Here is a 144179-nt window from a genome sequence, read left to right on the forward strand (position 1 = left end):
CCTGCCACCAAACTAAGTTTCCTCCCAAGGCAGAAGTATGTCAGATCTATCAGATAAGGCTCAAAGCAAAACTGCAAAGCTTCGAAAGAAAAGAAAGTATTAATGCACTTAATGGGTCTTGGGTATAAACTATTAGAACACAGACTAAGGACATTTTTGTTAATATTGTTAGGGTTGAGAAAGGAACTGTGGCAGGAAGAAGCTCTCAAGTTACATATGTTTCTTCTGCCCCTCCCCCTCAACCCCCCCCAAAATAGAGAGGAGAATGGTAGTCTTTGAGCATCTTGGAAAAACATGAATAACTAACATAGCTTGAAAGTGATTGGAGAACTAGTGTACAGCGCCTTCTCTATATAGTGGGTCCGGGCACTGCCACATACATTAAAAGTTCTTGGTTAAGAATGGTTTAACTACTAGGAATGCTCTAACACTCTGAAAAAATTCAGCCAATACGAAGAGGCTATTCAGTATAAAAAGTACTTAAGAGATTTAAAAAGACAGTTTTAAAGCATGGATCTTTTCCTATTTTGAGTAATATATGCTTACCTGTCCTCTAAACGCACACAATACACTAAATAAGCCAACAACTGACTGCATTTACCATTAGCCAGGAAGTTCATGTTTCAGTAGTGACAATACTCCATTGAACACAGTCCTTCAACTAATAGGCTCTGTCTCCGAAATAAATTTTACTCATCTGGATATGATGAACAAAGTGGTAGGTTGGGTCCCGTAACTTTTAATCTCAGGCAGGCAGGCAGAGAATCCTCCCAAATCAATATACTTATAGTATATACAGTAGGCTTTCATTAGCCTTGTATATATTAAGCATATGCACTTTCCCCACTGATGATCCCCATGGGATTGCTTTGATGAGGCCAAACAGTTGGAATACTCTTCATTATCTTTCAAGTTGCAGTGTCTCAAGTCTTTAGGTTGTTTTACTAGCTTGGAGAAATAATACACATATGCTTACATATGGCGTAGTTCTTTCTTTGGTATCAGATCGTGTACTTAAGTTGTGGGGTGAACAAAACTTTTTTCTTTCCTCCTTTTGGAGACAAGGTTCAGAACTTTATCAGCACCACAATAAGTTACAATTTTTAGCACCGGTGAACCTGAACTACTCAGCTTTGGTGAAAACTAACATTTATATGGCATACAAACAGTACAGAAAACAATAATACATGCAACATTAGTAAGCGCATGAATTCTTGACATAGTGAATCTAGTGTTTGGTAAATGAGTAACTATGGAAGCCATATTTTTTTCTTAAGAGCAAAGAGGATTGCATTTTTTCCTCACATTCTCTAATTAATAGGCTTTTCTTCCCCTCCAAAGTGTTGAGGGTGGCCCAGCTCCTATTGTCTAATGGGATAGGAAATATCCACAACAGCTGGATGCTGGTATGGCCAGATGTTCACTGAGAATTCATATGAGATGACATAGGTCATACATCACCCAGAACACCAAGAGATCACTTGAACAGACACAGGTCACAAGTTCAGCTTTGGTACAAATTCAGGTTTCAACAACAGTAAAACAAGTTCTGCATCACAGTATCTAGTTTGTACATACCTTTGCTCATGTATCCACTCACAACCTGAAAAATGTCCAGTGCTAGGAGGAGATCCCACCAGCACAAAGGTATCTCATTCAAATGCTACACTTTTTTCAATCAGGCGATGGTGATAGACATTCTGGGCCCAGAGCACACTTACAAAAAGATTATCAAAATAAAGAGAATTAGGGGAGCACTTTCAGACCACAAATATTTCTTCAGTGAACTCAGCTCAGAGTCATTTAGCCTTCTCCACAACACTACCCTATGTCATTCAGAAATACTAGTATCAACTCTACATCGACATGCAACTTCCTGAAGCTAACTCCGCAGGAGGGAAGGGTAATGCGATCGACTCCAGGTTAGGTAAGCAAAGTCTTAACCTGACTTCGGATTCATAGCCAATTCAAAATTCCACATGAGTCAATACAGAAACTGTCTTAACTTTTCCAAGCTCTGTGAAAAACAAACAAACAAACTCCCCTCATCTTTATTAATTTAGCGATTTCCCTGCTACAGTATCTATTCCAAGGCACCGAGGCAAAAAGATTTACAGGTCTTTTCTGACATAAGTTTCACCAAACCGAGATGTACACATACTTCAGTAGGATTTTCTTGTAGGCAGTTAAGTTTTAATTAACAGCACTTCATTTAGTTAGCTTGCTACAGAAGTAGCTTATTACTTTAATAGAGAACAATACCAAATATTTGAACATATGACCTCATACAAAAAAAAAAAGTATACCAGCAACAACAAAGTTCTATTCAGGTGAAGATCAACTATCTTGGCAACTATGATCTTTTCCAAATGCACCCTACAATGACAATGAAGCACACTTGTAACTGTGGTAGAACAACATGACTAGTGGCTCCATTCCTCTGGTTAAGACTTACAAGCTACATAGCTCCATCAGTACTGCGAGACTGAAATCCTTCTCTGCGAAGACTGTTTAAATCTAGACGAGTTAGAACTTCACAGCGCACTAGAAGGGTATCATCCTTTACAAAGGTTCTTTGTTTCAAGGTTTGCAGGTGCATGAAAGTCACATAACCAAAACCTTTTGGATTGCGGTGAATTGTTGGTCTCTGGAAGGCTAGTAACTCTGGCTTGGCTTCCATTACTTCTTCATGATTCTGCCTTTCAGGGCCTTCTGATTGATCCAAAATAGAAAGTCGTATGGTGCCTTGGAAAGGCCAAGGCAGATGGCTGTCATATTCTCCTTGCATAGTGTGGACAAACAGAGAGATATAATTAGCACAACGCTGAGCATTTGGTAATTGGATATGCAGGCGCAAACACAGCTTGTAGCCAGGCTTTCCAGTATAGAAGCCAGGACTGTGCATTACAACAGGTCTCTCTTCTTCCTGAGCTTTCTGAAGTCCACTGAAGTTCTCAATCTTCCAGATATAAATACCATTACATTGCTGTGCCTCCATTTCAGTTATCTTTCCCTCCAAATTTCGGATAGTACGTTTGAGTTCTGCCATGTGAGTGTTCTGAGTCTCCATTTTAGCAATGAGTTCTCTGATTTGATGATCTTGTCTTACCAGACGACCTTCCAACTGCTGAATAGTTTCTTTGAAGTTTTCAACTTCTGGATTACAATCATATGCGGCATGTGACACATGTGAGAAAAGGGCAGGCTCAAAGGGTAGGCCATTGATGAAGGGTACAGGATTTGTAGCAGTAACACTGATATTTTGAAAACTCTGAGCCATCATTCTCATGTGAACCTGAGTGAACTCCTGCATATGTCGTGCCAGTTCATTCCTTTGCATCTAGAATTTAAGAGATACGGCATTAGGAACACAACAAAAATTATCTGCAATCACATCTTTAATGTGGCACTGAAGAAAATCCAACAACTAATTGCTTCTGTAATGTGAATCAAGGACAGGTGATGTGACAAAGTAGCACTTTACCAATGAAGGGCTCCAAATTTAAAATCACTGATATGATAAACAAAAAAAGAAGTTCAAATGCGTGTGGGCAAATACTGTTCAACTCGAAATAGTGACATGGTGAAAAAGTATTACTGATAAAAATACATTTAGTATTTTTACTGGTGTTCTAAATCAGCATTGTATTCCCTTCATTGATTTGCTAAAATGCTCCATAGTACCAAATACAAAGGTGTATGAAAACTGATGTGGAAATCATGAAGGGAGAAGATCCATTTTTACAAAGAGGTATTAAACAACTAGAAATAAGAGTATCCAGATTAAATAGTTTTAGAATTTAATCAAATCTAAAGCACTGTCAGGTTTTCTTCACTAAACTGTAGGAGCCATAACTTTATTTGGTCACAATGCTAGAAGCTACTTTATTGACATGAAAGCTGAGAAAACACTCATGGATTAATAAAAGCAAGTTCATCAAGCAAATCATTCACAGAGTTTTTTTAAAATTTGAAAAGAACTTTTGAAAGGCAATATATCAACATGTACTGTTTTAGAATTAAGATACCTCAAAACCAAAAATCCCCACAAATCACTGAGGATTTGGGCTGGTGAATGAGACAAGAATAGGAAAACACATTAAAAAAAAAACACAACAAAAACATGCAGAAGGTCTGCATTAATGATTCTGATAAAAGGCTTACCTTTTCAGGACACCCAAACGCACTGTAAAAACATGGTACTGGGGCAGTAGGACAATCATTGTCATAATGGTTAGGCATCTAAAACAAATCAGATCTGAAATTAATTTTTCGTCAAGGGTATTCTTTTATAGCATCCTAAAAGAATAAAGCTGGATGGACTCTGAGTAAGTACCTGAAGTCAGATCAGTTTATACCTATACAATTTCTCAAAGAAATATGGAAGGTTTGAACAAAACCATTAGCTGATTCTACATCCTCCTTGTATGTACTTGAACAATTAATTGCCTCTGTTCTTACATTAGACATCAAAAAGCATTCAAGTTTTCTTCCTAGAAGAAACGCCTTTTGTTTCTAGCCTATCCTCAAGCTAGATCACAGTGCCTTCTGAAGCACTACTTGCATATACTCGTTGTGTCTTTCTTCATTATCCTCTTCCTCAAAAAGCCCAAGTTACTTCAAATTTTTACGGTCCATGTTTTCCAGACCCAATTATCTCACTGCTCTGGATCCTCCCTATTATCCCCACCTCAAAAGCTGGACAGCCTCAGCTGAGGCCTTATGAACCCTAAACAGAACAAAGAATAATTCTGGGTTTCACAGGCAAAATACCTGTTTATATAACCCAGTACGCGTGCCACGTTTAAATATCATGATGAAGTAGAACACCAACTTAATATAGGTCAGCCATTAATTCTAAACCTAGTTTAGCCATTCTCTGTTCCCTATTTTTGCAGTTCACTATTCTACCTAACAACAGATTTTCGTCTTTATTGTTACTGTACTCAAATCTGTTTTCCACAGTATTCCTCCAATTTGACAAGATGATTCTTTATTTTAACCCAGGTCATTAACATAGTTGCCATCCCATTCAAACAGGGGTAGGCTGCAAATTAAATAACAGTTACCATTTTCCTGTCAATGAAGTAAGTTATTATTGAATAGAATAAATAATAAAGGCTACTACGATAGAAGCAGAACTCCATACAGCACCTACAGTTCAATAGTGAAATATTTATAGCTGCCTTCCAATTACAAATACTCCCTCTCTGCACAAATCAAAGCCTTGTCTTCTAGTGTCAGTTGTAACCACTGGCAGCTGCTTGGTATTCTTCAACCTTCATTCAAGATGAAAAACATGCATCATGGCCCCTGTCAAGACGCAGTATAGCTAAACAAAGTGATTTGCAACCAAAAATCTTACAGAGGCTTACAGTCTTACAGACTGCAACTGCAAGCTGGAGCAGCATTTTTTAAAGAGTATTACACCTGCACTGGATGCAACATTCTCAGAGAGAGACAGGTAGAGATTTATTAGCTAGTAGACAAACTGTTTCTTCAAGTTTAATTTCAGATTAAAGCAGCAACGTAAATACAAAACATCCAACCCAGATTAACCACAGATAAATGTAGCCTCTTACCTGCTCTCTGATGAGCACCGTGTTGCAATATTCACAAAATACATTGGCGAGTGGACAGGTTTGGTCATGAAGCTTAGTTATCAAACACAAAAAGAGAGGAAAGAAAGAATCAATAAAGTTACACAATTTAAGAGTGTGCTCATCACATGTGATAAGATGTTGTATTTTTCTTTACATTTCAAATTTTGCATTTAGCTGTATGCAACTGTGAAACAAAGACAATCCCCTTACCCTGGATAGTATGTTTTCTGTAATTCCTGTTTTTTCCTGGACTAATACATGAGATTCATAGAGTTGCAGGTATTTTATTTCCTAAAGCTTTTATGCTCCAAAGGAGTCTGAATTTATCCCGAAGTTTCTGAAATTCATGTTCAATTGCAGTGGAACTATATTAAAGGTTTTTTTGTATTATTGGACTATATGAGGTATTTTTGTTTGACAATTCACAATATGATATAATAAAATTAACAGCCCTTGAGATAAAACACGTCCATATACAGATGAAGGAATGGAAGCTCAAAAATCAAAGGACTACCCTTGGTATCACACAAGTAAAAAATGCAGAGCTAGGAGAAGAATTCCGAAATGATCTTGGTATTGTCTGTTAGCACATATCCCCAAAAGATGCATCTCCTGACACATCCTTTCTGTCAGGCATAAGAACTGTAAATGTAAATATTGCTTGTGTGTTACTTTAGTAGTAGATACTGGCCTCTGTGATGGTAAGGACAAAAATCAATGGTTCTTATGCAAGTCTTTTCACACCACAGAGTTCCAAGAAGTCTGTATTTAAGCACAATCCTCTCCCCAGCTTTCACCTGTTCTAGACTAATGTCCTGAGTTTGCAGCCCCTCACCTGTGCAGCACAAACAGCCCTGCTAGACCAAAAGCTTTTTTTTTTAACTGACATTCCATTTACAAGCAAACCCACGTGAATGAAGGTTGAAGAACTAAGACTCCTGCTAAGTACCTCTTTATCTTCATAGGCCATAGATGTGGCACAGTTTGGACAACAGACTTGACGCCTCGGACACTCCTGTGTCACGTGTTCTTTCAGATGGTTCTTCTGGAAGGCTCCCTGGCACTGTGGGCACTCCACAGTGGAAAAATCACACTGCAACTGGTGGTCCTGAACAAGGAGAAAAGAGGGATTTGATACTACAAACAGGTACTATTGTTTCACCTGTTTTCAAGATAAAGCACAGTACAAGAGGAACAAATTGCAATCTTTCCTTCATGCAAACAAATCCTTATACACTAACACTGACTTTACCAACGGCCTCTTATTGCCTCATTACTAAGATCAGGGCTTCATGTATTCAGAGCTTTAAGAATGCTCTCAGGTAAAAATTTAGCTTTATGTTTATCCTTTAACTTTGTATATTATTTTCCAAAACAGTTATTTCAACTAATATATCTAGCTGCTTTGAAGGAATATTAAACTGACTTTAGGGAACTTGTGTGAGGTACAGATACAGCTGATCAAAAGACAAACATGAATGATCCTAAAGAGAAAGCTGCATTAGGACAATTTTCATGCACTACGATGTTCACTTGAGAATCACCTAATTAAAATTAAAGACTCATCAAAAAAACCCCAATAAACATGCAGCTATAGTCCTGAATGAACAATGCACTGAATCGGCATAAGCAGGTATCAGGTATGACCATCTAGTTAAGTTATTTTGAATTTTTACTTGTCCATTTAAACATGGTTCCATATTTTCAAAATTAATTCTCACCTCTAAATGCCTCAGCTCCATCTTCATACTGCAGCCCTTGTTGGGACACTTAACCATTAATGAAAGGATTTCCCGTTTAGCGAAGTTGTCAGGAAAAAGTTGATTTTCGAGTAGAATTTCGTTGTCTACTGGACATTTGTGACCTGCATCTCTACAATGCAGAAAAGAAAAGGAGATTACAAGTTGCTTTGCCCTTCATTTAAAATATTTTTACACCAGCAAGACATCAGCAGCCAAATTATAATGCATTAAGAAATGTCTGAAAACAATGTCATTTCTGTGGCAATTACCAGAAAGTATGCAATGTACACCAGAGAAACTGACAATACGCAAGTTTCACTAGAGTTTCACATGACTGGGATCACAGCACTTTTCCAACTCAATAGTTTTTATTTGGACAAATGCTGTGATAGATACTTTGGAAATAAACCTGAGGATGATGTAAAGAAACTTAAGAGTGTCCCATTTCTGTAAGTACTTCACATAGCTCAAACATCAAAGAATATTTCACATATTATTTCAAAGATTCTTGGACCTCCTCTCCTTTCTTTCTCACTTTATAAACAGCCAAGGTGATCACAGCTGAGAGAAAAAGCAAAAACTTCCTTTTTTTTTTTTTTAGGATTCACTTTATCTATTTGGCATTACTTTTCATATAGCCCATTTTGCTGTTTTTGTTGTACAACCATTTGATCAGTTGGTCATCCTTCAATTTGTTTTTTTTATATAGCAAAGAAGGGTGAAAAAACTCCAGATGCAAAAATTAATAATAACTATGAGAACTACACTGGAACTGGGTGTTGTATCTGAAGCCATTTTAACAGCAAACAGACTGGAAGTTAGCGCTAACTGGCCAAAGTTTGGAGTCTGATGGTGGAACGCGGGTACATGCAACTGGCACAAGAAAACTAAAAGCATGTTCCACTTCTTCAGGTTCTGTCTAGCAGCATTTAAACACTAGAATCATTACAAACAGAGTAAATAAGGGACCACCTCCACAAAATTTTACTTTAAAAATATGCAGTATCAGCTGATTTCTGAAAGCAGTAGGTGAACATATCTATTCACAATTAAGTAATACAGTTAAAGAGACATGACGGATCAAAGCTTCTGAGCTGAAGTGCTAATGGAAACAGCAATAAAATGGAAAAATACATGGGGTGGAAAAATGTCAGAGAGCACTCGCGGTGCAAAGATCAAAGGCCAGATCATTGTCACTGCTCGCAACCATGAGGGGAAGTAAACCGAGTGGGCTGTGGAGACCATGAGGGAATTTGTGTTCTTTGTTGGAAAAGGAAATAATTGCTCAGCAACTCCTTCATCAGCAATGCTGCTAGAGGAAGCAGGGGTAACGCCGAGACTTCAGAAAGAGACAATGAACTTCCTTTCCTAGGTTTTGCTTGCAAAAGCTAGCTTGCTGAAAGTCTGATAGTCATACTCCTAAACAAATGGAATAAAGAAAATACCTAATGCACCATTTTGTTTCATAGCTCCCCGAGCTACGATCAGCGTGCTAATCTTTGTCACAACTCAGAAACATTCCCTCACTTTGCAGGCAACCTACAGCAAATCTGTATTCACCAGTATAACTTGGTTACAAATGCCCTGTTTAGTGAAGTATAATGCTAGTTCAGTAGGCCTGCTGTCCCAGTTTGAGGTAAAACAGAACCAATTTTCTTTTCAGTAATTTTACTTTGCAGCTAAGTCTCTTCTAAATAACTGAATTCTCTGAAATTAATGGCATATTTGTAAGTCTGTAGTCCACTTCCAGTGACTGATGTCATTGTTTCTAATTTATGCCAAGGAATGGTATGCAGAGAGGCTCTTGCTTATACATATAGCTGCAACAGCCAAAGTCTTTGTTACTTGCTAACTAGTTATTAGCTAACAGCTAACTTTGCTAAGTAGTTAACAGCTAACTTTGTTATTTGCCCCGCTGGAGGCCTGGAAGCAGAAAAGCGTAGAGGGGTCACACCTGTAGGGAGGAGCAGACAGGACAGGTGACCCAAAACTGACCAACAGAGTATTCCCTCCCTGTTGCATCATGCTCAATATAATGCATATATATATATGTATGTACATGCATCTTGCTTAGTATAAAAGCTGAGGGATCAGCCCTCTTTCTTCAATGTCCGCCGTCTGAGAAGACTCGACTCTCTCTGTTTGTCTGCCTTTGATCCCAGTCTGTGCATTCCTAAATCCAGATCTGGAATCCAGTTCCCATCTGTCGCCGAGTCCCGTCTGGGACTTTCCCAGTGCCTGCTTGTGATGCGATCATCATCATCATTCTGTGAGCTTGATACAGTTTTGTATATATTGTATATATTTCATTATTTTATTTTTATTTTATTATTAATATTTCATTAAAGCAGTTTAGTTTTTTTCTAAACTCATAAGTCTCTTTCCCTCTCTCTCTCCTCTTAGAGAGAGAGGTGGGGGAGAGCATCTGCCATTCATTTCAGCGGCCAATCCGGCCCAAAACACGACAGCCTGCTGATAAGACAGCAGCCTTATTCCTACACAGAAAAGATAATCATATATAATAACAGCCAACAACAGATTATTTTTGAATAATGATTATCAGATCCCCAGCTTAAATAACTAGCAGACAAAGGGTAAAATAAGAATGAATGGCAATTTTCCAATTATTATAGTAAGGAAAGTGCAGTAACTTATTGTAGTATATTAAACAGACTTCAAACACCATTTACAAGTATTGGAATTGTGTTTAAAAGGCTGCTTAGATCCATCCACACACAAAGATGTTGCTATACGTTTCCTAACACAGAATTGAGTTTATACACCTCAGTTCTAATTTACATTACAGCGGAGGCTTTTCTACGCTGGAATTATTTATCACATTGGGCTGTGCCACCCACAACAGTACCTGTGAAACAATAATCATCTGCTACAAAGTACAATGGATATTCCTATAATTTCCCTCAAAATTAAAATATAGGTATGAAAAGTAAAGCCAGAATAATTTTGTTTCAAAGGAAAGCCTGCTCTGTGATTTTTTGCAACTGAGCAGTTTAGCCTAAAAGCTGAAAACAGTTAGCATACACTTTAACTGCAGCCACGGTGGCTGTTTGATGAGCTGCTAGCACCCAAAGCTTTCCTTGCTGTCTCAAGTCAGCTGGTAATTCTGCTTTTCTGATAAACAGAGGTTATCATACTTGGCAAGCTCTACTACAAGCCCGAAATGGGCTCTGTTCTAAGATACAGGAGAAGAAAGACTAGAGTGATATTTAATTAGCTACTGCATCTGAACTTAGTTCTTCTAAAATTTCTAATCAAGGACTTTGTAGACAATAAGATTTGTAAAATAGTATTTGTAGTTACTTAGGTAGGTAAGCTTCTTCACTGCTATGACTCACAGCACTTCAAAGCACTTCAGACTGTTTTATTTAAAAAGATGCCAAGACTTTCTGGGAGGCAAACATTTACTGTGATCAAATCCATCTGGTCTAATCATGTCCCACACATTGTAAGATCTAAGCCTCCGCTCTTTAAAAGCTTTTTAAAAAAATCTTTTTGCTTGCAGCCACAATTTCTTCAACATGGACAACTACAATTGTTTGTGAAAGTCATAAGAAGCAATTACTCAAAAACTGCTTGTCCATCCTTTATGGTTCAAAATCTGTGATTTAATATCTGTGTTCACTTGAGGCAGACACTGGGCAAATGAGGAATAAACAGAAGCTATTTTTTCCTGATCAAATAAAGGCTGTGACAATCACTTAATGAAAAAAACAGTACTTAAAAAATGTAATAATCACTTTCCATTTTCATTTTAATCCTACAGAAGCTTCTCAATGACATCAATCAATATAGTACTGTAGACATTACATACTCCAAATCAGTACTGTACTGTAGACACTATCTACTCCAAATCGATAGCTTGATCCATGGATCTCAATTAAGCATGCAGTTCAGCCCTTCAGGGATTTAGAGTGGTCTGGCACTTAAAGTTGTCTGCTCTGCTTTCACAAGCATTCACTCAAACCATTCTCCAGAGACAGATTTCAGTGAGGAATGAGGGAAAACATTTACTGTCAGTGAAACATCACAGTTGATGATCTATAGAGTCTAAGATGAGAAATGCTTTCCACTTGTGTTTAGTATTCACTGAAACACTAACACTATCTATAGAAATGAAGTAAAATAGGGAAAGGGTGTAAAAGCTCTGGTCATTGAAACTATTTGCAGACCTAAAACTTTGAGCAGAGCAACGCTCTGTTAATTTAAAAAGGAAGAGAAACCATTTCCCTTGCCTGAGGTTTAAGGAAGTTTCTCTACCTGCTACGAGATGTTGCATTCTGAGCGTGGGTTCACTGCAGTTCCTCACTCAGTCCTGTGGTAAATTCTAAAGAATGACTGTAACTGTGCAGCTCGTCAGCAGAAGCCGCAGGATGAGAAAACAAGATCACCTTAGCGTAACCGCTAAGGATTTGAAAGACTGGAAATGAGACACCCGTTTTTAATAATTTTAAGTTTAGTAATTTTCCCCTCAGTTTTCAACCTAGGAATTCTGTTATCTTTGAAGTGATTAGTGAGTAGACATTTCTAAAGCTCAGCATACCTAAGTATGACTAATTTACCTTCAGGATTTATAGACATCATACTCCCATGAAAAGATTTAAAGATTTCTTTTCTTTCTTCCAGAAATAACCAAGTTAAAGAATAGTATAAAAACTGCTACTGCCAACAAATAGAGCAAACTCAGAGAGAGCAAGTAAGGAATTCCAAAATTTAATGGCCTTTATTAGTACAAACATCTAGTTCAATTCTTATAAGCATGCATGAAATTATGTAAATTAACCTCCTGAAAGAATTTAGGTTGGAATGTGCAACGCAAAGGCCAGAAATTGAAGCCAACTGCTTGTGCCTAAGGAAGTGGATTATAGTCAAAGCTGACAGGTTCATGTTTGGGCAAAAAAATTGCCTCCTTCCATGCACCTGGCTGACGTGAATATGTGATGCAGTTGGGTAAGGCCTGACGTACTTTTTTTGCAGAAGTAGGAACATAGTGAACATGGCAAGGGACTAAGGGAGCAGAGTGATCTCATGGTATGGTTAGTGAACTGAGTATCTCTCAGTTTCCTCTGCAGAATCCACAGGCAAGTCACTTTTCATGAATGAATACTGGTGGTATTCTGCATTTTCTGGAGGATGAATTTGCATCCTTTTCTCAGAAATACTGATGAAACTAATATTAACAAGAACTGAGCTGGAAACACAGACATTTCTGTGCTTGCTGAAAGGAAAATAGCCTGCTCTTTTGCTATCATAAGCAGGGAACACAAAATTAAGTTTGCCTTCTCATGCTCAGCTCCAACATTTCCCACCTTGATCTAAAAGGCACGTCATGAAGAAATACAGTAGCGTCAGATACAACAGCGACAGAAGCTACAGGGAAGCCCACATAACCCTCACAAAATACTGTATCCAAGAACATTGTTGCAGGCACACTATTCATTTAGTGAGCTACAAATGATAAACCATGAAGAAAAAGAAATGGAATAGAACTATGGATAGATGGTATGGAAAACCAATCGAGAAAGCGTTGTCCATTTTGCATGCTAAAAATTGATGCCTGGGAAAAAAACCTGTTGTACAGTAACATCGAAGACAGTTTGATGATCTTTACACAAAAGCATGCAAAGTAAGGTTGGAAATTAACCAATTCAATGTGGGTCACACAGAATTAAGTATTTAGATTCCTACCAAAGTACTGTGACATTTGAGCTAAGTGAGCAACTGATAAGAAAAAATCCGTCTTGTGCTAAGAAGGAAAAACTCTACAGCACATCTAGCCTTCTGTCAATGTGTTCCAATACTCACTGACACGTGTGAGACACTGATGACTGTATTCCAGGTTTGAGGGAAGTAAATTCTACCAGCATACTTCCTGCCCTTCCCTGCTCTTTCAATCACTCATTTTTATGGGCCCAGTCTGTTTTTGCCTTCATATCTCATTCCCAATCCCCAATAGGCTACCTAGTTTCTTCTCTCAGCACTTTGTTCGAGACTATTCCCTCATTACATTCTCTCTTCCACCTCAACGCAGAAGCAGCTGATTTCAAGTGAAGAACTGAAAGCATGAATTGCTGTATCTGCACCAAGAAACCATGTTGTCTGTAGTTGCCTGTAGTTATCTAGGGAAACAATCATGGGGAAAAGATAGGTTTAATAATCCTAGGCTGAAAGTTGAATTTATTTAGAGAATTTGGCTACTCTTTAAAAATTATTATTTAATGTTTACTCAATCAAATTTTTAGATTCATAACCTGAGTAAATTTGTAAAAATGGCAAAATACCTAAAGCTCATGCAACCTCCAGACTCATGATAACGCACCTTAAGCAGTTCTATTCAATTTACATTGCCCATAAACTACTCTGCTCTGGTAACCTAATTTCTTCTTAAAAGCAACTTCCATAAAATTTTCCTTTACCTTATTGATTTGACAATGCAGCCTTTGCAGAAACGGTGTCCACATGGTGTCTGCACTGCTTCCCGAAGGGCCATCAAACAGATTGGGCATTCATATTTACTTTCCAAGGGCGGATCAAACTCCACATCATATCCTTGTGTTTCCTCTGTGAAAGAGCTTGGAGGGTTTCCCGTCCCACTGCTGACGCTTACGCTGTCTTCTTTTGCTCCAACGCTGCAGGCACTGGCCATGGCTGCACAGCAGCCGCTTTCCACGTCTCGGGCTCCACAACCGTTATTACTATATAGTAAGCTCATAGTAGCTAATCAAGTGCTACACAGAAACGCCCTGCAAGATGACAAGAAGATGTGTTAATTTAAAATATTCCAAGACTCTCCTTTCCAGTGAAGAACAAGTTTTATTTCTGACTAGAAACACTGAATCAACGGCGCAGATTTGGTTCTACTCAAAATCACTGGATTTGTTTTGTCACAGTTTCTGTTATCTTTTTTACTTATCTTGTGATATATAGTAAAAAGTACTGCATCTTCTCAGCCTAGTTCAAACACAAACATACACACACACTTTTTTGTAATCTCTTTCATCTGACTACCTAATTTCTGTAAAAAGAGGAATACTCTATCTCCTTGCTATGCTTAATGAAAATGCCTCTTTAGCCCTTCAGTATTATTTACTTCTAAAGCATTCAAATGTAATTTGCATGAAAAATGCTATACAAAACCAAGCTTTATTGGACAACAAAAGCTCAATTACATTTTCCTTGCAATGAATAAGTGTTATTTAACATTTTCCGCATATAGCAATTCACAGTATTGGTTTCAAATCAGTTTAGGTGCATTTCCACAAATAAAATGCAAGTCCAAATACCCAAACCAAGCAAATGTTGTGCTGCAAATGAAATTCAAATATACTGCATTGCTAATAACATTTTAAAATTGCCAACAGGACTTTAAATTGAGTAAGATGCCACACACAATATAAAGTAATACTTCCACAGCTCAAAAGCTATCTACAAACAACTAGTATTCGGAGTTCTTACTCTCCCTCTTCAAGTCTAGCTGGGAGGGAGGACAAGGGACATGACTGTAAGAACAGAAGACAAAAGTCACATTTCCCTAAGAGCGGTGAATGGCATAGTAAAGCCTGCTTTTAAAACACTGCTCACAATGCAGACTGAACTCACAGGTATGAAATAAAAAAAAATACGCTGGTATCCCCAAACAGATTGCCAGTGTTTCTACACTGAATGAGGGAACTTTAAAGAAAGGTCTAAACAACAAATATAAATTCTAGAAGTCCAAGATATTTTCTTCTCCCTCAATTTTCTGATGGTTACAACCATTTTCTTGGAATCTTATGGTAGTTAGTTTTCTATGAATGACATTTCTTTGAGACACAGAGGTTATCACCAGGCGTAAGGCAGTACGAGCAGGCTGAGGGTTACGGAGCCAGGCATGAAACACAAGCCCCCTAAGCCCAGATTTGATCTTCTTTTGCACAGCAGTATAGGCAAAAGTCTCCTGCAACGTTCACCTACGGCATTCACTGAATACCATTACATCATTTAAAGCATATTAGGGATGAAAATCTAAGGATTAATCAAGAGCTGAACTGTAACGACTGTTGATCTGCATCACCACTGCAGACTCTGGGGCCAGTGAGGGATGAAAAATTAATAGGGTTACCTTGACCACAAGCTCACAAAACTGAACTTCTTCCTGACTTTTATCAGAATTTGAACATCACAAGTCATTTTAACAAAATGCTCATGAGTAGCAGGAGGACATATAGGTGGTTTTATTTGGGTACTTATTATATGACACCTGAAGATTACATGAAAAGAAATACTAATCACATAAAGCCTCAACTAGCATTTACTGGAAATATATTTTGAACACAGGCAACATTACAGAAATGCATTTTAGGCCACCTACATGATAAATAATTAGCAATACTGTCCATGCTAACAGTGTATGACCATTTATCCAGACCAAAAAAAAAAATAAAAAGGCCAAACAAAACCAAACAGGCAAAATTACCATATTTAGGTCAATTACAGTTAGAATCCAAAAATCTTTTTATTTTCTTTTGTAAATATGTGACTTTCCATTTTGTTGAGGTATGTAGAAGTATAAGAAGTATCTGAAGAGTAGCATTCCTGATATTTCCAAAATACCATTAAGGTACAGACTCTCAAAGTACAGTTTGACAGTTTAGGGTTGTAGTGAACTGGTCAGCAATGCTCACTTTAGGCAGAAATAACTCTATAGCAGAGCTGTCTGGAATTGCATCCGAGGAGTGATGTTTACTTCAATTCCTGTTCTCTGTCCCCATGTATTATCCCTATACATTATCTACCACAACAGGCTTTATAATCAAAACTCCTAAACACAACAGCAATACAAACTAAACACCAAGTAAATTCTCAGCAGTTGCTTCAGGCGTAGTCCAACAACGATCAATTTAATCCTATGGAACTGAGTAGCCCCCGCCAATGACTTAGAATGGAAGCAGAAGAATCAGTGCTTAGAAAGATGCTCCATGACAGAAAGATTTTTCAGATTGCCATCTGGAGAAAAAAAACAATTTGTTTCCATTTTAACGGCCACTGCAGAGCATGATTAGTCCACAGACCATATTTCATGAAAAATCAGAGGAAGTAAGTTGGGCCAATGGAGTGGGAACGTTGGTATGTAGGATATCAGAATCCACAGACCAGCCTAGGAGTGAGAAATTCACATTATTCTAAGCCACAAGGGTATACTTAGTGAGACTAAGAAAGGGAAGAGGGACATATACCCCTTTAGCAACATCACAAAGGAATTCAGGAAGTCGCAAGGAGGAAAATATAATAGCTTTACCCAAATTCAGCTGTCATGTTAATTGCAAAGAAGTGCACAACCCTTCCCTTGAGCTATTCCCAGGAAAAAAAACCTACTATTTGAAATATTGTTCTTATAAGGAAGAAAACAGGATCTGACTCAGTATAATCTCGACAGCTGAACACTTTGTAGATTTAAGTGCCGTGCAAGTGGTGTTCTCTTTGTCCATTTAAATTGTTTCCACAGACATAGCAGGTATGTACATTCTGTTTACAGAAACAAAATCCTATACCAGGGTCATTTTAATGAATGAGTCACTCCAACCAGTCAACATCCCAGTCTCACACAAAAATCCCCTTATTCAGTTATATACTCCATTCCCACATGGAGCTTTTTGTCTGCGTATAACGGGTTCATAAAAAAAGAAGTGCAAGTATCATTGGCTCCTCTTTTTAAATAGGGAAATTCAGGCACAAAGAGGCAACTTAAGGTGATTAAGAGCCAGATTTTTAATTTTGTTCATGTTTTATGTAAGATAGGATTCCTCCTACTACTCGAAATGCATTTCATCTTATCTGTGAGGAAAATCCTCCTTCCTCCACATATATTTATAGGTGTGGGTCAAGGCACAATTTTCCAAATCAATATCCACACTGCTGTTACTCAGACCCTTAACCGAGGCCTGATTACTCCACCATAGTTTAAAACAGTTCCTCTGCAAGTTGTAACTACTGTAGTAGGAACTAGTTCTGTTCCTTCTGGCACTTACTTTACCCTCCGAGAGTAGGAGGGTCTTCTTGAACAGAGCAGTGCTAGAGCAAAATCAATTAGACAAGGGTATACTTTCAATGTTAATGACAGGCCTTTCCCCCAATGAAGGTGGAGCAGACAATTTGTGAGCCTACTGTAGCAGTTTTGCATGTTACTCCCCTGGGGAATTTAAAAAAATGTCAGCCTAGAAGAGGATGGATTTTAAAACCCAAACCAGTAAATATCCCAAAAATTCACATCAAATTGCTACCCTTTCTTTTTCATTATGAAATAGATTACCAGTGAAGTAAAACCTAACAAACATCCCCCCAAAACCACATCAGTTTTTCTTCCTATTGACAATAGTTATTATTCTTCCTCTGTGCTGAACAAAATCGAGTCAAATACAAGTGCAACAGTATGCAAATATTAATATATAATACCTTGCCTGATATTGGTAGTTTTCATACATTAAACACTTCGGTAGCCTGCTCTATGACCTTTTTTATTTGGACAACATCCAGCCTTCATATCGAGGAACAAATAAAATTAAACTGGATCAATAGATGGTGATTCTTGTTTTTGCTAGTGTGAAGTTTCTCAGGCAGAGAAAACCTTAAAACTATGTTTGGTAATGCACCTGAAATGCCCTTTTCTAGAGCTAGGAAGTCCTATCGTCCTTGCTGAGTAGATAGATAATGGGTTTCAGCTTCCACACATGAGGTACCCAAAGTCCTTGGGCCAGGAAAGGTTGATTTCTCTCTCCAAGGCAACAGCTGTATTGTTTGACAACAGAAAGGAAGGTGCTTTCCGGACAAATGGTAATGGACAGAATTTGCCTGATCGTTATTTGTGCTGCAGAAATCTGGAATGCCCTAAGGATCAAACCTTCATGCCCCAGAAAAGACACAGTTAAGACTACAGGGGTTCCCCATGCTACTCTTACAACTTTAAGATCAAACCATAACGAAACTTTCTTCAGTAAGTAACCCGTGCTATGTTGCTATTTACAGTGTTGCATTACAAAGTGATTAGGTTGATCTGAGATAGCACAGTCAGACCAGAAGAGCAAACTCCTGCAGGAAAAATGTACCTTACGACTGACAAGAACAATTTCAAAACAGAATTAAAAACCAGTCATATTTTAAAGTAATGCATGCAACAAAACTCAGAACTCTCATTTGCGAAGTTCCACACTGTAACGGAGTTTAGGTATGACTTTTGCAGATTTTCATGCTCCAAAGAGCCACAGGATTAATTCAGAAACTTCTCTAAATAATAATAAAAAAAAAATATTACCAGAAGATATCTTCAGATTGCCCAGAAAATTACACTATAATTAGAGTAATAAGGAGGAAATAAAAGTAAGTATTGTATCCTATTTCTACTGAAATATGAAATGATACCTTTGAGCATTTGGCAAAGGTGAAAGAACACTGTACAGAGAGTGTATCAGTTACCACAAAATAGAAAATTTGAATATTAATCAGAAAGTACTGAATACAATTAATTTCCACATGCCCTTTCCTAGAAAACTCACCCTGAGTAGCAATATAAATAAGGAAACCAATCCAAAAAACTCTTCCAAATCCCTTTCCTTACTTAAAGTTCACAAACATAATCAATCTGCTTGCAGCCTGGCCAGCACACAGCAAGCAGAGAAAATGCCTTCAAAGCTGCCCGGACACAAAAACTAGCCAAACTTTTCTCTTTTCTTCTTCTGCCTCACTGAGAACAGTTCTGTGCATATACATTTCTGGGCCATGAGACTGACAGACCAGTGGAGTGACTTTGGATAATTTGTTTATGAAGCAACACTTGCAACACTTATTCCCAGGCATATTAATCAATGGTCTACTGACACCTGATAAGCACTATGTTTGCATTATGAGGTTTGTAACTATCATCACTGTGGCCTCATCCAAGCAGAACATATAAAATGATGCAAGTTCCTTCTAATTAATACCTATAAACCACTTTCATTTCAAAGCTATCAAATGGCTACACAAGCCAAAGCAAGAGGAGATTTGGGCAGAACTTGTAACTGCAAAAAATAAATTCTAGCTTCTTGTAAACGCACACAAGCATGTTGCAAACACTTTATTGAGACATCAACTTTTTTTTCTGATAGCAGTAACTGTTAAGACTTACGAGTCTTTGGATAGCCGCTATACTTACCTTTTTAACATGTGAACCTAAAAATTTAAAATAAGAATTTTGGTTTGAGGCAAATACAATCAAACAACAATATTAAAAGCTCATTAGACAGTATCGAGAGCTCCTGCTGCTGGAGCAGAGTGGCCTTTGGGGGGGTTTCTGAAGCTTTCCAGGTGATTTCTCTTTGCTTGGAAAAAATGCTGTCAGGCTTTAATCGCATATTTTTATGCTTAATTTCTATTTAGGATGGTGGCATATTCCCAGTTATGTTCATATGTTATCCTACTTAAGTATGTCAAAAGAATATTAATTTTAGTGAGCAGTGGAAGTGCACTATACTGTATTTAACACCAAAATATTCCATGGGTTTTTCCATAACCAAAAAAAACCAACCCAACCCAAAATCCCCCAAACCTTTCTTCAATTTATTAACTTCTAGAGACGTTTCACTGAGAATTCTTCAGATTAACAAATACAAAGAAAGCGTTGTTCGTAAGAAGAACGATACCATTCTTTACTTTGGCAGAGACTCTGCTGTCTTTGGCCTCTGCTCTCCCTTTGCACACTGAGAACACTTTGAGATACACACTGCGCCTTTCTACATCCCTCAGTAGATCTGCAGAGAATTTAAGATGCTGCCATAATGGGAACAATGTAAACATCAGAACAGAAAGTACTTCAAAAAGAGGCAGGGAGAAATATGGCTACAAACAAACGTCATTTCCACAAGGCACAGTCTCCAGGCTAGATTTAAGTACTATCTACCTCAACAAGCATTAAGCTTGTATCTGGCATTAGTGAAACAATTTCAGACCCTGGGAAAAGAAAGAGTGAATTACGCACACATTCTGAAACAACTAAAACATCTCCCCTTTTCACTCTACCTTAGGTTTACTTTTATTTTCTTTTTGACATGCTTTATACCCAGAATCTTTCATTGTTAGTTTTCACAGTCTGGATCTAAAACCTTTTTTATATTTGTTTAGCTAATTTCTGCTATCGAGATACAAAAGTTACTCTTCCTGATGTATTAAACTCATCAAAGTTCAACAAATGAAGAAAAAGCATGCTCACCTCCCACATTTTTTCATTCTGAAGTTTTATCAGCGTAAGTACCTATTGTGTGCATTGTCTTTTTAAATATAGTAGAACAATTTTTAAATAGAAAGCAGTTTGCAGTGATGCAGTATTATAAAACTTAAAAAGCCATCTATGTCTTGATGACTTCTCATTCAATGGGGCCTGACTGAGCTCCACAAATCTTTAACTGCGGGGAAAAGCTGAAGGCAATGTGTAACAATTAGAAGATTTATGCCCAAAGTGATACCTGCCATGAAAATAATCCAAGTGCTTTTATCAGCATCCTTCTGTGATCTTTTTTCCTTCTGACACCACTGGGACTAGTTTTATGGCCCTTTCATACTACAGAAAGACAAAGCTGTTTGCTTGCAAGTGTTAACACAGATGGTGAACACAGGGACAAATGCACCAGAGATGTTAAACAAGCTGTTAGTGCAGCCCCTAGCTTTGCCTCTCCCCCTTCCTTTTCATACCTCTCCCTCACCAGAAACTTCAAATCAATACTCTCTTAATCACTCTGTTAATGGTATCTAAGACACAACAAAGTCCACAAAGCTTACAAGTAACTCTGTGATATGCAGCATTTGTCAGAGGCAAACATGGAGAAAATACATTTGGCTAGCTTTAACTACTAGGTATAAGGGATATAATTAGAACATTTTCCTCCCACCTACAGCTAAGATTTCCGTTTAAGTATGAAAAGACTCAGTGTGACTTATCTAAATCAGATGAAGTTGATGGAAAGTACTGCTAAAGTCATAACTTACTACTTGTGTTAATAAATTTACCATATATATTAAGTACTGCCAGTCTCTACCAGAAAATAGAGCTATCGATTTTGGAGATGGTAACCTCTCTTGCAAATTATCCTTACAGATCTTCAACACGTTCCCGAAAAAATTATTGACTACTTCCATTTCACAGCTGGCAAAACAGAGCCCACTTTTCAGGGGACGTACTCGAGGCCGCACAGGCTCTAACAATTCAGACTACCACTAGGGAGTTACCCGCTGCTAACGCTCCCACACCTGCCCCATGGCACACGCCACACAGCCAAGAGGCAAGAGAAAGTCGGCCCAGCAGGGCTCCAACCGCCCGTAAACCAGCGTTATCTCCGAGCGGCTGCCGCCGACAGGCAAGGCAGCTGCCGAGCTCACCGCGCAGGCCGCCCCACGGTTTCAGTTTCGGACCCGCGCAGGCTGGCGTGCCCCGGCCCGAGTAACCGCCCTGCTGCAGCGCGGGCCCTCCTCACCGGCACGGCCCCGGGCCGGCACAGGCATGAGCCGAGAGGCCGAGCTCTTCTCCCGGGGAAGAGCCCGTCGCGCTACGCGCCGCGGTCCGCCTGGGCCCGGCAGCGAGGACGGCGCTCCGCTCCCCAGCCAGCGGCTCCGGCCCGGGTGGGAAAGCGCTCTGCGGCGGCCCGCGCCGGCGGAGCCCCGGCCGACCCCGCGCTTGTCGGAGTCCGACGAGCCAGGCCCGCCGCGACCCGCGCCGCAGCCTCCGCTCGCAGACCGCGGCGGGCCGACAGCGCTCTGCCCTCCCGTACTCACCGCCGACCCGCGACCCCGCCGCCGCTACCCGCCAGGCGCCGCTTCCGCCTTCTCCTCGGGAGGCAGCGGGGCGGCGGTCACCCAGACCAAGCGGGGCGCACTGAGGCCCCAGGTCCGCGGCAGCGCCCCCTGCCGGCGCGGAGGGGGAGCGGCCGCGCGGCAGCTCCAGGGCGGTTCTCCGCGGCGCGGGAGCGGGAATGGGTTTGGTCCCTACCGGGCAGCCTCGCCAAAGCTGCGGAAACCTGGGCGAAGCTGCCATCCCCTTCACAAAAAAAACAGAAATAAAGGCGTCACCAGTTTCTGTGTCAGCCGTGGATTTTACTGCCATACCAGTTTTCACTCCGCGCTGCTGATGCTTTTAGGAATAACCACCAGGATTCACTCGTCGTGAGTCCTGTAAAAAATGAGCCGTTGAAAGCTGGTTGAGGAAGGGCTTTACGAATGGCTTGGGATTCGCAAAAAAAAGCCATTTCTCAATGTTAAAGAAATTCTTAATAGGAATAATTTTCTCTCTCAACCTCAACTGACCCAAGGGATCTCCTGCAGGAACCAAAGCAAGGTGCCCGACCTCCTGCAGGGCAAGTGCTGAGGTTAACCTTTCCCTCTGGCTTGTGACAACAGGCAATTTTAAGGAAGTGAAAAAACAGGACAGTGCAAACACAAAGACAGCTTCATTTCCTTAAAAACGAACAAGGGGAATTTGGTTGTTTGCATCAGTGAATTTTCTTGGCAAGAATATCTGACTAACACATATTTAAATCCGACAAACACTTCTGTTTCCAGCATTTAGGGATATATAACCTGGGGGTGGTGGTGGTATGGGGCCACATTTTTCCGGTGATTTTCAATGTCTCTGGCCGTGTGCCACGTTCCCTGGGAGCTGGAAACCAGGGAACCATCGTTAAACTGCCTGATTCCCCTGAAGTGCTGAGCTCCCAGGCACAGGCAGGGAGCTGCTCCTGGAGCAAGGGTGCATGCCAGACCCTAATGCACCACTCCAAGCACTGCTTTTGTCCAAAACATACTTACATATTTTGTTAAGACCTGCCAGGAAGCTAAGAGTTAGAGGAGAGAGATAGCTGGGTCTTTAGATAGTGTTACAAAGTACCACAATAAAGAAATTTTTATATTAAGAATAAATACAATAGTTAAAACTTTGTGGACCCTTCCTGGACAACCGGCTGAATTTCAGAGCTATCCCTTTTCTCATGCCAACTGGACAAACTGTATATTAGTTTCATTAGCTGTAAAATGAGGACGTTTGTCATTACATAGCTTTGTAAAACAGATATCCTTAGATGGAGAGTTTTCTATAGCTGAAAAATACCATTTTTAGTAATCTTTAAGGTACCCAGAGCGCTGCTGTCCAGTCTGGTTTAACTGAGAAATCAAGGAACTTATCTGGAGCTTTTATTTCAAGTGTAAATGAAATGCCTTTATTCAGGGCAGTTTCCAAGTCTGTACGGTTTGTGAAGCTTAGACCCATAGTCATGTATTAATGCCCCTGCTGTAACAGAAACCAATGCAAAAACGCTCTTCTCCACTCGGTGGCGCCAGGGGCACAGGGAAAACATTTTCCAGCACTGGATCTGTGCAGCACAAACTGTTGAGCACTTAACGCTCAGACAGACAAAACACACCCAAAGCTGTAGCAGTTTGAGATCAATTAAAACCTTTAGTTGCCTTCAGTATCCCTACAAGACAATATTTTCTCAAGGTGATTTCCTGGGTACTTGGGAAATAAAGCACTTGACTAGGTTTACATATGCTCATGTGGCTCCTTTGATAAACAAGCTGCTGCCTGCACAGCGCTGTTTGCGCAGGAACTTGGGCTCCCGGGGAACAGGGCAGAGAGCCAGCTACCTGGGTGAAGTTTTGAATAAGCACCTCAGAGGGAGAGATCTGCTAAACTACTTCTCAAAGAGCCCCAAATCACTCAGCACTAACAATGCATATTGTTAGCGAGCTGCGTCTGCCGTTTCAAGATAAGGGAGGAAACTAGTATGTGACTGCAGAGAGTGATTTTGATTGATATCTGGCATTGCAGCCTGATCTGATATGTCTTTGAAAAGGTCTCTCCAAATGCTAGGGAATGAATAGTAAACATAGGCAGGCTGTTAGGAAGACCAGGAAAAACAGGGACAGTGGAAGCGCTGGCCTCAGGACCTGGCCATCTAATGTTTTCAGAGGTCTATACGTGCCTCAGCCATGACATCCTTGTCCCACACTGCCTTGGCCTGGAATAACCTCTATGATTTCTGTTCCACCTTATCCAGACACTCCCATTCAGTTGTTTCTGATTGGGATTTATTTCACATTAGGGTTTTGCGTGAGTCAGAATCCGAGCAAGGATATCATCAGGGTTTTACCCTGAACTTTGCTTACTTTCTCCATGCATTACTTGCTTTGGCATGAATCATTACACTTGGTTACTGAGGAACTGTTAGCCTCTCTTGTGGCACACAGACTCAGCACTAACCACTTCTCCAAGACTTCATCTTAAAGAATGGCTTGGGGCAGAGCGTCTGGAAAGCCATCTGGCAGAAAAGGACCTGGTGGTGTTGGTTGACAGCCAGCTGAATATGAGCCAGGAGTGTGCCCAGGTGGCCAGGAAGGCCAACAGCATCATGTCTTGTATCCAAAATAGTGTGCCCAGCAGGACTGGGACAGTGATCGTCCCCCTGTACTCAGCACTGGTGAGGCCGCACCTCCACTACTATTTTCATCTTTGGGCCCTTCGCTACAAGAAAGATATTGAGGTTCTGGAGCGCGTCCAAAGAAGACTAACGAAGCTGGTGAGGGGTTTGGAGAACAAGTCTTATGAGGAGCGTCTGAGGGAGCTGGGGTTGTTTAGCCTGGAGAAAAGGAGGCTGAGGGGAGACCTTATTGCTCTCTACAGCTACCTGAAAGGAGATTGTAGAGAGGTGGGGGTCAGTCTCGTTTCCCAAGTAGCAAGTGATAAGACAAGAGGAAATGGCCTCAAGTTGTGCCAGGGGAGGTTTAGATTGGATATTAGGAAAAATTTCTTCATTGAAAGAGTTGACAAACATTGGAACAGGCTGCCCAGGGAAGCTGTTGAGTCACCATCCCTGAAGGTATTTAAAAGACATGTAGATGTCTTTTAGGGACATGGTTTAGGGGTGGACTGGGCAGTGCTAGGTTAACGGTTGGACTTGATGATCTTAAGGGTCTTTTCCAATATAAACGATGCTATGATTCTAAGTATTGAAAGCATTGTAAGATCAGAGCAGATAATGGAGAGGGAATCCTCTCAGCACTTCTAGCTATAGCAAATGCCAAATATTGCAACTTTTCCTGATTTTCCCTCTGGCTGTCATCAGTGTTGTGTAAGATGCTGACAGGTAGGGCCCGCGTTAGCTGGGGGATCCTGAGCCACAGTGAAAGCACAGCGGCCTCCCTCATAGTTGCCTTGTCAGGGAAGAGTGTGCAAGTTGGAAATGGATTTGAGTCCTGTAGGATCACAAAGTCTCATGAGAAGGGGAAATGCTTGGGTAGGTGTTTATGTAGTTACACCGCTATTGCAAATTCCTACTTCTGGAGTGTGAAATGATGTTCACATTTGGAACGACTTGATGGATTGCTAGAATTTTTGCACATTGTTATGTGTGGACAATGAAAACTTTCAGGGTGCTCTTGTGTGACAGCATTTGGTTTCTTTCCACTTTGAGTAAGTTTTTGAGACAGTTGCTCTGTGGAAACTAAGCATGGGTGTTCAACTGGGGCTTCTCCAGAGAAGAGACTCTACTTGCCACTTTGTGGCCCACTGTGGCCTATACCTGGTGTAATATCTACCAGTTACTCAATATGTATATAGCTAGCTTTTATATTGCTGATTTGTCTTCCCTGCCCAGCGCCTTCAAGATTCCGGACGTACACCACCGAAGAAGCAATATCCTTGAAAATTAAATACTGGTATCAGAAGAAAGGACACTTTGTGATCCCCATTGTCAATTCACTGAAACCCCAGAAGCTTGGCTGCTGTTGACCTGAGGGCCTTCAATCAAATAGCCTTGATGTTGGACAGTGGTGTGACTAGACACCAGGTTCTCCTCTCTGTGAGTTAACAGTGAAGAAAACAGCTCTGCAACTATAAAGAAGAAAGCCAAATGCAAAACTTTGTTTTAAAAAACAGTGCAGGTGCTCCTCAGAGAGAGTCTACATACTTATCTCAGAGCCCAAGAGTCTCACACAAGGAGACCTTGTTTATTTGAATTTTGTGGTTAAGCCTCATAAATTGCCAGGTGCCACCTGGATTTGAGAGTTCTGTATTGTGTTTAGTTGAAGTAACCTGTGGTTAGCACCAGGGTGGTACTGGGAGCTCGGAGGGACAGGGATAAGTGAGATAAACAGCACTGCAGCGTCTTTAAAAAGCAGAGGGAACACAGAAAAAGCAAGAGCATGCAGAAGAGACAGCAAGCAAGCTTGACATTTGGAGAAAACTGGGCAGAGATAGCAGCAGCTCTACAACTGACAGTGAACTAAAGGTAGGCTGGCAGTACTAATGACAGCATCCTAGATGCTTGTAGGACATCTGAGTGTTGGTTTCTTTTCCTGGTTTAATGTGCAGGCCAGTGATGTCATTTTACGTGTGCTTCCTCACCTCAGAGGTTGTTCTGTTCATTTTGGTGAGATTATCTATAAAGCAAGGTCTACCTTGATTTGAGTAAAAGTATTGCAATCTCACTCATCTTCAGAAACACAGGAAATATTGTGATCTGGGAACAAAAGGGATTTCTTTTCCCTTTTCAAAATAAAAACAGGTTATTCTGAACACAGCTATCAGAGCTGATTAAATAACCATGGCTGGGGGTTCGTGCCTGGGTTCACCCTGTAAGAATCTGAGTGGGGTAGGCAGGGAGAAGATTGTTCAGTGTGACCCCCAACTAGAATAACAGAACACAGGCAAATTTAGCATGAGTAGCAGGAAACATTCTTAGCACTGGGAATATTTATATCTCTCCCAAGAGAGCTGCTGATATCTCCACTGCCTGGGAGCCAGGCAATTCAAAACGTTTCATGAGTAGCCTGTTGGCAACAATTATCTAGTGCAGAAGGCCAAGGTTGGGTGACCTGAGAGGGCTTCTTTGTCATTCATTTCTTCTAGGGCATGTTTAATGAAAGAGGAGAAAAAAAAAAAAAAAGAAAGCTTGAACTTTTCTTTAGCAGGGGTAAACCCTCTCAGATTCACTGGAGTTGGAGATTAATAGCAAGAGTTAGATCATGAGTTTGGAGGTGAGTATGGCACTATGGTGGCATTCAGTCAAAGGGTTAGAAGAGTAAAGAAAGTATTAAATATTTTGCTCTAAATGTACTCAGTGCTGGTTGTTTCTTTACAATGACTTAGATACCACCCTGAGGAGGCGTTCATTGCTCATGGTTTAAGAGATTCTGAAGGTGCTGTTGGAGATGGTGAAATTACACAAAATTGCATAGGGTGTTCTGTAGAAGAAAAGAATCTGTGGACAGTACAGGGCAATTCAATCACTCTGCAGGTAATAGGAACACAGGACTATTCAGGGGCAAACAGTTTATTGCTCAGTGGATTGATTTTACCAAGTCTGCCCCAGGATGCAGCCGAGAAAGTGAGACAGTAGTAACGCTGTGAATACATCTGGGCACAGCTGCACATCACAGACCTATGAACAGCAGAATACAAGCAAGCATGTTGCCAGGCTGGATTGGTGACGGACAGCAGGGGACCACAGTGCAGATAGAGTACAGGCAGCTGGACGGAGCAATGGAGACAGATGGGGACAGCAGTATGGACAGCTTGTTCTCAGTGGGACGAAATGAAGAGAAGCTGGGTAGAAAAAACCCCTAAATTTTAGTCGCCAAGGCCTAATGAATGATTTTGAAGTTAAACACAGCTCTTAAGGAAATAGCTGAGCAGACTGATATGTCATTCTGGATCTGGAATTTAATCAAAGCATGCAGTCCTTTCCCAACGGACTATGAAAGACTGTACTGAAATGATGCTTTACTGAAAGGTTATAAATGAAATAATCTCAGGAGCACCCTGAGCATCATCACTTTAGACCATGACTTGGATGTATTTCTTGTGAAGGACACTTTCCGAATAGACACCAAACTGAGATTTCTAGCAAGTTATGTGAATTGCTGGAGTGGTGATATAATCAGTTAAAGAAACCATGGCCATACCCATGACATTTCTAGTTCTAGTATATAGTCTTAATCCATAGTTTTTCCCAGTTTTATTTCTCACACCAACTAGATCAGTAAAAACAAAATAAATCAGAAAACATAGTTGAATCTTCTCTATATTGTTTGTTCACTTTATGCACTTCTTATCATAGCCAGATAATGAAAAATAGGTTAGTCACTTCTCTTGTTTCTACACAATTTTGTTTTCCAAGTCTGATATAGTAGCAAAAACCTTCAGTGTTTGAGGTGAAAGTCTTGTATTTATTTTTATACAATACCGTATATCTATGGCAATGACATTGATATTACTTTTGGTTGCATCTCTAGGAAAGCTAAAATTGGGGTCAAATTTGAACAGACATTTTCAGCTTTCCAGTACCAGTAATCCTGACAGAGAGAGTTCTCAGCAGGGTACTTAACAGACAACTAATTTACAGTGTATGAATATTCTCTCTAGAACAAATCTGCAGCCAGTATAAATTGCCATATCTCCTTTAGAGTCCAGGGAACTGTAGCGCTTTGCATCAGCAGAAGACACACTCCTCCTGCTTTAATTCATTAAGCACGTGCTAAAGTACCTTACAGAACTGGGGCCTGAATAAAGTCTACACTGGGATTGAGTAGTATGTGCTGCCCTGCCTGTGTAAAATGGTGTGTACTATACACTTCAGATCAGACCAAGGACTAACTAGTGGTGTAAGAACAGTGGTCTTGCTCACGTAGATAATCAAGCATGAGGCAGACACAAGTCTATATTTCAGACACCAATTGAGTTCAGCTTCATATAAAAAAGTCACCGAACTTTCAGAATGCAATTCTGTTGTCTACAGTAGCTTTGCTTATGGTAAGTTCAGTCAAGTATAAGAAGGAAAGAGCAGATTTGGATATTCATACTGGATGACTAATGGCTTTATCTAAGGTGAATCAGTGATCTAACAGACATGTGCATGCCTCAGGATCGAAGTCAAAACACATTCAGGTACTTATGTGAGATACTGAGTGGACAGCCATGTCTGGGCCTCTCAAATCGGTAGGTGTCTTGGACAAGTAACTCACTTTCAAAGTATTTATCAGTTAAAGTGATTAGAACTGTTCTATTAAAAAACATGGCATTATTATTCATTTTGGAAGATGAGCTAATTTACGTATTCTTTCTCTTTCTCAGGTGACCTGGCTTCTGCCAGATTGTAGATGTCAGTAGCACCACAAATGGACCTGCCTGAAGAAATTCAGCATCCGTACACAAAATTTTCTGAATGGAAATTCAAGCTGTTTAAAGTAAGATCATTTGAAAAAACACCTTCTGATAACAGCCAGCAGATAAACAAAGATCAGGCAGAAGAATTCACTTCTTCAAACAAAGAAATCGTACTGGATAAAGATGAAGCAGTACCAAGACAAGAAAAGATGGACTTAATGGGCAACAGGGAGGCACTTGAGAAAGATGTCAATGACATGAAAACACAAGACAATAAAGCTCATCAGCACAATCTGAAGCAACTTTGCCGCATCTGTGGAGTTTCATTTAAAACTGATTGTTACAAAAGAACTCATCCAGTGCATGGGCCAGTGGATGATGAAACTTTGTGGCTTCTGAGAAAGAAAGAGAAAAAAGCAACCTCTTGGCCAGATCTTATCTCTAAGGTTTTTAAGATTGATGTGCGAGGGGATGTTGATACTATCCATCCCACTCGATTTTGTCACAACTGCTGGAGTATTATCCACAGAAAATTCAGTAATACTCCATGTGAAGTGTATTTTCCTCGGAACAGCACGATGGAGTGGCAGCCCCACTCCCCAAACTGTGATGTGTGCCACACTACCAGTCGGGGAGTCAAGAGAAAAAGCCAGCCACCCAGTGTACAACATGGCAAACGTGTGAAGACCATTGCAGAACGTGCTCGAATAAACAGAGGTGTAAAGAACCAAGCACAGATAAACAACAAAAATTTAATGAAAGAGATTGTCAATTGCAAGAATATACATCTCAGCACTAAGCTGCTTGCAGTTGATTACCCAGTAGATTTCATTAAATCCATCTCTTGCCAGATCTGTGAGCATATTTTGGCAGATCCAGTGGAAACAACATGCAGACACTTGTTTTGCAGAACTTGCATCCTTAAATGTATCAAAGTTATGGGCAGCTATTGCCCCTCCTGCTGGTATCCTTGCTTCCCTACTGATCTGGTAACCCCAGTGAAATCCTTCCTGAGCATCCTTGATAGCCTGGGTATAAGATGCCCTGTAAAGGAATGTGATGAAGAGATCTTATATGGAAAATATGGCCAACACCTCTCCAGCCACAAAGAAATGAAAGACAGAGAGCTCTACAGCCACATAAATAAAGGTGGCCGACCAAGGCAGCATCTCCTATCTTTGACCAGGAGAGCTCAGAAACATCGTCTGAGAGAACTGAAACGTCAAGTCAAGGCTTTTGCTGAGAAAGAAGAGGGCGGTGATATAAAGGCTGTATGCATGACTTTGTTCCTGCTAGCTTTAAGAGCAAAAAATGAACACAGACAAGCAGATGAATTGGAGGCGATAATGCAAGGGAGGGGATCTGGACTTCACCCTGCTGTCTGCCTGGCAATCCGAGTCAACACATTTCTCAGCTGTAGCCAATATCATAAAATGTATAGAACAGTAAAAGCTGTCACTGGGAGGCAGATCTTCCAGCCTTTGCATGCTCTTCGCACTGCTGAGAAAGCCCTCCTACCAGGTTATCATCCCTTTGAGTGGAAACCTCCCTTGAAAAATGTATCCACTAACACAGAAGTGGGGATTATAGATGGACTATCAGGATTGACACTCTCAATTGATGACTACCCAGTAGACACAATTGCAAAGAGATTTCGATATGATGCAGCCTTGGTTTGTGCCCTAAAGGACATGGAGGAGGAGATCTTGGAAGGCCTGAAAGCAAAAAACCTGGATGACTATTTGAATGGTCCCTTCACTGTGGTAGTAAAAGAGTCCTGTGATGGAATGGGAGATGTCAGCGAGAAGCATGGAAGTGGGCCTGCTGTCCCAGAGAAGGCTGTTCGCTTTTCTTTCACAGTCATGAACATTGCTATAGCATGTGGGAATGAAAGCAAGAGGATCTTTGAAGAAGTAAAGCCCAATTCAGAGTTGTGTTGCAAGCCCTTGTGCCTTATGCTCGCTGACGAATCGGATCATGAAACTCTGACAGCAATCCTGAGCCCCCTCATAGCAGAAAGAGAGTCTATGAAAAACAGTGAACTGCTACTTGAAATGGGAGGCATCCTGAGAACGTTCAAATTCATCTTTAGGGGTACAGGATATGATGAGAAACTCGTGCGAGAAGTGGAAGGGCTGGAGGCCTCAGGTTCCACCTACATTTGCACCCTGTGTGACGCAACCCGTCTGGAGGCGTCCCAGAATTTGGTCTTCCACTCCATAACCAGGAGCCATGCTGAAAATCTGGAGCGCTATGAAATATGGAGGTCCAACCCATATCATGAATCTGTTGATGAGCTCCGTGACAGAGTGAAGGGTGTTTCAGCTAAACCTTTTATTGAGACTGTTCCCTCCATAGATGCGTTGCATTGTGACATTGGCAATGCAACAGAATTCTACAGGATCTTCCAGATGGAGATCGGTGAAGTTTACAAGAATCCTGACGTCTCTAAAGAGGAGAGGAAGAGGTGGCAGTTAACTCTTGACAAACACCTCAGAAAGAAGATGAACTTGAAGCCTATGATGAGGATGAGTGGAAATTTTGCTAGAAAGCTCATGTCCAAAGAGACAGTAGAGGCAGTATGTGAATTAATAAAGTGTGAGGAAAGGCATGAGGCCCTAAAAGAATTAATGGATCTTTATCTGAAGATGAAGCCAGTGTGGCGATCTTCATGCCCTGCCAAGGAGTGTCCAGAATTGCTGTGCCAGTATAGCTACAATTCACAGCGTTTTGCTGAGCTCCTATCTACAAAGTTCAAGTACAGATATGAAGGCAAGATTACAAATTATTTCCACAAAACCCTTGCTCACGTTCCTGAAATCATTGAAAGAGACGGTTCCATTGGGGCCTGGGCAAGTGAAGGAAATGAGTCTGGAAACAAACTGTTTAGGAGGTTCAGAAAAATGAATGCCAGACAGTCCAAATGCTATGAGATGGAGGATGTCTTGAAGCATCACTGGCTGTACACCTCTAAGTACCTCCAGAAGTTCATGAATGCTCATAAAACATTAAAAAGCCAGGGCTTCACCATTGATCCAGAGGATAGTTTAGGTGACTCGTTGCCATTGGAGGTCTTGGAAAGCAATGATTCAGTGCAACTCTAAACGTAAGGCGCATTTGGTGTTGGGTTTGTAATGATGTCTCTCTGCAAGGATGCAGCTTGTTCTTCAGGCCTGTACAGAGGTACAGAGAAGTCTGAAACAACAATTTTTACACTCCCTGTTAAAGGTGCTGAGTGGAGTTTAATAAACCCCATGTCCGTGGGGGTTTCCAAGAGGCAATGCAGTGGTGCGTTTACAAGTTGTCACGTGAGATGAAAGCAGAAACAAATTGCAAAGAAGGGTCTTCAGTTTATTTTGGTCTTAGAGTGTTGTTTGTAAGTGAGAAAGACAAAGTAAACTAGGTTTTATACAAAGTAGCATTTTTTGGAATGAATATGATTCTGAAGAGTTATGATAGTTGCTGAAAAAAGGAGCATGGCTATTTGTTCTGTTTGCATTTTTAAAACTATGTTGCTATGTACTTTTTAAGAGGGTTTGATTATTTTTTTAATGGTCCTTTAGCTTTTATAAGTAAAGATTCGTCAGTGAGACACTTGGGTAATTGCTTTGGGATAAAGTTCAGTTATTTGTTTATAAAATACTGACTAAATATGCAAACTTTGATCTCAAAATCTTTAAAAAATATTATTATTTAACATTTATATTGTAGGATTGCTTGGGAACAGATGGTGGTATCACCGTGCTAATTTACTACATGAAGATATAGGAAAGGTAGCTGGAATTTTTTAAAGACATTTTTATCGTAGTCTGTTTAGTCTAAAATGCAAACTTGTACTTGTGCTCCTAAATCAGGATTTACAGTGCCTTGTGGTTATCTCACTATACAAAGTACATTCAAATTCTGCTGTGTAGCTTGTTGCTTCATAAGCATTTTAGATTTCTATGGTAACTTTGGGATATAGTATAACTTATACTAGTAGAGTTTTTTTGGATGAATTCCTGGCCTCACTGAAGTCACAAGTAAATTGTCATTAATACCAGCAGGCCCAGAGTTTCACCAAGTGACTTCAGTCACAGCAGACCCCTTTGTCAGGAGATGGCTATTACCTTTATCAGGCACAGACACACGCCAGTGTTCTGATCTTCTCTGTTAGGATATCTCACTGACTGCTGCTGATGTGCTCCAACTGTATCTGATACTGAGCTTTTTCACACCTGGGATACACCACACTCACAGTCTCATTTTCCAAATCTGTAAAAGAGGAATGATATTTATTAACCTCAAAGATAGCTGTCATACAAGATTAATTAAAAAACAATGAACTGTCTTGAAATCAGCGCATACTGTATTTTACATTATTCCAGTAATGTTTAGTTGACATTCCTCCATACTTTATTAGATGAACCATTCTGTTGGTGATATGTGCCTTACTGAAGTGGTATTTAGTATATTCAGATACTAAAATTATCCGAATTTCATTCAATGACATATTAATGAAATATACTCAAAACTACCTGAGATGCCTGGAAATCATCTAGCTTTTCAGATTTGCACCTGTAGCTAGGGCATTACAGTGTTTGGAGTAATATTTCTGAAACAAGATTAAATGCAGAAAGAATCAAAGCACGGATCTAAAAGAATCTGCTTTTTGGTTTTATTTTGATGTGGAGGAAGTTGGTTTGTGCGTGTAAGTGAACAACAAACTTAAAGAATTAACGGTCTGAGGTTTGTTTAGTAGTATCTTCTTCACGTTAATTACTATAGCTTTAAGGGTCTGGTATTTACCATTTACGGACAATGAAAAAATACAGTTAACTGTTAGTAATTAGAACAAATATTAGTGTTATTCTGATTATGTCTTTCTTTTGATTTTATTAAGTAAAATACTATTTTTTTAATTATTCTGTAATTTAGGATTTTGTTCTAATATGGTTTCTTCAAACAGTTTAACATTATGTCAAAATTTGCACTTGGCAAATTTTACTTAAAACACATAATTCCTTCAGCAGTCATAAGGACTACAGCATTTTTTGTATGGTGTACCATGTACATCTACACTTCCTGAGCGTTCATTTCTAGGTTAATTTTTTTTTCATTTCTTTGAATAAAACAAGTATTTCCCATAAATACCAGGTTTATATAAGTATCATTCTTTACCAATAAATGCAGACAAGAAGTTTTCCAGGAAGTATAAATGGCAGGTATAAAGAACATCCTTTAGCAGTAAATGCAGATATAGTTTGCATTTTTTTCATATTTCGTGTATTTCATTATGCAAATAGTTGCACACTTTTCTTTTTCCTCTGTATGTATATTTGGGACAAGTGTATTATCTTATGTTTTACTCTTGACACTCCTTGAATAACCCAGGGCCCAGTTTAAAAACCTTGACTCACCTCATGGTGATTTTCACTTCATTTAAGTGGTATATACGGTTTTTGCTGCTTTTTGCACAGGAGTGAATCTCACCCCCAAGTAATCCAGACCCATTCATCGCAATACATATGGGCCACTGGAGTGACAGACCAGACTTTGTTCATTTTGCACACGCAATCTCAGGGACTCTGCTGACATTTTCAAATTCCAAATTCACTTTAACAAGCTGCTGATGTACCAGCAAGTGATTCATCCCACTGCCTTCAAAAGGCTTGAGTAAGTTTTATCCATATATGTATGATTTCTCAAGACGAGGTTTATATCCTGGGGTAACTCATCAGACCGAACAGAGCTTGGACGAGGACAGAGGAATGCAGTGGCATGTGAAAGTATTCTTTTGTGAAATATCATTAAGCCATCAAGACATATTTCACATTCTACCAGCCCTGGGCAGTATGGCTGAAACAGAGAACTACTACGTTTTTTTTTGTTCTTTTCTTTGGACTTGAATCTAGTTTAATCTTTTTCTCCATTCTTGACACCTTCTGTAAATCAAGAGATTCTCTCTGAGAGTTTTGAACCCATTAGAACAAACAGCACTAAAAGGCTAGGCACCTGCAAGTGAAGCTTTTGTAAACAGGGATAACAATGCCGCATGCACACAGCCATGCACCAGAAGGCAAACAAATTCTGACTGCAGACAGGTGCAGCATTTGATTACTCAGTCTATTGTTAAGCTTTTTGATTTTAAGAGGTTTTAGAAAAATGGAGACACTTTTATTCATGGTACCCTTTCAAACCTTCACATTTTCTTTTTTATATTGCTACTTGGTACAAATCCTTCAGTAATTCATGGTGAATAACTTCCTTGTTCTGAAATTGTATTGACTGTAGTTTTTATACAATCACACTACGTATCTTGTTTTGTTTGGTTTTATTCAAGGGCTTCATATTGTGAATTGCTATGTTTTGAAAGTATGTGAACTGTGTTAGAAGCCATGATCCTGGTCTCACATATTTTTTTCCTCACAGGAGTAATTCTATTGACTTTAAGCAAGTCAGCTTTGACTTTTAGTCGGTAGTTCAGAAAAAAATTCTAGATATTTACAGCATCCTAATTTCCGACTACACTGAGTTCTGTGCTTTGTCTCATCACACGGCTTCATAATTTTACTTTTTCTTACTGTATTACAGTTTCTTAATCCATGAAACCTGTTTAAAATAAAGGTCTCATAAATATTTAAATTTCTGGCTTTGTATTTCTTACCAGTTTTTCAACTATGCCCATAATTTCATGGTAACAGCCTCACTTTTCATTCAAATTGGGGATGCTTTTTATATTTAGGCTGTTCTAATACCCAGACACAGCTGTGATTCCAGCCCTGTTCTGGAATTCATTAAATTAACACAAATGAAGATTACTCTGTCTCAGCAGTCCTTTCAGCAGCTTTCCTCACAGGCAACTGTTTGACAGAAAACGAAACTAATTTAAAACGAGTTTTATTTAGTCTGGAAATGGCTTTTGCTTTATTTACAAATACCATCCCAGTGTTTCTTTAAAATCAGCCTTGCACTTTTATGTCCATGCTAATATGTTAAGCCTCTTTAATGGCTTCTGTGCATCCTTTGCATCCAGTTTTGGCTCCTCGACACAGACTGAGCCGCAAAGATTAATTCCAATCTACCTTTCAGTTCAAGATTTGTAGCCTCCCTTTATTCCACTTCAGGGAATCCTTCTTTCTTCCCTGCAATGATATCTCAGGGTCAAAAGACTTATGTAAACCAACTGGTTTGGATGGAATTAATGATGAGCAAATTAAGCTACCCGATTTCCTTGTGCAATCAGGTAACTAGACATCTAATTGCTGGACTTTATATCACCAACTTAGTTCTTTTGGCTGACCTTGAATAAGAAACGTTGGATGGAGAAACCAGAACCCATATAAAACAAAAAAACCCCAAGCCTCAGAGAGTTTCCTGGTAAATTAGGATGATTTAACTCCTTTATTCATAAATAACTGACTGAATTTTACTTTCCGTGTATTCCTATTAAAATCAGGATCAGATGAAGAATAATGAGGCCTGTCACCACTCTTCTTCAGAGTACTGTTTTAGGTGACTGAATATGGCATAATTCTCAAACAGCTGACCAGCTGCAACTCCTAAGTGTGGGAGCTTTTCTACCTTCTGCATCAAGCTTAATATTGTCCATAATACAAAAAGACACATCAGAAAGGGTTTAATTAGCACCTTTTCTAGCAGCATCGGGAGAGACGTCAAAAGGTGTATTTTCCATGTGCAGCTCTTCCTTCGAAGATGGGCATTCTGAGACAGCGGATAAAGGAATACACAATAACTACCACCTGAAGGAGGTTCTGCACACCTGTGGTAGGTATTGAGAAATCAGAAGGTTTATAAAGTTATTGTCTTGCTCTTTTTAAAGAAAAAATGGGCTTTGGTGTCACGATTTTCAAAGGTCAAGTAGAAACACCAAATTAGAATTTGATTTTCAGAGGCTGTTGCTCAAGCCCTTCCCAGAAGTTAGTCTTGTTTGAAACAGGATAGAGTAGGAAATCAAATCTGGAGGGAGCTATAGCCACCAATCATGAAAAAACAGAAGTAAGCTAGTCCTGTCTTTAATACATTGAGTCTAGCAGTAAATAACTTTACAGATTCCTTTTCAATCTGAATTCAACCTTCTCCTTTTGCTTTGGGCTCACAGTTACATTACTTCCACTCCTTTCAATGGTCTATTGGTGCAATGAGTCACGCTGAACTATGACACATGCTTTAGTGCTACCACTAAAGTTTGTGCTGTGCCTTTCCTGTAGATTAATCAGGCACTTCAGGGTCCAAGCACCTTTCAATAGCAGTAAAATCCACATATTATTCTTGTAAAAGCTGATAATAACAACATAGTGTTACTAAAATGTGTCTGGAAACCACGATGCTGCTTGTTGTGGTTACAAAACACATAGGTCAGTCGGATGCAGATACAATAGAGATTTACTTCTGCACTCAGATCTGCTTCATTTTATCTTCTAATTCTAACCTGCCTGAGGAAGAAACATCTTGTATTGATTAGCTGGTTTTGAAGACAATCGATGCTCTAACAAGTACATGACTCAAAAGTGTCATCAGAATTATTAGTGAATTAAGTACTTTCTGCAATCTTGAAAGCTATGTCAAGTGTCTTCTTTACAGGCTGATGTTGATGTATCTCTTTATGTTCAAGTCCTTTGGAATATTATGTTTTACTTTGACTTCCTCTTCCTGCAGTGACTACAGTCTCTGAGGTGTGATTTAATGCTGCTTGTACTGCCCTTCACGGTGGGGCTGGGACATGGTTTGACCAAGCAATTTCTCCCTCCTACTCAAATAAAACATACATTTAAAAAAAGCATAGCTCAAACATACAATACACTAACATTATGGGCCCGATGAGGAATGTTGTAAAGTCTGACTGTGAATTGTTTTTTTCATGACCACAGCCTTAAGGCAAAGCACAGCTATTCAGGTAAGAATTGGAAGGGGCTGCAATGTGTGCTTGTGCTTGCCACGTGCTGAGAGTACCTGTTCTTGGCTCCTAGGGGCACAGGGAGCCACCGCAGCTGCAGGAGTCAGTTCTGGAAACTCAAGAAATGCTCCCAACATACTGCAACTACACCACCAGTGCCTGAGCCACCAGGCTTCATCTCAGTCTGACATCACTTCTGCTAGGCCAGTGTCGAGCTTTCTCTTTGGAAAATGTTTCCATCCTTTTACTTGTCTGCACTAGCAGACAAATTTGTCAAACAATGTGGGGTCTGAGGAATTTGAAATAATGACAGTAATTGGGAGAGGTTAACAGGCAAAAACTTGGTCTGGTCATTAATTGCGGGGAGTCTTTTGTTGTTGTAAAGTAGTGAAGGGACGAGGGGTGGAGTTCTGTTTTGTGAGCATATTGTCCCCCTTTGTTGGTGTTCTGATGACGTGGCTTTAATTTTGGTGTGGATTTCTTTTGGTTGATGTAGATGAAGTCTACGAAGAGTGTGTGATGAATGTATATTTTAATGACAATTCAGCTGAGAAAGACCTATGACTAACCTACAAAAGGGGATGTTGACTATTCAATTTCACCAGTTTGAAGGGACTTTACATGGGCATGGTATGAATTCATTCATTGGAAAAACACACTCTGAGTTTAGGCATAGTAGCATGACACAGGAAATGGGAAGCTGGCATTGAAATTCATACCCATATCAAACTGGTGAGAGGGGAGCCAGAGTGATATACTTCCCATTTACAAGCTCTACCCTAACTATAACCTCCCTTAGCACAGGAAAAGGTTGGAAATGGAAACTTTTTATGGCTGCCCTTTACTTTCCTCTGCTGTTGTCTTCAGTTGTGAAGGTTTTAAGGGGACTACTGTGCATACATGTCTTGTGTTGATAGGAATACTGTACTACACGTGCTGCTTTGTAAAGGAGTGGTGGCTCAGGGTTTGCACTTAGCAATCAAATGGCTGACAGCTACTCCTGTCTTTCTTTTTTATTCAGGGGTCCAGCACGAGAGCTGGACTGTGAATACTGAGCTATTATTGTTGGCTCACAAATGTTGAGCTGATGGTATTGATTTTTTGAAAAGATGTTTGGTGCAGTAATAAAAATAAAAAAATAAAGTCAAGGAATGATGAGGCTTTACAAATAGCCAATAAAAGAATCCACAAAAGTTAGTAAACTCTTGGGCTATTCAACCTTGACAATGTTCTTTTCAATCTGAATCCAATCTTCTCCTCATGCTTTGAGCAGTCAGCTGCATTTGTTTCCACCCTCACAATGCTCCACTAGCTCAATGAGTCACTCTGAACTACAGCTTGCACTTTTAAGCTTTCACACTTTACAGAGTCACCCTGGGAGAGCACCGAAAGAAATCCGTAGTGGAGGACCTAGAGTAAATGATAAAAGTCCTGTTCATCAGAAGGAACAACTTCTGAAGTCAATGGGAGCTCACAGCATGGGGCAACTGTGAAGCTAGACCACCTACCAGACTTCGGATGGACCTCCCAAGCACACATGCTCTCATTTCGTAGACTTCAGGATTTACAGTGTTTGATTTACCCCATGAGTAGGTGAAACAAATGCAATCATTTTTATTATAAACTTTATTATCTTACTAGATTTTTAAAAATACAAACACAAAGCAGTTGTTGAGCTCAGGGGTATAAAAAAGCAATTTGACTTTTACTATGAGATGATATTCCACAACTGTAGCCAAAACTGACATATAATCATTCAGTACTTCTAAAAATCAAAAATTAATTATCCAAAATTAAATGTTCCATATGTAAGCTTTCCATAATGGAAGTCCCTGAACAAAACTGACCTTCATTGCCTGAATATTTCATTATTTCTGACACAAGGGACTTAAGCGACCACTTCAGTTTAAAACCAGAGTAATTAGTCTAATTTTATTTCATTACACCAACATAAAATTGGAGTAATGCTGTTATAAATTAGGCCAAATATTTCTAGAACTACTCACTAAGACAAAAAAATTAAAATAGGTAACAGAATGTTCTTTGTGGACAGATGCTAACACCACTGAGTACATGGGGTAATGTCTTATACTACCAGCAGTTCCATAAAACTCACTGGGGATAATCAAGGAGTAAGTATAGCATAAAATACAGCACAAAGTTACCAGTATCTGTCTCTGTGTTTGACAATGTCCTCTGTGAGGGAGCTCCTATCTGGATATTACAAAAATACACATAAGAGACAAAAAAAAATTAATGAGCTTTGAAATGTAACTGAAATATTAAGATAATTAAACTAAATTATAGAATCATAGGATCATAGAATCATAGAATGGTTCAGGTTAGAAGGGACCTTAAAGATTATCTAGTTCCAAATTAAATAAAAATATCTCATTGAGTTCCAATAACCCATTCTTCTTCAACTATTACTAGCTGTCTTTGACTGTGATTTTACTTCCTCCCAGCTGAATACAAATCAGCAGAGTAAATCTATTCAAACAATCTCCGAAGAAAGGACTTTTTCGTGGGCGTTGATAACTTCATGGTTTTCTTTTTGCCCAATGGTTTCATGGGTTGCTTTTTCAGGTGCACCACCTTTTTGGGAGTTTGTAGCCCTTTGTTAAGGTCAACATGTTCATTGCAGAAGTACTTGACATTTGCTTCTGAGAGACGTAGGAGCATGCTCTCCGAGAGATCCATACATTGCGCGTGGACCCAGTGGCCAGACCCACTGGAACACAGGATCATTGCAGGCTTGTTCAGTTCAGTCGAATAGAAAGGGACCCAGGTGTTAATGTCAATATTGCAACTAGCACAGCAGGTGATCCAGTAGCCTGTTTCTGATTCATCTTCTTCATCATCTTCATTGTAAGTGTCAGTATCATCAACATCAAAGCTATTGGCTTCAGCACTAAAACAAAACTCTTCTGAATCTTCAAATGGAGTGGAGTCTCCAGGGTCTTCAGCTGATGTCTGACTGCAAATTTGTGCTGTCAGTTCTTCCTCCTTATCCTCTTCTCCTCCTTTGCATCTTAAAATGTAGAAGTAGTTTGCATCTGAGATTAACTGTTTGGTGGCCCCTGGAATGCCAAGCAATACAGACCCTTTGCCCATATCACAGCCAAACCACATCCTGCAGTGTTTAATATCTGGTGTCCAGTCCGGGCTCACCCTTTCAACAATCTCTATCTTGTTATCTTCCAGAACTATGGTGTTACACGCCAACCGTTTCTGGTTATCGGACTGGTAGCCCCCGACAAGGACAAATTCGGTATCACCAGTTTGAGTCACTATAGCACTTGACACAGATATCCCCCCTGGCAAGATGGTGCAGGTCACGGCTGGGCTGCCCAGTGGAAGATCAACTTTTAATCTGTACAAGCTGGGGGACCTGGTGTTATTTTGAAGCGAATGGCCTCCCAAAATGTAGATTGTATCATTTCTGGCAACTGAAACATGGAAAGAAAGTCCATCTTGAAGCTCTGGAAGTACGTATGACGTACAGCATCCAAACTCAAAATCAACAAGAAACACAGATGGCAAACAGTCAACTACACTGTTCCATTTTTCAGTGGTCCTTTGTGCAAGAGGAGTGTATGATCTCCCTCCAAATATAACGCTCATGCTTTTCCCTCGGCTATGAACTACGTTAATTGTATGCCCATATCTGGCTTCAGGGACATCTCCACCCAGGTCTTTCTCAATGCATTGGAACGTGGTCTTCTTGCTATTTTTGCTTACCAGACTCATAACGTAAATCTTATCAGAAAGGTCATTGTTAGGTGTTTTCCCACCATGGATGATATACTGGCACTCATCAGACTCTGCATTGTCTCTGAGCGTGCAAAGAGCGGGGTAGCGGAGAGGGGGCAGGTAACAGGAGTCTTTAGAGAAGAAAGCAGGTTTCATTTTGAGCTCATTCTGCTTTATGTCGAGGAGGAAAACACCCGTGGGACAGGATCTCTTTGGCCATCCTTTCTGCCCAAAAAAGAAAACATGCCCACCAAAATTCAGGAGAGAGAAGCCTGGCTGCAGCAAGGACGAATTACTGACAGCTGATACCACCTGCAGCGACATTTCGTCTGCTGGCTGGGCCATGCTGTGGTCAATGTCTGAGAAAAAAAAAAAAACAAACACAAAAGAAACAGATGAAACCTACTTTAGACTCTACATGAGCTGTTTGACAGTACTTGAATAAATTGTATTAAAGATGCATTTCAGTTCACACTTTGAGACCCAAAAAGAGACCCTTTTCTGCAACTCAAGACATGAATCAAGGGCTGCGCACCAGTTCCGCGGGGTTTTGTACAAACTACGGCGTGTTAGCAGCACCTAACCCCCTCACGTCAGCCTGCGGGCTACCGGCCCGGCCCCACCAACTCCGCGCTGAGGCGACCTCCCTGTTCCGGGCCCGGCCGCTCCCCTGGGAAGGGCGGCCCCGTGGCCTGCTGGGGCCGGTAGTTCTCGCCTGGCGCCTCGGCCCGGCTCGGCGCGCCGCGGCGCGGGGCAGCCTGGCCGCCGCTCGGCTCGTCCCCGGGAGTGAGGAAGCGGGACTGGAGGGGTTAGCGGGCAGGCGGCGGGTGAGTGGGGCCGCGGGGCCGGGGCCTCCTGCGGGCGGGTCTCCTGACCGTGGGATTGGGCTCCGAGGGGGCGGAGGGACTAGCGCCGCAGATGGCACAGGGCGGTTTGCTTCCTGCCCGTTTCTCGCCCCGAGGCTGCCGGGGTGGCCGTGGGTGCCGGGCTGGCGCCCCGCAGCCGCCCGGGTGCCGCAGGCCGCCTCAGCAGCCCGTGCGGGGTCTGCAGAGAAGGGGCGGGAGTCCCACGGCCCCCGCGGGCCTGCCGAGGGGTGGCCACCTGCCCGCGGCTCGCTGCCTGCCTGGAGGGGGGGGCTCGCCTGCTCCCCGAGAGCGGCACCCCGCTCGTCCCCGCCCATCCAGGCCCTCAGCCCAGCCTCCGCCCTTACTGTCAGCTGCAGTAAGAGCGTACATAGCCCAATGCAAAGTTCAGTCGAACATTTTGCAGATTTACAAGGAAAACATCAAGATGTGTTGAAGGCGTTTAGGAGCAGTCGGTGCCGGCTGCGTTTCTACCCGCGCGGGTGCGGCTGAAGCAGCAGAGGTAGAAGCTGTTAGTGCCAGGGTGAATCTCCCAACGCTTGCGCTGCGCCACCCGCTCGGGGTATCTGCGTGGCTTGGAAGTCTCGCTGCCAGGTGTTTTCATAGTGTGATCGAATTCTTCATCTTTGATGGCTGCTGTTTGCCTGTGCTTTCGTGAGTAGGTTCCAAGGAGTTATCTTTTACTTTTTTTACCTGCTTGTTCAAAAACCTAAAACAGTTTATGTAGTCAGCCTGGATAATAACACCAAAAGAGCTTTGGCGAGCATGGACAGCACAGAGGGAAACAGCTTCCCAGTTCTTTGGCACCGTCCTTTGGTGACAGCGGAGTTGTGCATTTTAGTAAGTGTCCAAGTTCTCTGACCCAGCCTTTGCCAAATCCCCAGAATTTAAAAGTGTGAATTAGCTTTCAAATTCAAGATTTGAAAAAAAAATAAAACCTCTACATTTTAAAATACAGTTCCTTGTTTTGAAATCTTTGGGATTCATATTTTTCTTGCTCCTGCTTTTCATTTTGCTGTAACAACAAAACCAAGGCACACAGGGTTTCTGTTTTAAGGAAGGATCAGTATCGTCTAGTTATATGACATCAAAACCTGGGGACTCGGGAACAACATAGTGTACAGTGAAAGTCACTGTAAAATCATGGGAACTGATGACACCAACTACATTAAATTGCCACCAGCACATGTTCTCATGCACAGAAAGAACTGTTGTACCACATTCCTGTATTGCCTGCCCGCGCCTCCACTTTCTGGTATGCAAACTGCTGTGCTAGACTGTGGATCTGCCATTAAAAGCTTTCAACGGTAGGCAAGCCTGGTCACATGCTTAGGCCAGCGCACATGACATGGCCAGGGTAGGCATAACCACTACTGAGTCTATTTTAAAAATAATCCATGGAATAGCTGTCTTATCCTTTTGCATGTTGTGGAATCATCCAAAGATCACGGTCAAGCTCTGTTCACTGTGTAGCCAGTCCTGCTGCCTCTGCCCCGAAGGTGGTAGTTTATTCTACATTTAGATTCCTTTTCAGAAGTACGACACTGTAGGTGAAGTTAAGTCATGAGTTAATTTAATTAGCGAACCCTATTCTGAACATGTCACTATACACAGCAGGTTTCGTTCTTATTATTTCCTTGAAGAAAAATTTGCCAAGTTATTTACCTTCGTGTGATCTACTAGAGTCTCTGCTGCTTGTTTCTTACAGCCATTCAAAAATGGTATTGTTAGAGGAGCTTGCACTAAGTTGGGTTTACTGGGTTAGATTTCCTTTTTCTTTTCTTTCATATTGTGTGGTTACTTAGCTTCTTTGTGTGTACACACACTTTAGAAAAGTAGTGTGTCTTCCATACTGAAGATGCCACGAGCACCTCTGTAAGTTAGTGTTCTTTATTTTGTAACACTAGTGTTCTACATTTTATAACACTAGTGTTCTACATTTGACTGGTTTATGTTTGAAGTCTAACAAGAGTAGTAAAAATGGCTAATAATTTAATTGAAATGTTGGCATTCATCTCATATTCTTACAAATACTTCAAGAATCTCCAAATATGAAAATCATTAGCTTCCACAATGTCACAAACTATTTCCCAAATATCACGCAGTACTCAGTTTTGATGAGCATACTATCTAAAGAGACTGTTGCAGATACAGACTGGAGAAAAGACCAATGAAAATGATTAAAAATGAGATTGATAGACACACAGAACTTAATGGTTAAATAAACACACTTAAACACACTTCTTCCTTGTCATCCCTTAATATTTCTTGAACTTTACATAAGCAAGCAGTTCAGTAAGTAACGGAGAGAATATTTATCCTAGATTCTCTGACAAAAGTAGCTCCTTAGGCACTTGCTGGAATTGCTTTGGCTTTCCAGGTTGTTTCATGCTAATTATGGTGTGTTAATACAGAGATCTTTGGCTATGCTAACCTCCACCTCTAGCCTTCCAACACCACTGATTCTTTTGGGCCAACACTCATCTGACCCTGAGCAGCTTCAGGGAGCCCAAAAGGTAGAAATCTAACCTCATAACCAAAAAGTTTAAAGTTTTTTTTGTGGCTTTATTTGTTTGGTTTTTTTTTTGGTATTTTGATAAAAGATTAAGTTCTAAGGATTATACAAATAAGTGAGTATCTCGGCATTACTTTTATAACACCTGCATTTAAGAAGTGAACTGTAGAGATCTGAGCTAGAAGCTAAGCTAACAGAAGAAAACGAATATTCTCCCATATTTTATTTTAAAAACAAACATGATTTTGAGCTTTTTTTTTCAGTTAATAGTTGCTTGTACGGCAAGAAGAGATTACAAGAAATTCAGTTTTAGATGGATTCGTTGGGAGATTTATTTACAGAAGGATCAAATGAAGAGAAGGTGCTTTTTAAAAGCACTAGTTAATGTAATCTGAGATGTGCTTAGTATGGAAATAGATGAACATAGTTACAATTTTGTATGTGGGGTATTATTTCAGAAACTATATTATGTGTTCACTGATAAGTGTAGGATGAATGTGTTTTAGAAACAAGGGGTAGGATTCAGGCGCCTAAACATCAAGTGACATTTCATATGCCTTTGGATATTCTTCTTGTCTTCTAACTTCTGCTATGGAAGGCAGCAAGTCTCCCGTAGGTCCTGTGTCCTAGGTCCTGGTAAATCTAGGGTTTGTAAAACATCACTAGATTACTATGTTTAGGCACTGAGTAACTCCCAAACTATGTTTTCTACTTATTGTTCTCTTTGACCCTATGTTGTAAGTGTTAGTTCACCTCTGTGCTGTGCCTGTTACTTCAACAGGCAATAAAAACATTTTAAACAGGAGAACAATGAATAATGAGTGCTGTTATTTTGTGTGACGTTTCATATTAATATTTGTCAACATTAATGATCTCACAGTAATTTGAACTCTACCAAATAGGGAATGATTTGATCTTATGAACTGTAGGAAACCCAAAGCACCTTTCATTTATGCAAAGATAAGGCATTTGAAGAGTACATTGTTCACTGAGAAAACAGATTTGCAGGATAGCATGGAGTCTTAGTGAGTAGATGCTCATAGCTGACCATTAAATTCTGACATTAGTTTGCAGTTATTTTTAACTTAGCATGAACACAGATACCTACGGTAGAATTAAATTTATTTTGTAATATTGTATATTTTTTTTTCTCTGACTGGTCTGCAGGCTCTCCCTTTGCAAAGTGAAGAAGCATATACCCCTGAAAAGCAAATGCTGTCCCAAATTCTTCACAATCAAAATCATATCCAGACACCCACAGAGCTTTGAAGTCCTCCATAAACAGGCTTAAGGAAGGAAATCTTTATATAGTATTACTCAAAACATTGGCTAAGTGTATCAACCAAGTTTGCTTTGGGCAAAACAATAAGTTAGACGTACCTGGCTGATAGAGGTTTTTTTGCGTCCTTTGAAATCTTTTTATGTAATTGGGATTCAAATGTGAGCACTTTGAGGAATCTTCTCTGACAGCACAGGGGGCTTGTTGCATGGAGAGACAGCTTGATGAAGGGGAATATATCTACTTAACTTGCAGATGTGCTCCTGAGAACTCGGTCTACTGTGGCTAACTGTCTGTGACCGTTTTTTTTTTTTTTCCTCCCTTGTCTTCAGATGGCATAACAAGAAACCCGCCAGCCTCCAGAAGCTTTAACTCTTTGCAGTAGAACCAGACCAGAGTGACAGTAGATGTCTGTTAGCTAGATTGTAAATGTCTGCAACATATGCTCCTTTATAGTTTAATTTTTTACACTGTTAAACCTGTCAAGCTCATGATCTTTTTTTGGAGTTTTTCAGTGCTATTGGAATATAAAAATGTAATCTAAAGTAATTTTTGAGTTCAAAGAAAAAATAATTTCAATAGCTAGTAAAAGAAAACAACTCCTGCTGATTGGTGTACCACTGCTTTCCCTGGGAATGGTCCGCTGCAAGTATTTAGTGACATTGAAACAGAGGAAAGGAAATGACAAATGCATGCAACCCAGTGAGTGAGGGCTGACTAAAAGTCCACTGAAATCATTATGAATGTCTTTTTTCTACCTCAGTGGCCTTCTGATCAGACCTTAAAAGACTAATAAAACTTTGCACCCTTCTGTGGCATTTTTCATCAGTTTCACAGCACTTTTCTCCAACAAAAAATAATTAGACTCTGGGAAGGCCTCTGGTATCATATCCTTTCAGCAGCTAGCAGTGCTGGGGCACAGAGGATAAGCCACTTGCATAACATAGCACAGCAAATAAACAGAAAAAAATGGAAAACAATTCACCCTTCATAGCTCCCAGCTTTTGCTTTCCTGGCCCTATTTCACCCACTCCCGAGTTGCAACATCTGCTGCACAGTATTTTAGAAATATCTCATCTCCCATTTGAAACTGCTGTGAGAATAGAAGTAGAAAGAGCTTGAAATGGAACTGGATAAGTAACACAAAGCAAACATACTGAATGTTTGTGAAAATTGACTTGAGCTGTTGAATAGCTGTAATGCAGGTAGGATGTGGTGACGTTTCTCAACTGAAATACAGCAGCACGAAGGCACTCTGCCCTGAAGCATCCGTACGGGCCCGTTACTTCTAACACAAAGATAAAAGCAGACTGTACTGAAGAGCTGAATGCTGAAGAACATAACTTCCACCAAATTTAAGGGCATTCAGATCACATTTATTTCTATTTCTGGTAGCGCCTAGATGATATTTGACAGCTTCTTATCCAAGTGCTTGACATAGTCTGACCCTTGTTTGGGTCTGTGAGCAAAGATGTACTGGCAAAAGAGATACAAATGTTTAAGTGAAAAACCCAACCCCCAGTTGTGTCTCATTTAATATTTTACATTAATTTTATTCTCCTTCTGCCAGTTGACGGGTCTTATCTTTAGGAATTCTTTTTCCAATTACTGTGGCTGAGAAGAAAGAGAAATTAAAGTTTGTTGGCAACAGCATGTCAGTTTTGGATGAGAACATGGTCTGTCCAAGCTGGTCTTCAGCAACTGTCAGTGACAAACTGCTTTGGAGGAGCTGCAGCAAGTAGGTTCATAATAATGTATCTACAAGGCAGGAAAATCATGTTCAGAACTGTCCAGGTCATAGCAAGAATATCTAGGATTTGCATCCTGAATTTATTTGGCAGAGAAACCATGTGAAAATGAATAAATAGATTTTCCTTCACGATTTCTATTTTAATGACATTGACATAGGTAGTATGTTTCCAGCAGATTGCTCACTATTATGGAAATACTTCATTTCACTTCATTTTCTTCTTCTACAGTTAATTATTTAAAATATAATGTGGTTTACATCTTTTTCATCCCAAATCATTCCAAATTGCATTGAGATATTTCCAGGCTTTTCAGCATTTTTTCTGCCGGTAAAACGCAGTCATCTGTGAGCTGGAACGTAGCTGGCTCCCCGTGGGCTCCAGCTCAGCAGGGAAAGGGAAGGCCACCTTACTCATTTGTGTAGGGTTAGCCAGCCAGAATGCAAATATTCTGGATATTTAGCCAGGACCCACAGTCTGAAACTTGTGAAAAAATGGCACAGGGAGTCCAGTGTCTTACAGTCTTCAATTTTCTGTCTCATCTAAAAATACCAGTAAACAGTATTTAACATGTGAGGGACAGGGCTTTATTCGGTGGCCGCATCTAAAATAGCTGATTGAATCCAGCTGTGCTTTTACTGTCAAATCCAGAACGATTGCACTCCAGGGGACTAGTGGCTACTGTGTTTTTGAGGAGTGCTTGGTGCATAGGAAATGTTACCCTTGTCATAGGCCTCCAGGTGGTCTTTAAAGGGAGCTGCGCTCTTGCAGCCATTGGAAGTTCATTAAAAAAAACTTCTAATCATGTACAGGACTGACATAACAGCGCTGAAATCAAACAGGATCAATGTGCTTGCTTGCAATTAAAGCCCTTAATATATCCCCTAAAAGCTCATGCGAGCTGGGCACAAGAGGCACATGTTTTTGACCATCGCAGAGGTCAGCTCTGAGGCTCAGTAATGCACTTATGCAAGCAGATGCAGCTCCCATCCACGCAGATTGCTGATGCATTAAGTGTGTGCCCTTAAGGCCTCCTGCTGAAGGCAGTGGCAAACATCCAGTTGTTTTAAACAGGATTAGCTGTTGCAGATCACATTGAATCGAGAGATGCTGCAAGGAACCTCATCTGAAAGGTTTTGTCCTTTGCAATTGAAACTTTTTCTTTTCGTTTGTTCCCATAGTTCAGTTGACCTGCACCTGCTGGTGGCCAGAGCTTGCTGCCGTCGGGTTCGCTCCAGGAGCTTCTGCCTCTGCACAGGTGGTGGGTAGCAAGAAGGAGGAGGGAGAAAAGTAGGGCATGACAGTAGAGCAGGGAGGGCTTTCTTTTGCAACTGTAGCTTTGCAGATGTCTACACAAGAAGAAAGCAGTTGACTGCCTTCTGGAAAGTGGGTAACCTTCCTGTGCTGCCCCACTGAAAATGTTTTACATCTTTCTCAGGGCTGGAATTCCCAGAATCACTCTGTTCACATGGCGCACTTTCAAAGTGCCATGCTGTGATGTTGGTTAGGTAGTGACCACAGTCCATAGCTAACAACAAACATTTATTAAGGGCAGGCTTGATTTCCAGCTTTGCATGCCTCTCAGGGCCATGGGGGCTGATGATCTGCACTCCAGGCTCCAGCTCTAGCAGAAGTGTGGGTATGAGCACCCTGGTAACACCTGCTTTTGCTAGCAGCTTTCTGGGCCATTTGGTGGTGGTGTTTTTGATCAGGCTGTGCTTTCACGGTTGCATAAACACCTATGCCTGGCTGCCAGAAGGGGCAATCCTGCGTCCTTCCCTTGCTCCTGCTGCATGTTCCCCCTGTCTCCTTGTGAGGGCACTCGCGATCGTATGGCTGTAAGGCAGATCAGAAAACTTGCATTTAAAACAGGACATACGTCTTTGCTCAGTCCAGTTTCAGGTTTTATACTGGTAGTTTATTTTGTCTGGCCATGAAATGGGCTGGAATGGAAAGTGGAGGGGTGAAGAGGGAAAGAGGGTGATGGTGGCCTTTTCGGGAGCAGCCAGCACTTAAATAGACTTAAATTGATTCTGACTGCAGTCATCTGACGCAGGCTTATTCCTTTTTCAAAGTGCTACCTCATTCTTTATTGTTGTAATAATATTGTAGCAAATCCATACTCCTCTAGAATCTCCTTGACTCACTAATGTGGTAAATGGTAGTAAGACAGCAAGGAATGGAAATCAGATACTTTTCCTCCAAAAGTACTAATGCTTGTTCTTCAGATTGAGTTTGCTTTAGTTGATAACAGTATAGGACGTAGGTCACTCATTCTGTGTGTAATTAAACCAGCTTTCTTGAGCAAGCTTGACACTAATATATGGGTACATATGCTACATGGTGTGACTTCTACAGTACTGCTGCCGAGAGGGCCTATTTGGACGTTACGTTTTTTTTGTAAGAGACAGCATGCTGTCACATGGCAGGTTGGAGAGGAGACTCTTAACGTCCTGAATTACAACGTGCTTTCTCATCGTCTTTAGGAGGCAGTAACCAGCTCTGGTTGTGTATTTGGTCCCTTGACAACTTACTGCATACTTAAGGCTTGCCTATACATCCGCAGTATTGCCTAACTACATGAGTGGTCAAGCCACAAAGGTCATTTCTGCATTGCCTTTACCAGCCCGCCCCATCACTAGTGACAGCTTTTATGTTGCTGTACTGGCCAGGCCAAGAGAGTCCCCAGAATCAAGGTCTTTAGTGCAGAGTGACATGTAAAACTTTTATGAATAAGAGGTGTTATAGAAATGCTTGTTGCTTAGTTCTGTATTGTGGGTTGTAAGAGAGTAATATCGCTTTTTATGAGAGGTTAGTTAGATCTGAAGCATTGAACCCCTTTGAAAAAAGTTAGTTGTGACAGGTGGAGTTACTATGCTAGCTCTATAGGGAAAAAAGATCAGGCGTTGTCCAGTGGTAGCAGAGTATAAGCAAAATAATATATTTGTGTTCAGTCTGATTTGTGCAGACATATGTTATAAAATCTCAAGAATAGCTGTATCTAGTGATGTTTTCCGTGAATGTGTGAGTGATCTATAAATAAAAATTTCTGAATATACTTGTTTTTATTGAGAATGACTTTTGGGAGAGCAAATTCATAGTCTGGAAACCTGACTTTAACCTATGCCAGAAAAAACAGGGAAGTATTTATTTTTCCAGAAAAATAAAATTTTGTAAGGTTTTAGTGAGTTTGTAGAGAGCTTATTACTCTTTCCATTTAAAAATTAAGAATCTTGATTTTTCTTTCATTGCCTATATTATATTTAAAAGAAACATAACAAAGTACTCAAAAACGCAGCACAAAACAGGAAGCCTGTATTCCACCACATTTTTTATTGTTTAATAGAACGAATAACTGCATAATTGAAATCATGCTAATACTCACTTGACCCGCCTCTGTGATTCAATGCAGAGATTCCTGGTTTGTCTTAAACTTCTGGGAAGAAGACTGCATTTTGAGAAATAAAATTGATTTTTCACAATCTGCTGATGATCATCAAGGCTTAATGAATGATTGCCTCAAGAAACCTCATTACAGTAATTTGGATGGATGAGCAGGAGTGAGATGCGAAAGAAGAAGTACCGTTGCTGCTTGAATGCATCACTCACTCACTGATATTTGACTCTAAAACTGCCCGGAGCCAGCACGAGGAGAGGATCAGATCTCCTTGCCTTACTTTCCTTGAAACCTCCGGTTTAGTTTGATGCCTTTTAGGAAAAAGAAGATAAGTTTTTGATTTCTGTAGTAATTACTCTCTAGCAGAACAATGCTGTCATTTTATTCGCAGAGGTGTGATTGTATCCAGTTCATAAATTGTGGGTGATTCCAATCCATTATTATACATCTTTTTCTTTTTTCATGACAGTTCAAAGAAGTCATTGCCTTGAGGCTGTGAATTGGATGATTGCTGAAGCCTTTTATTTATGTAGAATCTACCTGTTAGCTCCTTAGCAAAAGTGAGAGTCTTCTGATCAGCCTGGTTTCAGCTGTTCACATCACAAAACTTCTCTGCAGCTGACACAGTATGGTGTTCATTTAAGAGAGACTGAGGAATAAAGTAGGTGGGAAGCAGCAGAAAACCAAAGTGCAATGAAAATGAAAAATACAAAAACCTTGATAGGTTGAGATATGTTTCTGAACACCTTTATGGTACCATTCATCCTAACCATACATTCAGTTTTAGGGATGGTAGATGTTCTCCAAATACCATCCTCTGTGCTTGCTTTCATTTAGGGTGATGCAATAGCGCCCTGCAGTTCTTTGAAATAATTGAATAACAGCTGCCAGTCTGTCCTCTCTATTGTTTGAGTGAATGGCTGTTCTTCTCACAGAACTTACGCTTTTATTAGGACCTACCTGTTTTTTCCTCTCCATGTGGAGATGAGTCTGTAGATGTGAATAACAGATGTGCAAGGGAAGATTTGGTCTGTGTTGGACTGTCACCTCTGTATTCCATTTTGCATTTTATTTCTTTCTTTAGATTTTTGAAGTAAAACTGTGAAGTTCTTATAAAAAGCAATGGAGGATGGATGCCAAAATGACAAATAGGGTTTTCTCTCCTCTTTTCCAATTTAGGATTTATTAAAATAGGAATTATATAGTGAACTCATGTTCCAAGATATATTCTTTGGGTTTTTTTTTCAGAAGAAAAAATAAGGAAATGGGGCCTATGAATTTCAAGTTATTTTCTTAACCCAAATGAATGCCTTTGACATAGTTGATAGCAGATCTCCTATACTAATGCCTGTAATAACTATATTGGCTATAGGGGAGCTATTCTGGGTTTACTGGTTTGACTTGGGTAAAAATTTGGTCCATTTTCTGGTAAAAAAAAATGTTAGTCTTGAGAAAGTAATCTTTTCCCATGCTTGGAATATACAGGGAACTTTCTTTGCTATGTTTTTTAAAAGTAATACTGTTTTTATGATGCTTCTCCCAGTGCATACATGTTGAAGTGCATGCTAGATGAAAATATATAGGCTCAGTGAAATATACGTTTAAAACCTTTGGGGATAACTTCCTAATCTCCGTACATCAGGAGATTCCAGGTATTAAATGTTAGATTATATTCTAACAGCATCCAGTGCTTGCTTTTTCACGAGGCTGATGTTCAGTATTTTGCAATCATAGTTTGGCTAAAACTTTGTCAAGTTGAATTCAGCACTGCATTTCCCAGCTAACTGTAACGAGGCAAAACCTGGTGTTTATCCAAAGTCTCGTTTCACTGTTGCTCCTTTACAGCTTACAAGATGTTAAAATATGAAGTTTCCCAAGTTCTGTAGGAAGTAGAGGTTGCTCAAAACAGTAAGAACTGAGCTATAGCATTTTGCTAACACCTGGTCTGGATGCTTAATCTCAGGCTGATGAGCTGGTGGCTGTAGAACATGACATTCACTCAGAAAGCTGCCATTCAGCCTGCTTAAGGATACAACTGTTGCCCTAAATTGCTTATTATTTTTCTAACTTCCTAGAGCATTTTAGAGTAAAGGAATCTAAGCTTTATTGCCAGCCCTCCTGTCATTTGTTAATAAGTCATTTAAATTCTCGGTGACTCATTTTTTTCATCTGTTACTTGGAATAATATTTGTTTGCTTTTCCTCGTGGGACTATTGTGAAGTTTATTTCATTAGTGTTTGTAAAGGACTCGGAGATCCTAGACGCCAGATGCCAAAGAAAAACAAAAGGTTGTTATTACCATTTTCTTCATATAATGAAATTTACCTCAAATAATGACTGTAATAACTGAACAATAATGAGGAATAAAAGGCATTGCTTCCCTCTGAAACCACCATAATTTGCATAAACCACTCTGAGAGACTGGTAAATTATATTCTGCTTGGTCAGTCCACAGAGAGATTAATACTGGTTTGTTTTTTTAAAAACATTGGAAAACTTAAACTTTAGGTCATGTGGGGGTGTGTGTGTGTTTGTTTCTTCAGAACATTAGTCTTCTTTACAAGCTGGCAATCCAGCAAAATTAGAGTTTGACATTAGAAATCATGCTTTGTTTTCCTACTGGGCTCTGAATAGTTCTTGTTCGATCTTATTTAACTTTACAATCAGGTTGGCAGTGTTTCCTTAGTGTGGTTGATTTGAAGTTTTGCTGAAGAATTAAGCTTTCATTCCCAAAAGGCACTTCTTAATACTGTGGTAAATCAAGAGAAGAAACACAGGAACACATGAAAATCAAGCACTTAGCGTGTAATGCCTTCTTGCGTCTTTATCACATTTATGTATGCGAACGGGTCATTTACATTTTTTATTTGTTGCCACTGTGTGAGACAATGTGCCAGTTATGTGTCTGTGTCCTCACCTGTGTTTTTCTGCTTCTAGCAGTCTGATCCTTTGTGTGTAAAAAATTAGTAATATTAATAACTATTTAGCATCACGCAGCTGTTAAAATGCATTTACACAGCTTTTAGAAGTGAGGGGCAAGGCTCCATCGAGAACTGTTTCAGGCCATTACTTCCTTTAGACTCTAGTAAAGTGATGAAAATGGGCTGGAAAGTTGCAGCTGTGTGACTGAAGAGAGGAGCTTTCAAGTCTAGGAAAAACATCTATGGGGTTCCTTCAGCTCTTAGCATTTATTCCCTTCTCAAGAGTGGTCCTCGCCTTCCTATGTGGCTGCCCAGTTCCATCGAACCCTCGCCGTCCTGTGTGCTGTCTCAGCATACGCACACATCTCATAGTGATTTAACATGCCCTCCAAAATCTGGGTTTAGTGGCTTTGATGGTACAGCGAGCAGTGCACCTGCAGAATGATGGATTCACTCGAAGTTTTGAATGTCCAGGTGTTCCAGGTGTTAAATCCAACACACTAGTGATTGGTGTCACTGTTTCTGCAAAGAAGGCAGGGCTTGTAAGGCTGAACGACTTAAAATGAGGGGGAATGAACACCACTGAGAGCAGCTGGCACTTCTGTGGCCCATATTACTAGAGAACATAAATTTTAGGCATAGATGATCACAGTCTCTACCTTTGCACTTAAAAGTTACGATGCCCACTTGAATTTTGGGGGAAATGTTGTGACAAGATTGACATTTTGGCGCTTACCTATGTGTACTAGGGACTATTCGGTTAATTTTTTTTCTGCCTACAGATACATATGGCTCTTTTCCTTCTATTGCAGAAGCAGCCTACTAAAGTGAATATACCTGTTCGACTGTCAAGGTGTGGATCATGGGAGAACAACTGTTAAACAACAGCATCCTTGATCAATTTATTAATAGTCATGAGCAGTCATATGAAGAGTTTCTAAATACATTCACTTATCTTTTGAAAGGTATGTAACTTCCCAAATCTGCCATTAGAAATCACAGCCATAAGGGAAGGTAAAAAGAGAAGCAGTAGTATTTAGTATCATGCTGCTACTTACTTGCTTTGTGACCTTTGTCAAATCCTTGTGATGGTTTTGGTTCTCCTATCAGCAGTGGGATCCCTAAGAACAACTTTCCTTAACTTGGTTCATAGGCTGCTAAGGTAGGTCTCTACAGGTGTCTAACCATGTTTTGCTCGCTTTAGGGAGGTGGGGGAGTGTGCATTTTTTGGAAAGATAGGCTTTTCCTAACTACTTCCTGCATTGTTTTCTGCTAGAGAAGTTTCCCTGAAAGAATAAGAGCCTAAGGAAAGTACTTAATAGTACGAGATGGCCTAAGATTAGGGGTGTGCAATTTGGATGTGTTTACAGATTTACTAACACTGGCTTGGCTGTGCTATGCTGTCGTGTGCACCAAGCTAACAGATAAGTTGGATGAAGGCACATCAGAACATCAGATTAGAATGATTAGGCTGAAAAGGTGTCATGCTCTGCAGATGAAATAAAAGGTGGGGCTAACCTTGATCTGAGCATTGCTGAATTGCAGCCTGTTCAGATCTGGATCCAAATTCTGTAGCTCAGGTTCATTTCTTTTGGCGATGTTAAGTCAGATGCTGTAAAAATAAATGCGAGCTACATATTACTCACAATTCTCTTTACCACAGCTCCGCTCTAAAAATGATGTCCTCATCTTAATGCAGAAGCACTGTATTTTTCAATTACAGCATGTGGCATGGTCCGTTGGCTAGCATTCAGAAGTCTGTCCTGTCCTTGTCCTTCAGGCAGAACTAAGTGTCAGTCACAGGCACTGAGCAGAAAACCAGTGGGGGAGTGGGAGCTGCCATAGAAATAATCTTGTGGCAACCTTCTGTCTCCTCCCAATAAAAAATAGAAGAGAAAGGAGACCCTGGGGATGAGATAAGAGCATTGAAAATTAGGTTCTGGTCTTCTTTATGTATGATTGATACACTGGGGATAGGTCCTATCTTAGAAGCATGCTGCATATCATGATGCTACTTGCAAAAAGCCTCAGCATGTATTTCAGTCACTTTCATTGCTACTGTAGCATCTGCCACTAAAATGGTATAAAAGGTAGAGCTGTAGCTGAATCAAATGCTTAGAAATGCAGTTTGTTATGCTGGTGTAGAAGCTCCTGACTTCATTTTCCTTTAAAAATACCCAAAGGTGCTGGTTTGCATTATAAACTAATAACCCGCAAAAATTGCAGTTAAAGCACAAGGCATTTTAGGATCAGAACAGTGCAAAATACTTTATAAAATATCACATTCTTAATTTCTTTATTTTGCATTTGAAGAAGTCATTTGGCTTTTAATTTTTTTTTAAAAAACAACTGTGATAGCTTGATAAGACTATCTGCTAATAGGCTCCAGAAATTTTCCGTTTTATGTGTGAGTTCAGATATTTACTGTGGGGATATATTTGTGGTTACTGTCAGGTAAAATCTGACCATTTTCAGATTACATTTCTGAATCTGGCCTGGTAAGGTGTTGATCCACACACTAAATCTTTGTACAATGAGCATTAATGTCAGAATTTGCAGTCCTGCTCAATTAGATATGGAGACAGCTATTTGTATACATAAATAACCAAGCCTGTTCATTTGTGTGTGTAAAAATATACAGGAGCTCTTTAAAAAACATTCCTTGAAAAACATCACCATCTGATAGATTTTTGACTGTCGTAACATTGGAAACAGAAGACACATATAACGAATCTCATCCCACTCATTTCACAAGGTACCATATTTCACAGGGTACCATATGGGGTGATTTTCACTTGTGCGTGAATTTGTACTAGCTCTGTAGTTGGGATTGCAAGAATATTTTCACGAGGAATTTCTTCATTGTTCTTGAAAGCATCTCATAAGAATCTGATTTCCTAGCTAATATTTAATTTTTCTTCATTAGTTAAATTTACACACAGTGAAATTAAAAAGAATGTAACTGGAGTACAAAAACCCCAGCATCCTTGACTGTTCTGGCCTATCTAAAAAGAACCCTTTCAGGCTGTAAGTGTCAGTCTGGAGTAACCCCCTGTGAGCACATTAGGTTCTTCTGCTGATAGAATAGTTCCATTCTTGTAAATATGGGAAATAGTATTAATGAAGTCCTTCTAAATTCTGTGTAATCATTTAGTGATGTGTGTATGGTTTAAATAGCACACAGATACGTTGTAACTTAGTTGGACCATAAAATTAGATCTTTGATATAGGAATTTAATCTTCCTGATTTTAGTATTCCTAAAAAAAACAATTATTCTCTGCATAATATTTAAAAATATTTATTCTGTGCTTAATGTTTAAAAAGTATGGGAGCACTTCTGCCATAATTGGAAAAAATTTTAACCCTTTTTGTTGATTCTGTAATGAATGGATACTTGAGGGCCAGGTTAAAATTCTGGTAAGTCTCTTAGTTTTCCTACATACAGCATCCAAAGTGTGTTTTTTCTCAAAAGGGTAATATTAACAAAACGGATAGATAGGTGAAAGGGCTGGTGAGCCCATGGGAATATAATTTAGCAATTAGAGCACAGGTCCAGAAAGATGAAATTTTTCATGCTTTCTGTAAAGCTTTGCTGAAGTTTTCAGCATCTGGAAAAAAATGACCCTCTCTTGTGCAAATCCAAAGCAAAGATATTGGTAAAAGGAATCATTTTATTAGTCATTTATTTTAATACATTCATTTGTACTGCTCTTAGAATCACTGAACCCCTTTATGCTTGTGCCAAGTTACCTATTTAGTTTTGTTAGTTCTTTTAGCTTTGAGTATAAAAACAATCTGATAATAAAACAGCTAACTGGCATTTACTTTGAGGTTGTACCACTCCACTAGGTTTTTTAAGTCCAAAGAAAAATCTTAAGAGTGATTTCTTGACTGTGCAGTTGAAGAAGCCTCAGAAGAGTTGGATTTACAAAGGAATCCATGACACAGATTTCAGTAGATGTGGTCAATGAGTGGTCTCTTCAGAATTAAACACTTCCTAGAAAAACTTTGGACGAAATGTCATGGAAATAGTCCCCATCCTCGCTTTAAAAAAAAAGTGCCACACAGGGCAAGAGGCTCTTTCAGATCTTAGGAAGTGTTTGAAAGCTTGGTGGAGAGCACTATGATGTCCAAAATTAGAAGGCAGCATCTGCTCATTTTTCTAAACTCAGAGGAAGATTGGGGAATTCACTGGAGCATAAAGTATCTCCTTTGACCTTCTACAAAAAACACAGAAAAAAAAACAAACAAAAATGGTCCAAGCTTCAAATTTTTCATCTAGATTATAAATTACTCCGCTCCCACTTCTAAAAATATGGGATCCTGGATCACAGCTGCATAGAAAAATGCTGCCATAAATAAAATTTTTATCCAAACCCAAGTTTAGAGTCATATTTTTTCCATGGTCCTGGGCATTTGTGCACTGGTATTAAATTCAGTCTGTTCCTGCTCTTAATTTTGTTCTGTTTCATGTACCTTACACTGCCTGGGAACACATTGAAGTCTGAGGACTTTGATCAGACCCATCTCTAATCAAACTGAACCTTGGAAATATTCTTTGTAGCCTTGGTGCTGTTGTTCAGATGCTCCTGTGCCGAACAAGCTGTCAAACGTAGGAAGTTGAAAAGTGGCTGACCACTTCTCTGCTTCCAGGTGGCATGCAAGAGCCATATTCTGTGTTGTGGTCCGATTAATTTAATTCCCCTGTGAAAGCTGAGCAATGTATTTAGTTCGCAGTCCATTTGACGGTAGCTGTCTGCTTCCTTTTTTGTTAACCACATTTAGGAAAAACAACTTTAAACTTCCTACGTAAGTGTCAGTAGAGGCACTTTACAAATGTGAGTCTTAACAGCAGAAAACATAGCAGAAAACTATATGAGAAATGACAGTAAATTCACTTTAATTTCAAAAATGTACCAGTAGGACAATGCTAACCCCAAGAGAAATTTGCAGCCTCTTTCTATGAGTGGATTTGCCAATAAAAGCAACTAGGCAGTTCAATAAAACTAATTAAATTAATTTGTCATCCCCAGGGAACTTAAACCGGGCATGAAATAGGGAAACGGCGTCAATTCAGAGCTTTTTATTGATGTGTTGTGCTGAATCATTGGAAAGAATTGGTTGGGAGAAAAAATTTGCAATTTTCTATTGATCATAAAGTTGGTAGTTATCTCTATGTAACCTTCATTCGATATAGTACAAAATCAAATATTGTACAGAGCCCCTAAAATGGGGATGCAAACATAATAGATTATTTTTGAAATAAAAATAGCTGATCTGTTTTATGGATATTTGTTGTCCTTAGATCTCATTGGTATTTGCTATGCAAAGTATTTCATCTCCATTTTATAGACAGAAAAAACTTAGGCATAAAGAGGGGAAATAACTAGTGTTTGCACAGTAGCTCAGTGGCAGCAGCAGATAACGACAGAGGCACTCAGACTCCTGGAAACTTGGACAGGCCATGAACAATAATGATTCTCTAATAGCAATTATTTGTTCTTTTCTGTGATGCCTTTATTACTAAAGAATTTCTAAAGATTGTTTCAGGTGGAGAAAAATGTATTTTCATTCTGTTGCACAATTAAGATTTTCTAGAACGTAGAAAAGGGAAGTATTTAGTAATTTCGATGTTGATACTTTGATACAGATTCCATCCTGTAGTTGCATATTGGCTATGGTTGAAGTCTGTAGTACTATAAAAAGCCGTAACACAGAACGAACTCTTGCTCTAGCTCATCACCTTGCCTCGAGAGGCGTTAAAGTGTGCTAAATGCAGCTGTTGCCTAAGTTTCATGTCATTGCAGTGAGGTGAGGAAGCACTGTTAGCCCTCTTTTCCAGATGTGGATATGACACAAAGCAAATGTTAGAGATCAGAACCATATAGCGGTTCAAGAGGACAATCAGAAAAAGAAACCGAGTGACTTCACTTCGCATTTAATGCTGTACTCTTTATAGTATTGTGTTCTTTTCTGTCCAGTGTAAAATCACATAGAAGTGCCTAATTTCAAGAAAGTAGGTATTTGCCTTTAAAAAAAAACACAACAGGCATTTTTGAAGATGCCCTAATGTCTTACTTGTAAGATTCAAAATTGAGCATTTTTGAAACTCTTGGGCTGACATTTTATTAATTTGTTCCCACCTGCTGTAATCTTTTAAATCTTTTAATGACATTATTTGTTAAGGAAGGAATACTTTGTACAGACATGTCATATGCTTTTAATTATATACAATTCACTTGTTTCTTACAATGCTTATCTGCTTAACTGCTAGTGCTGAATTCTTCTAGAATACACAGAAAGTTTTCAAAATCAATTCTGCCCTGATTTATTAGTATACCACTTGCTCTTTTAAAGTGCTCCTAACATACATATTTAGTGCTGAGGATGAATTTAAGCACATTTGTGGTTGCTTTGACTGTAAAAAAGAAAAAAAAAAGGAAGTGTAACAAACACAGTGCTTATTTAAGTAATAAACTCAGATACATTCTGTTTCCTTTTAGCTAGAGTTCAGAGTATGACTCTGTGTAGTCAGGACTCAGAAAGAAGTGTGGAGTTCCTCTATGCTGAGCTAGTATTCTCCCATTAGTTACTGTCTAAATTAAAGCTCCTCCTAAACTATCCCTCAAACACAATTCTGAAATGTAACGCTGTTTGCATTCTGCAAAGGACAGTGTAGATTTTCTGAAGCCGTTGGAAGCAGGCCCACCTTTATCAACTTCCGTAAAAAGTCTTACAGCTTTTATATCCTGATCCACTGTTGAATTATAATTGCAAAATACTATCAGTAGTACAGCCTGTGCCTTTATGAAGCTGTTTTTTCCCCCCTACCACATAAAGAGTCTGTTGTTAGAACTAGAACTCTGATCTAGTATGTTGGCATTGCTTCGTAGTGACAGGTAGCACTTGATCCCTCACAGGTATGAAGAGGCGCAGCTCCCTTAATAGGACTCTGCTGCTTAATATCAGCTGAGGATCTGCTCTAAGTTTTCTGTCATGGTTTTCTGAATTTTTTAAAGATTATTTTTCATCATCGTCTGTTGGAAGAAGCAGGATTTTGCTCATGGCGCGCTGCTGAAATGGTCAGATGCACATTTGCCTTGTTATTTAACTGACTGCATTATAATATTCAAAAGGAGAAGGTATCTGGCAACAGCACTGCTGAACCGTGGAAGAATAATACATATTTTTAAATTTGATCTGCTGGCGTGAATGTGGTATAAACAGGAAATATCGCCCCTTTTCTAACACTGACGCTATGCAGCACAACAGAGACATAGATATTGATACAGATAAACACTGCATAAAACCAGAACATTAGGTTCCATTAAGGAAAAAGGGAGAGATACTGATTCAGAAAAAGAACAGTTAAACTTTTGAAAATTAAGAGCTGAGTTAGTTTTGAAGAAGTATTGCTGTACATTAAGCTGAAGCAGGTGTGTGAGAGTAGCTGAAATATACTTGAGAGTAACAGTTATTTGTCTTTCCCCTGAAGAAGCACGTACAGAAAAAAGTTCTTTCCTGTCTGTTTTTTAAACATACTACAGTAAGGCAAGTATCCAAAAATGACAGTCAAAAGTAATAATTGGGACTTAACAGTTTACCCTTTTAAGTCAGAAATAGTCCCACTGAAGTTACTTGTCCCAGTCCGTAGAATATGTATTTATCCTAGCTGAGGACATGGTGTAGTGAAATTTCCTTAGGAAATTGGCATTATTCAGAAATTAATCAACCCCATATTACTGATTGTAATAAAAGTTGACCTTTTTTGAAGGGAAAAAAAAAGGTAAACAATACTTTTTGCTGATTGTCATTTAATCAGGGTAAGATCAAAGACATTAGGGGAAAAGGCTGCACTATCTGAGTCTCTGTTCTGATGTAGAGAGGAAAGAATTGCACAGGCATAAGTGAGTTACACTGGGGAAGCGCTGCAGTGAAGAAGAAGGGATTCAGCAGCAAAAAACGCCCTTGTTAATTAGAGGTGAAGTATAGAAATGGAAGACCACAATGTTTGACATATTGGACTTTCAAGATGTGTTACCAATATTAATTTGCACACTTAGGCAAGTAAGTTGTTATTTTCTCTGCTGTATAGATCAAGTTACTTTGACAGAAGAATTCTGCTTGCTCAGTGCTACGTTGAGGTCACTGTCATCAAAATTAGTGAGGGTTTTGGTTGAGTAAGATTGGAATGGGACTTTAGGAATTCAGATAGCTAGGAGGCAGACAATTCAGATGCTGAGGGTTGGCAGATATGATATAGTATCTATGGAACATCCACTACCTTTTTGGGTGGCAGCGGGAGGCTAGGCAGGATGCTGTAAGACTCTTAAAACAGCACTACAAAGCAAAGTTTAGGTGCGTGAATTGCACCTGGATTGCTCTTATGGACAGGCATATGGGATCCCAGTACTTACTCTATGGGATGCTTGGTCTTTTTGTCATGAAAAGTTGGACAAACTGTATTGATTTACAGAGGTTTAGGCATTTAAGTGCATGGAAACAGGAAACTCAAGAATGTGAATCAGAGCTGATTTTCTAGGCTAAGTAACTTAAATAAAACACTATGTTCTATTCTCAGCTGGGCCATATATGAGTAGAGGGAGGCTGCAATTTTTGGTTGGGTTAGTCCAGAAAATCAGGGAGCTGGTTTGACTGAAATATCAAAAAGAAATAGAAGACTTTAAAAATTATCTTCACAACAGATTGGATTTTTGGCCTTGAAATTTGTTTTTTTCTCTTACAGCTTTGCATTTAGGGTAAATGAACTCAGCACCTATTTCTCCTACAGTACGTTACAGTCTTTTGAACATCTCAAAGTGATATTTTATGGAACCATTTCAGTGACGGGGTTTGTTCTTGTTTTAAAATGTGGCTGTTTGCTGATGATGTGTTTGAAGAATGGAGATAGTGAATGAACATGAAATTTGTCCTTGTGAGCTCTGTCTGCTACTGCGAGTAAAATTATTTTTTGTTCAGGAGTCCTGCAAAAAGTCACTGTATTATGTGAATCCCAGATTTTCCATCAAAGCATAACTTGGAAGGGATTTAACACATTCACAGACCTTCTGCTGGCCCTCAGTCCAGCATTTTGAGGACAAAGAAGTAAATTGGATCTTATAATAGTAGCTTTGCTGTTTAATTTTTTTTTTAATAGTTAAAGGTGCCTGTTTATCATTTCCACTCAATTTTTGTTTTTGGAATGAATTCATTGAATTGAAAAAAGGAGGGAAATACCTGGTAGTTTGTATTGTTTTCTCCAGTGTATTATCCCAAGTCAGGCTTTCTACAGTATATTATTGATTGCTGCGTTGAAATGTTTCAAACTGTGAGTCTTTTATGATTACTTTGGGGCTACTGTTTCATCTAACAGATTTCACTGATGGGAAGTTTTTCCTGATGATTGTGGTAGCTCTCTTCTCTGGCCTTGAGATAAGTGACCCTGTTATTCTTTGAAACATGTAGGTGATCAGTGGATATTTTCAAAAGACTCCCTTCCCAACTGGAAGACAAAGATAATTTTAAACAATATAGAGGATAGATGGCAGGGGAGAAAAAAATTATCAAGCTGGATATACTTTCTGATAGGAATATGTTTCTGAAGTCTTGTCATGGTTTCAGCTGGGATGTAGTTAACTTTTTGCGAGCAGCTGGAGTAGTACTGTGTTTTGGATTTGGGATGGAAATAGTGTGATGGATTTGGGATGGAAATAGTGTGATAGGGTACCGGTGGTTTTGATTGTTGCTAAGCTCTCAAGGCTTTTTCTGCTCCTCACATTGCCACACCAGCGAGCAGGCTGGGAGGGCAGAAGAAGTTGGGAGGACACACAGCTGTGACAGCTGGCCCCCATTGACCAAAGGGATATTCCATGCCATATGACATCATGCTTAGCATATAAAGCCAGCGGAAGAAGAAGGAAGGGGGGGATGTTCGGAGTTAGAGTGTTTTGCTTCCCAAGTAAACATTACGTGTGATGGAGCCCCGCTTTCCTGGAAGTGGCTGAACACCTGCCTGCCGATGGGAAGCAGTGAATGAATTCCTTGTTTTGCTTTGCTTGCGTGCGTGGCTTTTGCTTTACTTATTAAACTGTCTTTATCTCAACCCACAAGTTTTCTCACTTCTACTCTTCTGATTCTCTTCCCGCGTTGCAACTGGGGAGAGTGAGCGAGTGGCTGTGTGATCCTACCTGCCGGCTGGGCTTGAACCAGGACAAGTCTGCAACATACTTTTCAGTGACACGCAGTTATGGTGGATACTACTCTTGAGAGATTCAGATTTACTTTTCTAGAGACCTAAGCTGGCTTATTTGATTGTTACAGTACCGACAGTGGAATTTCTGAAAAGCCAGACTGAAAAACCGTCTGCAGAGTGAATATATGAATCTTTCCATCAGTTCAGCATTCTGCTTCTGCTACTTTTTCTTTTGTTTGTAACGCTTATTTTGGACTTCTGTCACATATTGTAAAGGCCAGTATTGTACATCTGGGTCTTGGCAGGCTGAGAACTGTGACCGTGAATTATCAGTTAGTCAATTATCACTTAGTCAGGGGGAAGGCAGAGCGATCTTCTTGCTGGTTTGAATGTGATTCTTCCTCCTTCCCCGTCTCTTTCGAAAGCAAGGACATAAATGGTTTAAATTCAGAACACTGTCAAAGGAACTCGGATGTGATATTTCTCTGCAGGCTGTAGTTTTTTCAAATTTAGAACAATTTATGTGTGTTGGTTTTACTAATATTTTGTAAGATCATGACTGTTACTGCTTCAAGAGAGCCAGTTATGTGATGCATGCATTGACAAACTATAAGTATCAGTAGTTACTGTGGACATCTGAAGGTGGATCTTACTGGCCCTGAGGGACCGTGCCTGAGGCCAGCAACATAATGTTTGATTCACCTCCCCCCCTCCAATTTATGTGGCCTAGCCTCATTATGCACATGGTTGCACAGCTGATAGTCTGTCTGCAGCATGCATTTCACAACTGCTTTGGGTTGCTTAGACTTTTTTTTTTCTTTCTGAATTTTTCTTCACTTGCAGTCATGAATCTGGTATCACGTTGCAGTTGTGAGTGTTTCATCAAATGTAATGTTTAATATTCTATAACCCAATAACTCCTGGATGGTCTTAACCAGAAAAAAGTTTCTGACAGCAGTTTATGACGGATCTCATAGGAAAAGGGGTAGTGCTTCTGTCTGCAGTCTAGAGTTGGTAAATGGCACACAAATAGTATGAATGCACTTGATATTATCTCATTTAATCTATCTAGCTTTTTAACTGTGACAATAGCTCAGCTGTCCAGAAAGTAAATCACCTAATAAAATAAGTTTGTCAGCTCATGTGTGCCATCTAATTATAACCGTCCAACTATGTGTCATAGGTCTTTTGATGCTAAAAGTTATATTATTTTTTTGGGAGAGTCCAGAACCTGAATTTTGGAGAAGGATGATCTGATTTATATCCCAGAAGAATGACTACAGTGGTATCCAAGATAGGCATGGGTTGTGCAAGAATATCATGTTTATTCAGAGCCTGTCGGCTGTATGAATTATGTTGTTGATCATTCCAGTTGATAATGCCTTTTGTGTCTCTGTTGATCTGGCTGAGAAAAGTGTATGGCTTCCAGAAGCTTCTTCTCGCTTCTCATACATAAAGGCTCCTGATGTGCACAGGTCCTCAGCCTTTATTGTTACTCGTCAGGTCTCCACGTGTTTGGCTACATAATTTGCTAATACACATATACTCTAAAATACATTAGTATGCTTTTGTGGGTTGTCAGTCTCTAATATCAAACTTGTCAGTTTTTAGTATAAAACAGGAAGTTTGTCCTGCTTTACCACCACAATAACAAAAACTTGAAGCTTTTTGAGCTAGTAATATAGTTCTTCCTATAAAGTAGGGTGACAGTAAAAATATCTTCAAATAGTGAGTGACCATTTTACTTGTCAAGAATTTAAAAGAGGGTTTCCTGTGTGATACTGCTTCATTTCCATGGCTTGAAAAAGAGACTGCGTAGGAAGAAGAGATTGCCCATATGTACTGCTGTTTCTAAATATTGTTTTAGGAAAGTACTTGCTAATAAAGCAGGGAGAAGCCAGATGTCATATCAAGAGACCTGGGATTTAGGAATTATTCAGAGGATGCATCTGTGGTCTGAGCATTAAAATCTGTTTGCTAGATTGCTTTGGTCTGGTGTGATTTACTTTCAATGAACCTTACCTCTTATCTGTGTGGCCTCTAGGTTATGCCCAGACTGCCACCCCTTTCTATGTGTCATGGTAACTGTGGCACAGAGCTGTCCCTGGGGATTAATAACTCTTTGGTAGATCGCTCAGTGTAGTAACCCCAAGGACATCATTAAAACTCTCCACAAGAATTACTTCAATGCCTGTAACATATAATTACGCTTTAGAAATGCACTGCAGTGCTTCTTATTTTTCCAACTAAACCCAAGAAACTCTGTTAAATGAACTTTTATCTTTCATTACGAACGTGTGGTGTGAAGTTAATTTGAATTGATCATCCTATAGCTGCTCCATATTGTGATAATGGGACTTCTAAAATAAAAAGTCCTACATTTTTATTTTGGCCATGATTAGTATATTTTTTGCCATGTTGTAGGAAAAAAACTACTTAGCTTGGTTTCGGAAGCCCATACTTCCATGCACATACCTGTCCTGATCTGTAATTATTTCCTAGATCCAGTCTGTACTGTTGAGATTTCATTTGATGATCACGTATCTGTATCCTAATTCTGCTGCCTGCTCCTTGCTCCATGGACCTGGCTGTAGGACAGTCAGAAGCCCTAATAATTGTCTTAACTTTACTCTTGTTGTCCAAAGAGTTGTTAAAGGTCTGAAGGATATCACAAGCTGTCATTGAAAGACTCAGTTCTGTTTCTGAATACTTTTTCATTTTCAGTGAGGGCCCAATTAGCCACTATTAATGTGTAAAATAAACACGAGAGAAGTTAGTCCAATCTTCTGTCATTGCACTGGCAAAACATTTTTCCAGTCTGTCTTACAAGACCAAAGGAATCCCCTGCTTGAACATCTGTATTTAATCTTTAATCTCAGGACCTAAACTTCTGGAAGTTAAATATCACTGGCATACTGCTGTTTGTTAGTCTGATTCCAATAAAAAAATACTTACTTGCAAAATTTTCGCACCCAGTCAAATTGCTGATATAGGGAGGAAATCAGATCGGTCATAAGCTAAGTGAAGAGCATACTATAGTTGTTAAACACTGAAAGCAGCAGTGCTTAAAGAAATCAGCTCAAATTAGGTGTTTTACTAACTAAGGATACAGGGGCTAGGTTATGGACCTGTCAGCGCATTTCATCACATTGTCCTGGACTGGTGGAGATTCTGGCAGTGGTGCCCAAAGACAGCTGAGAGTTCTGTGGGTGCTGGCCCTGGGTGAACTCACAGCCAGTATCGGTATCAGCTCTGACAAGAACTGCGACACTTTTATACTAGACAACATGAGCATTTTTCGAATGGCTGTGAGGTTTGCACGTGGGGCACATATTTGGGCTGATAGCTACTATAAACAGGTGAGACCAAGATACCGAGGCAGAAAATACAAGAACTACTCCATTTTTGGACCAGGTCATCCCTGTACTATGATCAAAATCAGAATTCTTTCTTGTGCTTGATAAGAAGGTACACCATCAGTTAGGTATGTGAAGGAATATGTGCACCTGAACTGCTTAAGATGCCAAGTGATTTTGCGAGCACAGATCTCACATGAGCACAGTTGCTGGACTTTTAATACTAGACATGTAAGTGTTGGGAGTTGGTGTTGGTGTGGGGGAATGAGGAGGGGTTTCTGCTTTTAATTCTAAAAGTGTACATCTAAAATATCTCTACAGAGTATGTGCAGCTACCATGGGGTTTATAGTGGTGTCGCAAAGAGGAGACTCTCTTCACATGTGTTGGTGTTTGCAGTGCCAGATGAAGGCGTGGGCACAAATGTCATTTTGTGCAGCATTCAGAGAGCATTTAAACAAAATTTTAAAATAAAAAGTAAGGTGTAACCTTACTTACTTTCTTGCTTTTTTGGGTATTTTCAGTGATCGGGTTACTTTTTCAAGTTTTCTGTATATTGCATAGACTTTTGAGGCAATGAATTCTTCAGAATTGAGGAACGGGTGATACTCTATGCACTTATAGTTCAAATTGCATATTTGGTTTTATGATAAAGATTGCAAAATATGATGTGCATGGAAGCTCTGAGCATGAGAGGAAAAGTCAATGTGCAAAATAAGTCAATGTGTAAAATAAGTCAGTATTAGATCTAATGAAATTCACGTTTTTCTTTTTCTTGGATAGTGCATTATGTTCTCTGATCTGGTGTGATTCTCCTTGCAGAGGAAGAGGGGAAGACAATTCAAGGAAGTAAAGTGGACTCCCTAAGAAAAACATTTTCTACTTCTGAATTATCAAACAGAAATAAACAGGATGGCTCACCTGGAAGAAGCAAAGAAATGTGTGTGTCTCTTCCACCACAGATGTCAAATGATAATGAGGTAATGAGTTAACATTTGTCCATGTGGACAAGCACCACATTCAAACAGATGAAAATATGGGGAGATATACTGTCCAAATGTTAGAAGCTAGTGGTATTTATCCCATCTGAAGCAAATATTTAAAATACTACCTAAGTGTGTAATGCTTACAGAGGCACCTGCAGGGATCACGTTTGGCAGTGGCATTTGCTCGACTGAAGAGCTTCCATAAACTGACTAATAAATAAGGCACCCTGCAAGGACCTTTGTAATGCTTTCACTGAAGCCTGCAGTTAACAGTAGAGGTTGGCAAAAAGGAAAAAGTCTTGAGAGTATGGATGCCAGCATGCACAGAGTTATTTTGTTTCTTGGGGATTTTAGCAAGTACTGAATTCTGTGTTACTGAAGCTAGATTGCTTCAGCTACCTAAAGTAAACAGTAAGCAGGCCAGAGGCATTTTTAATCTTCTGAAACATATGAGATTAGGGATTTAATGTGTAGGGACAGTAAAACAGCAGACATCATCTGGAGAGAGCGAGATGGAAATCTGAGTCCACTTGTTAAGAGCTTCTCCCCTTCTGCCTGAATAACAAATAACTAAGCTATGATCTAGCCTGTACTCAAAAATTCCCTTCATTAAACTTTTTATTAAAAAAGAAGTAGCAGGTCATTTTGTGCAATACAGAAAGCAACACACTTAAGTGCCGTCAAATGGTGGGCCTGCCAGGCCTTGGTCAAAGAGCACAAACTGTCATTTTCCTCCCTATTAGCACATGCTTTTGATGCGGAATCAAGCAAGGCTTTTAAAACAATCACGTTCTGTCAGTTGATTGTGCAATAATAATGACAAGAATCTTTTTGACATTTTCCTAGTGAAAAATATGGTTGCTTCATTGGGATAGACTGCTTTTGGGTGTCTTACTTTAGCCACTTTGAATTGGCTTTCTGCCCCATGAAACAATGTTCAACTGCCATTATCTTTTATTTAATGGAACATCTTAACACTTGTTTTTGTTGCTACAGAAAAAAAGTTTCAAGCATGGTTGCACATTTTTGTCACATTAGCAGTTTAAGAAACAAATACAGTAATAGTAGAATGCACCAGAAAAATTGCTAGCATCGTAGCAGGAGGAGCCTGTAATTCAGTAAGTTGGCCACTGTAACTTTTAAGCCTGCCCTGAGGAAAGGAAAGAGGGAAAAAACTGCTATTGAAGACAATGCTTCTGTTCTAAATGCTGCTTTTTAGGCATATTATGATTACTTGCACTGTTGTTCCAATTGATTCATCTGGTCCTGTGTAAGTTTTTAGAGCATTACCTGCATACGTTCTATTTTCAGGAGCATTACATTAAATTTTTTTAAAAAAATTAAATACACCATAAAGGATCTGTACGTGTACATCAGGAGGTGTTTTGACTGTGATTTTGGTTCTGTTTCACGCATATAAGTATTTCTGCCTATCTATTGACAGACAGGGATGAATGAGAGCTGGAAACCTCGTGTCTCTGATAGAAATGGTCTCAGTCTCTCTGAAAGAGTGAAAGTGAGTTTTTCTTTAATTTTCTTCAAAGTGGGAATTATGAGTAGAACATGACTGATTTTTGCTTTATTTATTTACAAGGTACTTAGGATTTGTTGATGTATTTCTTTCCTATCTGTGGGAAAGAAGGACGAGAGCATCACCATCCAGACTTTTTTTCAAATGTTAATGAGTATGTACTTTTAAAGTGTAAAGGTTATGTAAGTGTTGATGATAATTGTGTCAAATCAGGTTGGAAAAATTATGTAAGAGCATCTCTAATTACTGAATGGAAACACAGAAGACTACCCAGTGCATATAGTAGATCCTCCATGGTAACACTATTTGCACATAGGCCTTTCACTCTCACCCTGTGAATCTATTCAGAGAGCTACGTGAAATAAGAAATGTCTTTTCTTGTAGTATGTTTTAGATAGTTTAGACCAATTTGAAGGGACATCAGCCTGAAAAAACAGTAGTGCAATGTCCCAGATGAAATACTAAAAATTTAATAATTCTTAGCTTTTTGATTTTCCATTCAGTTCAGCATTAGTATCAAACCAGAAGGATCAAGCTCTACTTTGCCTACAGCATGTATTGTCTCTGTGCCATATACAGTGAGCATGCAAAACTCCAGAGTAACTTACCATGTATCTTTTTCCTATGAACATATTTTACTTTTCCATCTTCCCACTAAGTTCCTGAAAAAGTTGCTGTACAGCTTGAGCTTCTTTCCCATCACTGTAGTTGATATGCAGCAATTTTGGCAGCAATTCTTTGCCTATACTTAAAAAAGTATTTCCTTTTGAGTTACACATTTCAAAGAAAACTCACATGCTTTCTTGGAAAAATGCAGGGGAGAATGGAGAAGATGAAGGAGACAAAGTAATGCTTTTTTGCTTTGCTCTAGATTGTAGTATAAGAAATGGAATTAATACATTTTAATTATTTTCCAATTTGGGGTTTTTACGGCAGGTGGACAAGTACTTAGATTTGGAAGATGTAGACACAGATGAAGAGACATGCTGTGGTAGGTTTCGTCCCTTTTCATATTCACTATCATTGTCTGTCTTTGGATGCAGGTGTATGGACATTGTTTAAAGCAACACTTCTTCTCTAAAAAAAATATTCTTCCTCAGTTCTTCTATTGCTAGAAAATTCCCCAAATTGCCCAAGTTCCCCAAATTAAAGTACACATTTCCTCACTCTAAGCGGTAATGAGATAGTAAATTATAAGGAATATTTGTTGTACTGTGCCTTGGTGAGCAGTTATTTTTTTTCAAGATTTTTCAGAATTAAAGAACTCTTCTTGTTAGCAACTTTTCTACATTTTTCTGCACTTCTGTTTTGTACTGAAATTATTTTGATTACAGAAGTTTCTCCATAAATTAATGCGGGTGCTAAGAGAGATTTCTATAAAGTAGAAATATTTAATGAAAATGTTGTCTCTGACTATTAAAATTATTTCATCCTGGGTTTTAAATTGATCAGACTAATTTTTAATTCACAGTGAACTTCTTTAAGGATTCCAATTATGAGCATTTTGAGTTGTGTTGAACTGTTCCATACATCTATAATTTAACTCTCACACTTATAAGAAGTAAATAGAAACCTAGTGTCTGTAGTTATTTGTCTATCGTAGGTGCTTGTGTGGTCTTTATTACCACCAGAATTGTTGACCTTTTAGTGATTAAATATATTTTCCTCGTCTATTACCTGTGACAGCACAAAGAAACCAAGCCACACAAATCATGGGATTTGCCTAAGGTCACTAAAAGAAGCTGTTGCAGAGCAGGACGTTGGTTCTCATTTCCTTGGTTATTGCCATTTGTTTAGTCTGTCTAATCCATTAAAGCTTTGATTAGTCTTTCTTTTCAGTATGTGCAGAATTCCTATCAAGTCAGAGGGCTTAGAGACTTCCAGCTGATGAATATTTGGAGCTTGGCTGTAACTCACAAGAAAATTATAAACTAAAATAAGCCAGGTTTACAGATTCTTTCTCCAACCTGGGCATTTCAGGAAGGGAGAGTAAGATAGCAGTCCTGTATGAAGTACAGACATCAAAGCTTTCTTTTGAGTGCGGTGTTCATATGTACCCATTTTTCCCTTTGTAGGACATTGTTCTGTGGTTATGTCTTCAATTCCGGTAATATCTATTAAAAACCCTGGGGCTCACTGGTGGAAGCCTAAACCCATGTTTCACTTGTATCATAATGAAATGAGAATTGTCTATATCGGGTTAATGGAAGTATTGTTAGATATCTCTAGTTCAAAACGGGCCACAAATTGGATTATGAGAATTAAGGCCAACACTAAAATACCAAGCAGGGCAGCAGTGAGGAAAGAACTCTGCCAGAGCTTGGGGGTAGATCACCACTTTCTGGACCACGCCAGACACTGCCTCTCTCCAGGCTTTTCTATGTATTTGTATGTATGCAAGAGTAAATGTTAATCACATACGTTTAGAAACCCCTGGTAAAATTACCAAAATGATCATCTGCTTGTACTGTCTGAATAGCACTTTATGCAAGCCACATTGGGAAAACCTTTCAGTTAGTGCTTTTATTGGTGATTATAAAAACAATAAACATAACATTATACCACCACTACTGGAGATTATCAGTGTGCTAACTACTCACTTTTTGCGTGACATTTGATTTGGCTTTCAGGCTCTGTTCTCCTCAGCGCTTCCCATGAGACAGCACTCCCAGCACAAACTCCCTGCACAGGCTGCCTCAGTGCAGAAAGAAGTCCTATCAACTCCTAAGCAATCAACAGTGCTCACTAACAACATTAAGCATTTAGATTGTGTTTTATAACATCAAAACACTGCATAGCCAGAAGCTAATTATTCCTTCTAAACTGTGTAAGGAAGGTGAACAGCATCCAAATGTATATCTGGGAAACCCACAGACTGGGTCTTGCCCAGGGCTTCTTCAGTAGAGATAGTTGTTGAGTCAAGATGAAAAATTTCCTCTTGACTCCTAAGTGCAGAAAATAGGACTTACAGTTTAATAGTTGTCTTACGTGTCAAAATCCACTTGATTGATAGGCTTCATAATAAGAGAGGTATAATCTTACTCCTGTAGAAACCATAGCAACAAAATGCAAATTAAAATATAAAATAGTGTCACTTTATTGTTTGTAATAATAAAGTAATATAAAATAATATCCCTGTTGAACACTGATAAAGGATTAATTCCGAAGAATTCCAGTTTGTTTATAAGTGAGGCAAAATGTGACACAAATTTGAAAGATGTTCTGTTGCTGGCCTTTTTAAATGCTGCCACCTGTATGTCAGAATAAATGATAGATTTAAGACTTCATATTGGCAAAACAAGCTAGGACACCCAGTGAAAAGCGTCATACCTTGCTAGTATAATTACAACAAGCTTTTATCTCTGCTTGTTATTGGCAACAGTTCAGTATCTCCGTACTTCATTTAGCTTTAAAGGGCAGATCAGTTAGCTGAGTTAGCAACTGTACATTAATAAAATAAATATTCACCCTTAAGGGGGAGTGGATGAAAGCTGACAGTGTGAAAAGCATAGTAGAAAATAGGTGTTAAAACATCCCATCTAAACCAGTGCCTTTTGGGAGATGTCCGGTAAGAATCATTCTAGTGGGTTTTTTTTCTCCATTTTTTTTTCAACTTATTTTCCTAAGTAAGTCCAATGTCTTCTAAGGTGTGAATGGATACAGCTGCTTCTTACAAAAATAAAAGCACCCCATAAATTTGGCCAGTATGCAAATTCATTGTAGCTGTTTTCATTAGACAGCACTGGGCTGAAAGCCTGAAACCAGGGCAATGCTTTGCATTGTGGGACTTTGGCACAGTAAACCATGATTGGCAAAGTAAAATTGCTGCCCTAAACCATAGCTTTAGTGCATTCTGTAGAGACAGCATGTGTATGGTGGACTGTTAAATTGCTCTTTCTCACTAAATTTAATGTGTAACTGTAAGTAGCTTAAGGCAACAATAGAGATCATCAGCCTTTCTCCAGGGATGGATGGAGAACGCCTAGTACCTATGTTTTGGCAACAGAATTACTTTCCAGGACTGGTGACAAATCACTTGCTGCAGGGCTCGAAGGATAGTTAGGTAATAGGAGGTAATATTTGTATAAGGTACAAAATAAGTAAAAAGCGTATCTAGAGACCATGAGTGTGCTATTTTTTAAATGCAAGAGAAAATTAAAATAGGACTAATTAAACATATGGGTGAGGCTGCATAGGCAAGGATATCAGTCTCATCCAAATCCAGCTTGGAGCCCTGAGGTACTGTAAACTTGTCTTTTCAAAGTCTTGGTTCTCTATAACCCCAGAGAGGTTGAGGAGAACCCAAGTGACTCAGTTACTTTGAAGCTGAGGCCAAACATAACTATTTGATTATTTAAATAATTCTTTAGGCAAATTATATCAATTTCTGTTATTTTCCTTAGTCTACGCCTTTCCATTTATATTTTGAGCCTATATTTACATCCAGAAAAATCAGATTGAGGAAGGGGATTCAGAGTTAAATAATGTGGATTTTTTTCAAGTATAGGGCTCCCCATAGCTGATGAATCTCTTTTCTTTTTTCTACTCCAGTCCCTGCAATCCATTTAACACTGCCTCGAGATGATTTCACACTACTCATCAGATTGGGGCTAACAGCCTGAAGCCTGTGAACCAGGGGAGACAGCAAAATCTAGCTTTTAAGCTTTTTTCATTATCATGACTTCCGTCCTCAGCTCCTCATCAACAGCGTTTTTGTGAAATGTAGTGTCTGAAAGTGGTAAAACCTGTGTTAGTGTAGCTATAGCATCATTTGACTACAGTAAAGCTAAAGATTTAGGCAAGACATTGCACTCCTTCACTCTTGAAAGTTCAAATCAGGTTTGTGCCAATAGATTCTTTCTGTACTTATAATTAACGTCAATGGTACACAGTGAGCAAAAACCCCCAACTCAGCAGTGTTCAAAGATGTAGTAATCTCTTCCTCTGGGTCTATCGTGTGTGTGTGTGTGGGGAAGGTACTAAAGACAAGACAACTGGTCGGTTTCCAAATACACCCTCATTAAAGTGTGCTGGACTTGAGTAAAATCATTAGAGTTCACTGCCATATCATCCAGGAAGTTGATTCTTCATGGTACGAGGAGAGGTGCATTTCAAAATCTCTTCTCAGATTTTTCGATATCACTGCCTGCTCAGTTATCGCTATAAGTGGTACCGTTGGCAGTATCCAAGGCTTTCCTGTTGCTAATTAATCACCTCCACAGAGAACATAATTAGCAGCTTAATTAGGATCATCATCCACTAGAGCTGTAGCATCAGCCTAAACCAGCTGTGAGGTACTGGCTAAAACTTACAGTAGCCTACAGTTCCTTCGGGAGCTCCCACTGAGAAGGAGGACTGTTAAAACTCCCTAATTTTTCTCTCTGACGGAGTTTCTTGATTAAACATTATCAGGGAAAGCAACATTTACCGATTAGTTTCATACGCTGTCGCACAGCCAGGATAGAGAGACAAAGCTCATTTCTGGCATGTCTACTGGCAAACAAAGGTTGATTACCACATTCTTATGGGGTGATTGAAGGGAATTTGAAACATTGTTTGCATTACTAACAAGCCTTAAAATAGTGGAATTGACATTCTGAGTATGACAAGCACTTCTTGCTAAATGCAAAAATAAATTTCCTTCTGTTGTCCTAATTTGTAGGAGTTGTCTTTTAGAGCCGTTGCCAGACTGTTGCATAACAGTGCTTCCTTCTCATCTTCTCTCCACAGACTGGTCTGTTGGGGTTGGGGGGGGAGTTCTTAGTACAGAAATAATCGGTGTTTATATCAGGAGGTGATACAGACCTTGATGTCCAGGCTTTCCTTCCTTCAGTGACAGTATATATATAGGGTGCAAGTTTGAAACAATAACAGAAGCAGTCATTGCCTTTAAATGAGCATCCACATCTTCCTTTTGTCCTACAAATAGTTTTGGCCCAAGTTATGAAAGGTGGAAAAAAGCAGTTGCAGAGCTTATATACCTGTGGACTGCACTGTTCTTTTCAGAAAGGTTTCTCATGTAAGTGATGCAGAATAACATCAGATGCTATGCTGAGAACAAGTACTGAAAGCACACAAAGATAGATATAATGAACCAAGAGAACGGGGATGAAAACTGGAAAACACTTATATGTGAATCATGAACCAAAAGACAAAAAACCAGGAATGAGATCCCAAGGGAATGAATTCAGCTCTTTTTTAAAGAACGTTCCACTTTACAAGTCCAAAGCCCTGCTTGCTTTGAAATAGTACACAATTCCCAGAAGAAAACTAAATGAAGAATTCGGGTCATGGATTTTTGATGAAGGCCTAGCTAGGTCATTACCTTCAAATACAGATTTGCAGGAGAATGAGAGGTCTGTACCTCCCCTACTGTGGTAAAAATCACCACTTCTTCTTTTTCACCCTGAATGTATGTACCCTCTTGTTGGTTCCAGTAACTAAAATTTAAGCAATGCTTTGAAAATTTATTCTAAGCTTTCAAGAGGAAATCAAGCTACTAAAATGTCTCATAAAGCTGTAAAGAACCGTGTGTATCAGCCAGAAAAATATTGTAGGTAGATTTACGTAATCCTTTGACTCTAAATTGCAAGACATATGGTCCCCTTAAGTTCCTTCATAAAAACATTTCTGAGACAAGATGGACACATCTGTGCTATAGCAGAGCTGAGATTGATTCATGTTAAAAGATATTTCTAAACCTAAAGCATATCCTTCTGAGCTGTCACAGAAAGCAAACCCACTGTTCCTAGTATGAACGTTTTGCTTAAATATGTAAAGGAAACGTGATTGAGAAAGCCTGTGCATTTGTGAACTGCGGACCAAATCCTGCCCATGTGGAAAGGTTACATGTCCCTGTGTCCCAGATATAGGGAAGTCCTTTCAAGTACCTCTTGGTGGAAAGCTCAGGGAGGAACAAACATCCATGAAATATCCTTGGACAAGAGAGTCATCTAGCACTGTAGTGGGAAATATTAGTACTTCTACCAGATATTTTTACTTAATGTTTTGGAATAGTCATGTTAAGATGCTTTGCAAGGATTCTTTATGCCCAGTGTACATACGGGTGGTGAAACTCTAGCAAAAGATAATTGAATGAGACTGCCCAACTCATCAGTGGCAAGACCAGGATTCAGTCTGTTTTTTTGTAACTCCTACTGCAGGCATCTCTGCTCAGGATCTTCCACCTTTTTAATGAAAGAAATGAATCTAGTCCCAGGTGTTCTCTGAGTTTAGGAGTGTCTACATCCAGATTTTTAATTCAGTGTCCTCAAGTAAGAAGAGCTACCTGTCTATTTTCAATCAGGTTGGATTTTTACTTAGTATAGTATGTTTTATTATCTAGATTTTAGCTCAGGACTGCATGGATCTGTTTTAAAGATAGCTGCCTGTATTATATATTATGCAGCAATAAGTACAACATAATAGTAAACAACACATTGACTACCAAGGTTCTGCTTGTGTCTGAGCACTACAGGATTTTACACACAGCATTTGGCTAATTTATACATCGGATGGAAGGGTAAAGTTGATTATTTTTTATTCATCAGGATCATTCGTTCTTCCAGGAGAAGTGGAACAGACAGTGACTTACTGCGCGCCCTTTTTTGATAAGCCTATTCAACTGAAGTTAAAAACTTTGCCAGTTCCACAGCCATCAGACAACAAAGCCCAACAGGTACGAGCTCAGATTTATTTATTTAAACATTGGGGGTTTGGGGTGGTTTTTTTACCTGTTGGCTTCTAATGTATTTACACAAGAACAGAGGGATATAGATGGAGTGTGTGAAACTGCTGTCAGTTAACATCACATTATTAATTTTTAAATTATTGATGAATTCTTAAATACATTAAGAATCGATAAACACTCTAATAGAAAGGTACTATTTTATCTTGCACACTGCTACTATATAATCCTACATTATCAAAATGTGTGCTTCAATACTTGAAACTGTGTGTGGGCTTTTTCATATTTAATTGGTGTAACTCACAGAATATTCAAGTAAACTCTTGCACTTCCTGAACTTTTAAGGAGTCATTACTTATGTAGAATGATGGGCCATTTAATTTTCCAGTGATCTCATGATCTTATGACATCCTGCAGTTCTCATTGGGCTGAATATAAGAACCATTCTCTGCAACAAGGAGGTAGTGAATGATCCCTTTAATGTGACATTTAAAAGAAGAAAAGGTTTTACGATATATTGTGATCAGAATCAGGATTTGTCATCTTGGAAATAAGTAGTAGCAAGATGCTGCTGAGGATCTGCATTAGCTAGGTCTGGTGTGGAGAGGTTTGCATTTTGGAGTCTGAGTCTTTTAATCAGACAGAATCAATACAAGCTTTAATTTAGAATTGTCATTTTCCCTCAGAATTTCAGTTCTTTTCAAACTGGAACAGGTGGTGTGGATCGCTCACAGGCTTATTTTAAGTCATTAAGCTTCCTATCCGAATAGTCAGTGTGAGCATTAACTTTTGGAAATGTTTCTACTGCAGGGAATTCTTCACCACTCTTTTCCCCTGCCTGATCATTGTAACAGAAGCTGAAGTTAGCTTCTGGCTAAAATGGGCTAGTTTTGATTGTTTCATATGCTTATTGATGTCCCATGAGGCTTAAGTCAAATTTATAAATGGCACGTGACCATTGAAGGATTGATGTTACAGCAGTGCATATGGTGCCTCCTTCCCTGAGCTGAATTGTGTTTAGTTCTTTGCAGTAAACTCTTTTCTGTAAGGAACAAGTCTGCTTTGGGAAAAAGTAAATGTTCTAAAATGACCTTTCAAGCTTTAATACCTACCATTCGGTGAATAAAATACACTTTTCCCTAAGGATTGACATAATTCCAGGGTTTTGCCTTGAGAAATATCCATTGGTACAAAAACAACCCCCCCAACTAGAATGAGGTTTTATAGTTTTCTCATTTGATAACTTCTGTGTAAAACCAAAGAAGCAGCCTGAAGTGTTGTGTATGAGTCTTTAAGTTATGATTCATGAAAAATAGATGAAGATCCCACTGCATGCAAAATTCATTTACATTTGAGGAAAAGTTGAGTTATGAAAGAGAAACTGAGTATTATTACATTGGTTAAGGGTTGCTGCATTTTTCAAGAATGATTTCTTATGATTTTCACAACCATTTGGTTGGTGCCAGGCTACTCAAGATGAAGGCAGTCTTTCCCCTAAATTATACACATATTTGTGCCTTCATTTAGATAATATAACTGTGGCCTGATATTTAGAACTGTCAAGACTGGACAGGTCCACTTTAAAATCCCTCAGTGCTTCAAATCATCCATTACCTTGAAAATTAAGTCTTGTACTGCTTATGGCAGGACTCGTTTAGAAAAAAGATTTTCCCTGGAGTAGAATCATAGAATCGTTTAGGTTGGAAAAGACCTTTAAGACCATCGAGTCCAATTGTAAACCTAACGCTGCCAAGTCCCCCATGTCCCTAAGCACTATGTCTACACGTCTTTTAAATACCTCCAGGAATGGTTACTTGTCCACTTCCCTGGGCAGCCTGTTCCAGTGCTTGACAACCCTTTTGGTGAAGAAGTTTTTCCTAATATCCAATCTAAACCTCCCCTGGCGCAACTTGAGACTGTTTCCTCTTGTCCTATCACTTGTCACTTGGGAGAAAAGAACACCAACCATCTCGCTACAAACGCCTTGCAGGTCTCCCCCAGCCTCCTTTTCTCCAGACTAAGCAACCTGAGTTCCTTCATCTTGTTCTCTAGACCCCGCACCAGCGTCATTGCTTTTCTTTGGACATGCTTGAGAAGCTCAATGTCTTTCTTATAGTGAGGGGCCCAAAACTGAACACAGTATTTGAGCTGCAGCCTCACCACTGCTGAATACAGGGCAACGATCACTTCGCTAGTCCTGCTCGCCACACTGCTTCTGATACAGGCCAGGATGCTGTTGGCTGCCTTGGCCACCCAGGCACACTGATAGTTCATATTCAGCCGGCTGTTGACTGACACCCCCAGGTCCTTTTCTGCCAGGCAGCTCTGCAGCCACTCTTCCCCAAGCTTGTAATGCTGCATGGGGTTGTTGTGACCCAAGTGCAGGACCCAGCACTTGGCCTTGTTGAATCTCATACTGTTGGCCCCAGCCCATCAGTCCAGCCTGTCTCCAGATCCCTCTGTAGAGCGTTTCTACCCTCAAGCAGATCAACACTCCTGCCCAACTTGGTGACTTCTGCAAACTTACTGAGGGTGCATTTGATCCCCTCGTCCAGATCATTGATAAAGATATTAAACAGAACTGACGCCAATACTGAGCCCTGGAGAACACCACTTGTGACCAGCTGCTAACAGGATTTAACTCCATTCACCACAACTCTGTGTGCCCGGCCATCCAGCCAGTTTTTTACCCAATGAAGAGTAGGCCTGTCCAAGCCTTGGGCAGCCAGTTTCTCCAGCAGAATGTTGTGGGAAACGGTGTCAAAGCTTTAATAAAAGTCCAGGTAAACAATATCCACTGCAGGATATTATAACCACTAAGCAGGTCATCTTGTCATAGGAGATCAGGTAGTCAAGCAGGACCCATCTGTTGGAAACCCATGCTGAGTGGGCCTGATCACCTGGTTGTCCGGTACATGCCACGTGATGGCACTCAAGATTATCTGCTCCATAACCTTCCCTGGCACCGAGGTCAGACTGACAGGCCTGTGGTTCCCTGGATCCTCCTTCTGGCCCTTCTTGTAGATGGGTGTCACATTTGCTAACCTCCAGTCAACTGGGACCTCCCCAGTTATCCAGGTCTGTTGATAAGTGGTGCGGGGGATGGATGTGCTCACCGAAAGTGGGTTGGTGAGCACTTCTGCCAGCTCCCTCAGTACTCTTGGCCCAATAGACTTGTGTCTAAGTGGTGTAGCTAACCATGTCTCAGTGCTGTAGCTAAACATTTTCCCTCGGATTATGGGGGCTTCATCCTGCTCCCCTTCCCTGTCTACCAGCTCAGGGTGCTGGGTACCCCAAGAAAACTGGACTTACTGTGAAAGACTGAGGCAAAGAAGGCATTAAGTACCTCAACCTTTTCCTCATCCTTTGTCACTGTCTTTCCTCTGGCATCCAATAAAGGATGGAGATTCTCCTTAGACTGCCTTTTGTTGTTAATATATTTATAGAAACATTTTTTTTTTGTCTTGTACAGCAGTAGCCAGAGCCAAAGCTCTGTGTTCAGCCAGGCTGGTCTTCTTCCCCATCAGCTCACCTTTCAGCACATAGGGATGGCCTGCTCCTGCACCTTTAAGATTTCCTTCTGGAAGAACGTTCAGCCTTCTTGGACTCCTTTGCCTTTCAGACTGCCTCCCAAGGGAGTCTGTCAGCCAGGCTCCTAAACAGGACAAAGTGTGCTTTCCTGGAGACATCCCTGCTTTAAAATAAGACTGTTCTCTGCCCATCAAAACAAATCTGTTAGGTAGGGGCAACAGAATGTGGCTGCCTCGTCGGTTTTCATAGAGAATGGAAGACTATTCCCTATGAAAAATATATAGTGCAATGTAGGATGTCATATGTCTATGCCAGGGACGTATTTGTGAAGGACTTTAGGGGAAGGTGTGTATATCTCTGAACGTGTTGCTAGGGAAAGTTTAAAAAAGAGACAAGCACCTCCAGAAAGTAATTCATCCCACTTGCTGTAGACATTTGTCCTAAGACAAATAGCCTCTGTCTACAGGCTGACTCTCAGGCTTGGTCTTTTTTGGCTAATTGACTACCTTAATCTAGAAGCCTAATTTTTATATGGCTGGATTTAGGAAAGATGAATTCTATCCTTCTATTCTCCATTGTTTGTCTTTAGTTTGAGCATTCAAAAAAGTATTTACTATGCCTTTTATCTATGGAATGGCAGCATCTATAACCTAAAGTGCAGTTTCCACTGAGTTCCTTTGATTTAAGGTTTTACTGATAGGCATCAACTGAGGTTTGTTTCTTCTAAGTGCTATGCATAAATGCAACAAGAACAAGGAAGAACTTAAAGACAGGATTGACTACGTGAAAGAAGATGGAAGAGTTACAGAGGCCAGTAAAGACACAGAGATTGAGTGACTTGTCCAGAATGATGAAGCAGAAGTGGAAAACTGGTCAAGATTTATTGACTTCCAATCCCCGAGCTCAAGACAAGCTTTTTTTTTCCCTCCCAAATACCCCACTACATATTAAGCTTATATGAAATAATAGGATACATGCCTGCCTCTCTGCCCCCCCCCCCCCCCCCCCCCCGCCACCTTTTTATGTATTGTTATCGAACTGGTAAGTTTTCCCTTGAGTACACCATCAAATCATTGGTGAGTGTATGTGCATCCTTTACATGATTTGAACAAGTGAATCATAGAGTGACATAATTACACAGAAATAAAGGTTTTAGAAGGACAGCGTCAAGCTGTTCAGTTAGCTGTAACTCCACACGGATTAATAAAAAGAACTGAGTTGCCAGTTATTACTAGACTTTTGAAAGACTCAACTTTAAGGTATTTTATTTACAACATTACTTTGTAAAACAGCCTCTAGCAAAATACTTCAGTTAATATGAACATTACCTTCTTTTCCCCTTTAATTTGGACATGCAGGAACTGTAAATGAAAATGATTTTTTCTTCAGAGTAAATCACAGGAGCATTCTTAAGCAAACTGGCAGTTTTCTAATAGAGCAAAATTCTATTCCCAGAGAGCTCTCAGAAAGATTTCAATTAGATGTTAAATTAGACACCTGAAATTCACATATTTCTCTCAGCTCCTTAGGCAAAAATAACAAGATAATAACTTGATCAGCTCAGAGGAGTCAGTGTTCTATTGCAAAATGTCTTCCTTTTGAAATAGATCAAAATTGCAGTTTGCAGTATAAAAATTTTAGATTGCTTGTCTGTGTGGAACGTTGAAGTGAATGGCTTCTTGGGAGAAGAAGCAAAAAAAGACTCTCTAGTGCTTTGAGTACTTGTTTGAGAGATGAAGCACACTGATAAATATGCAATGTGAATAAACTTTTCAAATGTGCAATAAGTGGGTAACAGAAAGATTGTTAACAGTGAAGTTGGGTATATTCTACTTTGGCATCCAATTTCAGTTGGCATTTTGGGGTCAAGTTTTTTAAACACAAGTTTTTCCAGTATTTCTCTGCATATGCATAAAATGTTCCTGGAATGACATGAAGGTCGACACAAGGGCCCGGTGAATGTGTGTATACTGTCCATAACTATGTTGGCAGAGGAAGAATAGATTTGTTTTTGTAGAATCCCTGTGAAGGCTTACTGCAATTTAAACTCTTCTTACTTACCTTAGTTACCTATAGATGTGGTAACAGATATTGTTACAGTCAAACAACTGAAAAATATTTGCACCTTGCATCATATTTTGGAGGAGTGTTCTGTGTATCTGCAAAGGAAGGACCGCAGGTTGCAGGTACCAGTTGTTAACTAGTTGCTGGTTACCCTTACTGGCATGGAATTTTAGGAGGCTTTGCCTGTGGAAAAGGTGAAACTGTACATGAATGTGATGAGGAGATCAAGGAGTTGACCTTAGCCTTAATGGGAAAGAGAGCTTGTGTGCTTGCTTTGTCTCACGTTAACATTTCTTGAATGTGCTATTCATAAAAGTTAATGATGATTTACCTGGGATAGTCTATGGATATAAGCAAGATAGTCTTTGCATGCAGAATGAATACCGTTTTCTAGACCAGCTCTATCTACAAAGTTTGTTTTCCTCATTCATAAAAGCCCATGGTCTGCAGGTCTGCATCTAAGATGATTTATATGCTGCAGCATCTATTGAAGCCAGGCTCTAGAACATTAAGCAATACAGATGATTAATAAAATTATACAAACCCAGCAAAAATATTTCCTGATCAATCAGGCAATATTACGGTTTATTAATAAAGGATGTAGATACTTGCATGATACTTGCTGCCATGTCTGTCAGATGCCCAGCCACTGGAGAGGAATCCAGCTACCAATTCTCTGACTTATTAGATGGTATTAACTGTGTCAATACAGCTTCCTATAAAATGTTACCAGATATTGTGTGGGATACTGTGCCTTCTAAACTGAGCACTGACCATAATATGCTGAGTGTTCTTCCTCCCTTTCAGCAAAACAAATAAGTATATTCTTAACTTCAAATATGTCAGTAGTCATTGGCTTCATTGAGGATTCATCAGAAGTTTGAAAAAATAAGCATGTGTTTAAAGGTTTTGATGATTTGGTACTCGATTACTTAAATATTTGAAACACAGAGCCCTTGAGGAGTTGTACTTTTTGTGATGGCTGAAATTTCTAGACATTTTATATTAACTTCTCAAAGGATAGGGAGCATTCCTGTACAGTTTGGGCAGTGAAGATGTGTCTCCTGTGTAGCTCTGTAATTTATTTTATGTGACTGCTTACCATAAACCTTTTGTGTCATGGCCCTCTGCAGTTCCTTATCAGCACGCAGCCTACCATAGTTATTTGTTTTCATTATTTTATTTTATAGGCAGAGTGTTTATTCTAAGATATTTCAACGATAAACAATACAGAAATGCTCCACACTGTGTCAACAAAGGAAATACTGTCAAATGCAGTAAGACTCATCATGCAAGAAATCCAAACTAGCCAATTGCATATCTCGGAGACGGTGAAAAGAAATTCTTAGAGTCTGAAAATTGGTTATGTGTCATTTTGCTCATTCCTGGCATTTCATTTGCTGAAACTGTGTTCTGGGAACCATGTTACATTAGTATCAGATGTATGCACACTGAAGCTTATGTGATACCAGCCCAAATTTTAAGGATATGGAATCTGCCTTTGAAATTTAACATAGCTGTACATAACTTGTCCATATCCCCACAGCCCTGCTGCTACAAGCAGCAGGAATGTAATAGATGTGTGCAAGGGAGATTTTTAGTTTCCTTGCCTTGAGCAAAATTAGCTAATGATATTAATTCAGATACAGTACAAATGGGGCACATTAAATGGCTTAAATTAGGTCAAATTGAATAATTGAATTTATTCTTTTACTTAAAAAGAGCTTAATCAGCTGAGAGTGCTAGAGTCAGAAAAAATAGTTTAATTAAATATTAATTAGAAGTTTATATTTTGAGCTTCCTTATAATCACTTGCGGCAATATTATTTATGTATCTGTTTTTCCTCATTACAGCTACTAGGGGATGATGTTCAACCATTCTCACTTGATGAAGAATTTGATTATGACAATGTGGCACTGACCCCTAAGTTCTCTGAAGCTGAGCTGAAGGCCATTATGGAATTGTCTGAAGAGAAGAAAACGGAGACAGATGTTGAGTCAGCATGAGCTGAAGACTGAGTCAAAGGCGTTCTGTGCAGTGCTGTTGAAATAACATTTTTATTGGGTAAATCTAGCTCTTCATTGTACCCTTATTTAGTGTTCTTATCTATGTGGACAGTAAATGACATCCTCGAAATTTTTTGTTTCTTCTACCAAGGTGCCTTGGAGCCGGAGGTTGCCTTTCGCTGTACCTCCTCCTAGTTCTAAGGAAAACACAGAATAGGAAGATGGTTCTTGCACAGAGTTGCTTGTATATTAGCTCTTCAGCCAGAGAGGAGGTATTTCCATCCTTTTTATATGTCTGTACACTGATTTGCTTAGGCATTAGGGTTGGCTAAGGATGTCTGTATTTGTCCCTAAACACTACGGAATTTTTGTATAGACCAGCGACCTTTAATATTTATAGGCCCCAGTGTTCAGCTACTTTGTTGTTCTCCAGGTGGTACAAGGCAGTTGGAAGGACATCTCAAATGACAGCCATGAATTCCCTTTTGTAGAAAAATCCTTGAGCAGGGTGAATCCTGTATTGGCTCAGGCCAGGTATGCTGGAGTAATTGCTCCATAGGACCAAAACAGGCTGCTGTAGTTCAGAATAGCACTATGGCTACTCTGGCTTATATTTGGTACCGACTCAGATCCTGATTAGCACAAAGCTAGACCTAAAGCTGCCTTTTACCTGGTTCTTTCAGTAAAGCAAGTAAGACCTTTTGCATCTGACAAATCAGTCTGTAGACTCTTTCCCTGTTATTAGATGACTTAAACATACAGAGTTACATGAGGGAATAAATCTGGGAATGTTGGCTTATTTTCTCTGTCTTTTGGGTTACTTCAGTTCTGCAGAGAAACAAATATTTCTGTTTCCAATAAACTTTTTGAGTTAATCAAAATTGATGTGGTACAACTCCTGACAATTAAAACATGAACTGCTACGAAAAGCCTTTCACACAGAGGAAAAAATAGTGATCTCATCCAATAAAGGAATCGGCATTGAAAGGCTGGCAGATTCAAGGCTTTGAAGTGTTTAGAATTCTTTTTTTTTTTCAGATTACAGTAGAAGCTTTGCTATTGAGGCTTGGTTTAACATCACAACACTGTATTGTAGTATTGGTCTTTTTCTGGTATAACTGCATGAGCTGAAGTTACCAACTTTTTGTCCAACATTTTGTCCTTGGCCTTATCTCCATTATTTCTGAAGTGGGTGACTGACATGATGAATATGGGAAGAGTGCCTGAGCAGGCAGACTAGAGACCGAACCACAAGTTGTTTAAAGGCTCTGGATGAAATCCCTGTGGCTGGTTGTCTGCTCCATTGTCAGCAACTTATAAAAGCAAAGAAAGGTGCTTTGATGCTTCAAACGAAATTTTCTGGATCAGTAACTTTGTAGACCATAATCACACACCACTGAAATCTGAATGGCATTTGTTTTGAGGAACGGCATTTGCCTTGATTAGGGGGATATTATTTAAGAGTGAGATTAACAAAAAACAGAAAAGAAAGTGGTCTCAGACAAGATGTTTAAGGAGAGTGATACAAAACTACAAGTATTTTGTATAGCAAAACTGGTCTGTATAGGACCTTGCTGGTAGAAGGTAATGAGAAATTTGTTATTAACATCTACACTCAAAAGGATACCTGTGCTGTAGTTAAAACAGTTTTGATGCAATTGGCTGTATAACAGATTCTGCTGTTGTTTGGGATTTTTTTTTTTTTTAACGTGAATTCATTTGAGAATAATGGAGTGTTTTGTTGAACCCAAGATATTTTTAATTATGTGCTTCAGATCTAACTGGAGTTTTCCAGAGAAACGTTCAGCTAAGGATTCCTGAGCAGATCTATTTATTAATTCATCTTCTTCTTCTGGAAGACTGGAACACACAGATAATGTGTATAAATGTGAGGGATAAGAAGTAAGTTCTGGAAGAGCTCCACGAGCAAATCTGGGAGGAAGAAATTGAGACTTGCTGTGCTGTACAAAGATAGCAAGGTCAACCTTTAAAAGCCTCAACAGAAAAATAAGGGGAGACAACCTCATTCACATATGTATGTATAGAAAAGATAAAGTAAGGAACCTTCAGTTCAAGAGACCTCTGTGTACAGAGTATCCTAACCTGCAGACAAAGAAACAATATAAATAAAGGTGGACTTCAGTGGGTTTGTGGAATGATGAATTCGGCACTTTTTTTGAGTGTTTTTTTAGAAAGGTTTGAGACGCAAATACTCTAGATCGGTCGTGTTGGAATCCTATTGCCAGCAGAGTCAATGAGAAAACTTGTCCAGGGGTTCATAATGATCTTCAGGCCAAATCAGCTCTGGAGTCTCCAAGTGCATTTTCTTTTCATTTCATTATCAATTTTTCCCTGTACATTAGGGATACATACAGCCATTCAGTTTCTTCTCTCATAGGCAGATGATTCTCTTACCAAATGTTCAGAGTACCTGTTATGCTCCATAAGTGTCATTCAGTATAGTCATTATATGGTTCCGTTTGATATAAAGAGACACTTTGCTGCAGAATACCCAACAAAATTGGAACTCTTCAGTGGCATCCATCTTATGCAGAAAAATGGGGATAATTCACTTACATTTACACCACTCATGAGTTAGATTTTTGCTCTCTGTTAACAGAGATGAGTATCACAGCGGAGATTAGGCAATGTGGGCTACATTTTCTGAACATGACATTTTATTGGCCTGCCCCTGTGGTTGGTTTTGGCTTGTACCTTTTACTTGATTATACTTCAAAGAGGAGGCATATTTTTCTTTTCTCCATTACCAGGTTGTCATTTTTAAGAACATACGTTATGTGCATGTTAACTTTTATACATGTACATGGAGTTAGTTACCTGGAATTGTTTCAGTGTTTGTGAGGTGGTTTGGAGTCTGAATAATATACATCTTTTTCCTCTTGTAGCTTGTATTCTCTTTAATATTTAATATTTTCAGCAGGGGTTGGTGAGGGACGTTTCTATTTATGGTCTTTTCTAAACATTTTTTTTGTTTTGTTTTCCAAAAGAATTAAAGGCAAAACTCACACATGGAACAAGAAACTTCCAGTGCTACTTGGAATCGACTTAGGGGCTTCTGCAGTAGGGAATAGGATTTTCTCCCTACCGCACTGACAAGGATTTTGACTGCAAAATCTCTGATGTTGTGTGAGCCTGTTGGAAGTGAAGACTGTGTGATGCATCTCTCTAATACCATCTTATTCGTGACTTCCTCGATGTCTAAAGTGCAACAGAGATATATTCATCCAGATCAGTCAGTGAGCTTACCTGTATTAAACTTGTTGCTACCTTGAGTGTTACCAGAAAGATACTGACTGTTTCTGCCACAGTCTTGGTGGATCCTGAGTTATGGGGAGAAACTCCTTGAGTTTTATGGGAAGTATAGTAGTCCTTCCACTGGGCCTGGAATGTGAAGGGTTGTTTCCTTGGCTGGCTGTGGTGCAAGCTCAGATATTAATGCTCAGAGTTACTCCTTGTGGGTGTAAAAGTAAGAGTAATGATTTGCTTAGATAACGGTTGTGAAAGAATAAGATAAAAATTGAAGAAATGAAGAGATGCAGACAGATCTGACTCGGACATTATTATGGTTCTAAATATATTTCTATTAATGCACAAAGGTATCATTATATACACTTGTGTACACACAGTGCCACTGAAAGAAAATAATTTTAGTATGGAGAGTACTCACCAGATAATTCAGAACCTTTTGAAGAAGATGGCATGGAAACAAATCCCTGCTTTTATGGAAAAGACCCTTTGATCCTCTGGCCTTGATTTTCTGCTGCTGTAAACTGGCAGAACTCCACTGAGGCCATTTATAATCATACAGAGCAGACAGGACCCTGGTATTTACAGTCTTAGCTGAAAGAATACGGAGCCAAATCAATTCCTGGTTTAACTTTACTGAATATAAAGCTATGTATATGACCCATTATCATTATAGGAAAATATTTAAATGTAGAGCCAATGCAAATGAAATGTAGAAAACATATCTTTAACTGTTCAGTTACTAATTTTACACAGGTCATTATGGAGTTTCTGCAGTGGTGTGTGCTTAGAACATTGCTTTTTGCTTTAACAAAAATATAACATACATTTTCCAATGTCCTATTCAAAACATGAAACTTGATTCCATACATAACTACCAAAGATTCCCACCTCCTTTAAAGTGGTTTTTTTCCCTCTGCATCTTGTCAAGGATTGGAAATGGAGTTTGCTTTATCTTGGAATTGTTTTTAAAAGATCTGACATCGATTGTAAAAACATGCACTTTCTCATAAAGGTGGACTATCTCAGTTAGTGATGCAACACTAAATGCAGAAATAAAAATAGGACCAAATCCCTAGCTATTCAGCAACTTCAGGTATGTCATGGTGTGGCTAAACAGACACTTGGTATCAAAGTTTCTGCTTGGATAGCAGCCTGATTTGTATCCTGTTGTCCTCCACTTTCAGTTTCCCTCAGGAGTCTAAGTGGTAGCTTGGTCCTACCAATTCTTGAATGAATTCTTACAGCTCTGCAAAGAGACTGCAAGACAATTCAGTTATGCTGACCAAAGAAGCTGAACCAGCAGTCTTGTACTGGGGCTCCATGCACGCTCCAGCCTCCTGAATAATTTAGATGAGTGTGGCTATTCACCTCTGTTCAGCAGAGATTTGTGTTACAACCGTTGCGAATGTGATACTCCTGAAGACGTGCAATGAAAAAGTGATGACTGACAATGGTTGGGGCAGAGATTCATTAGACCCCGTTCCCTTACGGGGGCCATGCTGAACAGGTGGCTTACTGCCCTCCTTCACAAGCTGCTGTTCAGCCTCGGCGTGTTCAAGCCGCTCAGTAAAGTGAAGACACACGTGATAAGGATTCTCGCTGGCCTCAGGAGGCGAGCACCCTGCACCGCAGAGCTGAGCGCTTGTGATAGTGAAGGGCATTCCCACTGCGGTGTGCTTTCTTGTGGCGAGGTGTCAGTTAGCACAGGTGGGTGTGAGGTGCCACATGTGTCCTGGGCTTCTCTTGGAGGGATGCGCCCTCTCACTGAAAGGCGGCTGCCTTTGCCAGTCTTGGGCACATGCAGGTCTCCCAGGTGCTAAGTGTCTGCCCATCTCTTGGGAAAACAAGACAGACAGTTTTCTCTGAAATGGTATTAAGTTGTAGAACATCTCAAAAGATGATGAGTTTAGTAAATTTGTGATTGCTGGCTGTTGGAGGTGACGCCCTGTGTTTTGCTGGTGAGGTACTGTAAGCCAACGTTGCAGGTGTATGAACTGTAAAATGCCACGGAGTTAGACTGGAGATAGTTTTAGTGCTTGTTTATGACAAGTTTGCAAGAAGAAAAGCAAGTGTTAAAAGGTACTGTCATTTTTATAGACAGGCTACTTTATTTGCAATTGCAGTGCCCCACAGTTAAAATGGAAATCAATTTTAATGCCTTATGAAAATGCAGAAATATTTGTCTCATTTACAGTACTTCCAAAAAGGACAGGTAATAAAATTCCCCTGATTAACGATCTGTAATTTTATGTGCTCTGTGGTGTCTTGTTCACTGCATCAATCCGCATAAACGTTTCAAAATAACAAGCAAAAATAGATCTGAGCAAAATCCCTAAATCTAACTTCTCACTTAATTTCAGGTTGTAGAAACTGTCTCTATATATTGAAAGCCCTCTTTGATCTGAATATTCCCAAACTTTGGGGAAGTAGGTACTCTATTTTAAAAATCTCTAACGAAACATTTCTCAAGCAACCACTTAGTACCTGTCTGGACTACAGAAAACAAAGCAGTCAGGCACCTCCCTATATAAAAAGAACCCATGGAACCTAACAATCGGAATAACTGCACTCTATAGGAAGATAATGGTATTCTATAAAAGGACTCTAAAGACAGTACAATTAAATGGACAATAATATTTTTCTAGAGAGTGAAGCACATTGAAATATTCTGTTGACTTGATACAATTCTTGAGAACCTCTGAATGCCCAACTGAAAAATTAGTGTAATCATTTTGTAATTCATGTGGATTTACAACACAGTTATCTCTTGAGCCATTAAAATGAGATTAAAAATTGTGTGGGATTTTTCAGTGTATTTTGTGGCAGAGCTAACACCATAAATTAAGGCTTTAGCCTCATTCTGTCATATGTTACAACAGTTTGTTCTTTTGTGGCTATTGTGGTTGAGGACTCTGGTGGCACTGTTTCTGGAGTGCAGGTGTGTACTTGTAGCAAGTAAGCCTTCATTTAATAAGTTTTCTTGAATCTATCTGCTTTTCTGTCCATACGTTTAAAACCTCGTAATATGCAACATGGTATGCATAATTCTTAGAAAGAGGCAAGTGGCATTTATTACGTTGCTCATGCTCTGCAGAATAACTTAGCTAGAGGACAAATTCTGCCAATTACTTCGAAGTGTTGACCCTGCCATTTAGATGTGTGGCAGAGTGCACATTTGTTCTTTGAGAGAAAAATACTGAAATGCGTTTTTTCACCCTCTTTTCCTTATTTTCGTGTTTGACTTTCCTATGTCAGAGTTGCAACTAGCTTTCCTAAATTTGACAGACACTACATTAATCCAATGAGCTACTTTCATGCTGGATAAAATTTTAAAGTAAACAAGATGGAAGGCTGGTGTCTGGGCCAGGAAACATCAACGCACCGTTAGCATTTCATGCGTAAGGTTAGCATTTGCAAAGCTTTCAAAAACAATCAGGAAAATACAAATAATTGTCAGCCTGCTTACCGAATGAAAATTTAATTGCAAATTGTCTAAGTCAGCTGCTTACACTTCAGCTCCTCTGCCCACCAAGGATTCTGTTACCTAGCATATTTCAAAATCCAGACTGTCAAAAATACTGACAGCTCGCACTAGCTGAATAGCATTTCCTGCAACAAAACTGTGATCCGTTTAAGGCTCTTTGTTTCGGGTTGTGAAACACTTCCTGAATTCCACAGATTTATTTGCCATTCGTGAACATTAATTAACTGTACAAAAAATAATGGCCCAATGGATATCCTTCTGCTGAGAGCAGGAAGAAGGGAGCTAGTGGGAAGAGAGGTTGGCTGAGCAGCCAAGTATTGTCTGTGCTCTGAATGTGATGTTTGACGTCTTGCTTTTGATTCTCTTTCAATATTTGTATGAGAATCTTGGTTGTCAAAAGAGATGGCTGAATAACACCCCTCCCCACCCCACCCCAAACCCACATGTATGAGTGTGCTGGCAAACAAGCTATCCAAATTCAATTGGCTACTATTCCAAGGGAAATGTTATTCATTCTGGAGTGTGTTTTACAAGGTGCTTGCAACCGAGAGCATTTACTAATTGACAGAATTGGACTGTGATCACAAATGTTTAAATGAATGTTTATCTGGTACTGCTTGTAGTCCTATACTGCCCAAAAATTCATTTTTGAAATGTATATTCTTTTGATACTTTTCACTTGCTGCCCCAGAACCAACAGATCAAAGTCATCCTTCAAAGATGATTCTGAAAAAACATAATAACTTGGAGTGCTCTGAACAGAAGTGATGAAATTAAGAATGAAATAAAATTAAGTAATGTTAAATTTAGGAAAAACAACTTGCTGAAATTCAGATATACTAGGCTGTACAAGTACCACAAGGGAAGTTAGTGGAGCTGCTTTGCTAAGGTCAATTAAAAGAAATCTGAAAAAAAATATTGGAGAATATGCTGTAGGAACAAAATACTGGATCAGCCAGGAGTTGGATTTGATTAATATTTTCCCTCTGAGACTAAGGTATGTGAGAATGAGTGGTTGGTGTGTGAAGAATTTTACTTGTTAATTACAGAATCACAGAATGGTAGGGGTTGGAAGGGACTTCTGGAGATCATCTAGTCCAACCCCTCTGCCAGAGCAGGTGATCATTATCATCTTAAGATGCATAAGCTTAATGACCGTTAAGATCGTTGTCATCTTGGGATTCCAATTCTGATAATGGAAAAAAGGATGGTTCGGTTTAGTGATGCAAGTTCATTCTGACTGTTTTAGTTCCAGAATGTCTCTGCAAACTCTTGATTTGTACACAGGCTGGTGACCTGTGTTAAACCATATTTGAAGCATCACTTCCAGCATTTGCAAAAATGAGAAATGATGTATTATTTAAATATTCTGCTTTTCTGAACAATCTAGTTGCATTACAATTGCACAGTAAGATAGGACAGAAGGCTTTTTTTTTTCCTGCTCTTAAAAAAGCTGAGTTTAGAGATGAGAATTTTGAAGCGGAATGTTCGATCAGAACCACATTAGAGCTTTGCGAAAACCTACGTTTGGGTGTAGATCTGTGGCTCATGACTTCATGGCTCAGCCTTGATCTCTTTGCCAAAGTAAATGACATCACATTTGATCTTACCTTGCAATATGTGAAGTTAATTTTTTTCTGGAATCCAAAACCACTATCAGATTTATACTTGCAGGGCATGCTTCTTTTACTGTTTTTTCTCCTTGCCTTTATTGGTCTTAATTGTCATGTTATACAGCAATCTATATAATATAATGTAATAGACAGAGAACATTGCCACATTTTTCAACAGGAAAAGGGACCCTTCTCCTTACTGAGAACTGAAGAGGCCATTGAAGCCCTTTGGTTAGCCACGTGTCAATTTGAATAGGTGAGTATTGAGTTCAGCCTGTATTTTTATGAAGCGCTGCTGTTATCCAAATCAGAGAGGTGCTGCTGGTTGAAATAATTTGTAACAAAACTCAATTCAATCAACTTCAAAATAGTCTGTCCTTTGGTCACTGTGAATTCCTCTTGATACTCCCATCCCACTGTAGCTCTATCAGAATCAACGTAGCAAACACACAGACTCTCACTGCCGTCACTTGTAGTTGGGTTCTTGTATAATGCTGCCAGTTCTCTCGGACGCTTCCAGGGAGCTGCAGCTTATCAAGAGGCTCCCCAGAGGACAATGTAATTTTTATTTATTTTCTGTTCCAAAACATGCCTCCATGTAACGACACCTCACCCTGTCCTCCCCAAAGGAACGGCTAAAGGAGCATACCAATGCCTAGACTGATTGGCATTTGTTGGTTTAACTGAGTGTTCAGTTTTTCACTTTTCAGTTCACCTTCCCTAACCTTTCTTTTCCAGATGGAATTTTACTTCTGGTGCCAAGCACTGAGGAAAAAAAAAGTGTGTGTTTCTTCAAACCACCCCCATCTTATTAACATTCAGAAAGATGTTTGCTGATGTATTCAGTAGGAGAGGAGACTGCTACCTCACAGTAAAGTTTTTCTGTTTTAAATGTTAATTGTTTTAAGCACTCTGGAGTTTTCTGTGACCTCTAGGTCATTTTTTTTAAATGATGGTTGATACAATCTCTCAGAAGAAGGGGAGAAAAAAAGTACTTTGCTGGCCTAGTTTCAAGTAACCTCTAAAAGTTCAAGTGGACCAATTACACATAAAGGAACAACAACTTTTGTAAAGCTTCATTTGAATCCCAGAGGGGAAAAATGATAGAAAATCAATTAACTTTCCACATGAAAAAATAGCTCATATTGCTAAGCTTTCCTTGCATAGTTTCTTGATTATGTTTGGAAGCAAATTGCCTTGATTATACCTTTGACGGGAAGGAAAGCCTTTTAATTAATTTAATACATGCTATAGCAGTGCTAAATTGTATCATGGAACAATTAAGTGGGCCTACACCGATATTTTTGCCCTGTTGAAAATGGATATTGCTCACTTAGTGAGTCATGCTCTTGCTGGGTTGACGCAATTATCCGTTCATTGCAGAGCATGTGACATGAAAGCAATTAGGGCCTTATATATAGAAGAGTGGCTAAATGGAGTAAATAAAAGCCAGTTTCAGTGAAGAGTCTGAAATGTCTCCTCTGGTCAAAAATTAGGAGAAATCTGAGCTAAACTTCAGAGCCTGTACCCACACTGGAGACTGAACTAGACCCCCACTAAGGCAACACCTACTTTGGGAATATTCAGACTTCTGATCTATTTTCTATTCGCCTTGGACTGAAACGAGGAGTGGAAGTGATTCCCTGTTTGTTGTGTACTGACAGATGATCCTCAGACTCTTGTGCAGCTATGGACTATCAATAGCAAATTTGTAGTAGCATCTACAGTAGCTGCTTCACTAGCTGCTTCTTAAACCAATTTTTGCCTCAAGCTCTTGGCTGAAAACAATTACATTTGTTGTGTTTGCTGAGAATGGGATTTTTAAATGACGCTATTAATTCAAATGTTCTAAATACTACAAGAAACAACACATTCTATTTCTTTTTTCTTTTTTTTACAAATAATGTGCGTTCTTGTATCATTAATGATGTTACATTATATTGTTCAAAGAAAATAATATTAAGAAAGTTCTTGATTTGTCTCTGTTGATAATGTACATTTTCTTGTCTTGCTAAACTAGTACGACTGGATCACTTTCCCTGACGGATCTTGCCTGTTGGGAATGTATTTGCTTGCCCCATACTTTTCATACTGAGGTCTGCTGGGTCTTTCCTGGTGAGTTTTAGAATCAAATATCCAAGAGCTGAATAATAAAGGAAAGAATCAACCACCAGAGAATCTCTCTTATGAATTCACTCATAGCTTTCTAAACTCAGATAAAATACTATCACACATTTTTCTAATATCCCAAAGCCATAAGCAATAACAAATAAAATCTGTACAAGTGAGGAACAATATTCACATTACATGCTCTCTGTTCCTTCTGATTTCTTAGAGAAGAGCCAACTGGTGAGGGTTTTGTTTATAAAAGGAAGCTAGTTACTATGGTTAGGGAAAGACTCGAGGTGGGAGAGGAACCTTTCTTGCAGCAGCGTGAAGGCGAATCTGCTCTAGAAATCAGTTTTGGGGGGCAGAATTGCCACTGTGAGTGCCATACCGCAGGACTGGTATGTTCTGAGCTAGTGCATTCTACATTATTCAGAGGTTTAATTTAATTAGAAATCTTAGATTTAATAGCCAGCATTTTGAATTGTGACAGAATTGGTCTGGAAAACATCAGTATGCAAGGACCACTGTCAGATGCACTCTCTAGGCTTCTGTACCAGTAAAAATATTTAGTATTGACCAGAATGGCAAAGCCAGTAACCAGAATGGCTGCATGACATTGCCTGGCATTAGGTAGAGAGGTGCAATTTGCACCACTTAATTCAGTAAAGATTGACTTTATCAAGGATAGGTTTCAAATCTGCTTTTGGCTCCCTAAGGGAGCCAATACGGTGAAAGGCCGAACTCAGTACCTGCCCCTCCCTGGTCCCAGCTAGTTGCTGCCAGTCTTTTGGACCAGCTGGGGACTGTAGCTTCAGTGACCTTGACTGTGATGATCGGGCTTAATTGATTAAGTGCAGTCAGTAAATGTATCTGAGAAAGCAAATGTATTAGTTTTCCACACTTCTGGTACAAACACATACTTGATCTTTGCATCTGTGGCAGTGTTGGTCCAATGGTCCAATGTAGCCCTCTACCTTCCCATCAATAGGGATTACACAAAAAAAACCCTTTTTCATTATTTGAATTTCTTTCCTATCATCACAAATGCCATACATTTATATACTTTTTTAGTTCTCCCAAGTGAAAAATAGCAAAAATATAATGCATTCACACTACTGTATTTTGATTGCATTAAGGTTCTATTTTTAATGTTTAGCCTTCTTCATCAAGAGAAAAAAACCCCAACTTTCTCATCTTGTTGAAAGGCAAAGATAAATGGTTTGGGATCTCTATTATTGCTGGGATCAGCATCACAGTTAGCCAAGACCTAACCCCTTTGAACGATGGAAGAGTGTGTTGAAGATGATTGAAAATATTGCTGATGCGTAAAGGCAATCATTTATGGCTAATTATTCCCACTGTAACTGGAATGTGATTTCCACTGGGTTACTTTAAGAAAGATGCTACTTGATAGTTTCAGCAAAAATACTGAAGAGAGACAGAATTTTTAGAAAAAAAACAACCCTGATCTATCTCAGTTCTTGAGTTTTCCACTTAGGCCTGGGATCATTAATTCTTAGCTCAGGTTGTGCCCCACAAGAACAGACCAATAAGAGAATCCCAAGTGTGCTCCTAGCTGACTCACTTGAGAGATGAATGGATGATGGGCAGGGTTTAAGGGAAAACTGACAATGAGAGAGAAGAAAGGTCACTAACTAAAAAGTTTTTTTCTCATGGACGAGAAAGATTAAAGGACTGAGAGTAAATAGGTGATTCAGTTTGGGAAACAAGATTAGAAGATCAGTGCGGAGCTTGCTGAGCATCACCTAAGAGTTCCAAAATACTCCGGGCACTGTTTCCCAATATCTAAGTCCACGGTTTTGTTGGGGAGAAGTTACTTAGTTACCCTTAATTTTTTTTTTCATATTTCTCTAAAATAACACGGAAAGAGGGTAACTATTGACACTGTAAAACCAATTCTCAGTGCAGAACACGTGGTGGCAATGTTGCACCACTGCTGAACGACTGTTGTGCAGTGCTTAACTGAGACAATATTAATTTACTGAGCAATAAATAGGTAGATGCAGTAGAGTGCTGCTTTACCCAGGGAATATTATGCTTGTACATGGTAGCACTGACTGTGTTTTCTATTAAAATAGAGAGTAAGGTATAGGAAAGATACTTTTTGTCTTTTCTTTTTACCACTTCTATTATCTGCATGCATCCTAAGCACTGGTACAGTTTAAGTTTTGCAGAAATAATGTAGCTGGTATTGGAAAAAGATATGACTAATTAGTTTCATTCAATAAAATCAAATAAACCTGCCTTAGAGGAGCACTTAGGATAACAAAAATCTCTACCCATCACACACACAGAGAAACCAGGAACTGTGAAGGTTTCTCCCTCTCAAAAGAAAGCTTTACTGTTCAAACAAGCTAGTCACTTTCAAAAAGATCTCTAGCCTAAATATATAGGTCTCCCTAAATGTCTACAGAGAAATAGTGGCATTGCAGAAGACCTTAGCAGGAAAAGTTTTGGGCACACATACGGGTGAGTTTCTGGGGACAGCAGTGATGGACGGCTCTCGGCACAAAACCCCTCAGAGCTGGTGTGCTTTGGCTGAACCCTTCAGGTGATCACTGCAGCAGACCAGCCAAGGGTTCACGCACCCGTGGCTGCTCTCTGTTCAGCTTGACAGGGGCCCTTCAGAGACAGACTGAGTAGGAGAGGACTTACACTAGAAAGAGAATGCTGACTGCCGAGTATTTCAGGTCTCTAGGGCTGTTGTCTTTCATATTTGTCCTGCTTTTGGTGTGCTGTTGCAGCTCCATCAGCTCGGTTCCCAAGCCACGATCTTTCCTGTTTTTTCCTCAGCCTTTGTTGAGCTCTGCGCTCTGGCAGACAAACCCTTCTCTGTGCTTCTGTCATGGCTCAGCTGATTTCCATTTCACCAACGCAAAATTAATGAGTTTTTTTCTTCTGTTTTTCAGCCTCTTGGGCCTAGACATGTTATCAGCCACTGCCGGGTTACTCCGATTGTCCTTAGCTCTAAGAGTCTGGATTCAACTCTAGATCTCGGTGGCAGGAGCAATGCACTCCGCAGGTATCCCCAAACTACTCTCCACAGCACTGGAAGAGGCCTAGGAGAATAGCCAAGCTGTAAGGGCACAAGATGCCTTCTTACAGTGCAAGAAGGAAAATGGAGGTTTTTTCAGCTAACAAGCAATGCCATGCTCTCTTTGTTCTTTTCTCCCCATTCCATTCTACCAGACACAAAAGTAAAATAAAATGAAAAAACCACAAATCCCAAAGCTTGAGAGGAAGCAATCCAAGTAAGCCACACTCAACCAACTGCTTAGATTCATGCTTGGGAGATCAGTACTTTTCAAACTGCTTGGTATAGGTTGATTTTTGTGAGCTACACATACCCACACAGGCCAGCAAAAAATAAATATTAGGAATTAAACAAGTATTTGGATCATGTTGCTGGTAAGGTTGCTGTAAATAAAAGCCAGCTAAAACCACTGAAAATGTGTTGAAGTAACTGATACAGCAATAGCAGGGAAATTCAGTGGGTTTTTTTTCAATGCCTAAAGTCCTTTTTATGTGTACATTTCCAGGATGAAGATCAAGAGCCCTACAATTCCATGTCTTCTTTATTGATTCATAGGAAGCATAGTTTTTTTCTATCGTGGAAAAAGTCATAATGGAAGTTTTCCAACAACTATTGATCAGGAGTTTGGTACCTTGGTCGTTCCTACCTCTCCCTCTGTCCAACGACCAAGACCAAGGCAGAGAAATAGCTAAGCTAAACATTTGTAATTTAGAAAGAAGGACATTGAGATGATCCATTCCAAAGTACTTACACATCTTAAATAAAATTCCTGCTAGCTTTTACTTGTTTTCTCCCCTCGCACATAAGTAAAATATTAGTTCCTCAATCTCAAATAAGTGCTAAAACCCCAAACATTTATCAGTTGTTGTATTATTGCTTAGGAATATAAATTATGCTTTTGGCACTTTGTATTAATGGCACAATGATCTTCTGCCACATCTGCCATTGTTTTTTAAAGGACAGTTCGAGTGTCATTTTCATAGTTGAGGCATTAAATCCCCAGGATGCCCAGCAAGGCCTCTTGGTGTAGAGATTTATTTCCACTGAGCAGCTATAAGTATTTGAGCAAGGGAAAGATATTGAAGAGAAATACAGCAGCTAGAGATAGTAAAGGCAGACACTGTAGAGTACTGATTGAGGGCTAGAAAGTTACAGAGATTGTGATATTTAACACTTGTCACTAGTTCACATCTGATGTACCTTTACACTCCTACCCTGATAATATTTTAGTTGGTTGAGGTTTTGTGGTAACAAACAACAAAATCCATAGTACATGATAGATTTTCTCTTCTGCAGGAACGGCACAGGGAAAAAGTGTGAACTTCACCTACAGATGCTGAATTAACAATCCTGTTTTCATGAAGTACGTAGAAAGGATTTATTGAGTGGATTTCAGACGTAATATAAGCTCTTTTAGAGGCAGAGGGTGATATTTCCATTCACTTCTGCAAATGTGGATGGAATAAAACACGAGTAGTTCAGACAGGACCACGGAAACACAATTGCTCAGCCTGCCATGCAACTAAACCCAGTTTGTCCTCATATGAAGTGACACGGGCTAGAAAATAGCTAGTGGAGAGAACGGGTCTGCTATCCTGATTATTTTTCTCTTTATTCTCCTCTACTACCCTGTGATCACTGGGCAATCTGTTTCGTAGCAAACACCATTTGAGGTTGCATTGTCTTTGGGTCACTTCCTTTTCATGCTTTATTACACGTCAGTGGAAGCTGCTTGCTTTGGGTGGTCTGGGCATCTGCAGCAGTCGCAGAGAGCTCCTGCAAGATGCTTAAAATATATTCCAACATTTTCCGTGCTATTCTGTGACAGATGTTTTGTCCAGTCATATTAACCTATCGTCTTGAAAATCAGTTCATGTTAAAGAAAATGCAGATCTCATTTCCCCCCTTTTTCCTTCAAATATCTGTTCTATTGCTTTATTGAGGTCAGAGTAGTGGACAGCAGTAGCATGCATCAATTTTCACTCCTTCCATGAAGATACTATTTTTCTGTTCCCAGTCATATAATATTTTCCAAATTGAAAATTTGGAAAAAATCCTTACTGCTCAGCTTGTGACTCAATCAGTTGGGTTTCTTGCAGTTCTGGGACGAAGTGTATCTGGTTCACTTTATTGATATCACCGGGGTTTTTCATCCTCCCCGCAAGCCGTTATTCTACTTTTGAGATCCTCAGTTCCATTAGCAATTATGCTTTTGCCCTCATGTTCAACATTGTTGTTGCTATTGAAAACAAAGATTGGGTTTTAGTTTGTGGGCTATAAATAGAGTGGTTTTGATCTCCCTGCCATAATCCTTGCCCACTGCATGATGATCCCATTTCTTCTTTTGTTAATATCTGTTATATAAAAAGGATATGTCTGCTTATAAAATGTACTGGTGGCAATGCTGGGAAATGCTTTCAATATAGAAAAGGGCCAGAACACCACTCAGGGGGCAATGATTTCCCTTGAGAATAGAAGCAATGTGAATTAGATGAAATCCAGTAATATAAAGTGAAAGGAAATTCATGCAAGGAGGTATTTGCCAATAACCAGCCCTCCTGGGAACTCACCAGACTTCCAGTAAGAAGAGTGGGAAGGGGACTTTGATGTTATCAGTGTAACAGGACTTCATCTCAGCTTCAAGTCCAGTCGTCTGTCTTAGCCTTTTAAAATGTAGGCTTCCTTAGCCAGTAACATCTTGGACAACACAAGGTATTAATGTATTTTTTTCCTCAAGATATGATAAAAGCATGTAGCTGTTCGTTTAGTTTATTAATGGCTCATTGGTGTCTTTGCAATAGAAGATTTTTGCTGTTCCAAACATTTGAAAGACAGAGGAAAAGTCTATTGTCTAAGTTTTTGTTTTCTTTAAATGTTGTCCCTGAAGGCGCATGTATTTGCTTGAAAATAATTGCAAATGTCACAACTCTGATTTCAGCTTATGTGTCGCCTGACTTTCAGGGATAAGGGCATTTAAGTTGCTAGTAAACTCCAGCCTAGAAATACTCTGGCCTTTTCAGTTCTTAAAACATATTTCATAAGCAGCATTTCCCTTCTAGCCTGCAGCAACAAGATTTGACATTTATATATTGCCCCACACATACATCACATAATGTTGCCAGATTCTTTATGATTAACTGATGTAATTGACTTCTGAGATAAAAAGAAATTTATGTGGGAGAATCCACAGAATAAAACGAAGTTTCGATTTTATTCCAAAGTTGAACTAAGAAAAGGGGGAAATAGATCTTTCCTGAAGACAGCCATTCCTTCAGGAAAGCAAGCATAAGAAAAGCCACTGCATCAATACTGGTGAGAAGCAAGGGCATGCCAAATTTATCCCACACGTACTTAGACAGTGTATCAGATCGATGTATCAGAGAGAATGCAGGAAAATACAGAAAAGTATCAAGGAAGTGAGAGCAGGTAAGTAGCATTCTCCAACTTTGCAGCAAGTCCTCTGCTCTCAGGAAGGACTGACTCACACTTATTTTTTTGCACTAAACTTTCACTGCTGAAGTATTAAGCTTACTGGTATCATTCCATGCCACATCTGTCTAAATACGCCTCTCTTGCATCTGTATGTGTTCCTGGTGTTGTTAAAAAAAAAGACTTGAAAGTATACCGTGGATGTGAACATCACCAAACTTGAAACTGAAATTGCAGCACAGGGGGTCTCGCATGACATTCTTTTACTACCTGATGCACTGAGTGGGTTTTTGTTACTGTCACTAGGAAAATTCTGCAGTTAAAGCATTGAGCACCACTCCTAACAAACATTTATAATTTGCTTTGAAACGCCTGAACACCTCTGGGCTCACAACTGCAGATTTCTTCAAGAGCTATATTCATTCAATGACATTTTGCGGGAATCTGACAAAATGGGAAACTGCAAGAGCAACCTTCAGACAGCGGTGTAAGCGTAACACACAAGCAGTCAGACAGGAGAGCAGTCATTTGAACATTAGGTATATTTCAGATCTCATTGAAACTATGATGAAAAGAAAAGGCTTTTGTTGGTGTCCTGAAGGCTTTACATCTTTGCTTTGCAACTCTTGCCTTTTACCACCATGTGCCTGGATAAAAGACTATCAGGATGAATATAATGTTCCATTTGCTTGATGATGAAAGGGTGTCAAATTAGTCAGCCTGATAGGAAAATGGCTTTTCTTGATTTATTTATTTTTCCCATTGGAACACAGTGGGATTCTAGAAAATTTATCTTCCCGATGAGGACAAATGGTGAGATCCCACAACTCCAGAGGGACGATCAGTGACGCTGGGGTAATTTGTATCCAGGGAGTGGTGCACTGTGACTCCTATTTGAAGAGTGTAGGAAGTCTATCGAACCTTCCTCGCTGCATATATTAAGAGCTCCTCATTTTGTTTCATATCGTAGCAACTGATTGCAAGGAATGACAGACACTGCACGAACACCCGGCTAGTTAGTTTTTCACTACAGAACAGAACTTCAGCAAAGGGAAATAAATAAGAATACTTCAAGGCCTAAAGAAACCTGTTGTTCTTGTGTTAATAAAAGAAAATTGGACAAAGGAAGGAATAAAACAGAGAAGATTAAGTGACTCCTTATCTCGTAGCGCAGTGACATTTTCTTATCCTTCTCAGAATTCATGGCCAGCTCTAGGAGTTGTGTTAGTAAACTTGTATATTAAAATTCAAACTACTTGCTGAACTTTAAAATATTTTCCCTAATGCCCATTAGATTGAAAAGAAATCTTCATTATTTCTCTATTTGTGAATGGCTTCCTTCTGTCAACGTTATTTTGTGAGTCACCAGTAACTGATGCATAGTTTCACCTTTAGAGTGGTTAGAAATACGAAGTGATACTTACTATGAAGCAAGTAATAATTTATGACAAGGTGTGCAGTATGCAAAATGTCATATAGTTTGCAGAGATTAATGCATGAGCCAAGTGCAAATACATTAACTTAACCAACTATCCGGAAAGCAAGCTTAATGAAAGAAGGAAATGAATGCAACGTAGGAAGAAAAAGGCATTGTAGTGACAGAAAACTGTATATAGCATATGTATTTAATATAGGGACCTCTATGAATGAATAGCTCATCTCTGAGTTCAAGCACACAGATAGTTGTCTCTGGTACGGATAGTCATATAATTCAGAGTGGGCCGGTTATGCCTGACAATCAAAAACAGAGCACTGAAGGATGAGTTTCATAAAATCATAGAATGTGTTGCGTTGGAAGGGACCTTTAAAGGTCATCTAGTCCAACCCCCCCGCAGTGAGCAGGGACATCTTCAACTAGATCAGGTTGCTCAGAGCCTCATCCAGCCTGGCCTTGAACACTTCCAGGGATGGGGCCTCCACCACCTCTCTGGGCAACCTGTTCCAGTGTCTCACCGCCCTCATTGTAAAGAACGTCTTCCTAATGTCTAATCTAAACCTGCCCTGCTGTAGTTTAAAACCATTGCCCCTCGTCCTATCGCTACATGCCCTTGCAAACAGCCCCTCCCCAGCTTTCTTGTAGGCCCCCTTCAGGTACTGGAAGGCCGCTATAAGGTCTCCCTGGAGCCTTCTCTTCTCCATGCTGAACAACCCCAACTCTCAGCCTGTCTTCATAGGAGAGGTGCGCCAGCCCTCTGATCATCTTTGTGGCCCTCAAAGTTTAGCAAATCTTTGTTCCAGTCTGTTCCAGGATGTTCCAAAGTCTGTTCCAGGATGTCACAATTCAAGGTGTGTAATTTCAATGTGTATTTCTACAATATTTTAAAGCAAATACCCATGTCTCATTCTGATAAGTCCCATTTCTGCCATACAGATTAGTAGAAAAAGTAAGACAACTCGGTGTCCTCAAGTCCATGCATTTCTAATGAATTGCTGCACGTTCAGATCTTTGGGAATGGTCAGCTTATGCCCTCAGGCACACATGTAAAACCATAACTGCAAATTTTTCTAATATGTGTTGGTGGTCCATCCTGAAGTCAGCTTCAAAAGACTCTACGTTTCTTGGTTACACTCTAAACCTGGCATATTTTCTGTGATAATACCAGAATTTACACTGTAAAGCTCTTAACCTTCACGTCAAAACATTTTCCTCAAAGGCTTCTGTGTTGACACTACTTGCCTTACTATTTACTATGATTGGCACACGCTAATTTCGGACTTCACAGACACCAGTAAGTTTAGGCTTAATGAAAGCCATCAGAATCTCAAAAAAATGGCATCAGAAATGCAGACCTAACATCTTACTCTCCCTTCCTATAGTGTCTGACTCTGTTTTCCCCCGGTACTTCTGGCCTCAAGTACTACAGCTTGTTAGGCTACAGAAGAAGCGAGTCTTGTATTTCAGTAACTTTTCTTGGTTGCAGGCCCACAACACCCAGACTTTTATACGAAAGCAGCAGAGACATGAAAGAAAGTGAGTTTGAAGAAACAGGTTTAGAGAGAGGCATCCATTCTGGCTGATGCCCTTCCTCTGTCCTAGAAGCTGTGGCAGTCCCTCCCTGCGTACCCCACAGGCTCTGCCAGTGTGGTTTCTGAAGCTCATTACAAATTGCCATAGGTGATAAAGATGACTAGCTATGTATTTACTCCTGCATTGTGGGCTGCAGTGTGAAATTTAAGAGCCTCCCAATATATAGAAAGTCCAACTAGATGATTGAATGGGCCTTTCTAGTCCCATGAATCTCTGTCTATAGATATATAACCATTAGGATCCTGTTTTCTGTAGACTACACCATTAAATTTATGGGACTTGGCAGTCTGCAGAGGTAGCTGCCATTCTGCGAGAGAGAACAGATGCTGCCTGCTACACTGAAACACACAATACCTTGTTCTGAAAGTATTTGTTGTTCATATTAATCTAAAATAAATCAAATGTATTGGAAACACATCCTAACTTTAGGGGCAAGGACAAATATAACGCAGTCTTGTTTGACTGACTACTCTCCATTTGGAATTTGGAGTAGAAATCATAAAACTGTAACCAGAGGATGTCCATCAGAAATCAAGATTTCCTCCCATGATATTTTGTCTTTTCGTACAGTCTTATTTCCACACTTGCTATTTAGAGTGAAATCTTATACTTAGCCATTCAGACACAGTCTCTCTTGGCAGATAATGTTCTTAGAAACCCCTTATGGAAAAGACTATCACAATGGCTGGGATAATATTAAGACACTGTTAACTTGAATATGCAAAAGTAGAAGTATTAAATCTTACTAATCACTAATACAGTGATTATCCATGTTTCAGGAAAATACAGTTTTAAACTTTTGTATGTGTAATTTAAAAAAAACAAGACACTAAGAAATGGAAATATTTCCTATTTTAATTCCTGATTTTAACTGACAATAGATAGAACTGCTGAAAACAGGAGCTAATTTCCTATATGACTAGCAGAAGAGTAGGTGCTATATGTGGCATAGGAGAAGTGCATTATAGACTGGAAATTGTATGTTTTTAGCAAAATATACCTTGAAAGCCATTATTTGCAATTATTTATTTCTCAGTCACTAAAAATATGTGGTCTGCTTTTTAACTAGCTTATGCATAATTTCCTGAAATAGTTTCTGGGTTAATATGGTTAAAAAAAAGACGATATTCTAGTTCTTTTTTTATCCTTTCAAACCACATGTCTATGGCACGCATTTAATTTTGAAACCACATAGTAAAAAGCTTTTTTTGGTATGTGTTGGCTTGCCTGAAATATGTTGAGAAATAAAAAAAATCACGTGAAAAAAGTCACATCTTCTGCTCTGTCATTGCTTCAGGGACTTAAGATGACATTAGTAAGAAACAATAGTAGCTACTAAACTGGCTTGCACATGGATGAACAGGAACAAAAGTCACCTTGGCTAATGTCAAACAGTGACTCTGAATTTTATAATCAGCCCGTTTCTGAGCCCAAGACTCGGGGAAGTCCCTTCAGTGAAAGTCATTCAGTTTCTCCCCACACAAGTTAAAGTCATTTTTTTCTCCTCACACGAGTTAAAGAATCCCACGTTATCCTGCACTTATAGCTCTTGCTAAGCTAATGTGTCTAAAAGGTTTGTGTGCATATTAGAGAAGAAGATAGGTCATATTGGGCAGGCTGGACCGATGGGCTGAGGCCAATGGTATGAGGTTCAACAAGGCCAAATGCTGGGTCCTGCACTTGGGTCACAACAACCACATGCAGCGCTACAGGATTGGGGCAGAGTGGCTCGAAAGTTGCCCGGCAGAAAAGGACCTGGGGGTGTTGGTGGATAGCCGGCTGAATATGAGCCAGCAGCGTGCCCAGGTGGCCAAGAAGGCCAACAGCATCCTAGCCTGTATCAGGAATAGTGTGGTGAGCCGGACTAGCGAAGTGATCATCCCCCTGTACTCGGCACTGGTGAGGCCCCACCTCGAGTACTGTGTCCAGTTTTGGGCCCCTCACTACAAGAAGGACATCGAGGTGTTGGAGCGTGTCCAGAGAAGGGCTACAAAGCTGGTGAGGGGTCTGGAGGACAAACCTTATGAGGAACGACTGAGGGAGCTGGGGTTGTTTAGCCTGGGGAAGAAGAGGCTGAGGGGAGACCTTATCACCCTCTACAACTACCTGAAAGGAGGTTGTAGAGAGATGGGGGCTGACCTCTTCTCCCTGGTGACAAGTGATAGCACAAGAGGAAACGGGTTCAAGTTACGTCAGGGGAGGTTTAGATTGGATATTAGGAAACATTTTTTCACTGAAAGGGTTATTAAACATTGGAATAGGCTGCCCAGGGAGGTGGTGGATTCACCATCCCTGGAGGTGTTTAAAAAAAGGGTAGATGTGGTACTTAGGGACATGGTTTAGAAGTGGCTTTTGTCAGGGTAGGCTAAAGGTTGGACTTGATGATCTTAAAGGTCCCTTCCAACCTCAGCAATTCTATGATTCTATGATTCCTCTCAAATACGTTCTGAAGGCTACCTTTTGCTTCACTGTTATAAAATTCATTAATTGATATTTCTTAGCAATGCGTTCTGTCCCGCCTTTTGTCATGTACACTGGCTGTTTCAATTGTACCTAATCATAATTTTCAAGTGTTGTTCAAGCCACGAGGGAGAAACTGTACTGACAATAGTGCTAAGCATTGTTTGCTTCTGGCAATCCAGAGAGATTTGTTGGTTCATTTCATTTCCCCACAGTAGCCTGATGATACCCATGCTGCCTGATAGTTCTCAAAAGAAAAGCATTAAAAAGTACCTACTTTTTAACTGTAACTAGAGCCTGTTTACCTCATTGTTTCTTTTTGTATCATTCTCCTTGGAATAACTCTTAAGCTGGCATTAAACTCTCTTCAGTTATTATTGTTTATATTTAGGATATAGAAGGCTGTTCAAGGAATCTACTCCTGACTCACACTGGGAAAAATAGTGAATTAAGCCATATATATTTAATGGATGCAAATCCGTAAGATATCTTTTATTAATGTATGTCTATTGATATTCAATTCTTCATTCCATTTTGTTGAAAAAACTTGGCACACTGAATCCTGTCGCTTTTAATTATACTGCGTTTTCATGCTTGCTATGCTTTTTCTTGAGGTTTGCCTCGAGGACTCTCCCAAAATGAGACTGGCTGCCCAGCCGGAGAGCCTGCCTGCCAGCACAGCCCAAGGGCACGCTCTGGATCAGGACTGGCTGCCGCCCCGTACCGGGGCTCTCCCAGCAGCGTGGCCGCAGCGGCGCACGCCTGGCCAGGCAGGCTGCTGCACGCACGGCCGTGGCAATGGGAGGCCGTGGCAATGGGAGGGAATCACGGCTTCTTGGAAACTGCTCTAAAGTGGCAGGGCTCCTGTCTCAAGGGACAGCAATTGTAGTCCAGCGGGGGGCATGCTCTCTTGTGAAGAACACTGTAAACTTAACATTGGGCTGTAGGCAGGGCGGAAAGAGAAGAAAGGAGACTTGAATGCATTGAAGGACTCAAAAGGAGGAATGAGGACTCACTCTGTAGCATGATGCTTCCCATGTCTTGCTCCAAATCACTGTGGTGGAACCATTTGGTCCTCTTGAGGAGGGCAAACCCTCCTGAGATCAACTTGGGCAAGGTTGGCTGAAGGGACCCCATCCTATTGTTTGCATGGCTTTCAGTTTTTCTAGTGGCTTACAAATACCCAAAGGTTTATATTCACCTTCAGGGGATGGGCTGCTTCCTTTGCTCTCCCTTGGCACACGCTGTTGGATGTCCTCCACAGTGCACTAAGAGGGCAGAAAGCCATCTGGATCAAGTAGCTAGTCTCGTAACAAGGCTACAGGGATGTACAAATGGACCCAACTATGTGTGAGATCAGTGTCTGCATTCATGAAATCAGACAGAGCTTAACAGGTGCAATTAGGCATTTCTACTCGGTAAGTTTTGGAACAGCCTCTGGGTTTGGTTATATAGTTACATGGTTTTGGTATCCATTTCCTTCTTACACATGTTGTGAAATTAGATGTCATTCATAGAGGTGAGGTTAACAATGAGCAAAAGTATTAGTTTCTTTTATCTTCTACTCAGTAAATGTATTAAGATTTTTCCTAATTTAATTGACCAAGAAATGATATAGCTCTATAATTCTGTTAATTTTCTGATGTGTTAACTTTTGATCTCATTATGTTTGACTATGTCTATTATAAACTGAATCAGCATCCACAATAGTGTAATTGCACAATAGGCCTGCATAGTATTTATTCCACAGTTTGGGGCTGTCGTGGTTTAGCCTCAGATGGCAACAAAGAACCATGCGGCCACTCTCTCAAACTCCCCCCATGGGGAGAGAATCAGAAGAAAAAGGCAAAACTTGTGGGTTGAAAAAAAGGTAATTTAACAGACCAGCAAAGGGAACTGGAAAACAACGACAATAACACGGATAGAGGAAAACAACGACAATAACACGGATAGAGGAAAACAACAACAATAACACGGATAGAGGAAAACAACAAACACGATAACGGTACATCCACTCACCGACTGGACCTGGGATGCCCCAGCTCCAAGCAGCGACTTCCTGCCCCCTCCCGCCGCAGCTCCCGGCTACAGACTGGGCATGGCTCACATGGGATGGAATACATGGGATGGAATACCTGTTGCCCTGCCAGAGCCTGGGGAGAATTAACCCTATCTCCGCCAGAACCACGACAGGGGCTCATTTGAATTTTGAGATGTAGTTGTCCACCAGTTCTCTCTGATTCTTGAGGAATAGTAGTGAAAAATACTGTAAGAAAACTGTTTCATGAACTTTTGTTTCAATTATTTCTATTTTGTCTGCTAAGAAAAACACAAACTGCTTCAGGTAAATATTTTATTATTTGATGAATCTCTTCAATTGCCTTAAAATCAATCTTTGAGAGGCAACTGTGTACTTCAGTCCCTTTTGTTTCTGATCAAACATATCCAGAGTACTAGTACCATCTGTATTCCTTCCATTTAGCTTCATAACTTTTCTTTCATGTCATTTATCTTATAGACAGAAATTGAGCTGTATTCTTTTATTATTTTGACTAGTTCTCAGGTTGATTCTGAAGGGATTGAAATATCCTATACCTATAAAAAGGAAATTTTATGAATGACATTTTGTGGTTTTATTGCCCTTGTTTTTTCTCCCTCTCTCTTAGACTGTCTGTCAGTGGTTCTGCTGACATGGCAAAAGGTGCCAACAGATACCCCATTGTGAATAGGGCTCAGCATAAATAACTGGGCTGAATGTGGTATGTCCTTGCTCCTTCTTACACCATCTTCCATCTCTCCAAATAAAAAAATGGAGTGAAGCATAGGGGATGCTGGGAGTCATGTTTCTGAAAGACAGATAGTACAGGGATTAAATTTCCACAAGGGTGTAGGAAGGGGGGCGACCTTCCCTACAATCTCTAAATTGCAGCAAGAAAGTCAGAGACATAGGGGAGAAATCTAAATCTCAGAAGATCCTCTGAGAAGGAGATTTCTGTGGTTATCCTGCACAAGTGGGTGGTGAAACATGTCAATTCACCAGCCTTTTTTGCCACAGGATTCTTTCCTCTTTTTGGAGTGAAGTCAGATCTGCAACTAGCTAAAAATCTGGCTCCTTTTAAGGACTCCGAAAATCAAATATGGAGAGTCTTCTATTTTCAACAAGTGCTCAAAACATGCAGAAACTGTATGCTTGTTGGTAGACAAGCAGATTTCAGAGTGTAATGTATATCTCTACTGTTACATTTCTCTCCTCTCCCTCCCAAATTGTAAGAATCTTACAAAAACCACTGCAAAATCTTTCTGGCTCAAAAAGTAATCAGGCAGTCATGAATAAAGACACAGAGTTTGGGTTAAGTAGGTGTCAATACAGCTGGTTTCTTACGTGTTTTATAATACTTTATAGTACAGTGTTCTTTCATGTGAGGGTGAAAAGGAACTGCCTGTGTCATGGATGTTGAATGCTGTGATTTTTCACAGTGTATCACAATTACTGAAAAACTTCTGGCTAAATAATCATGGTCAAGACCTTAGGATTTTACATTTCATGTCTCCTGTGTGATGGTTTAACTGATAGAACAGACTGCTGTATGAATCATGAATGGAATGGAAACCACTAAAATTACGTTCTCACAAAGCTACTGGTTAGATCAGAAATTTCTCTCTCATTCTTTGCGATTTCCCTGTGGCTAAGGCCAGCTGTAAATTATAATGGTATGAGATTACTATTTCCTTGAACCTCCAAAAGTGACTAATTGCTGGAAATCACCAGCAAGTCACTCCACACAACCTGCATTGTGCCCTACCTACCTATAGGGATGCCAGGGACTGTACACAAAAAACACTAGATAAGTGTGCAGATGGAGTATACTGCATGGGCTGCATACACAGCCACATGTATCAATTCAGCCCCAAACCTTCCTTTTAGAAAACATACGGTCCTATGCATGAATCACAGTTGAATGAAAGATGTGGTATGGGATTTTACTAATCAGAAATGGTTTGTTTCTCAAATTTAACAGACTTTTAGCAAAGATATAGGTGCTTAGAAAGGTATGGTTTGTAATACAGATTTATTGTAGAAAGGAGAGGAGAGGAGAGGAGGGGAGGGGAGGGGAGGGGAGGGGAGGGGAGGGGAGAGGAGAGGAGAGGAGAGGAGAGGCGAGGAGGGGAGGGGAGGGGAGGGGAGAGGAGAGGAGAGGAGAGGCGAGGAGAGGAGAGGCGAGGAGAGGCGAGGAGAGGAGAGGAGAGGCGAGGAGGGGAGGGGAGGGGAGGGGAGAGGAGAGGAGAGGAGAGGCGAGGAGAGGAGAGGGTATCTGTCAGCTGCTTTTTCAGTCATTATCTCAGATCCAACTCTAACATCAGAAGAAGGTCACATTCACAAAAGAAAACAGGGGTTTTGGTAACTGTAGTTATGGGCACAAAGCTGATAATTGGGATGATTGAAATTCAGTCCTAATCCTTACTGGGAAATAGTTACATTTGATATAGTCCAATGAAAGGCACAATAGCATAAGGACAGATGGGTGCAAAGACTGTGAGAGCTGGTGGGTGGGTAGAGCAGATGGAGGGCTGCAGTGTAAAGCATCACTGGGAAATGCCACTGATGGGCAGCGTTAGTGTGGAAAAGTGAAGAGCACAAAAAACAAACGCAAGGGGTTTTGTGGTCTTGTCATCCAGTTTTCGGCAGATATATTAAAAAAAAAAGCTCAACATGAGCCGGCAATGTCAGTGTAGTGATAGAACAAGGGGCAACAGTTTTAAACTGAAAGAGGTTAGATTTAGATTAGATATTAGGAAGAAATTCTTTACTGTGAGGGTGGTGAGACACTGGAACAGGTTGCCCAGACAAGGTGTGGATCTCTGTAAGTGTTCAAGGCCAGGTTGGATGTGGCTTTTAACAACCCAGTCTAGTGGGAGGTGTCCCCATGGCAGGGGGCATAGAACGAGGTGATCTTTAAGGTCCTTCCAACTCAAACCATTCTATGATAATACAATTCTATTATATTTTGCACTCCTGCCAATCTCACTCTCCAGCCAATGCCATTGGATGGTCTAAAAGAAGTGTATAAAAATAAATGCTGGATAGTCTCTCCTATTCACACGCCACCCACTGACAAGACTGGGACTGATTTACTGTTTCCACAGGCTTTTCTCTGAAAAGTTAAGCTCCCAGACTCCATATGAGAACAAAACCTATGAGGAGCAGCCAAGGGAACTGTGGTTGCTTAGTCTGCAGAAAAGGAGACTGAAGGGAGACCTTATCACTCTCTACAACTGCCTGAAAAGAGGTTGTAGCAAGGTGGTTGTTGGTCTCCTCTCCCAAATAACAAGTGATTCTACAAGAAGAAACGGCCTCAAGTTGTGCCAGGGGAGGTTTAGATCACATATTAGGAAAAAATTCTTCACCGAAAGGGTTGTCAAGCATTGGAACAGGCTGCCCAGGGAAGTGGTTGAGTCACCATTCCTGGAGGTATTTAAAAGGCGTATAGACGTAGTGCTTAGGGACATGGTTTGGTGGTAGACTTGGCAGTGTTAGGTTTACAGTTGGACTTGATGACCTTAAAGCTCTTTTACAACTTAAATGATTCTATGATTCTGTGAATGTGCCACCCTGGCAGACTACCAGGTAGGCTTGGGAAGTGATGTGAGGCCCTGGTGCGGGCTGAAGAGAGTGACCACTGTGTTGCCTTGTAAGCTGCACTGCAGCCAAAAGGCAGATGGGCAATGAAATCCCTCTGGCTGTTCCTCTGTGATCTGGCTCTCCACGGACAAAACTGGCTGAGGAGTATGGCAACCTCTGTGCTGGCACCATCTTTATATTGTGATGTGTGACGAGGTACGGCCAAATGTGCAAAAATGTTAATCAGCAGAGAAGACCCATTTTGTAGGGGAAGCTATGACCTACTTCTGTGAAGATGGCTGTTCTCTTTCTGGTAGGGAGAACAGCTTCTTCTATATTTAATAGCAATATTTAAGGAAACTGTAGTTGTAGTGACGGCATTTAGGGGAGAAAGGGAGGTAAAGAGGGAAGGAAGGAAGGAAGGAAGGAAGGAAGGAAGGAAGGAAGGAAGGAAGGAAGGAAGGAAGGAAGGAAGGAAGGAAGGAAGGAAGGAAGGAAGGAAGGAAGGAAGGAAGGAAGGAAGGAAGGAAGGAAGGAAGGAAGGAAGGAAGGAAGGAAGGAAGGAAGGACACTTGGGATGGAAAATCTGTTTTAATGGGTCTGTTAGACCTGCTCAGAGAGCAAGTAGATTTCATGTTTTCTAACCTACTGTTAAAGACTTGTCTTCATAGATGAGTCCCCCTTGTATTACCCAGTGCAGTTACTGCCTGAATGTATGCACAAAATAAAAACAGGCTATGCTTCAGATAATGTAGTCTCTACTTGGCGAGAGGAACAATACTAAGGTGGTAGCTAGGTCTGGTTTGTGGATGACCTGAGGGAAGCATTGGGAATGGCATCTCTGGGGAGTGCCTGACTGGGGAGTTTCACTACAGAGGTAATACAAACCTATTGATGCAGATATAGCTAGAAATAAGAGATATAACACCATTTTCCCCCCTTACCTGCCACAGCATTAGCAAAAAACCCAGAAGTTATGGCTTAGTGACTTAGGCAACAGTGGTGTAAACACTAAAGTTGCACTTTTGCGGAGCTGCAGGTAGGGGTCTATCTCTTGAAATGAATGCATGTGAAAGGGGAAATTCTGGGTGCAGATTGCCCTGAGCTGTTCCTTTAGGATAAGGGGACTGCAGTAAAACCAAGCTAGATTTCTTGGTGTGATTTTCACACAGTCAGGCTTGGTAGCCTTTAAAACCAGTTTGAGCATTACAGATCAGACAAATATCAGATGCTTGGTGTTTTATTCATTATCCGTTTACCCTGACATCTGGAGAGTCAAGTGAGTTGTTTAGGTCAGCTAGAACTTTGTATGGAGGTGTACATACAAGGCCACTAATACCCTTTCAGTAGCTGCACATCAGTATGCCCCGCTGCGTTAATGTTTTCAATTCATTCAAAGGCTCTCAAGGGCACATGTTGAAACATAAGAACTCAACAGGCATTGAAGTAGTGAATCTGAAAAAATGAGATGCAGTGAACGTTAGACAGTAAATGTGTCTCGTTTCTAGTTTCCTGGATAATCACAGATTGGAACAGAGCTGCTGAAATATCTTAAACCTTTCTGTAGACTGAAAGCAGAGCTTGTGAAGCACAGACAATCATATTTAAAGAGGTTTCTGAGATTTGTCATTTTTTTTTATAGCAAAGCAGTGAAGGTATTTTAAACAGACTGAACCTTGTATGTCACCTTTAAAAGGAAGAAAGCCATACAACTCCCCCCCACTAAATAGATTTCTGCATAGGAAGGTGTCTGTAAAATGATAAATTCACTGTGGGTTTATTACTCTGTGAGTCTTGCAAAATGAGCTACCGAACATGGGACTATTTATATTACTCACCCTTGCAAAAAACAAGGGCATGTAAGCAATGTATTGAGACTGTGCATAGAACCAGCACAATTCATTCATCCACTATGTTCATTTCAGAAGGCCATGCATTTTTATCGCCAAGTTAATGAATTAGCTTTCCATAATGCAAATGGAACTGAACGTGTCAAGGAACACAATAGTATTTTAACATACAGTTAGAAGATCTGTATTAATAATAGGCTCATATCCCAAGGCAGATTTACTCTGCTTAATTTTGTCTGTTGCAAAGGAGAGGTTAAATCTAGATACATTATTAAGCAGATAAAGCAACTTTTTTATACAGTGCTTAGAAGAGCAACATCAGTTCCTGGGAGATTTGTCATACTGCATAGTCAAACTGCATGTTTATCAAACAGCTCCTGGAGCAGCCTTATTAGCTAGAGGTGGGCTTTATTTATTTATTTATTTACTTTTAATAGTAGATCTGAATAGGAAGACAGGTTTCAATCATTCGATCATTCCAAAATCATTCCCCTTCCTTTTTTCTTTTTCCTTTTCTTCCCCAAAACATTTTCTTTTTATATTTTTCAGGGGGTTGAGCAGACGGGAGGAGGAGGCAGGAAAAGAGATGAGAAGGGAGAGAACAAACTCGACAACAGCCCTGTGGTTAGAGGTGTTTCAGGGGCTCAGCTCCTCCCTGGAAGTGAGGGGACTCAGAGCTGCGCCTCCCACCCCAGCTGCGCTCGGAGCCAGGGACAGACACACACGTTTGACACAGGAGAAACAGACAGTTGAATGCCTGTCCTGGAGGTAACATGACTTAAAAAGATCTTACGCATGATTTGAAGCAGTGAAGTTGAATGAAAATTAGGTCTTTTCTGTGCCACCACACTGAATTAATATGTCCAGATAGCTAAAATGATTTTGTGGCAAAAAGCAGGGACCTGCCACCAGGCCAAAGTCCTGGAAGCTGGAAGCAGAGGCAGGATCTTTCTCATGACATGTGCTGTGACTACCTGGGTAATGAGCTCTGTAATGCGCAAGTTTGGTGTACGGTCTTCTCAAGTGCACAGCACAGTAGTAGATAGTTGGAGCGATTTTGGGGAAGAGAGGTATAATGCCTTTTCAAAGTGTTTGTTCCCCAGGTAACAGCAGTTAGTTTGTTGAGCTTGATCTTTCCCATGGCAAAGTTCACTTTTCTCTGTTTTTTTTTGGAGCTGAGCTGCTCTATAAGCTCTTAGAGGTCAAACTTGCTGCCTACAAGCAGGACTATTTTGTCTGAGCACATGAAGTATTTCCCACCTTCACACTGACACTGAGGCACAGAGGATCTTAAAGACAGCTTTAGTCCAGTCTGTCCTCCTCTTCCTACCTCTTTCAAGCTTATTAATTATTCCTCGGCAGACAGACAGCACCTATTTTGTATTTCTATGTGTCTCCACAAAGCTGAAAGATGAACGTTACCAGTGGCTTCATAAAATTCATGTCAGATTGTTGTTATGTTTTATTTGTCAGAGTTGCGTAGCTTGTGACATCCATAGGGCTCAGAACATATTGCAGTCTTCCCTGGGAGTGCAAGAGAGGCACTTGCCAAAATAGAGAGCCTATTGTCTCCCCTGCCTGCACAGCCAACTTCTCCTTGAAGCTGAGGGGGATGAAGACACATATCAAAGGGGTGAACTGATGCCCTACAAATTTACAAGGCCTGTGGTCAAAGGTAAAAAAGCATCAGAAGGCACCAAGTTGTAAATGACAAACACTATTCGCCTTGACTTTCAGCAGACTTTCAGCATACACTGAACTGTGTACTTTAGCCTTTGAGAAAGAGTAAGAAAAAAACAAAGACAGATTTTCATTGAAGCTACTAAACTGTTTCTTAAAACGTATACTTGGATATATACATATGAAGTATGCATTGATAGACATAACAAAAATACCTACCACTAAAACCAGGCAATTTTGAAAAATATTTCACCTTTTGTGACCCCTTATAAGAGTAGATTTTAGTTTTTAACAACGAAAATACAACTTTTGGTAGTTGTAATACGTTTCAGTATTTATGCTACTGAGGGTAAGGGCATAATAATGAGAGTTGCAATAGGAGTTGTCAGGGATGCCCTCTCTAAAGTACTAAGGTAACTTGTCCAACCTTGTGGCTGATAACAGGAAGCATTGATCTAGTGATTTTGAACGCATCTGTATTAGCATGGTTAGTTAGACATTTAAAAGGCTTTTTACTGGGACAGTACCCTGCGCTTCTGCATATGTATGTTGAGTACTGAGAAAAAAAGTCTTTGAAAATGCCTTGCCACTTTAGAAATGGACGTCATTTGACCTTTTTGCAAGAGGCATAGTTCATTCATGTCATAGTATATTACAAAGTTATGACTTCATTATATTTTGTATCTCTCTTTCCATAAGCCATTTTAATCAGACACAAAACACAGAAGTCCTTTCACTTCTGCGTCATTTTATTACACCACTGTTAGCACATAGTTTACAGTAGTGACACTGGTTCTTATTTCTGCTCCACGTAGCCTACATTATTCATGTGCCGTGTCTTATTCATTAGTGTAAGGCCCTTTGAAGTTTAGAGTGGCTTAGCTACTCTGTGGGCTTCTAATAATCCAAAAAGGAAAAAATGATATGGAGCCTTTATGTGTCCCCCTCCTCCTGAAAAAGCATACAATACACAGAAGGTACACCAAACTCTTGTTGCTATAAAACTGAAAATTTCATTTCTACGATCACAGAATCATAGAATGGTTTAGGTTGGAAGGGACCTTAAAGATCATCTAGTTCCACCCCCCTGCCATGGGCAGGGACACCTCTCTCTAGACCAAGTTGTTAAAAGCCCCATCAAGCCTGGCCTTGAACAATTCCAGGGATGGGTCATCGACAGCTTCTCTGGGCAACATGTTCCTGTGTTTCACAACCCTCACAGTAAAGAAATTCTTCCTAATATCTATTCTAAATCTACCCTCTTTCAGTTTAAAATGCTTACCCCTCGTCCCGTCACTACACTCCCTGATGAAGACTCCCTCCCCATCTTTCCTGTAGGTCCACTTTAGACACTGGAAGGCTGCTATAAGGTCTCCCTGGAGTCTTCTCTTCTCCAGGCTGAACAACCCCAACTCTCTCAGCCTGTCTTCATAGAAGAAGTGCTCCATCCCTCTGATCATCGTTGTGGCCCTCCTCTGGACTTGCTCCAACAGGTCCATGTCCTTCTTACGTTGGGAGCTTCAGGGCTGGATGCAGCACTGCAGCTGGGGTCTCATGAGAGCAGAGTAGAGGAGCAGAGTCACATCCCTTGACCTGCTGGCCACGCTTCTTTTGATGCAGCCTAGAATGTGGTTGGGTTTCTGGGCTACAAGCACACATTGCTGGCTCATGTTGAGCTTCTCATCCACCAACACCCCCAAGTCCTTCTCCTCAGGGCTGCTTTCAATCCATTCTCCTCCCAGTCTGTATTCATGCATGTGATTGCCCCGACCCATGTGCAGGACTTTGCCCTTGGCCTGGCTGAACTGCATGAGGTTTGCATGGGTCCATCTCTTAAGCCTGTGCAGGTCCCTGTGGATGGCATCCCTTCCCTCCAGTATGTCGACCCTACCACACAGCTTGGTGTTTTTGGCAAACTTGCTGAGGGTGCACTGAATCCCAACGTCCATGTCACCAAGAAAGATGTTAAACAGCACTGGTCCCAGTACCGACCTCTGAAGCCAGTCATCACTGGTTGCCACTTGGACATTGAGCCATTGACCGCAACTCTTTGAGTGCAGCCATCCAGCCAATTCTTATCTACCAAGTGGTCCATCCATCAAATCCATGTCTCTCCAATTTAGAGACAAGGATGTAATGCAGGACAGTGTCAAATGCTTTGCACAAATCAGGGTAGAGGATGTCAGTTCTCTTCCCTTATCCACCAACTCTGTAACGCTGTCATAGAAGACCACCAAATTTGTCAGACTCCATTTGTCATCAGTAAAGCCATGCTGGCTGTCATCAATCACCTCCTTATTTTCCATGTGCCATAACATAGTTTTCAGGAGGATCTGCTCCCTCATCTTGCCAGGCAGAGAGGTGAGACTGACTGGTCTTTAGTTTCCTATGTCTTCCTTTTTTCCCTTTTTAAAAATGGGGGTTATTTTTCCCCTTTTCCAGTCAGTGGGAAGTTCACTGGACTGCCACAATTTCTCAAATATGATAGTTAGTGGCTTAGCAACTTCATCCATGAGTTCCCTCAAGACCAGTGGATAAATCTCATCAGGTCTTATGTATTTGTGTACCTTCAGTTTCCTCAGATGGCCTCAGAACTGGTCTTCTCCTACAGTGGGTGGTTCCTCATTCTCCCAATCCCTGCCTTTGCCTTCTGTGACTTGGGTGGTGTGGCTAGAGCACTTGCCAGTGAAGACCGAGGCAAAAAAGTTGTTGAGTACCTCAGCCTTCTCCATATACCGGGTAACCAGGTCCCTGGCTTTAGCTTTCCTAAACTGATCCCTGTCTGCTTGGAGAGTCTCTCTGTATTCCTCCCAGGCTACCTGTCCTTGCTTTCACCCTCTGTAGGCTTCCTTTTTCTAGTTGAGCTTCTCCAGGAGCTCCTTGTTCATCCATGCACGCCTCCTGGCATTTTTGCCTGACTTCCTCTTTGTTGGGGTGAATTGCTCCTGAGCTTGGAAGAGGTGGTCCTTGAATATTAACCAGCTTTCTTGGGCCCCTCTTCCCTCCAGGACTTTATCCCACAGGACTCTACCAAGCACATCCCTGAAGAGATCAAAATCTACTCTCCTTAAGTCCAGGGCAGGGAACTTGCTGTGCGCTCTCCTCACTGCCCTAAGGATCTTGAACTCCACCATCTCATGCCTGCCCTTGAGCTTCACATTCCCCATCATCTCTTCCTTGTTGGTGAGAACAAGGTCTAGCATGGCACCTCTTCTCGTTGACTCCTCTGTCACTTGGAGAAAGAAGTTATCGTCACCGCATTCCAGGAAACTCCTGGATTGCTTATCTCCTGCTGTGTTGTCCCTCCAACAGGTATCAGGGTGGTTAAAGTCCCCCATGAGGACCAGGGCTTGTGAACATGAGGCTGCTCCTATCTGTCTATAGAGGGCCTCATCCACCCAGCCCTCCCTTTAATCCTGACCTATAAACTCTTTGTTGGCCCTTCATCCATCCCCACATGGAGCTCCATGTAGTCCAGCTGTTCATTGACATAGAGGGTGACACCGCCTCCTCGCCTCCCCTCAGGGACAAACTGCAAGGAGTAAATCCCATGACAGCATCCATTTAATGGTGTGTATTTCAAAAGCTGTAAGATCGAAGTGTGAGAAAGAGAGGCACTCAGTGTGAGCGAGAGAGGTGAACACGGAGAAATGGGAAGGACTTGGTAGCATTAAATTAAATGACAGAAAAGTCCAATATTAACTGCTCAGCAGAGCTTTTCAGAAGTTGTATTTCAAAGTTCTAAACTGGAAATAAATGGCTCACAGGGAGAAATAAGACTGGATAGCAACTTATTGCATACATGTCAACACTGCATGGACAAACTTTATGCAAGATTTGTTTATTTTGTGTGTGGATCGATGTGTTACAGGGACAGGCAGAAGTTTCCATAGAGATGGGCCCATGAAAAGGATCTTGCAGACTTTTTAGGTGAGCAGTTTTCCATCATGCAGTAAGTCTATACTCAGGGGACACTTCAGGCTTACAGATGTAAGCTCAACTGCTTTCTGTTGCCCTGAGAATTGAGAAGCTAGGGATGGATAAGATCTGTGGATGGAGAGCCCTGTGGAGAGCTGGGGGGGTCCTTCTCCCAGAGGCTGCCAGAGCCAGCCTTGGTTTTGAGGCAGCAAGAGCAGTTTCTGCCAGGGCAGCACTGTTAGCTCTGCCCACGCCCCACACCAGTTCCCCATCCCTCAGGAGAAGCACTAGACATTTTGGCTTTCCGGGACCGTGACAAGCTGAAGAAATAGGCCAGGTCCTCCAATTTTGCTGGCCTTGCAGGGGAGTACTGTAGAGAACTGTCTTCTTTGCTGCATCCTGAGATTTAGTTACACAGTTACTAAGATAGAAGGAAATAATTTACAGGCAGGCAAAAAGAAGAAGCAAAAAATATGTCAGTACAACTTATTTTCCTCTCTAAATTTTAAGACCTAGCTTGGCCAGAAGGACCAATCATTTTTAACATTGAAGGAATGACACTCTAAGGCTGAAAGGATTTAGAAATTGAGATGGAGGGAAGGAAAGAAATACATTACTCCAGAGATGTTAAACTATTAGCAAGAAAGATATTTTTTGCGTTATTCTAGTCAGATAAGTGTCTCTCTGCCAAATCCAGCAGAAAACTTCTGGTAATTAATCCACAGAGACACTTACGCATCTAATCAGATTCGAGATACCTGTATTCCTGGCACAGGTAATGTTTCCCTGTTACTTAAAAATGGTATAAATTGGCATTTAGCGTAAGCTAGCACCTGCACTGAACACGTGAACTCTTGCTTGTCAGTAACTACCTCAGACTTTTTTGATAAGAGAGGTAGAGAGGAAGATATAAGAAAGCACTGGGAGATGCTGAAACTTTCAATCCCACTGGTAAGAGTCGACGGCGTTACAGACTGTGTTTTACCCTCTTTCCGCAGAAGCTGCATCCCAAAACAATTTCCAAGTCCCAGCTAAAATCACATAGTTCTTATGCTGCTTCACTGCCCAATGGAAAGAAAAGCTGATTTGATCTCTGATTATGATGGTCATCATTACCCTGCAGTCAAAGGTGTGCCAGCATCACCATGGCTATATTAATGTGAGTAGGAAACTGTCCTCTGGTCACGCATTTTGCTACGGGGGGGACACTCCGCCAGATGCAGGGGAGGTCTGCGGCAGACTCAGGAATATAATCTGTTCTCTCCAGCAGTGTCTTTAAAAGTATTTCGCCCTTTTTCATCATGTTGACAAAAGATGCAAGGACAATAGCTGGGATTCATCACACCTTGCTTAAACAATTTACATGTATACCACTTAAGTTAGGGGTATAGCTAGGTCATCACCCCTATTAATTAGGGGTATAACTGTGTCATCTAATAAATAATTTTCTTAAAAGCAAAAATATCACTAATATTATCATCACAAGTATTAGTCCAGTATTCACACCTAAAATGTCTGACATTCTGAACAAAACCATTTATTATTTTCACATGCAAAAGAACTATCTCTAGCGATTAGTGGAAGCAGTAAAAAGATTTATTGTAAAAGATTTCTCATAAAACTTTGGTTATCCAGTCTGAGAACCAAAAGCTACCATGTCACCTTGATGCCTGACTGCATGGTGTGAATTATGTGCTAAAAATCATCAGCGTGTCCCAAGAAAACAACTTAGTCTCAACAAGTCATAAAAGAATGTGTATTGCTGATTGATTGTCAATTCTTGTCTTCACTGGAAAACATTCATCAAGCAGGAGGGCCAGATGAGGGGTTCAGATTAGACACTGTGTGAAAATCACTGCTCTCATGAATTAGAGAAAGTGAATCTCTGGACTTCTGTGATAGGTTTTTAAAACAGAGGTGACACAGTCTTATAATATAAAGCTTCCCGTAGTCACAAAAAAAGTGCTTTTCTTTCTTGAATGCAGACAGATTTTCAAGCAGAAGCTGCAGTATTACCAAGTGATTTACATATAAATTAATCCATATTAGATCATATAAATCATTCACTCCTTTGGGGGAATGATCACCATCCAGTTGGTCTGATCACCTAAGCCAAGTGAATATATAATGTTAATTGTGGTACACACTCCCTACACATCCATCATAATCATCAGTTTTAAATCATTAGGTAGGCACTCCTGTTAATGGGTCTTGTGTTGCATTTCTACTGGAGATGGGCCTAAGTAACAAAGTCCAGCACTGCAGTTCAAGTTTCCAGTTATTTGGCAAGATCAAGAGTGATACTAAGATGTGTGATGTTGCTTCAGACCATGCAAATGGTCTGATGCACAGGAACACCAGGGGAAGTCTGGACCTTGCTGGCATCTATTACAGACCAGGGGTAGCAATGTGTCGAGGCAGTAACGCTGAATGCACATCTTACACAATATCAGCCAATCTTCACTGCTTCCAGACTGTTCTTTAGCAATGACTGCCTCTGATTCCTCCTAAAGAAACTGCTCAATTACCACCTCAGCACCAGGAATTTAATTTTCCTGGCATACATTTCTTTCTCTGAAGTGAACCTGTTTAGGTAAAGAAGTGAAGGTGTTTTGAGAAAGCAGAAATTGCTGTGTAGTGGAGCTATGAGCCTGACAATTCCCAAATTTACCCAGCTTCCTCTGGGAGTTACATGTTGGTTTCTATCACAGAGGACAGTATTTTAGAATTAAAAAACAAACCAAACCAATCAATCTTGCCTAATTTGCTGCAGCAGACACCGTGTGAAAAATGCAGAGAATTAAGGAAGGAGCTTTTCTTTCTTTTTTTTTTCTCTATCTCTGGAGTCAAGTTAAAATGGAATACAGTCATTAAAAGGTTATCTAGTGTAACAGCCTAGCCAGTAAAAGGCAGAAGGAGAAGGCTATATTCTTCTGTAAATTGTTTTATGAAGTATCTCACGGTTGACAATCAGTGAACTAAATCCTTCGACAAGGAGAGATTTACAAGGACTTGTCTACAGAGACAAAGTGTTTCTACAGACTTCAGGCAGCCCTGGGACCAAGGATTAGCAGAACGGCACATAAATACAGCTTACAGCTACAGAATGCCACATCTGGGAGCCTTCAATAGGAAACTATGTGTAAACATGCCTATGGAAACAGGCTTCACATACTAAACATGAAATGTACAGGGTTTAATAGTTTTACAGACTTTTGTATTGAACTTTGAAAAGGTACTTCCCTTCATTAACTCACACTGTGGGTTTTTTGCCCCTAGAATTTTGATGTCAGACATTTTTTTGCTTATGGCTATTTTGAAGTCTCCCACTTGGAAAATCCCAACCCGTCATATTCCTGTTTGGATCAAGGCTGAGTGTTATTCTCCACCTAGCACTGTCTTCTTAAGGGGCTGCGTTTTTGTTTTTTGTTTTTTCTTTTAATGAGTGATCAGCATTAGAAGATGGATCAGATAGAATTTAAATATCACAAGCCGTTAAATACTAAACACTAGAGGAATACTTAATTAAGCAGCAGTACGCAGCAGGCGGTCAGGTTCTGAGCTGCTATCACATTCCTGAGATGGTACCATGCTGGAAAAGCCTGTCTGATTACCTTTATTATCCACCTCAGAGGGGTAGTAATTAACTACTGCAGAAATTTACTGTCTAAAAAGCACACTGTTATCAATGAAACAAATGCAAATTTTCACAACACTGCACTTAATGGGCATTACTGCCACACACAAAGCAGTACTGGCAAATCATTTTTGCAACCCATTTGTGTTCAGGTAATATTAAAGCTGTTTCAGAGTACTGATTTTAAGCAGGATTCAGGTGGATAAGTAAGTGGAGTAGAGATTGCTGCTACCTGTGTGGTGCTGGTAATCTGTGACTAGCATCCTTTGATAAATGAAACTGGTGAATCTTAAGTCTGGTCTTCAGAGACTGTGGCTACATCCACCCTGTGAAAACATGTTCTTATTGTATGACTGTACTTTCACATTAACTGCCAAAACTGCAGACACTGTGGATTTGACGCAGCTCTGCATATCATTACAGCAAAAAATTCATTCAAGTATCACCATGTCAGGGCAGCATAGTGATTGGGGTCTGGTGATCTGCTTAAAGTACTGAAATTCCTTTCTGCGCAAGGGAAACTGTCAGACCCCAAGAATTAATGCATCCTCCATCAAGTATTAGGGCTCCTAACCCCACGTGTTCAACAAGGGACAAGTTACTTTCCACATAACTAAATCCTTAGTAGAAGCAAGGAAAGATGCATGCCAGTGTATCATCACAGCTGCTATTAAACACACCTCTGCATAAAAAAATCTTAAATTGCCTCTTTCTTCTTTCAGGTGGATGTAGGATCCTTTTCATTTCTTGTCCTAAGCTGCTGGGCGTCTTATATCGGTGCACTGTAAAACAGTTACTGCATGTACCTCACGGATGATTGCTGGGCAAAGTAATCTCTCCCTTTTTTTAGTTCTGTCTTTCCAGAATACATTAGTATGCCAATGAATGAACCATTACAGCCCCCTGAGCAGCTTCAAGGACCCACCATCTCTTTTAAAATCTCTCTGACAGAAAGTATGTCTTTCCTCTTCCCTCAGAGGGGAACAATTACCCAAGCCATCCAGACAGAGCCCAGGGCCATGTGAGCGATGGGTTTCCTAACCTTAAAAACGACATGACGTTGAAGCCCATTGTCTCGTTGCCTTGTTGGGCCAGAAAGCAGAATTTTTATTCTTTTGGAAAGGGGAGAATTGCAACTTGCTAGCACTTGCTCCTGCACTCTGGAATGGTCAGAAACAACCAATGTAATGTCACAACACTGGTACAGTTAAAAAAGGAATTTGAGAAAGGACGTTGTGACACACACTGAGTCAAAATTACTGAAACATCTGGTTTTACTCAATGGGCTAGAAAAATTGTTATATAATTACTTAAAATTATCTGAAATGTTCCTGAAACAGTCTTTCTAACAGTTGTAGTGAAATGACAATGGAAGGAAATGGTGCACATTCATATTGCGACCATTTCAAACCAGTGCCTATCACCTCTTTGTCATACTTCACCAACATATACTTCTTATATATCAAGTTAGCAAAATACTCTAGTATCCTTCAGGATTATAAACATTACATCAGGGCAAGATATTATCATTTAATAATATATTCAATACATGAGTTATCAAATAAATCAGTGTTACTATTGATACTTGCTATTTCATATATGCTATGATTCCTAAGGATTTAACATCAAGTCATTTATGCAGATGAAAAAGACAAAAAGGAAAGACAGTAACTTGGGAACCAGGAGACATTCTTTAAGCATGTCTTTAAATTATACTGCTATTTTTTAACATCTGCTTTTGGCAGCCTTTCCCCCCTCAGCACAATTACTAGTCAAGTCATTATTATTATTGCGTAAATGATGAGGATGTAGAATACTCTTTAAAAGGCTTTATTTAAAAGAAATAAAATCTGTAAGCGCTCTCATTCCCAACAGCACAGTAGAAACATTTAAGAGAAACAAAGCAACAAAAATCTAGGGACCAGAGTATGAAAAGACAGGAGTTCAAATTCATACTCGTTCTCATTAAAGAGTTTCATCTTTGCTCTCTGTACTTTTTATTTCTCTTATTGTGAAGAAAAAGTTTGAGTCCCTGAAGGACTCAAAAGTGATTATAAAGAGACTGATAGTAAAAGCAACACCAAGTTACTACTGGAAGTACTGCACCACCAGCTTGCCTGATGCACAGACAGATTTTTTCTTCAGTTCCCAGATTCCTACAATTACGTTGTTGTCTTAAGCAAAAAATATTTCAAATAATGATAGCAATTAACAATGAAAACACACATTATGGGATGCATGCAGTGTGCTTGAGGCATAAGCTCATACAAACCTGCTTTCTCTTGATATTATGGAAATATCTTTACACTGTAAGACAGCATTTAAAATCTACATTCTTTTCCTTTTGGGTTTGAAATAACAGCTTTGCACTGACAGAGTGAAGTTTTCAAAGTATGTAAAGTGTCATTTCCAAAAATGAACTCAATATTTAAGCCTCAGTGAGCACCAGGGGAACTTAAGCATCCTGGAGCTTTGCACTCAGACCAGCAACCAAGGCCCTGGTGTCCAAAATGAGATAAGGTGGCACTGGTGTGCCCAAAGTCCTTAGACAAGCTCCCTGCCCCTTGTAGAGATGAAGCAGAAACACGAGCTTTGGGCAGGAGCATTTCCTGGGAGAGCTGTATCCACCTTAGGGGTGATCTGCACCTTTTCCCTTCTCAGCCTGAGGAGGACCAAGCCTGTAAGCAGGGCGTGTGGAGCGCTGTGCTGCTTTCACTGCACTGCCTGAGCCCTCCCTGGCTCCTGCAGGTATCCTTACATGAGTGCAGCACTGGAGATTGAAATAAGTTGCAAAAGCCACTGTCTAAAACCAAACAAGCCTGTAGGAAATAAAAGGCTCAACTTGGTGAAATGATTTGGTATCTGCACGCTGGCTGATGAGGGACTGGGGATGAGCACTGAAACACAGGCATCTCAGAGAAGTGGCAAAATCTTTGTAGTCTCATGGTGTAACATCACTAGGAGATAGAAGCCTTTAATAGAGCAGAATAATGAAAATAATGAAGATTGTTCTAATTCTATTTTATTGCTTATATCAACTGGTGTTAGTAACATGTAAGAACTTCTCTGTTTATGCTATTAAAAAGATGCTATAAAAATTTAAGGCTTGAAACAGATCTTTCATACTAGCCACAAGCATCAATGCAGCCTTCTCCGAGAATTAAAGATTTTAGATTCTCTTTAAAATCAGCAATTTAATAGGAAAATCCCCCTTCATGCTACAGTGAATTTGTTTATTCACAGCAGGTATTTAAATTTTTAACCGGCTTGTACTACAAACGCACAGCTTTTTTTTCCTTTATATGAAATGAGATCTCGATTCAGCCAAGACTGTGGATAAATGCCCTTGGACTCTCTGTCAAGGCCACTCATTGGCTGCAACTCCCACTGAAGTCAGTGGGAGTTTTTTCACAGACTTCAAGAAGGGATTAGATCTGTCCTGTCTGGCTCAATTAATGATAGTGAAAGTACTGCTATAAAAGCAGAATGTCATGACACCAATTCTTATTACTCATAGTCAGTTTTGCTGGACAGTCTGGGGGAGAAGTCACAAACAAATTCAGGAGGCTAAATACAAAGAGAGCACTGGCTCCCTTGAACCACATTTAAAAGAAAGGTTACGAGAAGAGGCCTAATTTTAGGAGGAAAGGGAAATAAATACAATGTTTTAAAAGAAGCCCTAAGGGAATACCTGTCCCTTTGTTTGTAAGACAGTCTACAGGTATTTGAGCTGACTGAGGCAGGAATGGGTGCGCAGGGGAGGGAGGTACTGCTGGAAGTGAGGAGGTGGCCAAAGTCATGCGAGCAGCTGAGGCTTTGGAGAGCACTGATGCGGATGGGGGGCAGGCGTTTACAGGAACTCTTGTGGCTCGGTGCCAAGCTTTGAGCTGAATTGACTCCTTCCTGGAAAAGCTGCCACCACGTGCTGAAGGTGCTCCCTCAGCTGAGGTCTGGAGGGCCAGGAGAACATTGCTCATACAATTATTTAGACAGCTTTAACTGGAGGGCACCTGTGTCCACCTAGTTCAGGTCATCACCCTTCCAGCCTCTGCCTGAGCCACAGGCTACTCTGTAGCTAGAAAGATATTTTTTTTTAATCTAGGTCTCCTTGGTGAAATAGCATTTAAACTGACAGGAGGAAGTAGGGGGCATTGACATGTTTAAACTAGTTTTGTGATACTCTGTGAACCGAAGATAGCACCCAGAAAGGTTTGTAAACCCATACAGATTGCCTATTCCTAATTATTTATTATCTTTGCTGTTACAGACTTTTCCTGTCTTACATTTAGGACATTGCTTCTTTTGCAGCCATCTTGTGATAACATTAATAATCCCCTTCTTTCATTTGTATTATCTCCTTGGAAATATTTATAGACTATGTTCATATTCCCTTGAGTCCTTCTTTCTGCAGAGAGAATTAATTTTGTTTCCTCAGTCACTCCCTTTCTTATGTGTTAGCCTATAATCCTTCCATAGTGTCATTTTCTTGCCCTTCTTTGCATTGTCTCTACTTCTAGAATATCATTTTTAATCACGGACAAGAGAACTACATATAACTTCTTAAATATAATTGAATACATGTCACCTGCTCTTTTAACTCCTTAACTGAGCAAAGTGTAAAGTCAGGATCTTAATTTCAACTTCCCTGGTGTGCAAGAACTCCCATTTGGAGACAATACATTGCATAAACCCCTGAAATTATACAACAGACATATGAAAAAATGCAAGGGAAAGATCTGGTTGTCTCTTGACAGTCCTACAGAAGGCCCACAATTCAAAATGACCAAATGTAATTAATATCCATTAACAATCTTGGACAGGCAGGATAACAGATATGGTCCAATCTTCTTATCAACAAGAACAGCAATAATTAAAGTAACAATATACTAAATTATGTGCATTCTTGATATATTTCTGTGGCTGTACTCATCTCTGAACTGAAGGAGACAGATTACACTGATAAAAATTTTCCTATTTCTTCAGCTTTATATAAAAAAGAGAGAGATGCTGACCAATAAAATTCAAGAGCTCTTGTGCTGGCTCCAAGAGGACCCCTCACTGTCTCTGTGCCAACTGCGTAAGGCCATGTGGCACCAGCAGCCACACCAACCCACATTCAGCTCTCTCGGCACAGTAAGCAGCAGGGGGTGGACCCTCCTGTATAGCACCCCTCATAAGGTGGGGTAAGTGTCTGTAAGGAGGGCCTTTGACAGTAGAAGGACCGGGTGTCCCTCATTTGATAGGATGAGGCATGCCTGAGTAAGGTAAGATGGGATGTTTTTTTGGGGGTATGCTGTGTAACAACATTTTATTTGAAATGCTAAACTACACTCGGGTTATTTTAGTCTCAAAATACTAAGGAGCAGAGAGTTTCAGTCACAGAGCATTAACATTTCCAATGTGTGAACAAAAAGGAGCAGAAGGAATGAATTTTAGTCACTTGGAAAAATGGAGCCACAAGCAACTACCATCAATACTTTTACCGAGCATTTTTCAAGGCATATTGGAACAACCCCTGAGGAGGATTTAATCTGTTAATTGCCCTTTAATACTTGGTAGGTGTCCAGCTATTGTCCTATAATTTAACACCTAAGCCAGCACTTTAAGTTTCATTCAGATAGATGTCCTGTATGGGAGTACTAGTTCGGTTTAGATTAGAAAAAATTATAAAGGCTGCAATCTGTTCTTGTGATTCATATATCTGTTCATTTGTTCCTGTAATAGTACCACATCTACCAGCCTCATTAACCATAATAGACCTTTAAGCTCTTGGTGCTTTATAAGTTTCTAAAGTGTTAGAAAGTAATTCTTGTCACTATAACTTAAACATGGTGTTGTTGTTATTACTGAATCTGTTTTATGAACTTTTTTTTCCTAACTAGATATATGCAGAAGTGCTTGGTTGTATATTGCACTTGCCTGCAAAGGTAACAAAAATTTGCGTAATTACAGATGATGAATGGTGGCAACATTCTGCCCTAACCCACCTCATAGTGAAAGTGTTCTGGTATAATACTAATGAAGAATATTACACACCTGGCTCTGAAAATGAGCCGAAATTGTGTTTGTTGTACATGAAGATGCTCATATTCACTGTCAAGAACTTTGCCAATTAACCTTTTTGATATGATCAAATGATAGAGCATCCTAAGACATTATTGAATCCCACACTGAGATCTTGGAAGATTTTTGTCCATGGAAAATAAGATTTCATTAGTCATTAGTCAACATTAGTCACAAGAAAATGTATCTTCTATTCAGTGCAAGCAGGTTCCAGTTAAACCCTAGGTCAAGCTCAAGACATTGCTTGTATTCTGCACTATACATTGTCCCTGAACAGCAGCAAGCAAAGTAAGGTATTTTGCTTTTATAATACTAATAGCATTTCTTCATCCCATATAATCATACTTTGTAATTATTCAGCATCTTTCACTCAAGGATCTTAAAGGCTTTCTCAGCATCAACTAGTACAACCGTAAAACCACAGTGTTTGGTAAGTATGTTCACTGTTGCTGTTATACACACTAATTCATTCATTTGGTAGCTACCCACCATTTCAAAGATCTATAGTGGTGAGATGATTTTCAGGATTAAGCCAGTCCCGGTATGTTTTAGATACGTTATTTGCACAGGGCAAACTCTGGTCAGTGCCGGACTTGCCTTTAAAGAGCATGAAGAATGCCAAATTGACCACTACAGGTGACTGTTTCCATTGACTTCATGCTTTAGTAAGCTATCCCTGCCTGGGGAATAGTACCTTTTTTTTTTACATAAGGGCCAGAAAAGTGCTTAGGAGTGCAATAAATCAACAGGCATCAGTTGGCATTTCAAGGTGGACCAGGTGAAAAGAGACACACGAGATCTAGCTAAACTGAAAGGCAAGAATTGATCATCTTCCCTACTTGCTAATGGATTTACATTACCTTAGATGTACAATGCACTCTATTTTGGTAAAACCTGGGTAAACAGCATGAGCAACACATTTAAATTATTGTGGAGCAGTTAGAATAAGTCTTGCCTATGCTCCTGCAAATAGATGGTCAAAACAAATGGACAAACATCTTTGTAGTCAACAGGAAAAGGAATACTAGGCCATTAAATTCTGGAGCTGGAGATCCTTTCACTGAAGGACACACATGGATTAGATAAAGGACATATTCACAGGAAAAACATGCAATCCACGAGAACTAACTCAGTCTGCTCCTGCCCAGTATTTTTTGCCTAGATTGTAGGGTATCCTACAAGGTTTTGGGTTTTCCCAGCCTGTTATCAGTAGTTTGGTTAATAATCCTGTGAAGTTCTTCTTTGTCTCAGAGTTTTCTCCAATAAAATAATTCACCACTTTTGCTTCTGGGATTAAATTATCCTTTGTTCTTCTCTAACAATGGTACATAGCAGATGATAGAAGAATATATACAATTTGATACTACTGGTAGAGACAAAAGCCTTTGCCTGACAAACTTCACAGCTCCTTATTGTTTTAATATTTGTTTATGATATCTTACACTTTGTGGGCCTGTCAGGAATGTCATAGAATTGCAGATCTTTACTTTTTCTACTTTTTTTCTGAACTAAAATGAAAGAAAAAAACCAACCATAGAACATAATTAGTTTTCCTAGTGTATTAGCTTTTTCTGTGCTTTTTCTCTCAGTCTTGTGTTTAAACATGGGAGATGGAGAAGGAAATATTTGCCAAAACTGTGCTATTGCAAAGATGTCAAAAATGTTCAAGAGAACTAGCAGATTATTAATCATCTGAAAGGACTCAGCTGACAATCCATAAAATGCAAAAGTTTTTTATTTCTGTGAAAAGTATCTATTCTCTCAAATTGGATCCTCTTGGCAGACTGACAACTTTGGGGCAATAATTACTCCAGTTGTTGAAGCTGATTTTGAAACCTTAAATCAAATTCAAGCAAGACCTGTTGTATAATAACCACAAGCTTTCTTACTGTTTTGTAATACCAAATAGATCACACATAACAGAAAACGACACATGAAACAGAAGTCAGAGGAAGCATCTTGGCTAAGATACAAGTAATAGACCATAAGAATTCTTAACTGGAATCTCCTTATACTTCCTACACATTTATTGTTTCTAATAAAACCCCAGGTATTCTGGAAAATGATCAGAAAGGATGTAACACTCTAAATAAAGCTGGACAGCTCACAAGATGAAGGCAGCCAGAGCGATATTTTACCCTGGGGACAAAACTACAAATCTACCTTCAAGCCAATACTGGTAGAATTCATGATTCAATGAAAATTCTCATTAATTCAGAAATTTTATGCCTTTTTAGAAAAAAACTACAAAAGGACAAGTGACTCTTGACCAACAGTGGCCTACATCTTCAATCAATGAAGCCATTTTTCAAATCCATAAAGAGCAGAAAATTTTGATTGCTCTTTGTGAAACCGTGGAGGCTCCTTTCTGTGCAGGTTCCTTCTTTTAAAAGTGCAGAGGAAGATTATAGCCTAAAGGGAATGACTGAAAGCACCAGAAGGAACGCACAATCCGTGCTGTCTCCTGTCACTGGAAAAATGTTTGTACTGCAAATGTGTATGTTTTTCTGTGTGTATATTTTCCCACAGAGAGCATGTGTGGAAAAAAGTGACAAAAATGAAAAAAAAAATTAAATCATCACAGAGTTTCAGTAAGATAAAAAAGTTTAAACAACTTTGTCCCTTTGTCTCCTGAGCCCGTCTAAATCAACAGGGAGAGCAATAATGCTGGGAAGGCAGTCTTGCTGCAGGGCAAAGTTGGCACATCCCAGTTGGCATGTTTAGTGAACTTTGTGATTACTGCTGAGGCTATTGCCTCTGAGCAGCGCTGGATGGTGGCTGAACCCTGAGGCGTGCCATGTCCCCACTACTGCCCACTACCTGTCTACGTGAAAGCAATCCTGGTACCGCTATGTCTGGCAAAACATAACTATCCTGTTCTGACCTGAAACAATAAATGTAGTCTTGCAACTGAAGACGCCCAAGAGACCAGAAACGCTCCTATCATCAGCAAACCAGGCTTCCTATTGAGCGTGAACAAAGTTGGATACCTTCAGTACATGTTGCATTATGCTGATTTTCTTGTTGAGCAATCAGATTAGATATTTTGGGGTTGTTTTGGGGAAGTGGAAAGAGACAGAGAAGAAGCAAGTTTTTTCATGTGCAAACTAGCTTAATTCTCTAGGAGTCATTAATGTACAACACCAGATGTGAGTTGGGCTCTGAGAATTTTCAAGTGGGTTGATTCCTCCACAGGGGAACCATGAATGCTGCAAATGTTTGGGAAATTCTTTTACGGATGTTTTATTCACAAACAACAGATATCTAAGGTCATATTGACCTTGTAAAGAGATTGCAAAAGCAACAAGCAGCCTACACGTAATCAATCCATCAAGACTTCAGCTGAAAATGCACCTGTGTCCCAGGTGGTGCTGATCAGCAGCTGCTGCCTGTCTTTGTCACCTTTCTACCAGCACTGTGATCACCTTTAGGAAATATTTTGCACTGGTTATTTTTGGATATATGGATGTTTTGGATTTTGGATGTTGGAATAATGTGTTCCTGCAGACTACCAGTACAGATGGAATTTAGCCCACGGTATCATGTTTGCTGCTACTGGATGTGTGTATGACTATGTCTTCTCTAGTACAAATCAGCTGTAAACACAGATTTCTATCAAAAGCCAAGTTCAAGTATAGCATTCAAAGCCAATGCTCTGATTCATGTTAGTAGCAAGCAAGGTGTAGAAGGAGAGAGGCTGATGTGGCATAAAATATACTTACTCCCCTACATTCAAAAAAACCCCAACCTCAAACAAGGCAACAACACATGTTTGAATGGGTAGAATGTCTTTGTGCTGGTTTATGATTTTGCATATGGTGACAGTGACTTTTATCCAGTACCAAAACCTGATTCAATGCCTGGGGAACAACAGCCTAAGGCTATTAGTCAGCATGAAATCAAATCTGTCCTACCTACAGGTAATTGCTATCAGTTGCTGTCTTTCCACCAAACTTTTGCTGGCAGTCTGGTATTTAAGGGTGCCCAGCACTTGACCTGCTCTGGATCCTGGCACTCTGCCTGGTAGGCTTGGGTCTGTGGAAGGCAAGTGGAGCAGCCCACCAGCTGCTGCCACAAACTCCCCAGCCTCTGTATCCCATGCCAAAGTGCATCTGGTATTGGAGTAGTAGGTGCTATTCAGAAAGCTCCTTTCTCTCACTCCATAGCGAGAGAAACCTGTTTTAAACAGACTGAACTCTCATTCAGTTTTGGCAATGATGCGTTTACTGAAGATCCAGGGATTGCACATTTCATTTCTGGGAAAAATACTACTGGAAGGAAAATGATGGTGTGTAGCCAAGTACTGTGGGCTCTGTCTCTCAGACTTGAATAAGTGAATCAGAATGACTGAGATATTTGATGGAAGACAATCTTTGATGCTAGATAGTTCTAGTTGAAAAAGAATATAAAATTGTATCCCTTCACTCTACTCCCAGCCACTGGAAAAACACATATAATTTCAGTGATATTTTCTTTTAAGGCCGAAGGGAATGCTTACCGAGGATGAGTCAAGTGGGGAAGAATGAGTGAGCACTTTTGTCACTAGCAATAATTTAAGGAAATTTATTTTGGTTTAAAGGCCTGCCTTCAGGCAAAGTTGCATCTTGTCTTGAAAGCAGAGTCAGTAAAGCCAAAGAGTTCAGTAGTGCGAGGCACCTCCAGGTAAGACTGTACATAACTATTAGGCAGACTACTGCCAATTTTATTTATACAGTTTTCCCTTCAAAGGATAAGGTCTAAGAGTACAACGGAGTTCAAAAACCTTAAAAATACCACAGCAATAAATTACCATTTAGACACGAGTAACAAGTCGGTACTGAATTATCATCTGACATGAGCTTTGTAGGCTTACAAAAATTAGCTGCTTCTTATGGATACGCACCTGTGCTTATCATCAATGAAGTTTCAGAACAGATTTCTTCTGTTTTAATTGTTCATTCTTTCTAAAAACTGTTTTAGGTAGATTTTCAAAAAATATTAAGAATTCTTTCGGAAAACAAAAAAGCCACATGAGAAACTCCATAGCCAGTCTGTTATGTTTGATCATATTTAATACTCTTTGTGAATTTTGGTGTCCATTTGGTGCTCTAGCCCTTCTATGTTAATATTACAAAAAATTACGTTCAGTGGCTTTTAATGTGATATCCAAAGTTTGCTATTAAATTACCCCTCTTACTACAGGAACCAACAAATCTTAAACTTCATGAACAATCCTATTCCATTTCAGAAGCCAAGGTTTTCCACTCTTGTAACATCAATAATTTTTCATAATTGCAGTCCCATAGAGTTCACACACAGTGAAACTGAACCTCTCCTTTCAGCTACATTAACAGTTTAGTAGTTTCGCTGAATTGACTAGAATTACTATCTGTGACTCAGAAAGCTCTTCCACAGCTTTGGTTTCTGATGTTCTGTAATTAATAAACTTATTTGTTACTTTCTCCATACTTATAGCAGGTAATATGTTCTTACCTCTCAGGTAAGCTATGTTTTAAAACCATGTTGGTATACTCAAATGCTTAAATTATGGTGGGTATCATAAAAGTTTAAAACTGCATAATTACATCTGACAGTCTCAAAAGTATGGCTAGTTCTCTTTCACAGTAGCATAGAAAATACTTAGCTGTGCACTAGCTAGCCTAGTAAATTCTCAGAAACACCGTTATGTATTTGTTGAAATTTAATATGAAGGAATAAAATAAACTACATTAATTTAATTTGCAGAAAAAAAAAGTTGTAATAATTTTGTTTTAAAAGATAGATGATAGATAGATAGACAGACAGACAGATATGTTTAGCAAGAAAAAATTAAAGTCCTCTTCTATAAAGTAAATGAAAGAAGTGTCATTGAAAAATGGACTGTCAGATTGGCACTGGTCTAATGCTGTTCTTTCTGCAAGGAACATTCTGCACTAGTGAGCTGAAAGTAATAAGCAGGAATTATTTTGAGATACTACATATTATTTCTTTAGAATAATACAATCAACTACTCTATCTCAGGCAAATCGGTCCCTTAAGCTATGAATTTATCCTGATTATTTATCTCATAAGCAGCCAAATGGAACAGAAAAAACAGGAGTTGTACTTTCCTACTGAATTTCTCCTACGTGGTAAACATGCTTGCAGAAACAATTAAGCACCCTGAAAAGAACATCTCTCATTTCCTGTGATGCATAACTGAATTTAGGAACCAGCATCTGTGAATACAAGAAAATTGCTGCAATACCTGGTTAGTTTCTACATATTTATGAAGAAATTGTCATTTACAGCAACCATTATTGCATATGAAATACCATGATGTCTATTAGGCAATTTTATCTTTGCTTTTAGTGAACTGTACAAATAGATGAAATGTGTTGTATGATATATTTTGAGAACATCAGTCTTTTATTGGCATATGTCTAGTTAGACTGGGCCTAAGCCTACTTGCTTATTTCTACCTATTTTCTGGTAAAAATCTATGGAAATATTCCTATTCTTGATGGAAGCAAGAAATGAACCCCTCCTTATTACTCCTGCACTGTAATTCCTCATTTCAAAGAATTGTTTGATTAGAGCATGGCTCTATCATCACAGCTGCTGTCTTCAACTCCATGATCTGAAAGCAGCTGCGTACTCATGGCAGACAAGCACAGCCATCACCCTGGTGACACAGTGAGGGATGCTGGGGAGCGCAGTCTATGGCTCAGTCTTTAAGACACAGCAGAGAAAGGCTGGAGTCGAAGAGCATATGCTAAATCCCTGGAACCTCTTTGTCCCTACTACATCGCAGAAGACATTCAAAAAAGTTCACCTGAATGAAAACCAAACCTCTGTGGGCCCGGTGAAGTATTTTAAATATCATCTTGATGCATGCCTGAGGACAGAGTAATTAATCAACTCGTTATTACTTGGATAATAATAATGCTTATCTTCACCTCCACGAAGCAGTCCTGGCTAAGAGATGGCTTGGGATCTAGTGGAAATCGGACTTGCATTCTTTGCCATTTTTATAATATTACCTAAAAGCAGCTCGGAGGAGGGCTAGAAGCCATGGTAATGCTGCATTATCCTAGCAGGGCTTGTTAGCTGGCGCTGCAGGTAGCAGGTAGACGAAAAGCAGCATCGTAAACCTACCTGTATTTACACAGAACCAAGGAGAAAGGATACTTCTATGGAGGGCTAAAAATGACCGCTGTAAAGTTTACTTGCTCCCCGCTCTCACCTTCACACCTTCCTTCGGAGTCCTGCTGGCTGCACTGACTCCTGTGGACTCAATCAGAAGTTTTGAAGCACAACAATTTGTTGAAGAACAGCTGAAAAGTACCAATTCCCTTGTAAGAGGACATATATGGTATTTATGCATTACTGGTAAGCAATTAGCAGCAGCTACCTAACAATGTTGACATTTCTGTGTTTGAAAGCAGGCAAAATGACCTGCAAAGTCAGCTCTGGGCACAAAATGCTGGCATCACCTAAGCCATGTGTTGGATCTCTTGCCTCTGACCTGGCAACAAGGCAAGGTGAATAAGTAAATGGGCAGGCCTGGGAAAGGCTAGGCTTTTACACAGAAGTGGTAAAAAAGTATCCAGATTTTTTTTTTCTTTTCACTGAAGCATTTCTGAGTAACAACAAAAAGGACAGATGCTGAAGCTGTGGCCTGTCATCTTGATTGCCGTAGGCTGATGCTGTCGCCAAGTCATTTTACTGGGCTCCTCTCCCCCTCATCTGCAGTGGAACCATAGCATTCCTTCCCTCACTTCTAAAGAGTGCTGTAAAGCTTAATTAGTACAAAGCCCTTTGAGCAGAGATTAAAGGAGAGCAGTGGTGGATGTTCTCTCTTCTCTGACTTGACTCCAGGGCTGAGGCTGATACAGAGCATTGCCCTTCGTCAGCTGTGCCAGGTAAGGGCACAGGCTACCCTCAGAGCGTCAGAGAAACTCCCCTGTGATAGACAGGATTTTCAAATGCATCCAGCACTGGCCCATTTCCATTTCAGCTGGGTCCAACTGTAAATGTCGCATTGGTAGAAAAGAGCAGAATTAGGGCATGCGCTGAATCCACCTGGACAGTCAGAAAAAACCTTGGATCTAAGAGATTTCCTAAGGGACACCCTCAGCAAAAAACCCTTCTCCTGTGGTAGGAAGTCACTGGATGTGTTTTGACAGAAAACCACATAAATAAATCAATGCTTTATTTTCACAGGGTTAAAACCTGTGAAAAATCTGTCAATACCTTGCCATTTAAAACACGTCCTTCAATAATTCAATAATTCACCCCCAAATAATTCAACAAAACAGCAGTCATAGGACCAAGGTTTTTTTAATATATCATTGTATAATAAAGTCAGTGGAAAATGGATGTGAAAATTGGGGCTGTTAGTGCCTGCTGGTGAATGAATGATGTAGAAAATACCTTAAGAGGTCCTAAAAGAAAGCAAGCAGAATAATGGAGAAGATGATGTGGCATCTGCATAAATGTCACAGATGGGAGGCTGAGAAAATTTCTGGTCTTATTAGTTTAATGTAATTCAGGAATAATTCCCATAGATCATTACTACTACATAGGTAAATACCAGTGAGAAATCAGAATCAGGCCCAGGATACGGATAAGAGGTGAGAGCAAGCAGATAAACATTAAAGGGTGCACGTTTTTAGCTGGCTGTGCTAATGTGTTCTAATTAACAACAGTAATAGGATTTGCACATCTAAATCCCTGCACATCACACTGAAAATATACTCCTGATGCCTGCCTACAAGGAGATGGGTGAGGGGAGGAGGAAGGGAGGGAGAGGAATTAGAAGAATAATAAAAATGACATTTCACCCTGCTCTTTTGGAGGAATCATCACATAATTACTAAGCAGGATTGGCAACTCCCTTTAATGTTAGATTTTCTGGAGAGGGCTCTCTCTTTCTTTTTTTCTGTGGGTGGGGTAGCAGGGAGGGAGGGAGGGAGGGAGAAGTGAAGGATTAGCGTAGTCTGAGTAAACAATGAAACCTGAATCTGGATGGTTTAAAACTCAGGATAATCCTAGCAAGTTGGGAGCTGTGCAGTGGGATAATTTGAAATGTAAATGTGACATTCTCCTCGGTAAATTAACAAGACATGACTGCAGGCTCTCCTTGTTACTGCAGTCACATTCAAAAAGTCACTCGTTCCTTCTCTTCTCATCTAATGCTATGACAATAGACAATCACCAGGAGCCTTCTTGAAATAAATATCAAATCAAGCCTTTACCATATACAGAAATGACATATGCACCAAATTATCTTTTATTCACTTTACGCAGAATGTTGTTGTTATAAACACCATATTACAGGATGCAGCTGGGATGCTGTCCCCTTTCCCCCATCACCTTAACAACTATTTCTTGCACACTTCCACAGAATAATGGGCAGAATGTATCTAATTCATCATTATGAAACAAAGATTTAAATTTTATTATGCAATTGCGTAATATAAAATGAAGAGGATTGATCTTGTTTTGTTCCTGAACATCTTGAGGGCTTTTTAAAAATTATTATTCTATTACTTTAAAAATGATTGAAAAAATGGCCTTGCTTAACATAAAAATGCCCTGACCATAACAAACATAATTGATCATGTCAGATGATATGATATGATACCTATACAGTACAACTGCTACAAATTCAATCTGTCCAGAACATGGAGGCATATTCTCCTGTTCAAATAGAAATGGATGGTAGCATTTAAACTATTAATGTAGCTTCTCTGTTGCTTCCTATTTTCTCGTGAGAGGTTGCAGAAAGGGAATACTATGGAGATGGCTCTCATTTGTGTCAGTCTTACGGCAGTTTAGACCAAACTTGTCTATGGTGCTTTGAGGAGGATCATCAGGGAATAGCTGGCATGCACTTATTACAACCTGTCTCTACTCTTAATGCCTTTTTGATTCCAACATGCTTTTTAGCCTCTTCTCAGCCTCCAACTCGCTGTTAAACTATCTTTGGAGAGGTGCTAGACTGGGAACCTAGCTTTTACAACCAGCAATTCTCAGTCATAAGGGTTTATTCTTCAGAAGGTTTGCAGGGCACCTCTCTCATTACGATGGTAGAAGGATCATTATGAACTTGGCCAATAGCTCCATGACAGTGATATCTCAGCATTTCAGAGACAAAATATGTTTAAACAGAATATTTTGAGCATCTTTTTCTCTTAAACTGAAATCTGCCTCACTCTGCTGCTTATAACCCACAGGCTGTCTAGAGAAAGCTTCTAGACAAGTTTGCTGCATTATCTTAGGCAGCCAGGGAGACATTGCCTCAGTCAACCCTCCTTTAAACTTGTGACATGGTGGTGCGCTACATGCTCAAGCTTGGACATCCTCATCAGAAAGAAATGCTGACCTTTGCAGAGCTCTGACGAGTATTATTCTGGTTGTACATGTCTGCAGTAAGGAGATAGCTGTTTTCTGCCTATGGCATTGGTATTACTTTTCACATGTATTTAAAAAAATATGATACAGATCAAGGTGTCTGAAAATAAATTCTCAGAAAAGAACCATTACCAATGCTTTAGCACACTCATTAATCTCTCAAAGCTAGATTGCTCCACAATAGAAGCTGGCCAGTTATCAACAGCAATCCCAGAGGGTTTCATGTAACTTAAGCTTTGCCCATATGCTAAAATAGCTTCAATTAAATATTACTTTCCATGTGCTGGCACAAACTCTCATGTGTCTATACAGAGATTTTTTTTTTTCCATTGGTGATTTTATGGGCTTTCATCATACTCCATTTCAAAAATGAAATACGCTTTCTGTATTGTGAGCAAGGCATCTAAATAGTACAAGCTGTCAAATGCTTGCTAAAATTTAAGCTTTCTAAATCTTTCCTAAACTGATGGTCAAACTTGGACATTCCCAACAACAGCAGCTGCATTGCAAAGTCCTTCTACTTAAGGTTGTACTTAAAGCAAAGTCCTTAAGTAATGAAGGATCACAAACATCCCTAAGAAATTTCAGCAAGACCTGCCTCTTCTGTGGTGATCCAGGTAGTGCTTCCCATCCCAAAAAGGATTTTCAAAGATCCCTTAATGCACCACTTTTGCCGTCAGCAGGATTCTTGGTGTTTTCTTGCAACCAAGAGTATCATAACTCTGTAAAACATGACTTCTGCATTTCTGGATACGTTGTTTCCCATTATTTTTGTGTGGAAGGGATGTTGTGTCCAGAAAGGATATTTGAGGACATTCAAGCTCAACAGACCCCTGGTAATACTGGCATTCTCTGGGCAGAAGCAAGACAGTGGTGCTAACAATGGTGCTGTGTGCTAACAGAAACCAGCTGCCTCGCAACTACAGCAACTCATCACAACATGTACCATTCAATGTCAAGCAGAGGATGATGGGTTTAGAAAGAAAGGTCATCTCATTTCCTGGCCTGGCTGGCGTAGGTAGAAAAACTGAATCAGTTAAAAAATTAATCATAAACGCTGTATTGCCAGGAGACTTACAGTCATAGAGTTTCAGTGCTGCAGACGAGACAGTAAACTAAGGACAGTGCTTTCTGACTTCATTATCTGATCAAATTCCATTTAAAATTCCCTTGATCTTTTCTGAAAGGGAAGACATGAGTTTCTCTATTTATGTTCTTTGTCAATATAATGTGGGTGCTTGAGATCTGAAACAGTTCTACTGTTTAAACAGGACGTCACAATTCGTGACTTCGAGAGTCTGTTCCCAGTCCCACAGTGGCTTATTTGGCAAGTCACTCGGAACCAGACCTACACGCACCCGCACCCGTGTGCCTCACTTGACCACAAATGAAGTTGTTATAAGTGAGATCTTGGCTTCTCAGTGCATCTGCGGCGTATCCAGCAGATGAGTAACTCTGCTTTTTCTAGGTAAGGCTACTCAGCACAGCATTGTCCCAAGTGAATGAGCTCACCTGATGACTTTTTGTCACAGTCCTGTGATGCTCGGCTATGGCAAATAACCCTTCCGATTCTTATAGCACACGGATCCTCTGTGCCGTGCTTCACCTGGCTTTAACAATACTGACAATGCCACAGAGGCCATATGCGGTGTGGCTGAACTAATGCATGCTGTAAAAATAACCCTTTGGGATCTGAAGACAGAAAAAGCTTATAGAAATGCAAAGTAGAATAGCCTAGCCGTGGCCACTGTTGTTAATAATTCCGTGATTGATTTCAAACGTAGCAGTTTTGTATCATGATTGAAATTTGCCCTTGTGTTTGACAGGAAATGGGCAACGTCAGAGAAAGCATTGAAGTGACTGTGAGCACTTACTACTAGAACATGCGTGTTGACAAGTTGCTTTAGAATTCAAAAAGAATTTTTAATGTGATGTTCTAGCATAGCAGTCGTTTCATATATACAAGCTTGTGATCTGGAAGTTAAAAATGCTGATTAACTGTGATGCAAGAATGCTTTAAAGTAGAACACTTTGATTTCCATATTTTCTGACAGATATAAACTAGTTATTGAATAATATTTGCATGATTTGTCTGTTTTATATCCTTAATCAAATTAAAAGATTTGAAGGAAAATGTATTATTTATAATGGTTTTATGTAACAGGGTTTCATCTTAGCCTTTTGAATATTTATGTTAAGTACAGATATGTTGACAGAAGTTGATACTGTCCAAAACCTGAAAATAAAGGGGGAAATATAGTCAGGAGTATTTAATAACCTCTCCTTGACACCGTTGGAATGTGAAAACAGCAGCAAGAAGAGTCTGCTGAGGATCTACATTT

At 39.9% G+C, this 144179-nt stretch overlaps 4 protein-coding genes across 12 annotated transcripts; 2 read left to right on the top strand and 2 right to left on the bottom strand.

Annotated features, from left to right (window-relative positions):
- Nucleotides 1-2025: 2025 nt before the first annotated feature.
- Nucleotides 2026-22251, bottom strand: TRAF6 (TNF receptor associated factor 6). Of its 2 annotated transcripts, none has more exons than XM_074584287.1 (7): nt 22139-22251; nt 13780-14106; nt 7325-7475; nt 6553-6711; nt 5583-5654; nt 4165-4242; nt 2026-3340 (listed from the first exon to the last, which is right to left on the bottom strand). In XM_074584287.1, the coding sequence occupies exons 2-7, from the start codon at nt 14073-14075 to the stop codon at nt 2459-2461; spliced, it is 1638 nt and encodes a 545-aa protein (XP_074440388.1). In that variant the 5' UTR covers nt 14076-14106; nt 22139-22251; the 3' UTR covers nt 2026-2458. The 2 variants fall into 2 exon arrangements, with proteins under 2 accessions (XP_074440388.1, XP_074440389.1); XM_074584288.1 differs by lacking the exon at nt 22139-22251 and adding an exon at nt 20583-20602.
- Nucleotides 22252-29427: 7176 nt separating this feature from the next.
- On the top strand, nt 29428-32623 carry RAG1 (recombination activating 1). Its single transcript, XM_074582423.1, has one exon. It carries the CDS (start codon nt 29513-29515, stop codon nt 32621-32623), a length of 3111 nt encoding a protein of 1036 aa, XP_074438524.1. The 5' UTR covers nt 29428-29512.
- An 8282-nt stretch (nt 32624-40905) lies between these two features.
- RAG2 (recombination activating 2) lies at nt 40906-42534 on the bottom strand. The gene has a single exon (XM_074584289.1). It carries the CDS (start codon nt 42511-42513, stop codon nt 40906-40908), a length of 1608 nt encoding a protein of 535 aa, XP_074440390.1. The 5' UTR covers nt 42514-42534.
- A 320-nt stretch (nt 42535-42854) lies between these two features.
- Nucleotides 42855-96783, top strand: IFTAP (intraflagellar transport associated protein). 8 transcript variants are annotated; one of them, XR_012586670.1, is made up of 10 exons: nt 42856-42995; nt 55704-55856; nt 69261-69418; nt 70869-70940; nt 71892-71946; nt 78524-78633; nt 86092-86302; nt 86396-86516; nt 94790-94867; nt 95350-96783. XR_012586670.1 is itself a non-coding variant. In XM_074584290.1 (7 exons), exons 2-7 carry the CDS (start codon nt 55754-55756, stop codon nt 86242-86244), a joined length of 669 nt encoding a protein of 222 aa, XP_074440391.1. In that variant the 5' UTR covers nt 42855-42995; nt 55704-55753; the 3' UTR covers nt 86245-92201. The 8 variants fall into 8 exon arrangements, 4 of the variants coding, with proteins under 4 accessions (XP_074440391.1, XP_074440396.1, XP_074440394.1 ...); XR_012586668.1 differs by having other exon boundaries at nt 42857-42995; nt 78506-78633; XR_012586669.1 differs by lacking the exons at nt 94790-94867; nt 95350-96783 and having other exon boundaries at nt 86396-92201.
- The last annotated feature ends 47396 nt before the right edge of the window (nt 96784-144179 follow it).

The sequence above is a fragment of the Larus michahellis genome, chromosome 4 (genome assembly GCF_964199755.1).
Source record: "Larus michahellis chromosome 4, bLarMic1.1, whole genome shotgun sequence".
NCBI lineage: Eukaryota > Metazoa > Chordata > Aves > Charadriiformes > Laridae > Larus > Larus michahellis.

Bases quoted from the DNA above. Each gene is read 5' to 3' on its own strand.
- IFTAP (XM_074584290.1), top strand. From the start codon at position 55,754: ATGGGAGAACAACTGTTAAACAACAGCATCCTTGATCAATTTATTAAT. The intron at 55,857-69,260 runs GTATGTAACTTC...TTCTCCTTGCAG, and splicing joins ATTCACTTATCTTTTGAAAG to AGGAAGAGGGGAAGACAATT. The intron at 69,419-70,868 runs GTAATGAGTTAA...ATCTATTGACAG, and splicing joins AGATGTCAAATGATAATGAG to ACAGGGATGAATGAGAGCTG.
- RAG1 (XM_074582423.1), top strand. From the start codon at position 29,513: ATGTCAGTAGCACCACAAATGGACCTGCCTGAAGAAATTCAGCATCCG.
- TRAF6 (XM_074584287.1), bottom strand. From the start codon at position 14,075: ATGAGCTTACTATATAGTAATAACGGTTGTGGAGCCCGAGACGTGGAA. The intron at 7,476-13,779 runs GTAAAGGAAAAT...TCTGCATTGTAG, and splicing joins TGCATTGTCAAATCAATAAG to AGATGCAGGTCACAAATGTC. The intron at 5,655-6,552 runs GTACTTAGCAGG...TTGATAACTAAG, and splicing joins TGGCCTATGAAGATAAAGAG to CTTCATGACCAAACCTGTCC.
- RAG2 (XM_074584289.1), bottom strand. From the start codon at position 42,513: ATGGCCCAGCCAGCAGACGAAATGTCGCTGCAGGTGGTATCAGCTGTC.